The sequence below is a fragment of the Gossypium hirsutum genome, chromosome D13, assembly GCF_007990345.1.
Source record: "Gossypium hirsutum isolate 1008001.06 chromosome D13, Gossypium_hirsutum_v2.1, whole genome shotgun sequence".
Classification (NCBI taxonomy): domain Eukaryota; kingdom Viridiplantae; phylum Streptophyta; class Magnoliopsida; order Malvales; family Malvaceae; genus Gossypium; species Gossypium hirsutum.
The window spans coordinates 58,717,071-58,861,249 of NC_053449.1; the positions used below are offsets into that span (position 1 = coordinate 58,717,071).

The 144,179-nt window shown below is 32.3% G+C and overlaps 8 protein-coding genes, 2 long non-coding RNA genes, 1 other non-coding gene and 2 pseudogenes across 21 annotated transcripts; 8 read left to right on the forward strand and 5 right to left on the reverse strand.

The window, feature by feature from the left end:
- Window positions 1-15,272: 15,272 nt before the first annotated feature.
- On the reverse strand, window positions 15,273-25,080 carry LOC107888365 (plant intracellular Ras-group-related LRR protein 6-like; annotated as a pseudogene).
- A 2,386-nt stretch (window positions 25,081-27,466) lies between these two features.
- LOC107888366 (protein trichome birefringence-like 5) lies at window positions 27,467-32,734 on the reverse strand. The gene is made up of 5 exons (XM_016812450.2): window positions 32,090-32,734; window positions 29,392-29,584; window positions 28,861-29,054; window positions 28,406-28,564; window positions 27,467-28,020 (listed from the first exon to the last, which is right to left on the reverse strand). Exons 1-5 carry the CDS (start codon window positions 32,461-32,463, stop codon window positions 27,696-27,698), a joined length of 1,245 nt encoding a protein of 414 aa, XP_016667939.1. The 5' UTR covers window positions 32,464-32,734; the 3' UTR covers window positions 27,467-27,695.
- A 4,686-nt stretch (window positions 32,735-37,420) lies between these two features.
- Window positions 37,421-53,048, forward strand: LOC107888367 (DExH-box ATP-dependent RNA helicase DExH10). Its single transcript, XM_016812451.2, has 16 exons — window positions 37,421-38,643; window positions 40,014-40,328; window positions 40,456-40,560; window positions 40,650-40,718; window positions 41,177-41,344; window positions 41,422-41,493; window positions 41,566-41,682; window positions 42,780-42,989; window positions 43,074-43,232; window positions 49,183-49,272; window positions 49,440-49,532; window positions 49,913-50,066; window positions 51,029-51,177; window positions 51,264-51,359; window positions 51,727-51,819; window positions 52,795-53,048. The coding sequence occupies exons 1-16, from the start codon at window positions 37,672-37,674 to the stop codon at window positions 52,903-52,905; spliced, it is 2,973 nt and encodes a 990-aa protein (XP_016667940.2). The 5' UTR covers window positions 37,421-37,671; the 3' UTR covers window positions 52,906-53,048.
- A 2,931-nt stretch (window positions 53,049-55,979) lies between these two features.
- On the reverse strand, window positions 55,980-58,433 carry LOC121203475 (uncharacterized; annotated as a pseudogene).
- A 320-nt stretch (window positions 58,434-58,753) lies between these two features.
- Window positions 58,754-75,576, reverse strand: LOC107888369 (ubiquitin carboxyl-terminal hydrolase 26). 10 transcript variants are annotated; one of them, XM_041109302.1, is made up of 17 exons: window positions 75,364-75,576; window positions 74,973-75,116; window positions 74,758-74,864; window positions 68,901-68,997; window positions 68,177-68,773; window positions 67,105-67,360; window positions 66,164-66,891; window positions 65,833-65,938; window positions 65,298-65,476; window positions 64,800-65,084; window positions 64,507-64,711; window positions 63,940-64,011; window positions 63,556-63,780; window positions 62,342-62,602; window positions 61,393-61,534; window positions 60,691-60,886; window positions 59,912-60,316 (listed from the first exon to the last, which is right to left on the reverse strand). In XM_041109302.1, the coding sequence occupies exons 3-16, from the start codon at window positions 74,846-74,848 to the stop codon at window positions 60,792-60,794; spliced, it is 3,339 nt and encodes a 1,112-aa protein (XP_040965236.1). In that variant the 5' UTR covers window positions 74,849-74,864; window positions 74,973-75,116; window positions 75,364-75,576; the 3' UTR covers window positions 59,912-60,316; window positions 60,691-60,791. The 10 variants fall into 10 exon arrangements, with proteins under 10 accessions (XP_040965233.1, XP_040965236.1, XP_016667941.1 ...); XM_016812452.2 differs by having other exon boundaries at window positions 68,901-69,000; XM_016812454.2 differs by having other exon boundaries at window positions 74,973-75,131; window positions 75,364-75,572.
- Window positions 75,577-96,374: 20,798 nt separating this feature from the next.
- LOC107888370 (uncharacterized) lies at window positions 96,375-97,811 on the forward strand. The gene is made up of 2 exons (XR_001681357.2): window positions 96,375-97,123; window positions 97,241-97,811. It is a non-coding gene; the product is annotated as an uncharacterized lncRNA (long non-coding RNA).
- Window positions 97,812-101,262: 3,451 nt separating this feature from the next.
- On the forward strand, window positions 101,263-105,558 carry LOC107888371 (uncharacterized protein At2g24330). The gene is made up of 6 exons (XM_016812458.2): window positions 101,263-101,469; window positions 101,576-101,843; window positions 102,120-102,264; window positions 103,913-104,022; window positions 104,525-104,945; window positions 105,086-105,558. The coding sequence occupies exons 2-6, from the start codon at window positions 101,589-101,591 to the stop codon at window positions 105,346-105,348; spliced, it is 1,194 nt and encodes a 397-aa protein (XP_016667947.2). The 5' UTR covers window positions 101,263-101,469; window positions 101,576-101,588; the 3' UTR covers window positions 105,349-105,558.
- Window positions 105,559-106,265: 707 nt separating this feature from the next.
- On the forward strand, window positions 106,266-108,967 carry LOC107888372 (uncharacterized). Its single transcript, XM_016812459.2, has 3 exons — window positions 106,266-107,697; window positions 107,780-108,050; window positions 108,478-108,967. The coding sequence occupies exons 1-3, from the start codon at window positions 106,780-106,782 to the stop codon at window positions 108,615-108,617; spliced, it is 1,329 nt and encodes a 442-aa protein (XP_016667948.2). The 5' UTR covers window positions 106,266-106,779; the 3' UTR covers window positions 108,618-108,967.
- A 2,670-nt stretch (window positions 108,968-111,637) lies between these two features.
- Window positions 111,638-114,495, forward strand: LOC107888373 (proteasome subunit beta type-6). Its single transcript, XM_016812460.2, has 8 exons — window positions 111,638-111,933; window positions 112,029-112,105; window positions 112,243-112,298; window positions 112,699-112,771; window positions 113,144-113,255; window positions 113,740-113,813; window positions 113,926-114,000; window positions 114,129-114,495. The coding sequence occupies exons 1-8, from the start codon at window positions 111,825-111,827 to the stop codon at window positions 114,258-114,260; spliced, it is 708 nt and encodes a 235-aa protein (XP_016667949.1). The 5' UTR covers window positions 111,638-111,824; the 3' UTR covers window positions 114,261-114,495.
- Window positions 114,496-115,927: 1,432 nt separating this feature from the next.
- Window positions 115,928-116,065, forward strand: LOC121226054 (small nucleolar RNA snoR77). Its single transcript, XR_005923951.1, has one exon. It is a non-coding gene; the product is annotated as a small nucleolar RNA snoR77 (small nucleolar RNA).
- A 10,870-nt stretch (window positions 116,066-126,935) lies between these two features.
- On the reverse strand, window positions 126,936-129,629 carry LOC107889812 (uncharacterized). 2 transcript variants are annotated; one of them, XR_005923094.1, is made up of 3 exons: window positions 128,916-129,571; window positions 128,360-128,676; window positions 126,936-127,488 (listed from the first exon to the last, which is right to left on the reverse strand). It is a non-coding gene; the product is annotated as an uncharacterized lncRNA (long non-coding RNA). The 2 variants fall into 2 exon arrangements; XR_005923095.1 differs by having other exon boundaries at window positions 128,360-129,629.
- A 6,494-nt stretch (window positions 129,630-136,123) lies between these two features.
- Window positions 136,124-136,966, forward strand: LOC121224995 (uncharacterized protein At2g29880-like). Its single transcript, XM_041108660.1, has 2 exons — window positions 136,124-136,489; window positions 136,565-136,966. The coding sequence occupies exons 1-2, from the start codon at window positions 136,124-136,126 to the stop codon at window positions 136,964-136,966; spliced, it is 768 nt and encodes a 255-aa protein (XP_040964594.1).
- A 3,214-nt stretch (window positions 136,967-140,180) lies between these two features.
- Window positions 140,181-143,697, forward strand: LOC107888374 (uncharacterized). The gene is made up of 2 exons (XM_016812461.2): window positions 140,181-140,566; window positions 142,862-143,697. The coding sequence occupies exons 1-2, from the start codon at window positions 140,399-140,401 to the stop codon at window positions 143,390-143,392; spliced, it is 699 nt and encodes a 232-aa protein (XP_016667950.1). The 5' UTR covers window positions 140,181-140,398; the 3' UTR covers window positions 143,393-143,697.
- The last annotated feature ends 482 nt before the right edge of the window (window positions 143,698-144,179 follow it).

Consider the following 144,179-nt stretch of genomic DNA (forward strand, 5'->3'; position numbering starts at 1 on the left):
TCTTTCTATTTAAGGGTTGAGGGGGACTAAAGAATGGATATGATCAGAACCTATAATGAGATTGATAAAAAAATATAATATTATCAAATATTGAAATTTAGGGTTAAATTTATTAGTAAAAAGAAGAATATTTTAATTTTAATTTTAAAAATAATATTATTAGGAAGAAGAATTATAAATTGGTAAAATAGATAAATAAAATAAAAATATCATAGACGATATTTTATTAAGAGTTGGATTACATTTTGTTATTTTTATTTAAAGAAATAGGCAAATTAGATTAAAAAATTAAATCGATCTTTAACGAAAAATTTTATCTATTTGTATTGTTAAGGTGTGGTTATTGAAATAACCAGACAATTATATATAACATGTCACATATACTTTATTTTAACGTATAATGATTAAATTTTAGCAATAAAAATAGATGACAATAAAGATTAATTTACCTAATTTTTAAATAAAAAAATAAACACGGATTATGTGAGGCAGGTATTGAGAGGGGTTTGACTAGATTCTGATAGGTACATGAAGAAGATTGGTATTAGCATTAATTGAGTAATGGCTCCTTCCATTTTAAGTTGAAAAAGAGATGCTTTGCGTAACCGCAAGTGTTAGGTCTTGTAATTTGTGATGCTTCCCTTGCTGCACGTAAACCTACATTCCCTCCAATTTATCTACAACACTTTAACTATATCCCATTTTATTATTTTATATACACAATGTCTCCATCAATAACTAACTTTAGTTTTATATGCTTACTTACCATGTATTTCAATTTCAAATCTGATTAAATAAATTAAAATTTTCGTAAAATTAAAAAATATCAAAATAAAATAAGATTTTCAATTCATCTGATTCAATAAACCAACTCATTCAATTTTTTACTCGGTTTAATCTGTTCATATTGATTCCTAAGTCGATTGATCTAATGACTTTTTTCAGACTGGTACCTCGATTAACCTGATCCGATTCAAACAATATTATTGATAATATTGTATTTTCGTAATCAATTTAATGGAAAGTGAAAAACTTATTCTAAATTTTAATGATTTAATATGGTTATTAAATTCAATGCATTGTCAAAACCCTACCAAATCCGACACTTGAGCAATTTGTAGCTTTCAAGCTTGTTTAGAGCTCTAGAAAAAGGAATCAAGTAAAAATAAGCATGGTAGCGATTTGTAGTTTTCAAACTTGTTTGGCTCTAAAAGATAAGCACGTAAGTGGTAACCATTTTTTAGGTATTTACAGCCTTTAATATTTATATTTTTTTTAGTTAAATTTATTTATGTGTCGAATTTGATCATTAATATTTTAAAAAATAATTAAAATGATATTTTTTGTTAACAAAAATACAAATTAAAACGTTAAAATTTTTAAATATATCAACATACATGATAATCCATATATACTTTATACTCTCTCTTTTTCTAATTTTCATATTTTTCTAAATTTTAATTTTTTATTATTTTAAAATATTTTTATAAAATTTAAATTTTTATTGGCGTAATATATAAAATAAATAGTTAGATATCAACTACTATTTTATATAAACATTAGTCAATATTGTGAAGCTACATGATTGATAAAATTTTCATTAACACTCTTTTATCATACCATCTAAAACATTTATTTTATTTTATTTTATTTCTTAGTAACTGCCTTTGAGTGTTTCATGCTGCCCTAAAACTTGGGACTCGTGATGCAAGTTTGATTTAGAATAGGAAGGAGAGGAAGCAGTGAAGAGGGCTGCAAGGTCCTCGTGAATCGTGTCACACTTATGTTAATCATTATCGTATTTTAGATACTTATTTGTCGGTTATTTTATGTAATATTTTGCATTTATGTTCATCATATAATTTTAAGTATTTTTTTTGCTCTAATTTATATAAATTAAGTAGTAAATCACATTTTATCTATTTAGCTATTTATATCAACTTCAGAAAAAAAAAGTGTTTCATAGCAGCTATTTAAGTTTATCACATTATTCATACGGATATAGTAGCGGCTAATTATTAAAAAATAAATTTTACATCATATTTGAAAAGATTTTGATAAAAATATCAAACCTAACAAAATGAATTTATGTAAGAAAATAGGAGACAAATTTGACTTTCAAGTTTTTACCGTTATATATTTACTTTACGGTTTAGGTTTAAGATTTTAAAGTTAACTTATCATAAATAACTCTACTTTCAATAAGAGAGTAAGTTGAAGGTTGGAGGACTAGCAGGGACTTTGGCCCCTCTAAAATAAAAATTTTTCACAATATCTCTTTAAAATTTTTAAAATTTTAAATTAATAAAAATAAAATTATATTTTAGTCACTCTTAAAAGTATAAAAATTTGATTTAACTTTTTAAAATTAAAATTATATTTTCTATATCATAAAAATTATAATTTAATTTGACAAAAAAATTTATTGTTTCACGGCTGTCGATGAGACAGGCTTAAATTGTCAAAGCTTCCTACAAAGCAAACGTAAATCAAAGAACGTCGAAGCTTTAATTCTGAAACATTCTTTGATAATTAAAATAGCAAAACTACATTAACGGAAAAAAGTGAAGAATCTATAAAAATAAAAGGGTAAATTTTTAAAAGTCACTTTTATTTGTCTCATGTTACATTTTAGTCATTTATATTTGAAATGTTATGTTTTAGTCACTTACGTTATCATTTTGTTACAAAATGATCATTCTACAGTTAAGATTAAACCTCAAAAATGAGAATCTAACGTGATAGTTAAAATGCTATGTGTATGTCCAGCTGGGATGAGAAAAGTTTAACTTTTTTTTATGAAAATAGAATACAAAATTTGCCCTAAAACCCAAACCATTTACATTGGACATCCCAAAATTTTTTATTCTATTTTCATTAAAAAAATTTAACTTTTCTTATTGGACATTCACATTGGCATTTAAAATACATTTTCATTGCCACATTGAACTACCATTTGGGAGGTAACAGATCATAACGGCAAAGTGATCATTTCATAACAAAACAATAACATAAATCACTAAAACGTAACATTTTAAAGATAAGTGATTAAAATATAACTTGAGGCAAATAAAAATGACTATTTTGATAGTCTACCCAAAATAAAAATAAAGTGTATTAATATGGAGAGAAAATGAAAGAAATTAGTGTGTGGCGGTGGATGAGTGGAAAAGAAAAGAAAAGAGGAGAAGACACGGCACACAATTAACTAAAGTTGGGCAGAAGCTAACCTAAAACTCAAACTCAAACTAAAAACTTGTACATTTTAACATTCACATGGGACAACATTGGATTTGGCCCCCACTCTTTCCATTCATTTCACATGCACCCCTTTTCTAGTGCTTGTTGAGGCCCCTCTCACCCGCACCACCCGAGGCCACTGTCTTTCACATTTATCCACTTCCTACATACATAGATCTGCTTTCTCTTCACTACCTAATTACAATTACCATTAATTTAATTGCCCTAGATTATTTAATTTCAACCACTGGAAACCAAGCATCATCAATGCTACTTAATCTTATAAACTATCTTAGGGTTTAAATTAAATTTTATTACAATAATTAATCACTGGTCAAAACCAATGTAATGATACTTATTATAATAATAATGCATGTGGACTAATTGCTATGTTTTTCGTTTATTTCTTATCTGGCCATTCGACTCCTGTCGGTGCATGCTTCTGTTTGTGTGTTTTTTATCGAGTAAGGTACTATTTTTTAAACTTTATATTTTATTTCAATATTATTTTAATTTTTAAATCTACATTCAAAATTCTTTTAAATAAAATTCCAGAACATAAAACTTTAATTTAGAACCAAATAATTTAGTAAACTTTAATTTATATTTAAATAAAAAGCTTTAAAAATGTTTCAATTCAAATTTAAAATAAAATAAAACAATTATTTGCAGGATTATTATAAAGAAACCTCAAAATAGTAAATTTATACATATGTTTATAAATTATAAAATCAATATTAGTATTTGATACATTAACAGTTTACTCTCTTTTTTATGTTATAAGCCTCATGTGTCTTTTTTTTATATATATATTAAAAATTATATATTTTTCTTGGTACATATATTTTTTTTAAATGTATTATTGTAATCGTAGTTTAGTGTTGAACAATAATTGATGAGAAAAAAATGAAATGAAAAAGATAGGTTACAGAAAAATATGGTCGCAAAATGCTTAATTATTTCGGGTCCAATCCATTTATGTATGTAGTTTTGTGGCTTTGGTTGGTGATGCTGACAGACAAGCAAAGGTATGTAAGGCGGAACTGGGCTTCTTATGTGCCCCAAAGTTTTTGTAATGGCCTTAGCTGATGTGACCTTACGATGTTGATGTCCTAATTTCCATAAGCATAACTCTTGTCTTTACATGTTCCAGAGTCTAACCAAAGCTAAGTGCAACAACATTTTTAGTATTATTTATTAACCATCATGGTGTATATAAATAAATGCCAACCGACAACCTTTTTTTTCCAGAAATCATCGGCTTCCCATGTATATATATGAAATAAAAAATATATATCTACTTACACTAATAGTTTTTAAATTTAACAAGTAGAATTAAGGGTAACACCTATTTAATAAATATAGTAAAATATTAAAAAATAAAAAGAAATAATCTACTTAAATTGGTGTAAAATTTTAATTATACATAATTTTTTTGTATCTTTTTTTTCACGATTAATATTTTAACAATTCTACCGTTGAATCTATTGATATAATTGTATTTATCATATATGGAAAATTTTGAAGTGGTATGATCTATTCATCGTATCGATCTAAAACGTTATATATATTTATATTTATTGAACGGTTGAAATTTTTTTATGTAAAACAAATAGTTAGAAAATTTTAATTTACGCCAAATTTGATATTCATGATCTCTATGAATAGAATATAAAATATGACAACTAGATTATTAAAATATTAATTGTACAAAAAGGTACTGAAGGTGTAAAACTACTTTAGTTTTTTTGTCAGAATCTAGTGCCATAAGTGTAACTTATTCGTCATTTGTACTTATAATTTTTCGAACGGGTTGATTTAATAAAATCTCATTGTTCACATTAATATCATTTGTATTTATCCTCAACAATTTTTTTTTTGCATGCAAAAAAAAATGAAAACAAACTTTGCCTCACTGATTATTTAACGTTTAACTAATAATAAGTTGCATTATGTGGTCGAATCATAATGTAAGAAGACAACTTATATTAATAAACAACCTAAAATGTCCACAGTCTCATGAATCAAAATTTAGCAAATCGATTAAAGGACTATTATGTCGTCTATCAAATCCAATTGGAAAGATACTTTAGATGATAGAAATATAGATGTGATTAGTTGGATTGACAGTGCATCGGATATGACCCAAGTTGAATCAATCCTAGATATGTTTATGGATTAATTCACTTGAGGCGTTCATAGTGCAATCTACCTTAATATTGAGTAAGTGACTAACTATGTGTGCATAACTTGTATAATTTGATGTATTAAAAGTTTGAGTTCAAATAACTAAAGAACCGAAAGCTAGTTCGCTACATAGCTTCACTTACAATAGTGAAATTCATAACCCAATAAAGGTTAACAATATCCTCTCATTGGTGTTACACAATAGATGAAAAAGTAACGTGGTCATAGGTCATTTGTCAAGACAAATTATTTAATTATTATTTCTTAGTAATTGATTTTTTCATGAATGATTATGTAATGGTTACCATGAAATAAAATAGAATCATATTGAGTGAACGAATTTAACTGTAACACCCCAAATCCGGTCTAAACGTTATGACCGAATCTGGCGATGTCACATTGTAACACCCCTTACCCGTATTAGATGCCAGAATAGGGTACGAGGCATTACTAGAACACATACACTTATAAACATGTTAAACCGATTTATAAAGTTTCATTCAAATTTAAACTCTTCAAATTTTTAACATGCTTTTATAAATCTTCACGTTATAACTTCAAAGTACTATATTTGTAACAAATAGGGTTTCTGAGACCCAATACATACTCATGCAATTCAATACTTCATTTCCATTTCATTTAATTCACGATTCTCATGTTCACGATTCAATTCAATTTCTCAATCCAATATACATTTCAATACCACAATAATTCAATTAATTCAAATCATATCATTTGCAATTTCCACTTAATTCACGTACAAGTCAATTTCATTAAGTTCAATACTAATACATATTTATCGTTTAACTTAACGTCCCCTTTTTGGATCATTTTACACTTCAAGCATGAACCTAGTATTTCATTTTCTTTCCACTCCCGTTTCCTATGCATATCACACAAGATATAAACATTACACTCAACCATAGTCGCAAGCTAGTCTTTTTGAAGACTAACCACATGATAAACCATTTTAATAAAGATTACAAACTTTAAACCTTACCACCCTTTTATGATCACAAGCATATTTCCATCTAGACATTTACCATCTCAATGCATGATTTTATAAATTTAATGTGGCGTAATCCAGCCACAACTTGGCCAAAGCCTAAGCATACACACCAAACATGCTAGCCAAATAAACATATAGTATAAGCATTATAAGCATGGATAAACACCACATTTATTTATGTGTCAAACTTATCAACATGAGTTAATTCATAAACCATTTCTGACATTGCTACATACCAAATCATATACCAAGTATACCACATACACATACTATGAAACTTTATTTTCTCACATGAACTTTAACTATAACTAATAATGCACAATTATAAACATCATTTCTGTTCAATCGTTTATCGATTATAATCGAGCATATGGCCAATTATACACAAATCATTCATATGTTCTTCCAATTTTCCTCCTCATCCTCCCCATTCCACATCCTTAATGTGTATAACACACTTAAACAACATTAACTACAATTTCACTATTCACTCACATGTATATTCAAAGTTCACTTTTCCATTTCTAAGTCGATATTCAATTCAATTCCACACCTATATTCATTATTCAATTACATTTAGTCAATTTCCCGATGAACACTTCGGAATAATAACAGATACTCGGTGGATTTAGCACATAGCAACCACCTTATTAATCAATGATGTCCGGTGGAATCAACACATAGCAACCACTTTACTAATCAATGATGTTCAGTTCACATAGTAGCCTGCACATAGTACTACACATGTGACCATTACCATTCGATACACGTAGTAGCCTGCACATAGTATTACACACGTGACCGAAACTATCCGATACGCACAGTAGCCTGCACATAGTACTACACATGCGACCTATCATTCCGATACACGTAGTAGCTTGCACATAGTACTACACACGTGACCATCACTTTCACTTTTACATAGTGTGTAATACCCTAAAATTTTTTACAGTAAGATATTATCTTTGATATAGTAAAATAAAGAAATAAAGTGATAAAAAGGGTAATTTTGAGTTATGTCAACATTGGGAAGTATATTATGACATATTAATTCAAGAAAGGATTAAATCGTAAAAGTGAGAAAAAAATTTTTGTTCAAGAGTAAATACTCAAAATTTGAGGGGTTAAAGTGTAAATACGAAAAAGTTAAAGGACCAAATGTATAAATATTTTAAGGGTGGAATGATCTAGAAACTAAGGAAAATGGATGGATTAGGACCAAATTGAGAAAGGTGAAGAATTTTGAGGGACTAAATCGTAATTTTACCAAATTGAATGATGACTCAAGGATGGAATTTTAAAAGATCATAAAGGGCAAAATGGTCATTTAGAAGAGAGAGAAATCTAGAAGATAATGATGGTATTGGAGATATTTTAGATTAATTAAATAAATAAATATTAGTTTATTAATATTTTAATTTAATTTTTAAATGATATTTTATTATTTTATTATTTTATTATTTAGTATATATATGTGGAAAGAAAGATGAAAAATCATCATTCCACCATCTTTCCCATGCATTTCACGTTAGAAGAGAAGAGAAGAAAGAAAGTTTTACTTTCTTTACAATTTAGTCCTTCCACCAAAAATTCACCATTTTCATCTAGAAATCAAAAGAATTTTCATATCCATCAAGAGAGAGAGATAACAAGGAGACCATGGGGAGCTAGAATATCAAGTTAGATTCAAGAAATAGAAGCTGGAGGGGAGAGAAAATCAAGTTAAAGATTGAAATCAATATGACAAGGTAAGTACATCAAGATTTTAATATATTTTTAAGTTTGATATTATTAAAAAAGTATGGAAATGATGTTAATGTAGAGTTTTTGTATGTGTGATCCTATGTTCTTGATATGTTAGTGAAGAGAAAATAAGAGAAAGTGATGAGAAATAGTGTAGAGAAAGAAAATAAGGGTGTTATAAACATGGTAATAAACATCTTGCACTAAAACAGTTTTGGACAGCAACAGTAGGCTCACTTTGAAAAATCACCATAAATTATGAAAATCGAATTAAAGTATGAATAAAATATAGAATTAAATATTATTGAGCCTAGTTTCTCATAAAATAAACGGTGTAAGTGATGGAATTTTAAATTATGAGATATAATAAATTTTGTGAGACAATATCAAAATGAATTTGGGTTCCCCTATTCTGACTTGTAAAAATCATTAAAAATTGTAAAAAAAATAATTATGGGTTATAATTTATATGTTTACAATCCTTAATGAGTCTGTTTTCAATAGAAACAAATGGGGACACCATCCGAATTCTGTACAAAGAGATAATTAATTTTTACTGAAGAAGGGTCTGAATTGTCAGACAGCAGAACAGAGGCGACTTTAAAGAATAAACTGTACTTATTGACTGAAACAAAAATTCTGAAAATTTTATGGTAAGAATATATGTGAGTCTAGTTTCATAGAAAATTAGCAGATCCTAATTTGGAGTTCCGTAGCTCAAGATAAAAATAATTTAGTGACTATGACTCAAATGGACAGCTTTGAATAAATTTACAAGTAAATTGTGAAATCATAGATAATGTTATTTGTAAGCATGTTATATAAATTAAGGATGTGGAATGGAGAGGAGGAGGAGGAAAATATATTAATATTCAGTTAGCATGGATAATTTATACGTTTTAGATTCAGTGACTAAATTGAATAAAAGTAAAACTTTATTGGTAATTTGTAAAAAATGTTAAAAATGACCAAATTGTATGAAATGGATTGTTTATTTATTTAAATTACAAAATTGAATGAAATTTAGAACAAGGTCTGGTGAAAACATGTTTTAGGGAATAAATTGAAAAGTGTTAAAATTATGAAAAATTCTGATATCTTATAGAATTCATGGGCTGTTATCAATATGTATGGGAATAATTAGGTTTAAAACAAGGACTAAAATTACAATAATTTATTTTTCTGAGCCCAAGGATTAAAATCGTCATTAATTAAAAGTTTAGGGGCAAAATGGTAATCTTGCCTAGAGCATTAATTGAATATATCAGAATATGAAATGAATAAAAATGATGATCAAATTTGTTTAGAAAGATCCGAATGACTCAAATACGAGACTTAAACGTGGAAAAGAAAAGACATCGGATTAGTGAAATTGTAAACACGAACAAGTAACGAGGTAAGTTCGTGTAACTTGAATTATATTCTTAAATGCCTGAAATGTTTGTTATTGATGTGAATATGATTTGAATGTTCATTATATGAAAATTGATGAAACATTGATATATTTGATGAAAAGGGGAAGAAATCCCGGTTGAATGGAAGGAAAATTCGATGGATCTCTGAAAAGGAATTGACGGTAAAAAGGATCTAGCCCGGACGAGTGATCCTATCTTGATATAGCCCTCCCGAAAAATGTGTGTGAAAAAGATCTAGCCCGGACGGGTGATCTTGATATAGCCCTCCCGAAGAATATGTGGAAATGGATTTAGCCCGGACGGGTAATCCAAATTAGGGTCTGAATTTAGCCTGGACTCGTAATTCAAATCCAAGCTAATTAGAGTAATTGTCGTTGCAGGGAATTTAGCCTGGACTGGTAATCCCGACAATACTTTATGAGTTTATATTACAGGGGATTTAGCCTGGACTGGTAATCCCACTGTAAGGAATAAGGTTCGCGGGAGTGTGCTCTCTTGCAGGGGATTTAGCCTGGACTGGTAATCCCGCTGTAAGGATGAGGTTCGCGGGAGTGTGCTCTCTGAAATGGAAATGTGCGCACATGCATATGAATTGACGGACCCGAATTTGTACACTAAAAGTGTACCTCTGAAAATTCATCGAATTTTCGAGAAATTCAACGGGATAAATTTGGTAAATAATAAGGGTAGTAGAAAACATGGAATTGAATTGTTATTGGAAATATATTATCGAATTTAATACCCAGTTTGGATTAAATGCGGGATTGAGTACAATCGTTCTGTACCAAAGGATGAATTGACGGATAAGACCATAACTGGGTTATGGCGTTACAAATGTAAATGATGAATTGACGGCAAATTACCCAAGTAAACTGAGGTTTAGCATTTGTTGCGGACTTTCGTGTTTACTATCTGTTTAGCTCTCATGAGCTTAAGTTCGGCCTTCGGGCTTTGAAAACGATGAACTCATATCCGTAAGTCGTTCTTCGATACAGAAAGAAATAGTAAAAGACTTATGTGGTGGAATTGAAAGATTGAAAGATTATTATTGGTATTGATCTAAAATAAATGTAACCATTGATATTTAAATGATATAACGGGTAAAGTTCTGAAGTGAGATAACATGAGTTTAAAATAAACTATTACCGGTATGTATGTGAAATTCATGAAAATGATGGTACATGAAATATCGAAATAGTGAAATGAATGATATATGCCTATGAAGAAATGATAAGAGAGTGATATGTATCATGACATGTAAATGTATGATTATCTTTAATATGTTGAAGCAAGAAAATTATACATGATGAGTTTATATGTAATGTGTGCAAGTACACTAACTAGTATTCTTGCTTGATGCTTAGGCAAGTGCCAAGCTATTGGTTGAATGGTATTATGATTATTTATATAATGCATTGAATTGGAAAGTGTTTATGTGAAAATATGCTAGCGCTCACTAAAAGTGGTGAGGTTTAGATTATGCAATTCCTTATGAAATGACTTATCATGTGATCAATTCGAAAAAGACTGTGGTTAAATGCATTAGCTTGTGACTATGGTTGAATGATATATTTATGTCTTGTGTGATATGCATAGGAAACGGGAGTGGAAAAGAAACGAAATACTAAGTTCATGCTTGAAGTGTAAAATGACGTAAAAAGGGGACATTAAGTTAAACGATAAATATGTATTAGTATTGAACTTTATGAAATTGAACTGTACGTGAATTAAATGAATTATTGTGGTATTGAAATGTATATTGGGATTGAGAAATTAAATTGAATCGTGAACATGAGAATCGTGAATTAAATGAAATGGAAATGAAGTATTGGATTGCATGAATATGTATTGGGTCTCAGATGCCCTATTTGTTACAAATATAGTATTTTGAAGTTATAACGTGAAGAGTTTAAATTTGAATGAAATTTTATAACTCGGTTTAACATGTTTATAAGTGTATGTGTTCTAGTAATGCCTCGTACCTTATTCCGGTGTCGAATACGGGTAAGGGATGTTACATAGTGGCCTGCACACAATTCATGCCACACATGTGATCATTTCTGTCATTTCATTCGTATCTCTTTTTATTCCAAATGTTCATTCAGGAATTTTTCACTTTTTCTCACTTTTCTTTTTATCGATCAATTTCAATTTCTCGTCTTTCTTGATTTATAACAATACATTTAACTTATATAACCTTCACACTATTCATTCCAGTCCAAAATATACATTGGAAAAATTATGTTTTTGCCCCTAAAGTTTCAAAATTATGATTTAGCCCATAGGCTCGTAAAATAATTCTTATTCAATTTCCTTGCATATTATGCCTAGATAAACCATTTTCATAACTACAGAAGTCCACAATACTCACTTATTCACACACTTGTGACCTATTTTATAACTTTTACAAATTAATCATTTTAGGCATTTTCATCGAAAATTACTTAGTACAAATCGTTTATCACACTCCAAACATTCTTATTATTCCATAAACATCAAAATACATGCATATCATTCATGGGTAAATTTTTAAACACAAACCCTAGTTCAAAACAATGGTAAAAATAGGTAAATCTTGTTACGAGGATTTCAAAAACGTAAAAATCATTAAAAACGGGGATAGAACGGACTTACAATTGAGCTTGGAAGCTTGAAAAACCCTAGACATGGTTTCTCCATGCAATTTTCGGCCTAGGGGTTGAAGATGGACAAAAATTGGCTTTTAATTTTGTTTTTAATTCATTTTAATAACTAAATGGCCAAAATGCTCTTAATGAAAAACTTTGGAAACATGCCTAACCATACACATTTTTGTCCACCAACTTAACCAATGGTATAATTACCATATAAAGACCTCCAATTTAAAATTTCATAACAATTGGACACCTCTAACATATAGAACTCAACTTTTGCTCTTTTTACAATTTAGTCCTTTTGACTAAATTGAGTGCCCAAACGTCAAAATTTTCGAACGAAATTTTCACGAAATCATTTTGTGAAATCGTAGACCACAAAAATATAATGAAAACATTTTTTTCTCTTCAAACTTGTGGTCCCAAAACCACTATTCCGACTGGCCCCAAATTCGGGCTGTTACATTAACCCAAAAAGATAAAATATATCCTATGAGAATAATATACTTATGATAAGGTTATTGGTCGAACATCTAAAAATTTACCTTCGTAATGGTATATAATAAATAAGAGTTTAATCATGATAATTTAGTGAAATGACTCCATGATTAAATAATGTTGTAATTAATAAACAAAGAGTCAGTTTAATTATAAATTATTTGAGCCCTAATCATATATATCCAATCGATCCCTTCGTAAACTCGACATAACCAAAACAGATGGCATATAGAATCGATACTTTGGAATGAATGAAAACTACGATTATAAAAGATAGATCGCATGCATCATTATTCATAGAGAATGTGGTTTCTAGTTAAGTACAAAAGATGACTTAGTAATTAAATTAAATTAATCTCTTCGAGTTCTTATTTAATTAATTAAAATTAAATAATTAATGTTTGAAGTGAAAATTAAATTAATTAGCCATCATTATTTTATTGAATGGAGTATAAATATATTTCATCGTAGATTTTAATAAAGTAAAGTTGTCATGATTTTAACAGAATTGAATTTGAGATTATTAGAATCAAGTTAAGAAAATAATTTTATTTGGTAAATTAATTAATTAATATTTTAGGAAATAGAAAAAATGGTTATTGGGTTTGTTAAATCCTTTACCTGACTCAATCGTCGGGTCCGAACTATAGGATGCTACCTTCCAATTTAAAAATTAACTAATATTTTCAATATTATTATCCGCAATAATAAAAGGATGAAGAAAAGAAAAAAAATTTATATTTGATAGTGCTCTTAAGTAAATTCAAAATTTTCAAGAATATATGTTGAAGATAAAACTTTAATTTAATATACAACAATTTCACCAAGTAAACCTTGACTTATTAAAAGAATAACTTAGTGTTGAAAATTTTTATTCTGACCACTTAATTTCATTTACAACAAAGACTTTGAGACAGACCACTCCGCTGTATGCATATTACAACTAAGAAACAATTTTGCCGTTGCACGGCGAACTCTGGTCTGGTCCCTTCTCGAACTCTCAAAATCCCCTATTTACCTGCAATACATAACACCACAAGTAAGTTCTAAGAACTTAATAAGTTTTCATACCTTATTAGCACAACGCTAACACGTTTGCACTTCGTGGCTGGGACTTCACAATTGTCTTGCCTGTATTAAGACAGTATGTAACGCCCTCGACCCAACCCAATCTATCGGATATGAATCTCAGGTGTTACACCTTATACAGATGTAACTTAAATTTTTTTCTTTCTTATTGATTGATGTAAACGTCTATCTATGAGTGTAACAAAATCTCTTATGGTGTACATTGTATGATTTCATTTACATTTTAGAATAATAAAATTCTATCGACTTCTATTCTATTTCTTATGTTGCTAAGTACATATTGGATCACTACTTAATGAACTTATGCATAAACTCGAACACGCCATTTACCTTCCTCTGTATGTATAACATCCCAACACATCGCTCCCTTGGAATAGCTCTGGCATCATCTCTCGGCACATATTTCTTTACAGACCTAAAAACAGAAACAACTTTTGTAAATTTGTAAGAACTTAGTGAGCTAAACCTTAGAATACCTTTTTCATTCATTCTACGTCGTATATGTTATTTTGCACATCCTTGGGGTATTTCTTGACCTTTCTTCCTTCCTTGGCGGGTACAATACTAAGGCTACCATATTTCTTTCTTAAAAACCATTTTCCATTTTCTTGAGCGTACTATACTTAACATCTCTTTACTTTATATATTCTTTATTAAATCTTACCTTATTGTCAGACTTAATATCTTTTTCCATACTTACTAGTCTTATTTTTTCTTCGGGCGGGGTAGACCACGCCCAGATCTTCCTTACTTCAGTGCACTCTCTATACTTACTTGTAACTCATATTTTTGCCTCGCTACGTACTTTGGTGCATACTAACCTTTCTATTCATCCCTTATAACTATACGGGATTCGCCATTCATTCGATGTCCGTCTAAAGGCATTGTCTTTAGATGCTCATCACGAGATTCGTTCTTCATATTCCGCCATAAAAGCATTCATTTCCAAAGTTAACCATAGGGACTTTCCTTTCAGAGTCTCGCCACGAAGGTATCCTTTTAACAGAGTTTGCCGCAAGACATTCATTTAACGGAGATAGTCACAAAAGCATCCTTTTTAAGGGGATAGTCACAAAGGACATCCTAATTATAAGCTAAGGTTGCAATTTTGAAAATAATCGTTGAATGAAAGTTCCTTACCATAAAAAACTTCATAGCTTCCATCTTTCTTAAGATCCCTAACCCATACTCAACTTTCCCCTTCCTTCATCTGTTCCTCTTCATTCTTTCCATCTTCGTCCCCAAAACCTATAGTTAATGCTTTTTGCTATTCCAAATCTCTCTCCAGAATAGGGTTATGTGTCCAATATATTTCGAAAGGGTTTCTTTCAATTGTTGGTTTTTCTCTTAAAAGATCTGGTATTGTTCTTTGATTCCATTTGATTTATTTTTATTTCATAGCAAAATGTCACTCACGGTCAAATGAGGAACAAATCCAATGAATATTTTAACATAAGGTTAAACAACTGAAAATGCACCCTTTTTTCTTCTCATAAAAGATAATCACAAATTACATTAAAAACATTTACGATTGTTATAGTATCATGTTTTACAACAAACAAAATTCACTACAACACTAATTATAATAACATCAATGGCAAATGACAACAGACTCACCATAACTTTCTGCAATCTAAAATCCAGAGTCCACCACACAAAGTCGATTTCAGCATCCATGCAATGCGGAGTTACCTTTCATCGGGTAAAGTACCTACCAGGAGAGAAGAGTCGGCGGGGAGAGAACATCCCTATGTGCCGAGGTGAAGCAAGACCATCAATGGATCTATATTCCGAAATGAAGAACCCTTCTCTCTCCCCGTTTGATGTCCCTCTCAAAGTGTACCCACTGAAGGTCCCATATTTTACCAACTTCCCCACCCACGATTTCTTCTTCGGGGGGCTTTTATGCCCCCATTCATTTTCTCACTCAAATACCCCTTCACCGCATGTAACCCTTGCTCGAACACCTCCGCCGGTGGTGAAACCAAAGGGTTCCCTTCCACGCTAAGCTTCTGGAGCTTCTTCATGCAGCCCATGGAATCGGGTAAGGCGGTTATCTTGTTGTAGCTGACGTCCAGTTCCAAGAGTGAAATGAGGAGGCCGATGGAGTACGGTAGGTTTTGGAGGTACTGGAAGTTTTGGCTAACGTTGAGGATTTGTAAGTTGATTAAGTTCTCCAAGTCCTCAGGGAGGGCTCGGAGGCAATTGAGGCGGGCGTCGAGGACTCGTAGGGAAGTAAGGTGGGTGATGGATCGAGGGAGGAATATCAACTTGTTTGAGTTCACTGCGAGCTTCTTCAGGTTTATCAGCTCGAATCCAATAGTTTCTGGCAGCTTTGTGAGCTTGTTGAAGTTGGCATTCAGTTCTTCTAATGACCTGCCAAATATGCAACCGATTTAACTTTTTTTCTTTTTGCAGCTTAACAATTAGTTCCATATTGCAGCACTGTTAACATTATAGATGAAATGTTTAGGGTTATGCATATGTATATTATTCTCATTCAAAATTTATATCACGTAATTAGTTATGTACTATGATTTAAATGAAAGTGATTCATATCATTTTAAGATCCTGTCAACACTAGTAGAATATATATAAATAAATAAGGAAAAAAGTTAAACCTGCAATTTTCAATGGTTTTAGGGAGAGACTGGAGAAGGTTGCCGGAGACGTTGAGTGTCTTGAGCTTAGAGAGACAGCCGATGGAGTTTGGGAGAAACTTGAGCTGATTTGAGTGCACATCCAACGCCACGACATTCAGTAACCTTGCCGTCAACGATTCTGGTATGCTCTGTAATTACATCATATCAATATTTTTAATTTTAAAGCAATCATTCATGGGTAAGAGTATCTGATTGCACTATTATTCAAATTACATTTTACTAGATTAACTTTTCTTAGTTTGTATTAAACATTTTGTATATTTCTATCGCTAAAAATTAATGTGACGAATAAAATAATCAAATAATTATATATAATATTTTGATATATTGAGAATAAATTTTTACAATAAAATTAGATTAAATTTTTAACATAATGAGTAATTTATTATTCAATTTAATATATAATAATTAATTTATCTATCTTTTAAATAAAATTTAACTCCTAACATACAAAACTTTATGATATTTTTACCGTAATTTATTTTATATATTTAAATCATAATAAAAGCCATACTCCGATACTTCACAATTTTGTACTCCAATACTTCACAAGTGTGACCAAGACTTCATTTCTCATAAAAAATTATACAATGCCTATGCAGATAGAGGTGCTCATGGGTCGGGCCGGGTTCAACTAAAAATTTAGACCCATTTATTAGGCCTAGGCTTGGGTCTGGCCCAGCCCAAGAAATGGGCCTAAAATTTTGCTCAAGTCCGACCTGGATAAAATACTAAAACTTGGACTTGGCCCGCCCGTATTAATTTTTATATTATTTTTATATAATTTTTAGATATATATTATATATCAAAAATACTAAAAACATCAAAATAAATATTTCTCAATAAATTGAAAATAAATTTTTAAAAAATATGTAGACTTAAATAACACTAAGATAAATACAACTTAACAAGCCAATGTTTCTAAAATAATAACAAAATTAACAAATACCTTAAAATAATAACCGGGCCAAAAATACATTACCTAAAACCTGACTCGTTTTTTAAACGAACTTTATTTTTACCCAAATCCTCTCACATTTTGGGTGGCCTTCGGGTCGGGCGGTGGCACCACCCTTGATCAATTGTATATGCGGATAGACAACGTCAGATTTACATCCTTATCACTTCATGAAATTGTTGACTTTTAGCATATATGATCGGTGCAAAATATATTTTAATATTATAATTATTTAAAATGTATGCGGCTGATTTTTTTAATACTTATTATTTTTTAAAATATAAGTCAATATTCTAAAAATAAAAATTATTTAAATATATTTTAGCCCATGTTGATGTTGTTCAAGAATTTTTTTTCTCTTAAATTACGAATCATAACATCTTCTTGAAATAGGTATTAATGTATATCCATCAATAATGATATTATGATTTTTTATCGTTAAATAGGTAAACGCAAAATTTTAGGTCAGTTTTTAAGTTTCGAGTTTGACTCGATCTTAAAAATAAATTTAAAATTTTGTCTAAATTTAGTCCAGATTAAAAATACTAAATCAAAACCCAATCTAGTCAGCCCACCCATAATAATATTTTTTAAATTATTTTTTATATAAAAAATTTAAAAAATATAATATATCAAATATACCAAATACATTAAAATAAAATTTTCTCAACAAAATGAAAATATATTTAAAAAGTATGCATGTGATTCGGGCATAATCCAGGCAAAAAAAATTCTACTTAAGACCCAATTCATTTTGCTAAACCCTCTCATTTTTCAATCAAGTCTTTAGACCGCGACAAATAATTCGATTCATGATAAAATCTACTTTTACATAGTAATAATAATAAAAAAATAAGGCAGCTAACTGTTAGTGGTCGAGGATACTGTCTTTGAAAATTTCATTGATTAAAGTAGTTTAACACGGTCGAGATAAAATTATAAAATTTTATGTTTTAGAAAAATTAAATTGAATTATTAGTTTTTTTTCAAAAATAATTAAATACAAAGTATTCATTTAATCAAGGTTTAAAATAGCTTAAATCAATTGTTTCAATTTGTTGGAGGAATTAAAAAAAATCCATTTGGTCAAGAGGCTATTGTTGAAAAGTCAAATTAAAAGGGGTGTTGAAAAGTCAAAAAAATTAGGAGGTGCAAGTGGCACCGAAAGAAAAAAATGGTAGGCAAGTTGTTTAAAGTTGAATGGGATAATTGCAATTTTGGTCCCTAATTTTTTAGGCCATTTGCAAGTTAGTCCCTGAACCTCAACTATAAATAGGCCTAACCATTTCTCATTTAAACCATCCCAACCAATCTTTCTCTCTTAGTTTTCTCTCTTCTCTCATTTGAGAATTCTTAAGGAATTCTATTTGTTTGTAATATTTTGGAGATAGTAAAGTTATCATCTGGTGTTAGTGCCCGAGGACTAGGTATAATTTACCGAACCTCGTTAAAACTCTTGTGTTCTTTTTGTCCTATTTTTCTTTCAATATTTGAGGGTATAATAGTAGTATTTAATTGTGCTATTAAATTTCGTTAGAAGGAATATTCTGACTAAGGAAAGACTTGGTATTTAAGAGATCCTTGTGATCCACCTCTCTTCCCTGGGAATTGAACTTTGTGTGATTTTTTAGTACAATAATTTACACGCTTCCGACCCTATTGGAACAACAAGTGGTATCAGAGCCGAAGGTTAATCGTAGTATGCTTTGTGGTTGCAGTTTGAACTGATCTTCCACATCAGAAAAGATTTCCTTAGGTATATTAAAAGATTATGGAGAAAACGGTCGGTGTAGGAGCTTCAACATCGTCCATGTGGACAAGACCGACAATTGCAAATGCAAGACTGGCTGTGGAGATCTTTGATGGCACGGGCTATTTTGGTATGTGGCAAAGTGAGGTTCTAGATGCCCTTTTTCAGCAGGGTCTAAACATTGCCATTGATGAAGAGAAACCAGATGATGTACAGGAGAAAGATTGGAAGGCGATCAATCGGTTGGTATGTGGCACAATTCGATCATGCCTTTCTCGAGAGCAGAGGTATGCTTTTTCAAAAGAGACTTCTGCAAATAAGTTGTGGGTGGCACTTGAAGAAAATTTTTTGAAGAAAAACAGTCAAAATAAGCTCCACTTGAAGAAAAGACTGTTTCGCTTCACTTACGTCCCAAGTACCACAATGAATGATCACATCACCAAATTTAATCAGTTAGTCACTGATTTGCTAAATATGGATGAGACATTCAAAGATGAAGATTTGGCTTTGATGCTGTTGGGGTCACTTCCTAAGGAGTTTGAGTTCCTAGAAACTACTCTACTTCATGGCATGAGTGATATATCTCTGAGCGAAGTCTGTGCGGCCTTATACAGTTATGAACAGAGAAAGAATGACAAATAGAAAAACTCAATCAGAGATACAGAAGCTTTAGTAGTCCGAGGTCGTTCATACACTCAGAAGAAAACTCAGAAGGGGAGATCAAAGTCAAAATCCAGACTCGGGAAAGATGAATGTGCCTTTTGTCATGAGAAAGGCCACTGGAAGAAAAATTGTCCAAAGCTGAAGAATAAGGGAAAAGCTGCTGTAGATGCTTGTGTTGCAAAGCATGATACTAGTGACTCTGAACTATCACTGGTTGCATCATCATCGTCGTTCCATTCAGATGAGTGGATATTGGATTCGGGTTGTACCTTTCATATGTCCCCTAACCGGGAGTGGTTCTCTGATTTAGTAGAACTAAATGGATGAGTTGTTTATATGGGCAATGACAATGCCTGTAAAACTGTTGGGATAGGTTCAATCCAATTAAAGAATCAAGATGGATCAACCAGAGTTCTGATTGATGTTCGGTACGTGCCCAGTTTGAAGAAAAATCTCATCTCATTGGGAGCCTTGGAATCCAATGGTTCAGTTGTTACTATGAGAGATGGGATTTTGAAAGTGACATCTGGCGCACTTGTGATATTGAAGGGCATCAGGAAAAATAACTTGTATTACTACCAAGGTAGTACAGTTATTGGAGCAGTCGCTACAGCTTCCGGTAACAAAGAATTGGACTCAATGCAGTTGTGGCATATGAAGTTGGGAGGATTGTTGGAGCAGTCGCAAATTCTGGCAAAGCAAGGATTGTTGAAAGGTACAAAGGCTTGCAAATTAAAATTTTGCGAGCATTGTGTTCTGGGAAAGCAAAAGAGAGTGAAATTCGGTACTGCTATCCATAATACAAAAGGTATTTTGGAATATGTTCACTCAGATGTGTGGGGGCCTTCCAAGACACCTTCATTGGGAGGAAAACACTACTTTGTTACTTTTGTTGATGACTTTTCCAGAAGAGTTTGGGTGTATACCATGAGAACTAAGGATGAAGTGCTTAGAGTTTTTCTTAAATGGAAAACTATGATCGAAAACCAGACTGGCAAGAAAATCAAGCGGCTTAGGACGGACAATGGAGGGGAATATAAAAGTGATCCGTTCTTCGATGTGTGCCAAGAGTATGGTATTGTTCGACACTTCACAGTTAGGGATACACCACAGCAGAATGGATTGGCAGAGCGTATGAATCGAACATTGCTGGAGAAAGTTCGATGTATGTTGTCCAATGCTGGGTTGGGCAAGCAATTTTGGGCTGAGGCTGTGACATACGCTGGCCATCTTGTTAATCGTTTGCCATCATCTGCATTAGAAAGAAAAACTCCTATGGAGGTATGGTCTAGAAAACCGGCTACAGATTATGATTCCTTACATGTGTTTGGATCCACTGCATATTACATGTGAAGGAGTCAAAGTTAGATCCGAGGGCAAAGAAAGCTTTCTTTATGGGAATCACTTCTGGAGTGAAGGGATTTCGACTTTGGTGCTTAAGCACAAAGAAAATGATCTGTAGCAGAGATGTTACCTTTGATGAATCTGCCACATTGAAAAAGGTAGCAGATAAAGATATTCAGACGAGCAATACTCCACAGCAGGGGGAGTGTACTCCAAAACAGGTGGAGTTTGAGCAGATGGGGATTTGCCCAGTTAATAAGTCTAATTCTCCAGCCACAATGGAGGAATTAGAGGTTGAAGAGGTTCTGACCCAAGAACCACTAAGTACATCAGAACTAGTTGCAGTTGCAAGGCCACGGAGAGAAATTCGTAAACCTGCTCGATTTACTGATATGGTGGCCTACGCCCTTCCCGTTGTTGATGATATTCCTATCACTTATCAAGAAGCAATGCAAAGCTTAGAAAGTGATAAATGGAAAAGCGCCATGGATGAAGAAATGCAGTCTCTCCTGAAGAACAATACTTGGGAGTTGGCGCAATTACCGAAAGGTAAAAAGGCAATCGGATGCAAGTGGGTATTCGCAAAGAAAGATGGATCTCCTAACAAGAAGGATATTCGCTACAAGGCAAGATTGATAGCTAAAGGCTACGCTCAGAAGGAGGGAATTGACTACAATGATGTATTTTCCCCTGTTGTGGAGCATTCCTCCATTAGAATTTTGTTGGCCTTGGTAGCACAGTTGAATTTGGAACTAGCTCAACTTGATGTTAAGACGGCTTTCTTGCATAGTGAGTTAGAAGAGGAGATCTATATGACTCATCCCGAAGGATACACAGATGCTGGTGGTAAAAATTGGGTTTGTAAGCTGAACAAATCGCTATATGGATTGAAGCAATCCCCGAGGCAGTGGTACAAGCGATTTGATAGCTTTATGAGAAGGCAGAAGTACACAAGAAGCAAATATGACAATTGTGTGTATTTGCAGAAGCTGCATGACGGATCTTTCATTTATCTACTCTTGTATGTTGATGATATGTTAATCGCTTCGAAGAGCCAAAAAGAGATAGATAAGCTGAAGGCTCAGTTGAATCAAGAGTTCGAGATGAAAGATCTAGGTGAGGCCAAGAAGATTCTCGGCATGGAGATAAGTAGAGATAGACAGAGAGGCAAGCTTTGTTTGAATCAGAAGCAATATCTGAAAAAGGTATTGCAATGTTTTGGTGTAAATGAAAACACAAAACATGTAAGTACCCCACTTGCTTCTCATTTGAAACTTAGTGCTCAATTATCTCCTAAAACTTAAGAAGAAAGAGAATATATGGCAAAAGTCCCATATGCTAATGCAGTTGGGAGTTTGATGTATGCGATGGTGTGTACGCGGCCTGACATTTCACAAGTTGTTGGAGTTGTGAGCAGGTATATGCATGATCCTGGAAAAGGACATTGGCAAGCTGTGAAATGGATTCTACGGTATCTTCGAAAAACCGTAGATGTTGGTTTAATTTTTGAACAGGATGAAGCACTTGGTCAGTTTGTAGTTGGATATGTTGATTCGACTTTGCTGGTGATTTAGATAAACGTCGTTCAACTACGGGGTATCTGTTTACTCTTGCGAAAGCCCCAGTGAGTTGGAAGTCTACCTTACAGTCTACAGTAGCTGTGTCTACTACAGAGGCAGAATATATGGCAGTTACAGAAGCTGTTAAGGAGGCTATTTGGCTTAATGGATTGTTGAAAGACTTAGGAGTTGTTCAAAGTCACATAAGTTTATATTGTGACAGTCAGAGCGCTATTCATTTAGCGAAAAATCAAGTCTATCATTCAAGAACCAAGCATATCGACGTAAGATATCACTTTGTGCGGGAAGTCTTTGAAAAAGGAAAAATTCTACTTCAGAAGATTCCGACAGCAGATAATCCCGCAGATATGATGACCAAGGTGGTAACAACAATCAAGTTTAATCATTGTTTGAACTTGATTAACATCCTGAGAATTTGAGCACCTTCAGGTGTATGGCGCTCGAGAGCGCATTTGGAGGCACTACAAAAGATAACTTTATCCAATTTGGGGAGTTGAAGGAAGTGTGTGAAGATGTGATTATCCTAATCAAATCTTCAAGGTGGAGATTGTTGAAAAGTTAAATTAAAAGGGGTGTTGAAAAGTCAAAAAAAATTGGGAGGTGCAAGTGGCACCGAAAGAAAAAAATGGTAGGCAAGTTGTTTAAAGTTGAATGGGATAATTGCAATTTTGGTCCCTAATTTTTTAGGCCATTTGCAAGTTAGTCCCTGAACCTCAACTATAAATAGGCCTAACCATTTCTCATTTAAACCATCCCAACCAATCTTTCTCTCTTAGTTTTCTCTCTTCTCCCATTTGAGAATTCTTAAGGAATTCTATTTGTTTGTAATATTTTGGAGATAGTAAAGTTATCATCTGGTGTTAGTGCCCGAGGACGTAGGTATAATTTACCGAACCTCGTTAAAACTCTTGTCTTCTTTTTGTCCTATTTTTCTTTCAATATTTGAGGGTATAATAGTAGTATTTAATTGTGCTATTAAATTACGTTAGAAGGAATATTCTGACTAAGGAAAGACTTGGTATTTAAGAGATCCTTGTGATCCACCTCTCTTCCCTGGGAATTGAACTTTGTGTGATTTTTTAGTACAATAATTTACACGCTTCCGACCCTATTGGAACAACAGCTATAACCATTACCTATCCTAATCACGCTCCTCCTAAATAGTGATGATAACACGACGGAATAGTTTTAGGTCAAAAGTTTAAATTTTATATTAGAAAACTTAAATTGGATTATTAATTTTTTATTAAAATATAAATTATTCATTTAATCCGAGGTTAAATTGAGCTTAAATTAATTGGAAGAGGTTAAAAGGAAATTTTCTCCTTTTGCTATCTTCATCCTAATACTTGAATCCAATATCAAAATTGAAAAAAATCCCCACAAGTCACGAAATATTAAATATTTTTATATTATATTAATTTTACAAGATTAAATATAAAAATAATTAAAATGTTATAAAAGTTAAACAAATTCTAACAAATTAGTCATACAATTTTCACCAAAAGTTATAAAATAAATTTTTGGGTGGGAGTTTCATCCATATCTAACCCCCAAATTTTTAATTAGAAGTTCGTACCCTCAAACTCAAATTTTAAATCAAGTCAAAAACTTGTAAAATTTAGATGATTCTGTCATTCGACAAGTCTACTAAATATTTATTGATACATATGATCAACAGATATGGAAGTAGAGAAGAAAAAGATCATAAGTAGAACAAGGTGTGTCTAGTCCCCTCCCCAAAGAGAGGTATATAAGTGGGTTTATTATAACTGTATAAAACATACACATAGGGAGAGAGAAAGATGAGATGTATACCTGAAGATTGTTATTGGAGAGGTTTAATTTACAAATGGTAGTCAAATTTAGGGAAGGTTTGGGAAGAGAATCCAAAGACATCCCACTCAAATCCACTATATTCAACCTCTCTTCATCTTCTATAAACCTTCTCCCGCTACTTCTCTCATCTCCCTTCTTATTGTTGTTGTCCAATTCCACCATTCTCATCATCACTTGCTGCTGCTGCTGCTCTTCGCACATCATTTTCTAACAACTTTATTATCTAAACAACACCACAAGACTGTAAGCGGAGAGAGAGAAAGAGCATGAAAATTCTGAGACAGAAGAACAAAGGAAATGGCTGGGTTTGGGGTTCTAAAAAAGGACGTACGGAGGAGCAAAAAGAGTGAGAAGGAATAGGACAAGGAGAAAGAGGAGACGGTTGTCCACATCTCCCACGTGATGAAAGTCAACCCCTCTCCTTTTGTTTCTCCTTGGCTGCCCTCTCATGTCGCTCTCCCTTTTATTTTTATCATTATTCACTCTTTAGACTAAATCCAATTGGGAATTTCTTTTATTTTATTTATATGAAATTACGTACCAACCCATTATAGAAGTGGGGATACAGATCATAGGCTTATCACTATAATTTTCCTTCTTTATATCTAAGATACACGGGGTTGGATACTTAGCATCTTTACTATTACTATTACTATTGGATTTCTAGCTTTATTTTATTCATAAATCCAAATTTTCAATGTTTTTCAACCTAAGCCAATACAATCACTTATCATTTAATCCAATCTTTCCTTTCATCTTTTATCTTTTAATCGATTTAAACATAATTATCGATTGAGTCTTAATTTAATTGATAATGTATAGATTATTCTCTTATATTTAAGGTTTGTTGACCTTCTTTCTCTTCTCTTTTTTTTCCCTTCATGTCTTTTGTTCCGAATCCCAAGTTTGGACTTTTCTTTTTCCTTCAATTTTTTTCTTTTATTAGTAGTTTATAATGTTGGTAGTGATCATATTTTATTATATAAAATTTTTAATAAATTATAATTATGAGTCAAATAATTATGTTGTACATAAAATTATCTTATAAAATAAAATAATCCTATAAAAATATCTTATGGAAATTTGTTTTTCTTAGTTTTTTTTTTCTTGTTAGCTTAATTTGATTTTTTGGTCTTGATAATGTAATGCAAATTATGAACTCATATGTATCTGGTTTTTTTTTTCTATTGTATTTGTCTAGTGCCAAATGAAATTTATTTCATCTTACAAAATAGGTTCTCTTTGAATCTAAGTAGTAGTTATTGTTGTTGTTTTTATTGAGATTTTTTGCTCTTAGTATATTCGTCATTGATGTTTGTAATTTTTCGAATAAACTAGTTAATAAAATTTCATGGTTAAATTATTATCTTTTATATAATTATCTTTATTAGATTTTTTTGAAGGAAAAGAAAATGAACAAAGCAAATATTGACCCATTGATTACTCAATGTTTAATTATAAGTTGCATTATAGAGATAGATTGTGATACGAAAAGATAACTTATAAGAAATTAACAATTGATTCAAGAGACTATTTTGTTGTCTATCAAGTTTAATTTAGAAGATATTTTATCTTGAGTATCAAAGCAGATAACTGCCTAGAAGATAGAGACATATGCGTGATTGTTTGGACTAATAATACATTGGATAAAACCTGAGTTGAATCTATCTTACATTCGTTTATTGATTTATTCACTTGTAACAGTTATAGTGTGACTTACCTCAATCTTGAGTAAGTGATTCACTATATGTATATGACTCGCATACTTTAATATATTAAAGGCCTGGGCTTAATTGGTATTAAAGTCAAAAGCCAATGTATTGAATATATTAGGGGTGTTCATTCGGTTAACCGACCCGAAATAACATTAACCGAATTAACCGACCTTTCAAAATTTTTAACCGTTAACCGAACCGAAAATTTTTCAAAAAAAATTAACCGAACCGAAATTTTTTCGGTTAATTCGGTCAGTTAATCGAATTAACTGAAAATTATATATTTTTTATTTTTAGTGAAAAATTAACCGAATTAACCGGATTACCCGAATTAACCGAATTAACCGAATTAACCGAATTGAATCACTACATAATTAAATTATTTTTAGACTTTTAGACTTTAGTTTTAGTTTTAGTTTTAGAATTTTATTTTTATTTATTAAATTATTTGTAATTTTTATGATTGGGTTGGGTTGGGTAATTGGGTTGGGTTGAATACTTGGGTTTGGATTGGGTTTAGATGAATAGTTGGCCTATTTATATATTATAATTTTATTTATTAATTTTTTCGGTTAACCGATCGGTTTCGAACCGAATTAACTATTAACCGAAAAATTAAAAAATAATTAACCGACCCCCGACCGAAAAAATTCGGTTAACCGACCAATTAGGTTAATTGGTCGGTTAACTGAATTTTTTCGGTTTTACCTGAATTTTGCACACCCCTAGAATATATGACTTAAGTATGGCATGACTTCATTTATAATAGTGGAATTCATAGGTCGTTCAAAGAGTAAATGATATAATCTCACTGACATTGCATGGATCATGAAAATGAACATGACAACAAGTTATTTATCTAGGACGAATAATTGTTATTACTATTTGTCAGTGACAATCATTTTCATCATAAAAGATGCAATGGTAACCATGAGATAAAATAAGATCATATTGGGTGAACGAATTTTAATCCAAAAAGATTAAAGATATCTTATGAGGTAACACACTAATGACAAAGTCATTGAAGAAAGCATAAATCTAAATTATTTTCATAATTGTATATAATGGGGAGTCCAATCATAGTAGTTTTAGCGGATAGCTAATTTATTAACTATTCCAATTAAAACATCAAGCAAAATATTTTCTTAAAAATCTCTTCTAACACAAAAGCTTCCATATCAATATGAAGAGTTAGAAGGTTGTTTTCAGAAGTAGAAAAAAAAATCTATACTGGCATTTTAAATGGAATAGTTAATAATAACGTCAAGCTAAAATGTAGTGGTTAAATCTAAAATTTGAACATAGTAGAAGGACCAAAACCAAAATTTGCCCTATTCTTCTAATCCGGAAGTTGAAACTCATAGCCTTTTCAAAATTGTTTCTTGAAGACCAGAGTGGCATAGATAAGCTCATTCCAGGCATCAGGAACCCCTGGAAGACACCAGTGGCTGCAATCTTCCCGCCTCATAGAATTCATTTTCCCTTCTTTTAATGCCTTCCCATAGATCCCTGGATGGCCATCTTTGCGAGAATTGGTCAGCCTCGTTACATTCAACAGTATCACGGGGACCTTCATTTCCTGAATCACTTCTTCCACTATCTTCATTTTCAAAGGATACGTGTCCAGGACGGCTCCGCTCAAGATTGGTTCAGATTCCCCAGTACATGATCCACCTGAGTTCCAATCCCCTCCCCTATTTCAGGTAGCAGAAATTAATTAGCCAATGTAATCCTATACATCTGCAACAATTTGTGTGCATGCGTTGTGCATAGTTCATGTCATCATGTAAAATACTTTATAATTTGTGTGTAAAATTTATGGAATTCTTTGATGACAAACCCTATTGACCACAAGGTAAGCAAGCAGATCCATTTTGGAATTCAATGAATCACATGAATCTTAATCTTATTTTCCTGTATGATCTTTTCTAAAAAGTTAATTATACATTTAGCCCCTATAATATAGCACTTTTCTCAACTTTGACAATGGGATAAAATTGAAGCTAACCTGAAATAATGATGATAAAAAGGACGCGATGGAAGCTAGTTTAATTATTAATAACACGGGTTCCACTATACCTGAAATGAGCAGAAGAGTATCCACGATAGAGGACCAACTTTGCTTCCGGTTTGATGTTTTCATCAATCCATCTTGCCCAGGTCTTCAAAGCTCTTCGGTAAGCTTCAACAGCATTGAATTTTGGATAAAGATAATCACCTTCTTTGTAATAATTTATCCTGTATCAACTAAATATTCGTTACTCTCCATAGAAAAGTCCTATATTGTTTTGAGGAGATACGATATAGAAATAAAAGGTTTAAAAACACTAAACTAAGCTAGACGTTCATGATCTATGCATTGCAATATTTGCAATGCATCAATACTTATAAACAAGTCTATTGAAGCAAATTTATAATTGCAAACGGAAGGAGAAAACCAGTGACTCTGAATATCAATGATCAGAAAAGTAAACAAATGTAGCATAAAAGTAAAACTAGTATGAAGTATAACCGTAGTAAGATCGATGATGTACCCTCGGGCAGTCTTTCCATGAACCCACCAGTGAGCGGTATTGAAAATGAGAATATCAGCCTGCTTCCATCGATCAGATGTCTTGTCAATTTTATCTATTGATAGAGTTGGATTTGAATTCCCCTGCTCATTAATGCGGATTCCTTCTTTCACCAGAAAATGTGACCTTACAAATACCATTGTACAGTTATAGCCCTGTTCAAAGTTATCAAAAAATATATAAAAGTTCAGACGCAAACTGCTAATGAAGCTTGCATTTCTTTATAATGTGATTTTAAATTTTTAGAAGCAACTTAAACAAGGAGTCAACATTAATGACTATAACTGCTTGATGATGTCAAAAGGTTATTTGAAAAAGATGCTTGTAAGATGTACTTATCCAATTACCAAAATATGAATAAAAGAGTCAAGAAGATTATAGGACAATATTGTGAGTGAGCGATCTAAAAGGGAAATTGCAGCCCTTAGAAGAATGTATGAAATCTATCTGGTATTGAACTTTAGTAATAAAGAAATATAACAAGCATGTTACCTCAAATTTAAATATAAAATACCCTCTTTCTTTAGTTATCTTGTAGCCATGGACCTCATACATTTTGCTCTTATTCGTAAGGCCTTCACGTAGGAGGCATAAGATTGATTCAAACTGATTACGGTTCATGGAGTCCCCAACCAACATCAGCCTTTTACCTCTTAGTCTCTCCAAGAAGTCAGTAGCATTAAACCTGCAATTAGTAAGTAATGCATGAGAGAATTACTGTTAAATGGAGAAGAAGCTACACCTAGGCAAGCAATATGGCACTACAGGGACAATATATATACTAATGAGTTGCAAGTTCCACTTCCAATTCAGTGAAATAGGTACACAGCATTTCTAGCTTCAAAGATGAATTCAAAGATTTTACAGTGGGAAAGGTGAAAATATTATATATTCTTATATTCACGTAAGAACATTTAGTGTACACTTTGAACTCAAGCAAGGACAGGAAGTTTGAGGTTAATAGTACAAAAGTTGAATCAACAGAATGAAAAAAGATACACCTCGACTTGAAATCCAAAGTCAGCAACCAGCCCTCACTTACTTCTAATCCTAGTCATTAGCATACAAGCTTTAAAATATTGGAATTCTTGTCTGTATTCTACAGACCAAAAATCTGAATGGTAATAAGCATCTCTTACCCCTTGACCCAACATAAAAACAAAAGAAAGGGGTAATTAGAAAAGAAAAAAAATTTCCTTCTGTGTTTGCCATAAGCGATTTTCCCTTACGTTTCCTGCAACTATATATTATTAATCTATAGAAACCAAAATAACCAACCAGCTGTTCCTGCTCTAACACAATACAAGCTTACAACTCTACAAAGTCCAAAAGCCAAATGTAAACATTTGTAGTTTTGGGGGAACTTTCAACACATGGGCTGCGGACACAATACTAGGAGTTACCACTCTTTTCCAAACTCTTAGATGAATTATAGCTGCCAATATCACTTTCTCTAAAACTAGCATCAAGCTAATAATTGCATTAACTGAAATACCAAGGAGATCCCGCTTGATACATTACATGGACTTGGGGGTCCAGGATATAGGTATTTGACCAATTAGGGTACTTCATATTTCTTGGATACTTTTTACAATACTTTTGAGGATCCAAGGGTCATAGCTATATGAATTTTAAGTGCCAAAGTAATGTCAGACACAGGTATGATAGGTTAAAGTGAAGATTCCGATGGCTAAACTCATCCTTTAAGTATTGTTAACATTGAAGTGATACAAAGAGGGTATTTCAAATTTAAAAATGACAAGGTAGTGAAAAAGAAAAGCACCAATGATGTACTAACAAAATATACAAATTAAAATGAAAGAAAAATACTGTTTTGTCATATTCCCAACAGAATAAAAACCAGTTTTCTCTATCTTAACTCAAAGACTCCCTCTTTCAACAGCCTAAAGGTTAATTAGGACATTAATCACCAAAAAGGCGCTTATTCTGCCAGTAGCATATAGTCTGGAAATGAATGTTTAGTAAAGACTGATCTAAGCGAGTATGTTGACCAGCAAAGTAAAAGGTATACTCCTTGTCTTGGTGCCTTAACTCACCACCACTACATAAAAGGTTTTCCAGAAAATAAAAAAGAAAAGCACTTACCTCATCATACTACCCAACGCGTACCAGCACACTTAGAACAGCATAACCAACAAGCCTAGCTAAGGTTAAGTCTCAAGAATCAATATCGATGACATAGACACATAACCTAGGTGAACTTAAAACAAAAAAATCATATGGTTCCATAACATGAAAACATAGACATCCTTTGGCGTGAACATTTCTCCTCAACTTCAAGAAGCCTGAAGCTGGTACTCTCAATGTTTAACCAGCCAAAAACATGTGCATAATTTCCTGACTAAGCTAAAATGTTAGCATTCGGCCTAAATCAGACATGATGACCTCTGTTTTGCTCGTTAATTCAGTTGTTAATAAGCTAAACAGAAGTCATAACTTAAAGAAACATTTGAAAATTACACATCAATGAACCAGAACTTAATGTTAAGGATCAGTTGTAATATGGTTATAGGCAGTTAGTCAGCTGATTAGTTACTGAGTTGGCTAGGAAGCAGTTAGTCAGTTTAGCTTCTATTAGCTGCAGATTGCTTGTTGTATAAAGTCATAACCTGTACTCATCAAATGCAAGTTAATCAATTCTGAGTTTCAGCCATATACATCTTCTTCTTCTTGGTAGTTTATCTCGTTTCTCATCACTTAAGATGGTTTCATCTTTATAGCATCTCTCATATATGTGGTAGAAACGCAAATGCATTCCTAAAGAGGAACGACATCTGGCTAACTGAACTTTTAGCGAAGCAAATAGCTCATTGACTAGACATTTATTTACTTATTGAGTGCTTAAACAATAAGGCCACCTCAAAGTAACAACAATCATTACTGTATGCAACTAACTGTGTGATTTAGAAGGCAATTATGCTTTCACTCAAGTTTAGTCACTGAACTTAGGGGCAACTGAAAGCATGTAGAACATATAACTTATGCCTTTGATAAATGTTATCAGCAAAATCTAGGTTCAGCATTAACTTAACAAAAAATGAAAAGTAGATAAATAAATATGGGAATTAAACCAGCGCCTAACAACTGCAAGACTTGGCAAAGCATTAACAGTTTAAACAATATATGCATATAAAATATAACTTGACCGAAAATGAAAGAAAGAGCATACCTCGGAAGATCGCAGCCGTCAGGCTTCCAACGCCATCTCAAGTAATCAGAATCTGGCCTCCCGTTGCTTTGGCAATCAAAAGCCTCGTCAACATAAGGGCAAGAACCCGGTTTGTAAATTGGGTAGTCATCGTCTTTCACCCAAGTTCCAGTGTAAAGATCACACATTTCCCTATTCTCGTGAGCAGTGTCAAGAGTTTGGTTACCATCAATGAATGCGGCATTTGAAGAGTGGATATGGAAGGATGGTTGATAGAAGGAGAGGTAGGGTTCGAGCGTACGTTTGGTGAAGAGGAAAAGGGTAAAGAGGACGAGAAGTACAAAGCAGAGGAAGGTCAATGCGTAACGGGTTTTGTGAGAGATGGAATTTCCCATTTGGATTTGGTTGGCGGAGCACGAGATTGCAATTGCATCTTCTCTTTTCTTTTACTCCTCTGTTGAGTGTATGGACATACACTATATTTACTATTTACATTACAGCAGCTCCAAGAAACCCATTGTTGCTCGCTTGATGGAAATTAATGCAAAACCTGAAATTTCTTTTTCGGGATTGATATTTACGTTCGTTCTATTTCGAACACATTTATTTGGGTTTTCTACTTTAATATAGTGAATTTTTGTAGAACAAGTTTTCTTTGGAACGAATATCTCAATATTTGAGTGTAGTTTTGCTTATCTAAGATATATAAAATTATTGATTACTATATGCTCAATATATAAAAAAAGAATGAATTGTATTATACTATTTAAGTTGGTCCAGCTTAAAAACTCTAAAAACTTTTTTTTTAACTAGTTTGTTTTTTTCTCTTTTGTTTTACATATTTAGGTGGGTTTGGATGGGCGATTGAGTGCGGTGCGGTGCGTTTAGTTTACTTTTTGTCTCACACTACAGTATCGCTACAGTATCTAATCTCACCGCCATCGTTGTTTTTACATTAACCGCAGTTAAACGCACCGCCCATCCAAACTCACCCTTAGTATATGTTTCTTTCCTTTCAATTTATAGATTTATTTTGTGGATATTTTTATTACCTCTACAAGTTATGATGAACAAATGACAATACCTGTTGTCGTTGAAACTCCATCGACCACTAATAGCTTCTCTTCAAAAGTGGGTGGCTCATCGTTAGCTTCTTAATTTATTTCTATTTTGAGAGCATTTCAGAATGATAAATTATTTCACGAGATGATTTGGGATCATGTTATCTTAAGTTTTATATGGTTTTTTTGTTTGTTTGTTTTCCATTGTTTAATAAGTCTTCATCTTGGAAGTTTTTTGTTTATTCTTGTAGCACATTTTTTAGTATTGCTTATGTATGAAGTCTTCTTTTGCAAGTGATTTTAGGGATGATTTTGTTGTCGTCCTCTCTAATTTGGTAAATGATCGATTCTTTTGTTAATTTTTATTTGTCGCTTTGGACCATATGGGGCTTATTTCCTTATTATATTAAGTGCTTAAAATTATTCTAGATATGTCGTGCTTTAAAATCATTCTAGATATTCGTGCTTGAGTTGTGATAGAGTCAATTGTCAATGTGTCATAATGTTCTATTGAGACTGAGACTGAGACTGAAGCCTTTAGCCTTTGATGTGTTAATGAAACTTGTCTTTCAACGCCTACGACGGATTTACCCCCCTAAATTATATGGTCCCATTCATGAAATAAATTGATAATTTTCTTTTTAAAAAATATAAAAAATTATTTTTTACTCTTGATGGTGGAATTCTAATAAATGTAGTCGATTGAGTTTTAGCTCAATTGGTATCAACATTATTGCCAATGTAAGAAGATATGGATGTGAGTGTGTTGAATTGTATCTATCATACAATTTAAGGGTTAAGGAAAATGTTATAGATAGACTTGTCTAAGGGGAGTGGCATAAATATCTCATACTTGATATTGTAGTTGTAATACCCCTAACCCGTATCCCTTGCCGGAACCGGGTTATGAAGTATTACCAGAGTTAATAGATTAAATAGACAGAAATTTCAAACATTTCATATCATTAAAACAAGTCATCAAAGCATCATTTTAATTCAAATTATAAACATACCAAATCCAAATCAATTTGCCTAGTTCATGAGCACTTAAACATAGAATTAAATTCACATGCACCTATCTAGATTTAGTTCAATTTGCCATGCCATAAACTTCAAAAGCAAACACATATTTATACGTATAAAACCAACCAAAATTAAACTTATAACCTCATTTACAATCAAACCACAAAATAACTATTATTTAGACACCTTAGGTACATGCCGACACAAATGATAAACATCACCACATTTGAGTTCGGGATCGTTGTTGGATGCTGAATCGGCGATCAAAAGCTAAGTACCTAACCCGCGCACGGGAAACAAAACCGTACGCTGAGTAAAACTCAGTGGTATTTCTATAATCCGAATAATTAAAGATAAGAAATTACAAATATACAATTGAAATATAAACACATATTAATATTTAAATATTACAACAACCATATCATTTTTCATTTGTTTCACAAACATCTCAATTCTCATACGTGCTATATAAATAGCTTTTCACAATTTAACTCACATTTCATTTATACAATTGTTTTATTCATTCCATACTCAATTCACTATTTCATTTCCTTTTCTCATACCATATCATTTCAATATCAATTATAGAACTTATTTATTCATTTACCCCTATTAACACGACTCAGACTCGGACAGATACACGGATCCAACCAACACACCAGTTTGGCACTCAATGCTTCATCGGATAATTGGAAGTAATAATTTGACACTTAGTGTCTCATCGACTAAACCGAAGTAAATTGGCACCCAGTGCCTCATCGAATTAATCCGAAGTAGTAAATTGACACCCAGTGTCTCATCGACTCGAAGTTAAAGAAATCTCTGAACTCTTTCAATCCTATGACATGCTATCTATATCCGACTCAGCTCGATATAGTTAATAGGGTTTAATTTCACTTTCTAAATACAACCAATACTCAATTATCATATTTTCACATATATATTCATTTCAATTCAAATAATCAATTCAATCCATTCAATCAACTTTTAATTCAATTCAATGTCAAAGTGTCAAATACTTCTCAACCACTTACCATAAGCATTAAATCAAAATACAACAATTAATAACTAGATTCGAATTATAGAAATACAAACCAATAATTCTGAGCTATTCGACGTCGACTTTATCTTTCCCCTTTTTAGTCGAGAATTTCGGTATGATGTTAGCTACGGAATTAAAACAATTAAAATTCATCAATACAACACTATTCAATCTCATATTTAATATTTCAATTTTTACTCAATATTTGTCTAAATTCCAATTTAGTCCCTAAACCGAAACTATCTTTTTTTCTTTACATTTAATTCTTTATTTTCATACAAATTTCACTTTAGACTAAATTTAACTCCCTATTTTTACTTAAATTCCTAAATTTTGAATTTTTCACAATTTAGTCTCTATTACTCAAAATTTACAATTTATTCTACAATTCAACCTTTTTTCATTTCTAACTTAAAAGTCTATCAATTTAATCCTTAATACTAAAATTATTCAACATTAACAATATCTAAAAATTCAATAATTTTTAAAATTTTGGCATGAGTCGAGTAGTATTTAATACCGAAATTCCAAAAACATAAAATTTATAAGAAAAATAAACTAAATTAACTAATCAATTGAAATTTGAACCCAAACAAACCCTTGCGTCTTTCTTTCTTTTTTCTTTCTTTAATTTCTGTTTTCGTTTGGCTTTCTTTTCTTTCTTTCTTTTTTATTTGTTTTATTATTATAATAATACATATATACTTATTAATTAAGTAAACATATTACCTTATGCTGCCTCAGAACAATAACATAATTACTTATTTAGTCCCTTTAATTTTTTTAATTTATAATTCAACTTTTACCCTATATGCAATTTAGTCTTTATACCTAATTACTTTTAATTCAAACAAATTCACTTAACCGAAACCTAATTAACTACACAACTAGCTTCGTAAATATTTTTAATGGGAACGGAGTCCCGAGAATGCATTTTTTAATTTGGTAATTTTTAATTAATTAACTATCGAAACGTTAAAATTTCTTAACGAAACTTTAATACCACCTTAATAACACTCCGTAAATATTTATAAAATATTTACGGCTCAATTTATAAAAATAAGGTCCCAATACCTTATCTTCCAAAACCACTTGAACTTAATAAATCACTTATATAACATAAACTATCAAATCAAAAACTTTTTTTAAAAATCACATTTGACTCGTAAATATTAAATAATAATATTTACAAACTTACTCGTCGGATTTTGTGGCCCCGAAACTACTGTTTTTTCGACATCGCTGAAAAACGGGCTATTACAGTAGACTAGCCATCTTTCCAATTGAAATTGTAGACGGCATAATAATCCTTCAAGTATTTGAATCAAACGCTCATTTTGGTTATTTTACGGGATCACAAACTCGTTTAGATTATCTACTAAAGTAAGTTATCTTAATCTCAATATAAATGTTCTTACAGTGGCACTTTTCATCAATTTGAACTTAGACAATGAATGAACTAATATTTGTTTGTTACAATTTCGCTATGTATGTAAAACATGAAAGATAGAAACACAAAAGACATAATAGTAAAATGTGAAATTAAGTTTATTTATTTATTCATCGTTTAAATACATAAAAAAATAATTATATATTTACTACAATATGGACACATTTCCCAACACTTGTAGCCTTTTACTTCTATTTTGTATATGGATAATAACTCTTTAAATTTAGCTCAAATGAGGCTAAATTGACATATTTCTATAAAAAGATTAATGTTATCAAAAATTTGTTTTTATACATACATTGTGATTTCACTTTAACGCTATGAAACAATTATATGGTTATTAAATCATTTCCTATATGTTGATAGTTGAAATCTCAAAGGGTGGATCGTTCGTACTATTAATTGGGTGCTATAGGAGTTATTTCAAATTGTCTTCGTTATTGAATTTTTAATAATTTTTAATCGAATTGATTGGATTGATCAAATTAATTGAATTAGTGAATTGATTGATTTAACTACCGATACAGTATAAAAATAATTAATTTTTTATATAATAAAATTATTATTTTCATTTATAAGGTATTTGATTTTTTTTATTTTTAGGGTGTTTTAATACTTTATTTTATAATAAAAATACAAAATAGAAATATTGCGTCAATTTTTAATATAAAATAATAACTATTTGAATAATAATTATATTATTATGCCAATTAATTTTTTAAATCATAATGTTTCATGTGAATAAAATTATATATGAAAATGGTTTTGTTTTCAAATTTCCTTCGAAATTTTAGTTCCCTACCCACACTCAAATTCTCTTCCTCAGATACCCGCCGCCAAACAAGCCTCGTCTTTCTCCCTGACCCAAGCCCTCTCTTGCCTTCGAGTTTCCGACAGACAGGAAATTAAGGTAATTTGAAACCCTAAACTTAACTTGAACATTATTTTATACATTTAGCCGCGAAATAGCGGCCACCACACCGCTACGCAACCGCTATTTCAGTCCCTGGTTCAGCAAACCCTTAGAATGGAAGAAGAACCAGCTGCACCAGGGAAGCGAAAGTCACCTGAAAAGTCAGATGTCACGGAGACCCCTAAGCAAGAATCTGCCCCCAAACGGAGAACACTAGCACGGACATGTGTGCATGAGGTCGCAGTTCCAAGCGGGTACGTTTCAACTAAAGACGAATCCATTCATGGCACACTCTCGAATCCTGCCTACAATGGGGAAATGCCTAAAACTTATCAGTTTGAGCTTGATCCTTTTCAGCAAGTTTCTGTAGCGTGCTTAGAAAGGAACGAGTCAGTTTTGGTTTCAGCACATACGTCTGCAGGTAAAACTGCGGTTGCTGAGTATGCCATTGCTATGGCCTTTAGAGATAAGCAAAGGGTCATATATACTTCACCGTTGAAAGCTTTGAGTAACCAGAAGTACAGGGAGCTGCATCAAGAGTTCAACGATGTGGGGCTGATGACTGGTGATGTTACCTTGTCTCCTAATGCCAGTTGTCTCGTCATGACAACAGAAATTCTTAGAGGGATGCTTTACAGGGGCTCAGAGGTTTTGAAGGAGGTTGCATGGGTTATTTTTGATGAAATTCATTATATGAAAGATAGGGAAAGAGGAGTTGTTTGGGAAGAGAGTATAATATTTTTGCCACCAGCAATAAAAATGGTTTTCCTTTCAGCAACCATGTCCAATGCCACTGAATTTGCAGAGTGGATTTGTCATTTACACAAACAGCCTTGCCATGTGGTGTACACGGATTTCCGGCCAACTCCTTTGCAGCATTATGTTTTCCCCATGGGTGGGAGTGGATTGTACCTTGTGGTTGATGAGAATGAGCAATTTAGGGAGGACAATTTTATGAAGCTCCAGGACTCATTTGTAAAGCAGAGACCGGGTGATTGGAGCAAGAATAAAGAAGGGAAGAGTGGTGGGAGAGCTACCAAAGGTGGGGGTGGTTCAGGGGGTTCTGACATATACAAAATCGTGAAGGTGTTGCTTCTACTTCATAATGCTGCTCTTGATTGTTTTATTAGGATGCTTATTATTATTGTTCAAAATATGCTTTCTTTGTTTCCTCTTCTTTATCATGCATCGCTAGATGTCTAACCCTTTGAGTCACTTTTTCTAGTAGGGAGGAATATCCGAAAACTTTTATCTCTAAGTAGTTTATATTAATAACACAATCAGTTCAAGAATTGTATGTAGTTTGGAGGAGGAATTTTTGTTATGAGCAGAACCTGCATGGTTAGAATCTTCTGAATTGGCATGCAACTTTTTCTTTTCTCGAGTATTTAAAGTTGACATAGTCAACTATTTCTCTTCCTTCTGAAGCATAACTTCCAATTACGAAGGGCTTCTTTCTTTTGTTAAAATGTTATATGATGTTCCCATTTGAATGCCCAAAATGTTTTAGTGGGAAGGCTTCTTGTGTTGATGTAATTTTATCTTAGCAGGTGGTAATGCACTATAGGGAGCTGGTCTTGTTGTCTTCATGTATTTTCTTACAAAACATAGCATTTTGAATGGGTAGAGCATTCGTTTATTTGTGGTGTTCATTAGTTTCTCATTAATTTGCTTATGGATGTTGACCGTGTCTTTCTTGGTGTATGCTCCATTTATTTGGTGCAAAGATGTAACCTGTCAGATGATTTCAATAACTAATTTATGATAAGAAGGAAAAAAAACAATGATAGCATAAGTTTTAGCTAAGGAAAAAATGGTTTCCGTAGTCTCCAATTTGTATCCTGCAAGTATTAGTGGATAGAGAATGGGAGGATAACGGAAATAGTAAAGAGAATGTTTGGTTTTCAAGAACTGCTTATAGGTTGAACATTTTGAATTAAATATATCACCTTTTTTTTTTTTATCTATGTTACTAATCATTGAGGATCTTTATGGTGGAAGTTGTGGGCCATTTTTCAAATAGCAGAATGCCTTGCCATATTCTGAACCGTAGGGAAGACCATGTTATGGGGGTAATAATGTGCTGAGAAATGTCAAAAAAAAAAAAAAAACTCAGCAGTGCAAATCTCTTGATGGCATTCTTAAATCTTTGATTTTGATGATCCTGCTGCTAATATGCAATTAATTTTATTTGTGGCAAAGTCTGATATTTCAATATTTACCTTGCATGCTTTGGATTGTAGTCTTTCCTATTCATTCTTTCATTTGATCATGGTAAAAAGGAAACAGAGTTGGTAACAGGAGTGGTAGACAGTTTATCCAGTGTGTCTGAGCAGAGATAATGTTTAATGATTAGACCTGGTTAATAAACTTTTGGTCATCTATGCCAGCTACTGCTGTTATAATATTTTGTACATTATTACTTAATAGTTGCTTGTACTGTTTTGGAATTTCAGATGATTATGGAACGGAAATTTCACCCAGTCATTGTTTTTAGCTTCAGTAGAAGAGAGTGCGAATATCATGCAATGTCTATGTCTAAGCTTGACTTTAATACGAAAGAGGAGAAGGATGATGTAGAACAAGTTTTTCGCAATGCAGTACTGTGCTTGAATGAAGAAGATAGATGTTTGCCTGCCATTGAGTTAATGTTACCACTGCTTATGAGAGGCATTGCTGTACACCATTCTGGTCTTCTTCCTGTTATCAAAGAATTGGTGGAGCTTCTTTTCCAGGAAGGCCTTATAAAGGCACTTTTTGCCACAGAAACTGTAAGATCATCACAAGGAACCCAACCAACCTTCTTTCATGATATGCGCTTTATTTTACTGTTCATGTTTATTTATAGCTCTAATATTAATTTTGAGTATCTTCCATGATAAATTTTGTTTATTACAGTTTGCAATGGGTTTAAATATGCCAGCAAAAACTGTTGTATTCACTTCCGTTAAGAAGTGGGATGGTGATAGCCATCGGTATATAGGATCTGGTGAGTATATCCAGGTGAGTGAATATTCTGTTACCTTACTTTTAATCAATTGAGACAATTTCCAAAACATTGATGGTCATCTGCTTTGTTCTAAACTCTGTAGATGAGTGGAAGGGCAGGGCGCCGTGGCAAAGATGAACGTGGTATTTGTATTATTATGGTTGATGAGCAGGTAATTTTATCAATTGTCTTTATGTGCATTTGAAGTCCGCAACTATTCATCATTGTTTCACCAATTTTAGCAAGCCTTCCAATAAATTACTATTTAGTTTTGGTCTTCCAGGGTTTCATGTTGTATATAGCCTTTTTCACTGTAAATTCATATTTGTTGAAGTACTTTAATTTTAGATTAGAATCTTGGCTGGCTGAACAGTGGAAACCCTTGTAGTGTGTTTTTAAAGAAGCCAACAAGTTTATGTACTGCCTTTTTCACTGTAAATTTATATTTATTGAGGTGCCTTCTTTTTGAGTAGAATCTTCCAGAATTTGATGTTGTGTACTGCCTTTTTCATTGTACATTTATAATTAGAGTACTTCCTTTCTGGAGTAGAACCTTGGCTAGCATATATTGGATATTCTTGATGTATGTTTTTAAAGAAGCATACAAATTTACATTGCCTCTTCTTACAGATGGAGATGAATACACTCAAGGACATGGTTTTGGGTAAACCGGCTCCTTTAGTCAGTACTTTCAGACTCAGCTACTATTCAATTTTGAATTTAATGAGCCGTGCGGAAGGGCAGATGACTGCTGAGCACGTGATAAGGAACTCATTCCACCAGTTTCAGTATGAGAAGGTCTCTGCTGAGTTTTTGTCCTCTTTTGCACAAGCATAGGGTGCACGGAATAACTTGTGGACATTTGTCTGTTTCAGGCCTTACCTGATATAGGGAAGAAAGTTTCAAAGCTGGAGCAGGAAGCTGACTTGCTAGATGCTTCTGGAGAGGTAATCACCTTCCTTCTGTAATGTGTTTTGACAATTTTTTGAGTCAGTATAAAGATTTATGTATATCTGCAGGCTGAGGTAGCTGAATATCATAAACTAAAACTTGAATTAGCCCAGTTAGAGAAGAAGTTGATGTCAGAAATCACTAGGCCTGAAAGAGTACTTTATTATCTCGATCCTGGACGGCTGGTATGTGCTCATTGTACTTGGTGTTGATTATTATCACTGTTTGCTCATTAGTTTTTGAATATGTTGTACAACAGATAAGTTTATGTGTTATTTTATCATTTGTAAGTTCCATAAAGTATACTTTTCTGCTATAAGTATCCATATGAAAACTCTCTATTTAGCAAACATTTCAGTCAAACTTTTTATTTTTCATTTGAAATGGATTCCTATGTATTTAAGGTCATCATGCAACTCCTGTTAGAAATGGGTTAAGTTGAAAACTTGTACCATTTGTTTGTCCATCCCATTTAGGTATGGCTGCAAAGCAAAAGCAGCTTGTCCTTATTATTTCCATTGGTCCATGCACATATTCATTTCTGATCTTTTGTCTGATTTCTTATACAGCAAATATACCAAGTTGTTGTCACATAAAAAAGTCAAAATGAATTTTATTTAAATGCCATCCATGAATTAGGCTGCTTACGTTAAAGATGAATTTGAGACACTGGATTTGGAGTTAATTTGCTATATAAAATGCGAGAATGAATTTCTTACTGTATGCACAATTTAGTGAAGATTAAAGTCCTATATATTTTAAAGTTATAAAAAGATGCATTGTAAATTCGCAAATGCCTATAGGCATTTCAAATTCTTCTATAAATGGGGGTCAACAAATCCATGAATTGGAAATAATCATGAAGGTTATATTTGCACATGCTTTAGCACACAATTTATTCTAATTTAAAAATCTACATCCCTTCATTTAAATCTTATTTACCACACACAAATAGGTTTTTTACATGTTGCAGAGTTCTTTGGATAGAAAATTGTATTTCAGTAACTAGATAAATAGCTGTGTGCTTTCTGGATGATTGTTTTATTCCAAATAGTGTGTGCATATATACACACATATACGTCTTGCTTGCCACTTGAGTTTTTCCTGTCTCAGTGTTGTCTAGGTTGTTTAAATACTAGAATTCATGCTTAAATATCATAACTTGAATACTTTGTCCTACTATTAAGTGTTGGATACATGTTGCACATAACTTGGAGATATACTGTTGGGTTGTACTTATTAGTAGATTTTGACACTTGGATTCAAACATTGCTTATTGCAGATCAAAGTAAGAGAAGGCAGTACAGACTGGGGCTGGGGAGTTGTAGTTAATGTTGTTAAAAGGACCCCTGCAGGATTAGGTGCATTGCCTGCACGTGGTGGTGGTTATATTGTGGATACATTACTTCATTGTTCGCCTGGTTCTAGTGAGAATGGTGTACGACCAAAACCATGTCCTCCCTGTCCGGGGGAGAAGGGTGAAATGCATGTGGTAAGTTGACACTGCAAAGTTTCAAAAATTAAACTTCAGCATGGTCCTTTGAAGTATCTAATCTTCAATTTTCACATGCTTTAGGTTCCTGTCCAGTTGCCTCTTATTTCTGCCCTGAGTAAAATTAAAGTGTCCATACCAGCTGATCTTCGGCCACCTGAAGCCAGGCAGAGTTTATTACTTGCAGTGCAGGAGCTAGGGACTCGATTTCCACAAGACCTTCCAAAACTTAATCCTGTTACGGTAACTATTCATAATATCCAGATATAGTTAGATATTTTTCCTAGTGAAACCAGGAGAGAATGCTAAAAACTTTTTCCTTTTGGTTCATTTGTTAATTGGTATTGATAGCTGGACATTGGAACTCGTGCTCTTTTTTTGTTTCATGGTCTCATCTTCCACTCAGTCAATCAGAAATTATCCAAGAACTCTAGATAATTAAAATCTTAATTAAAGATCAACTCTACGAAGTCTAGCAATAGGAAGAGATTAAATAAGTATTAACCTACCTTTGGAGGATCATGTTTGCAGTTAAGATTCAGGAATAAGACAACTAGCTAAGAACACAGTGAAACTGAAGCCCTAATAATTTATTTAAACTCAAAATAAGATCTAGTTACCCGTGACTAAGGTCCAGTTTGGCATTGTGATTGAAAGCAATCGCAGCTGCAGGCTCTTTGCTGCTTTTTTGATTTAGATCAAATTTACCTCAATTGTGATTTTTATGGAAATATTGTTTCTAGTTTTGTGTTATGTTAGCAGATTTGGTAATTAAGAGAAATGCAATTCGTTCGGAACGCCAGGTGAGCCCTAAGACTGATTCCATCTAAAAAGGAAAATTTCCAAAATTCCCCTAGGGGCACACAGATCAGGGAAAGCTACAACACCACTTGTACATGACAAATAGGCTTAGCCCATATTCATGAAATAGAGTACGGAATATCTAGTTCAAATTATTACAAATATGAAAATAACAAAGCATCTCCTTCCATGGTTGCATTATCTGTGGTAGCTGTCCCTTAACAAGAATTTCTACTGGGTTCTGTATCCACTCTACATTTTCACTCTTTGTTGTACTTTTATTGCTTAAAATTATGCTCTTTATTTTGTTTTCCTATGAACATATTGAGGAGTAGTAGAAGCACATATCAACAACATGCTTTAAATTTGTTGGAATCCCTATAATTAAGGATAGAAATCTTACCTTATTACTATTAGTTCTCTTGTAAATAGAAACTAATATCAGTTAACTGATTCTTAGGAAATTAGGATATCAATTACTGATTCTTAGGAAATTAGGATTTATTTCCTTTAAAATGATCATTCCTCTCTTTATAAATCTGTAAACTAAAACAGTAGATGAATAACAGAGTTTTTTTTTCTCTGAGTTTTTTACATGGTATCAGAGCTTTAGGATTCATTCGATCCTAATTTTTTTTAATTTCCCTTCCTAAAAAATTCCTTCGGTTTAATCCTCCAATGGGTGATATCAGTGAAAATTTCTCTGAAACTGAGACATCACAAATAACTCAGAATGTCAATCAGGGAATCACTCAAGGTGAAATTAATTCCTCCCTTATAATCACCAATCATCGGCTAAATGGGAAGAACTTCCTGCAATGGTCTCAATCAGTTCTTATGGTGATTCATGGTCGTGGCAAATTAGGGTACATCAATGGAGAAATTCCACGACCAACCATAGCTGATCCTACTTATGCCACTTGGGAACTCAACAATTCAATTGTAATGGCTTGGCTAATCAATTCGATGGAAGGCCATATAAGTCGCACCTATCTTTTTTTCAAAACTGCAAAAGACATGTGGGATGCAGTGAAAGAAAACTACCCAGATCTTGGAAACGCCTCCTAAGTATTTGAGATCAAGCTGAAGCTAAAGGATATCCGACAAGGTACACTCGAGGTAACTCACTACTACAACAATTTGAAAATTTTGTGGCAAGAATTGTATATGTATTATGAGGCAGATTGGGGTGAAGGCTTAGAACACAACAGGTTTATGACCCATCTCAACAATGAACGTCTTTATGAGTTTTTAGCAGGACTGAACCGTGAGTTAGATGAGGTCCGTGGCCGAATTCGGGGCAGATGACCTCTTCCAACGATTGGTGAAGCATTTGCAGAAGTTAGAAGAGAAGAAAAGCGTTGTCTTGTCATGATGGGAGATTCAAAGGAACCTAAACCTATGATCCCGATTTCTAACCGTCCCACTGAATCCTCTGCTCTCATCTCCAAAGGTCCACAGCCACAAAAACAATGTGCTGGAAACGATTCTGGATCAACAAGACCATGGTGTAGTCACTGCAATCGTGTTGGTCATACAAAAGAAAAATGCTTCAAACTCCATGGCTATCCTGAAAAAAAACAGAAGGATAATAAGACTGTCATGTTATCCTCCAATACTGCTGATGATGTTCTTGATGTTCGCTTAACCAAAACACAGCTTGAGACTCTCCATAAGATACTTGGTACTCCCACTACTCATGGATCTCTAGCCACTCAAGGTACTGCCCTCAACATTGCTTTTGAATCTAATAATCAATCTCCTTGGATACTCGATTTCGGCGCCTCTGATCACATGACAGGTGACTCCACATTGTTTCACACCTACACTCCTTGTCATAACAAATCCCGAATCCGCATAGCTGACGGTTCTTACTCACCTGTGGCTGGAATAGAAGTACAAATGACAGAGAGTTTTTCTCTCGATAAAGTCCTACATGTCCCAAACTTGTCCTATAATTTACTTTCAATTAGTAAACTTACTAAGGATGAAAAAGTTCTTGCAGAATTTTCTGCAATTGGTTGTGTGATACAGGAACAGAAATCGGGGAGGATGATTGGCACTGCTAAAGTTGATGATGGACTGTATATTTGGAATAAAAACAGTACACAAGGGGGATTGGCTCTATCCACTTCAAAAGAGAACACTATTATGTTATGGCACCGTAGGTTAGGACATCCAAACTTTGTGTATTTGAAAAAACATCTTCCGCTGTTATTTCGAAATAAAAGTATTAATCCCTTGAAGTGTGAAATTTGCCAATTATCTAAACATACCCGTGTACCATACCCATTAAAACCACATATTCAGTCCCAACCTTTTTCGTTAATCCATAGTGACTTATGGGGAGCCAGCCGAGTAAAAAATATTACAGGGGCTAGATGGTTTATAACATTCATTGATGATCATACTAGGGTCTATTGGGTCTATCTACTCAAAGAAAAATCTGAAACACCCAAAGTATTCCAAAATTTTCACTCAATGGTTCGAACCCAATTCAACTCTACCATACATACCCTCCGTACTGACAATGGGAGAGAATACTTCAACTCTGTCTTAAGTCCATACCTTTCTGACCAAGGCATTATACACCAAAGCTCTTGTCCAACATTCCTCCGCGACGTCAGCACTGCATGGCCCTCAACATGCCGCGTGAGCAACGAAGAGGTCATAACAGAGCACGAGCATCGTCATCTCTGAGAGAAAAAATCGTCATCTCCTTGATGTGGCTTGAGCCATAATGTTCACTATGAATGTTCCAAAATACTTGTGGGGAGAAGCTGTCCTCACTGCCTGTTATCTCATAAATCGAATGCCATCAAAGATCCTCAATTTCCAAACACCTGTAAATACTCTTTTAAAGGCCTTCCCTCTATTTCATGTTCCTAATCTTCCAGCCAAAATATTCGGCTATAAAGCTTTTGTCCATAACCATCAACCAAATCAATCCAAACTTGATCCTCGAGCCCACACCTGCATCTTCATTGGATATTCCCCTACACAAAAACGCTATAAGTGTTACTCACCAACATTGCGCCGAATGTTTGTCTCTCTGGATGTTACCTTCTTTGAAAATGAACCATATTTTGCAGCATCTCATCTTCAGGGGGAGATTTTTAATGAAGAGGAGACCTTTAATACTCTTCTCATTATACCTCCTGATCCTCCTACTATTATCACAAACAAACCTATCCTAGATTTAGTTGTTTCCCCTGTGCAGCAAGAATTTATCAGCTTCCTTCCCAATAACAATACCTCCACCGAAGTACAACAGCCACCTGATCAAGGAAAACAACAAATACAGGTTTACTCTCGACGGAATCGTTCTCCTGAAACTGATACAGCAGTGCCAATTACATCTCCAACCGAGGACTGTTCTGAAACAGAAGTCCCACCTTTGTCACCATCCATCTATCTTCCAATTGCAATTCGAAAGGGTACAAGGAGCTGCACTCAACATCCTATTTCTCGGTTTGTATCCTATGGAAATTTATCTAAGTCTTACAAAGCTTTTGTGACTAATGTTGATTCTGTAAAAACTCCAAAAAATATAGAAGAGGCTCTTGAATCAGCTGAGTGGAGACAAGCCGTGATGGAAGAAATGAAGGCCTTCAAAAACAATGAAACATGGGAAGTCTCGGATCTACCTAAAGGGAAAAAAACCGTAGGGTGCAAATGGATTTTCACTACAAAATTTAAACCCGATGGCCGTATTGACCGATACAAAGCTCGACTTGTGGCTAAGGGATTCACCCAAACTTATGGTCTTGACTACAATGAGACGTTTGCACCGGTTGCCAAGCTAAACACCGTTCGGATCCTACTATCTCTTGCTGCCAACCTTGATTGGCACTTGACTCAATTGGATGTAAAAAATGCTTTTCTCAACGGGGAATTAAATGAGGAGGTGTACATGGATTTCCCACCCGAGCTTGAAGAAAACAAGGACCAAGTGTGTAAGTTGAAGAAGTCCTTGTATGGGCTGAAACAATCTCCACGAGCGTGGTTCAGCCGATTTGCAAAAGCTATGACTAGCAGAAATTACATTCAAGTACAGGCAGACCACACCATGTTCTACAAGCACTCGGAAGAGGGTAAATGCTGCATCCTTATTGTTTATGTCGACGATATAATATTAATAGGAAATGACTCGAGCGAAATTTTGAAATTGAAAGAATTTCTTGGTACAGAGTTTGAACTTAAAGACTTGGGGAGTCTTAAATATTTTCTTGGTATGGAGGTAGCAAGGTCGAAAAAAGGTATCTTCATTTCCCAAAGGAAATATGTTCTTGATCTACTGTCGGAAGTTGGTTTGATGGGCAGCAAACCAGCCGATTCTCCTATGGAGTTTTAACTTTAAATTGGGAACTAATGAGGATGGAGAAGAAATCGACAGGGGGAGATATCAACGTCTAGTAGGAAGGCTTATCTACCTATCTCACACCCGTCCAGACAGCCTTCAGTGTTAGTGTTATTAGTCAGTATATGCATGCCCCGAGGGAGAAGCACCTGGAAGCTGCATATAGAATACTAAGATATCTAAAAGGAACTCCCGTTAAAGGCCTGTACTTCAAGAAGACTATCAACCGAAGTGTGGAAGTCTACACTGATGCAGACTGGGCAGGTTCTGTTAATGATAGACGCTCTACAAGCGGCTATTGTAGTTATGTTTGGGGTAATCTCGTGACGTGGAGGAGCAAAAAACAGTCTGTGGTAGCACGCAGCAGTGCAGAGGCAGAGTATCGAGCACTATCTCATGGTATATGCGAAGGAGTTTGGATACAAAGACTTATGAGAGAACTAAAAGTGCCTTATACCAGACCTATGAAGATGTACTGTGACAACCAGGCTGCTGTCAGCATAGCACATAATCCTGTGCATCATGATCGGACCAAACATGTGGAAATAGCACCAAACATGTCACTTTATAAAAGAAAAAATACACTCAGGAGAAGTATGCATCACCTACCTACCTACTAGACAACAAGTTGCAGACATTTTAACAAAGAGTTTGAACAGAAACATGTTTGAAGAACTTATTGGCAAGCTGGGTTTGATTAACATCTACACTCCAGCTTGAGGGGGAGTGTTGGAATCCCTATAATTAAGGATAGAAATCTTACCTTATTACTATTAGTTCTCTTGTAAATAGAAACTAATATCAGTTAACTGATTCTTAGGAAATTAGGATATCAATTACTGATTCTTAGGAAATTAGGATTTATTTACTTTAAAATGATCATTCCTCTCTTTATAAATCTGTAAACTAAAACAGTAGATGAATAACGGAGTTTTTTTTCTCTTGAGTTTTTTACAAAATTCTAAATTAAGTTGTGGTGAGAGAACCTTGGGTACGAATAAGAAGTTATTGTTGATTTATATTGATTTGCAGGACATGAAAATTGAAGATCAAGAAATTGTTGAGTTAGTGAAACAAATTGAGGAACACGAAAAGAAGTTGTTTGCTCATCCACTCCACAAGGTTTTCCATATTACTTCAAGTTTGGCTTTCCATTCTATTTTTTTTGTTAGAGAATGCACTAGCATTATACTTACACTACTTTGTGCGTTGTAATCTCAAGATACTAACGTGTAGTTGTTGGAAGCAATCTATTAAGCATTATACTTACATTACTTTGTGCATTGTAGTCTCAAGATGAGAATCAAATTAGATCTTTTCAGAGGAAGGCAGAGGTGAATCATGAGATTCAACAGCTCAAGTCAAAAATGCGTGATTCCCAGGTACTGCATTTCACTTATGTATGTGGATGTGACATGACCTTGAAAATTGGATGATGCTTGTATTAGATTTGGCTTCAAGCAGAAATGTCAAAACCTAAACTCCTTCCTACTTATCTAACTTTTTTCAATTTGTTTCAACGCTTTGCTAAATTGATAAATCTTAGTAGACATAAGATTTAACCAAAATGATCTTTTCACATGAAAGAATCAATAATAAGTAAATGGTTAATTGATAAACTTGAAAACTTTAATTGCAAATAAGAAGAAATGAAAAGTATTAGTTAATTAATGGAAGTATAATAATTAAATCAAGAAATAATCTGTTAGCAAATATTAATTAATGAAAGTATAATAATTAAAGTTTCCTTTTCCTCTTGCAGCTTCAAAAATTCCGTGATGAACTTAAGAACCGTTCAAGGGTCCTGAAGAAGTTAGGCCATATTGATGCTGATGGTGTTGTTCAGTTGAAGGGACGGGCAGCCTGCTTGATAGACACTGGAGATGAACTGCTTGTGACAGAACTGATGTTTAATGGTGAGTTTGAACTGCTGTTGTCCTATCCAATTTGTTGTACGTATGACCTTGTCCTATCAATAGGTATTTAATATTTTCCTTTCCAGGCTGGATTGGTTGATCTAGTGATGCTAGAATTTTATACATGTTAGTATTAAAAGGATTCTTATAATGGCTTAGTATCATCATATTCTTTTTACAACAGAATACAAGTTAAATTATTATAATTCTGTTAGTAATACAAAAAAAAAAGGTCTAGATTAGATTTTTTTTTTTTTTAGAAACAAAAGTTAATGAAATCCAGTCATTTATCTTATCTATGTTAACTCCAGCAGTTAATGTTGTTTATCTTTCCCTTTTGGATTGTGCCTAGTTTTTTTTGCCTATTATTTAAACAGAAAAAAGCGGGATCTTTGCTTACTACTAGAATTTATGAGCAATTGATTGCTGATTTACAACATGATGATTCTTGGACAGTTGGACGTTGTGTATATTTCAAATCAGTTAAAAGAATAGGATGGGGGGAATATTTTTCTTTGCGGAAATATCTATGGATATTCACCTTAGCTAATTAAAATGGAAAAAGTAAGAAAGAACCTCACTCAAAAGAGTGAATAAAAAATCTACACTACTGAGGAAATTACTTAAATATGACAAAATTTGATATTAAGCATATTGAGTGCTGTTTTCTAGTATGTACTGGTAAGCCCAAATAACTGTAACCCATATAAATTTATGATCTTTTTCATGTTATAGGAGGTTAAATAACACTTGCACTACACCCGTTTCTTTGTTGAATCATCAATTATTCAAATTAACTTACAGATCAGTAAGAGGAGTTTGAAGTTTAAAAACAGTATGATTTCATGGCTTGTCATTTTGCTGCGTGCAAAAGTTCAACCTTAGAGCTGATTTGGTGAATCTTTGCGCTTGGTATTTTGAGTTTTCTATTGTGTTCATAGTTCTAACAATTTTTTTGTCAGGTACATTCAGTGATCTTGATCATCACCAAGTAGCAGCCCTTGCAAGTTGTTTCATTCCAGTAGATAAATCAAGTGAACAAATACAGTTGAGGACAGAGATTGCCAAACCATTACAGCAACTCCAAGAAAGTGCAAGAAAAATAGCAGAGGTTCTTCATCTGTCAATTTCTCTTGTTCATATAGTTATTCTCTTACCACAAATAAAATAATTAGAAGCATCTCTCACTGGTTGCAGATACAACATGAATGCAAATTGGATGTAAACATCGACGAGTATGTAGAATCAACTGTAAGACCATTTTTGATGGATGTGATTTATTGTTGGTCGAAGGTTAGTGCTTCTGCTTGGAAAAGGTCGCTGTCCGTTCAATATTTGCATCTGGTTCCAGTTTAAATTTATAGTATTTGGAAATCAGTTTCCACTATTATTTATCTGATTGCATATGAACTCTTTCTCTAATGTATTTTTATCAGATTTTTTGTTCAGATGTCTAGGTGCCTGCTCTGGTTGGGCATGTTGTTTCCTTTTTCAATTTCTTTATTAATTGATTGTTAGTTTTACTCATGTTTTTCAGATGTCATTAGTAAGTTTTATTCAGATGTCTAGGTGCCTGCTCTGGTTGGGCATGTTGTTTCCTTTTTCAATTTCTTTATTAATTGATTGTTAGTTTTACTCATGTTTTGATTGTTTTCCTCAGGGTGCAACTTTTGCAGAGGTAATACAGATGACCGATATATTTGAGGGTAGCATTATTAGGAGTGCTAGAAGGCTTGATGAGTTTCTGAACCAGGTAAGTTGATCACAGAAATCCTACTATTTTGCTCCTTCTCCTTCCCATATTTTTGTGATACGGATGCTTTTCTGCTTTAATTTTCCATTTTTGGCTATTAGGACTGTTTCCCAACATTCAGCTGATATGGCTATAAGTCTAGCAATTTTGTCATGATTGGTAGGAGAGGGTTTGTATAATTGTGTTAATACTATAATCTTGTCGGCCCATTTTGACTCAAAATTGTCTTAGAGAAGTCAACCTGTGCAACCCGTTTATGACCTGCTTAACCTTTTCTACCAGTTATGCTATAATAGTGTCAACCAATATAAATTGGAAATGTAGGTAATATAATGGTAATCAAAAGAAGAAAACCCTGAAATTGATACTTAGCCGTTCTCGTATTTGAAAACTCATCAACTAAGCTGCCAAGTTGCTGTTTCTTCCAATCTTCCCTCACCTCACCTGCAACCCATCTTATCTCCACCTCCTTTCTCTCCATCCACCAATCTTTCCACCTTGATTTACTTGTCTCGTCCCTTGCTGCACATTCCACCAAACATTTCCTTGTCTTCAATAATAATTTTGTTGCCATTCATTTTTATTTGCATGAATTTTGACTTTGCATTATCTGGAGTCAAGATTGCAAGGTTAAAAGGGAGGGGTTATAACTTACAAGACCCTTATTGTTTAAGCATTTTCTATCGAGCCATGTCTTCTAACTTTGAATAAATTTATTAATTGTATGGTGGAACCTGCTTCGAAAAACATGTTTCATGCCCAGGGCTCGTGTTGTGTTTGTGTCAAACCATATGTCGGATTGTTATGTCACTGTCTCTAGGAAACAATTATAACTTACAATGAGAATGTTCCTCTCTTGCTTGAATGTTAATATAGGAATGTCTGGTGGATGGTCATGTCAATATGGCTTTCCTCTGCTTTGATTTATTCTAATTAGAAAGGAATTGTGTTAAAAGTTGTATTTATTGCACCCAGCTCTGCGCTGCCGCTCAAGCTGTTGGAGAAGTCAATTTGGAGAGTAAGTTTGCCGCAGCAAGTGAAAGCCTACGTCGAGGCATCATGTTCGCCAACTCCCTTTATCTGTAAGATTGTATTTTTGCCATGGAAATAGACGTAAAAGCTTTGTGCGGTCTAATGATACATTGACACCCATAGATTTCTCCTCTTCATCTTCTAAAATGTAACCCTGCCTTCCGAATTCTATCCCTTTTTTTAGTTTATTATGCTCAGGAAGTGCAGCTCTAAATTTTGTTTATTATCATCAGCTTTGTAATAACTCCATGCTGTACGTATTATGTTTTTGAAAACATAACTGAAACTGAATGGAAAAGATAATCGAACCAAACCGAATGACTGGTTTAGATTGGTTTGGTTCTTTAATTTCTTTTTAAAAAAATATTTTTTTATCTAGTATTTTAAGATTATTTTTACTAGCACTAACCGAATTATGGGATGCAAAAGAAAAGTGAGTGGAGGGATGGGAGGGAGGAGTAGAAAATGAGGAGAAAAAATGGAACCAATTATTTTTCATTCTAATCTATAAAAATTATTTTTTTTCAAATTGGAAAAATGAGAAAAAATGTATAAGTTAGTTTAAAATTATAAATTTTTCTTTTTTTTCCCTTAATTTTCAAGATGAAAATAAAGAGCAATATTTTTTCATTTTTTCTACTTGCATCATTTTTAGTATTCTTTTTTTTAGAAAAAAAAAGGACCTCTAGCACCAACCGAAATATGCGATGCAAAAGAAAACTATTGGCTGGCACGGTTCTATTTTCATGGATTAGTGGAGAATCATCTATTTTTATTAAGATCTAATTTATATTTGGCAATTTCATCATTTAATATTTGATCTAATACCTTATCATACATATTTAATAATCATAAAGTTAAGGTAATATACATAATTTGGGTTTGAGTTTTTACTGATTTAATTTTTGGGCTCTGTGTTTTTTCAAATTTAAACTTTTAATTTAATTTATTCAATCTCGAATTATTTCAAGTTTGAATTTTGGTCATTTTAAATTCAATTTCTTTTTTTATCTTCAAATCAGATTGACTTTTAAAAAAATTCGAAATTTAGAGTTTTTTTGTACTCAAGTTTATCTTGTTAGGGTGGTGGGAGGAGGGAGCAGAAAAGTAAAAAAATAGAAGTGGAGAAAAAATGAGAGGTAATCATAATGTATAAAAATAATTATTTTAAATTGAAAAAACAAAAAGAGAGAAAATGAGAAAAATGAATAGCTTAGTTCAAAATTATGAAATTTATAAATGTTTTATTTTTAAATTTTTTTACTCTACTAAACAATAGATGAAAATAAAAAGTAATTTTTTTTCATTTCTTAATTTTTTCTACTTCCATCATTTTAGTTTTTTGCCTTTCAATTTTTTTTTGTTTTTTTTCAAAACTAAACACACCTCTACTAAATACTAGGAGTAAGTGTGCATTTTAGGTTTTGGTGACAAGGGATTACAGAAGTTCAGTGAGACTTGTTGGAGATCTTCATTAGGCTTTTTATGTAAGGCCCATTATTACAGAGAACCTAATTATTCACACATCATAATTACATACAAAGGTAGTAGAAAAACTAGGAAACCCTACGAAAACTCTCCGCCTTCTGCCTTTTTCTCCTTCACCGACCCGTTGTATATATGGAAGCAGAAAGAAACAAGAGCTTAGGGAGAAAGAGGTGGTAGGACAAAAATGAGTCCAGGTTTCTGTTATTTTGGTGATTACCTTTCAAATCACCCTCAAGTTCAACCAAGTAGACATTGCTTCTGTTATTTCTTATTCCTGGTGGCTAGTTAGCCATTCACATCCAAAAGCTATATCTTATGTGTGAATGGTAGTAGGCTCACCTAAATCAGGTCTTGGCGGCCTTCTTGGGGAACTGGATTCTCTTCCAGAGTTTCGCTTACAGGCTGTCAACAACATTCCTCCTTATTCTTATTTTGTCTTATTATCAATGCTATAAATTTTAGTAATAGTACTGATGAATAAAATTTTGATTTTTTGTTCCTGGATTTCTGGATTCCAGGTTGTATTTTCAATTTATAAATAAGGGAAAAAAACAGAATGGTCGGCATCTAGGGGTTTTTAAAAACCGTTCTTATCGGTCCTACTTGCAGGCCAAGCTTGATGGAAGAAGATAATAATAATTTTATGCTCATTCATTTGTTGGGTCGGACTTGGTTTTTAGTCCTTTAAAGCAAGAGTGGTCATTGGTGTAGGTATGTACTTATTACTAGCAACTCTTAGAGTGCGTTTGGTTCGCTCTATTGGATTAGAGGTGTAATAACAAATCAACTGTTTGGTTAAATGTAATAGAATAGAGGCGTAATAGTAATATTGTGTTTGGTTGAATGGAATAGAGGTGTAATAGCTTAATAGAAAAAACTAAAATAACTAGAATACCCTTAGCATAAATTTATTTTGGTAAATGATTATTGTTATTGTTATTTAAATTTTAATAAGATTATTAATATCAATAATAAATAATTTAATCATATTTAAACATAATTATTATTAAATATATTATAATTAAAATATATAATTTAATAAAATTTTTAATAATCAATATTCTTATATGAATTTACTCAAATCAATAATATATAATACTATAAAATATAAATTAACATAATTATTATTAAATATATTATAATTAAAGTATATAATTTAATAAAATTCTTAATAATTAATATTCTTATATGAATTTACTCAAATCATAATATATGATACTATAAAAGATAATTTGAAATAATTAATATTAAAATTAACATGTAACTGTTTGTTACTCATTCTTTGTTTCTTATTCTTTTTGTTTTGATCATGTATCAATCATTTAAACCAAATGCTTGGTTGTATTGGACAGTGTTTTATTACTTTATAAATGCATGATTTTATATACACAAATACATATGTATAGGAAAATTATCTGAATGAATGGTTAATATTTATTATCAGCAAAACTTAGTATATACACACATAAATTAAGGTAAGATAATTAACTCGATATCTAGCTTGAGCAGCTCGAGTTTGTCTAAACAATACATCAAAACTTTTTATTTTGAAGCTTATAAACTTAAACAACTTAAGTGTCTTATTTTTCATTATGCTATAAAGGGAATATAAATAAATACCAGAATTTTGATACGAAAAATTGCAGCAAGCAAAGCAATATCCTGCTATTAAACTCACTATAAAATATGTAATATAGCAAACAAAGATCTCTCAACTGATCTTTAATCTTTTAATCATTTGTAAATAAAAGAAAAAATTACAAAAAAGAACAACCTGCAGAATGTTTGATGACAAAAACTAACAAAAATCCATGATTCAATATCAAATTCAAGATGCATTCTCATTTTTCAGCTTAGCAAGTTCTTGCTTGATGACTCCAGACCTCTGCAAAACCGTATTACAGCTCGTCAAGCTTCGATTGAAGTTTTGAGGAAGTGCTTTCAAGAAAAGAACTCTGGTATAAAACAGGTAGACATAATAGGGGGTGTATCGGAAACTGACCTTGATCTTAGCCAACATAAGCTTGAACCTATCAAAGTCGTTGAGAGATGCTCTTCTCTTCTGGACAATCAACTTTCTACCCCACGAGCTACTTTCCCATTTGTTCTTAACATCTGCAAGTTAACATAAGAGTGATAAGAAAGAAAACATATCTTCAAGAAACAACATTACAAATGCTGGTGAAAGCTGTCGTCGTCCTTACCAGCCTTCTCCATAGCTTCGATCAACCCATTTGTTCTTGGGAACACGTGGAATGTCAATTGTGATATCTGTCAATGTAAGCCTCTTGAAGTTCATTTGGCCTCTTACCATATCCGGGGCATCAACAAGTGCCTGCCACATTAAAAATACAGTCACTTCTTACACGCACATCTCCAAATAACACCTATAGGACTTCAACTAGACTAGTTGGCTGATAAAGGAACATTGATAATTGAGCAGACCATAATCCAAAGACTAAAACCAGCAAGATGGGTTAGTAGAAAAATTATGCAGCCAAAATTTAATGGTCACATTAAAGACATGTTTAAACCCTTCATATGACATGTGATAAAGGAAAGGGCTTTCTTACATGACCACAGGTAAGTTTGCAGGCAATTGCATGACTTGCTTCATGCAAGAATACTGTAATGAGCTTAAAAGGCAGCAACAGCACTGTTCTCCATATCTACAACAATCAGGGGGAAACATTAGGTCAATCCATTTAAGCAAACAGAGGCAACCAGTTCAAATTCCAAAGAATGCTGTATCTTTTAACAGAAATTCAACTGCAGTGAATCCCCCTAGAAAACTCCTAAAACCTTGGCATCCTCATCCTTATGAACAACTTATGAAAATTGTTGTAAATGCCATAGCATTTATGAGTTCCTTATGAACAGATTTACAACAAGTATTACAAAAGTAAATCACAAATGCTCCCAGAAAAGAACCCAATTTCCTTCAACGTGCAAACCAAGAAACTATTTAAACTGAATCTATTTCGTAATTCAAATTACCATCAATTTGCTTGGAAGTAAGTGAATGCAAATGCATGCAGGAGATAATATCAATGGAGAAGCAGATCGAAGAAGCATTCTAAAACAGAGGATTAATTTGCTTCCCTCGATTGAACTCCCTCAAATTGAAAGATCTTCAGAAACTCATTGGATTTTTCCATGAAGATTATACTGTTGACTTCCCAGCCTTAAAGATTCTTGAGATAGAAAACAGTCCAGACTTGAAGGCATTCATCCATAAATCTATCGACAAATATAACCCTACTGGTGGAGTTTTGTTCAACGAAAAGGTACTGTTTTTAACGCAGTGAATTGTACCTTATTTCCATTTCTCTTGTTATAATTAACTCTTCTAATCATTTCTTCCACAGACATGAATACTGACATCAACTATATTACTTCTGTTAAATTCACCATCTCTAAACAACATAAATTCAAGGATTAACTAAACATAACAATAAAAAGAATTCAAAACCCCAAAAAGAACAAATCTTGCAGAGACCCAAAATTAAAAAAAAATGAAACATGATTACATATGGCTTGTAAATTGAAGGTTTAGTTGACCTGTAATGAATATGGATTTCCTTTGAAATAGATTGAAGCCTTGAGTGGAGCCTGGAAAGAAGCAGAAATGGCGATAACAAGGCGCAGGCAAGGCAACCAAGAAGAGGAATAAATTAGGAGGAACGGAAAGCTTAAAAACCCAAAACACTAACCTGTAAATGACCAAATCCGGGCACAGTGCGATGAAGAAGAAGCTGTCATCAGAAAAGGGGAAACCGATTACATGCAGAATCAGCAGAGTGAAACAAATCTGGAGGGGATTAACTTGCCAACAACGAATTCGGCAGAGGCTAGAAGGAACAGAAGAGAAACGGGGAAGCAGATGGGAGGGTATAACAGGGATGGTAAACCTATGCGGAGCCTAATCTGAGCAAATGGGGTGTATTAGGAATCGGTGGATTTCACCGATTAAATTAATCGCGTATTACAGCCGTAATAGAAAAACCACGAACCAAACAACGGCATAGAGGCGTCTTAAGTGGGCCCCACCAATTAGGGGTGTATTGGCTATCCCAATACACCCAACCAAACATGTTGTTAATATTTTCTATTATGGGACTCTGAACATTCTAATGGCTTGAAGAACAATTTCAATTAAGCTGAAACTTTGATAGTTATTATCTGTTCTCTGATACTTTTTTTTGTTCTTCTTCTTCTTCTTGTAAATTGAATAATGGAACTCTAAGTGACATTTTGTTCTTCCAAGGGTTTTAGATTCATTATTTGATCTCCTAAAGGTGTGCATATTTCTAATAAGCATTGAAGTGTTGCAAGGTTTTGCTTCCTTTGCTTTTGAGGTTCAATAATTGAATAGTGATTTGATGTTTTTATTGTGTAACCGAACTCCACAATGTGATGAAATTTGTGGATTGGCCTTATTTCTCAAGAAGACACCATCCAGTACTAGGATTCAATTTTAAACCATGGTTTTGCAGTATTGGAAGCAACTTTCGCTTCTTTGATTTACTACTTTAGTCCTTTGAAATTAACTTTTTGCTGCTTTGATTAACAGTTGATGATCTGTTGGTAGGCATGCCTTGTTCCCTCGCCTATCGGATCTTGATGCGTCACAAGATGCAATCCATCATGCAAGTTATAAATTCAAGGTGGAGGGGTTGCCTGATGCACCAGTCTTTCCTTCATTCCAATCTTGGGGCAGCCTCCCTTTCCGAGTATCTATATTCCCCCTCATCCGAGGCTCAGATTTAACCTCCATAATTAATCTCAATATGGGGCTCCTACATCCTTCCTGTCAGAAGTTGATGATCTCTTAGCTCAGAAGACATTTATACAAGCCTACTGCGACTCCCTATAGCAGATAGCTTTCAGGACCTACAGAAGATAGTGTTCATAAGGATTAGACAAATTAAAGCAAATGAGCCGATGCCTAGGACTACTATGGTGTACTTATCTTCATTCTACATCCAATTTGCTTAACATATATGTACATAGTTGAAGTTACTTCCTTGCAACAAGTCTTCATTATGATTCTGGTTCATCTGTTATATTTTTTATTTTTCTCCAAAAAGTAAATGAAGTAAATTGCTGCTACTCTTTTAATTTCACTCTTACGTTTGAACACACAATAAATTTCACTTTTAATTTGCTGCTACACTTCTTAACTACATGTATCTTCTTCACTCTAGTAACACACCATAAATATAGACAATCATTCCTCTTAATCTATAATCATAAACTTCAACTAAATAATTTGTCCATAATTTTTTTTCAGTCATCTAAGGGTAATAAAAACGTAATACCAAAAGTGACTTTGAACAAATTAAATCGAAAACTAGTACAAACTGGTAAATTTGAGTTTTATTTTTTTTTTCAATTTTCTACTCAGACCAATTGAATCAACAAACCAATGATATGATCAAATTGATCATCGATCTGGTTTAAAAAACATTGAGAAAACAGAAACAAGCTGATGTAATGGCAGGATAAAATTTCCTTCGAAGTATTTACCAAATACCAGTACCATAGAATAGGCATCCATCCATCACACTGATTTACTAATAAGCAATTAGCATCCATCCATCATATGAATGTTGATACCTTCAATTCATAGCATATTACAGTGAACTCATATTTGTACAAGCAAAATAAGTCTTACCACCATCACCACTTAAAACCATCCATAACCTTACATCTCACTCCAGCCCAATCCAGTTCACGCAAAGGAAATATTGCTCCAATCAAACTCACAATTCATATATATCCATCTCTACTTAGTTTATATAATAATAAAAGTTTCAACTTTCTTGCTTTCTTCTATCACTGTTTCCGCGGTCACCACACTGCCATGGTTGTCTAGGTCCTAAGGTTTTCTGGATTACAAGGCACAAAACTGGGCTGGGGATGAGACATCACATCACGTAATATAATTCCTCCGAGCAGCAACATTTCCTACTATCTGCTAGCACAAATACAACGTTTTTACCAATCATTGATTTCTTGCACCAATGACCAAACCAGGGACAGACAAGTTACAAAGTTAAACCAAAATTAGAATCCCCAAATGACAATGCTACTAGGATAAAACAGCCAAACAAACGTAGACACCAAATGAATGGTATTCTTGGATATACAAAAGACTAATTACTGCTGATGTCATCATGCATGTTCAAACGTATATATTCATGTCTGTATAAGCAATCATAGAAGCTTCATCCTGCACATACCATGGGATTGCACTAGAGCTTTTTGATAAGCTTAAGTATTGCATCAAAATGATGAGGAGGCTAGAAGAGATGCATATAAAAAATATAAATATAGATAGCAACTTACCTACTAACATGCAAATCAAAACATTCCACGATTCCTTCTTCCACCATCAATATCTACAAAAATTTAGATCTTGTAGGCAAAAAACATAAAGCACACTTCATCTAAACAACTTGAGATGAAATATTTGCCGTCAATAATGTTCCCCGAAATCCTTCTTCAATATTTTCAACATTCATTTTCTGGTCAGAAAGCTCATCTGCGCACCACAAAAGGATCAGCAAACAATGGCAATTTCATTATTGAAATACTTGGGTGATAAAGCTTAGAATGAAAGTACCCATATAGCTTTTTGAGCAAAATGTATATATAAAAGAAAGTGAACTCTTAGAAAGGAGAAAAACGCAGTAGAAATAACTGAAATAATTTCATGTATAGTTATTTAGAAAAGGTAAAAAAGAAGTGGGTTAATAGATAATAATTAAAGCTCATTTTAAAAAATTAAATACTAATATAACCTTATGAAAATATGTTACTTGTTTAATGGATTTGTTTTATGTATTTTTCCATTCATAAGTTGGTCTCATTTGACTCATGACAACAAACTCATTCAGGGAAATTATCAATGAGTATATATAATAACTATACTTCTTTATTCAAAAAGGCATGTGAAGTTAAAATTACTAATATATCCACAACCAATGAAATAATGTAATTATATTCAGTGGATTAGTTAGAAAAGGAAAAAGAAAAAAGAAATGTTACCAGCGATATCTCTATCTTCATGAATTTCAGAATCTTTCACCCAAAGCCTATCTCCAGGAAATATATTCATGTCAGCAAGAGTAGCAGTTTCCTGATCAATTACTCGCGATCCTTTGTGCAGTATTTGGTTTTCCTTAACAACCTACATGTAGTGATTGTCAATGAGGCTGCTACTGAAAGAAAACATATTTCCTATAGTAACAACAAATGCTAATTACAAATGCATTTAAAGGAAATAAATTGAAGATAGCAATATCTCAATTTCAAGTAGACGATCAAGCAAACCTTCTAAAATTAAATAATATCAAGAAATTGTCTACTGCCACACTTTCAATCAAAGGTTGACATTAACCCCAAATTAGCGGGCAATGTCCAGCCAAATCATATATAACCAACTCCAGCAGAAACTTTATTTTCACATGTTTGATCAAAATTGGTCCACATAAGTGATTTTAAATTCCATAAAGCTATTCTCCAAAAATAATTCCACGAAGCTAAAACGGAACGATTGAGCAATTTCAGGAAAGTAATGGTGCGTTGCAACTTAACCTACTAATATCATTTAAATAAATAAAATATTGTAATGAAAGTGACAAGACTGTTAAAATCAGTGCAACAATATAAATGGTTCATATAATATTAATAAGTAAGATTTTATTAAACTCAACAACAATACGTCACCAAAAGGTTAAGGTCCACAAAATGGTAATGCATTAAACAAGGAATTTGTAGGGAAAAAAATGGCATGTAGGCAGAGACAAGATTGCCAGTGCAGTTAAAGTAGTCTGAAACATGAAAACACATGTTCTAGACAGAGAAAGGGGTATATATGTTCATAGTTCTGCAATGTAAAGATACCTACTTAGTTAAGAAAAAGCACATAAAACAAGCACAAAATTTCTAAGGAAACAAATATATTGTTAAATTCCACAAATTCAACAATGCGTACCCCAAGTGATTCCCATATCATCATTTTCAACTGATATATTGAGGTAGTTGCAGAAACTCTTAAATTTACTAAATTTCCATTGTTTGTCCTCCGAGAACGCTTGGAGGTTCGTCGATCAGGCTCAGAGGACTCAGATGCTTGTAAGATTGACTTTGGAGCTTCTTTTCCACGTACAAGATAAACATAAATATCTTCATCAGCATAGTTAAGCTTTTGCATCAACTCGCAGCTTTCTCTTTCTCCAATGCACTCCTCACATACCTGGAAAATATCAACATAAGTAGACCAAACTTTCAAATACAAGAGTACTGCTGGAAAAAAATCCAACCATGTTTTGGGCAAAAACTTTGACATAAATCATTTCCCAGATTCGATGCAAGTAAAAATTATTTAAAAAAAAAAAAAACTTTAAGCACTATGTACCACATTCCTTTCTATGAAATTCCCTGGCCAACCAGGACCAGCATGTCATACTTGCCTTCTTCACATGTGCGTCTAACATATGCAACAATTTTCTATGAACAAGTGAGGCAATCCTACAAAGTAAATTCTGAAAGCATTAATTACATTCATTTAAATGAGGTTGGCAAGCCCTCAGAACTCCTAACAACCACAGCAGAATGTTACAATCCCACTCTAGCCAGTATTACATTGTTCAAGTTTCATAACTTCTTAGATATCTCAGAATGTTTGAAAACCTATGAACAATAAAGCATTCTTGCCCTTAAAATTATGAGGAACCTTTTAGAATTGGATAAATCAAATAGCATATATTTCCTTCTTCCACTAATCATATTTCCAATTACCTCTGCTTGAATTGAATGCATAAAACACACCTGTTTATTTGAAGAAAAATAAAAATTAAAAAATATATAGCATTCTCTATCTTCTTCCAATTGTTTTTCTAGTTCTTCAAATTCTCATCTTATTTCCATGCAAAAAAAGTCCTGCATACCTCAGGATGTGCACATCACATTGCATTATGGAAAGTTAACAACACGAACAACCAACACTTATAACCACCTAGATAAGAGCACAAAAGTTTCTTTTTCTTTTGTAACAACTATAATATTAGCTAAATTATCATCAAGTTTTAACTCACAAAAAAGAAGCCAACGTTCATAAATCCTAAATCAAAATAAGCTCCGTTACATAGATCACATAACCAGAAGAAATTTTCAAAACACGTAACAGGAATAAAATTACAATATTACCTCTGGGCAGGTCCTAATCACTGGTTGCCTTGACTCATTCTCATTATTTACTTCATTTTGAAGATCAAGCGGCTGCTCACACATTGGCATGCCCCCACAGCATTCAGCCAAATCATTAGAGCTACAAAGCTCAATTATAGCAGATATGCCATTCTCCTCAGTACCACCCCATTCTTCACAAAAGCATTTCCAATCGTTCTCAGTGATAATGGTCAACCTATCTGTCTAAAATCCAAAGATGAGACTTTAAATTTTGAACTAATATTCTAGATGAAGAAAAAATTTGGATATTGCCAAAAAGTTCAAAAATAAAAAACAGCACTAGTAGGTATCACCATCTGCATATTCAACAAAATGAATATGTATAAACACTCATATACTTACAGTAGAACCCTTCTGGAAAAAGGATCCACGTTTGTAGGCCACTTTAGGTGGCCTCTCCAGAAGGCGTGAATGCTGGAGAAAAGAAAGGTGGAAGGCTGTTAGAACCAATATCCTCGTGAATAATAATAATTGGAAAAGAAAGGAAAAAGATCACAAACTGAAAGCAAAATAGGCCCCGATAATCTACAGATAAAATTTTACTTCCAACAGCATATTCCTCATTGTAAGTATGAAAGTCAATTTCAACCATAAGGTGGTTGTTGGCCCATTCATAAGTTCATTATTTCTATATTCTTTAACTGCTGCCAAAAAACATCATTACCAAATGACAGAAAGCACCAAAATGCACATAGAAAAAGGCTGGTCACTTCCCCACCAAACCAAACCAACAAGCATCAATCATAGGTAGGGAATAATCCTAATATATTCAGGGTTGGATAAAATTTAATGGGGTCTGAAGAACCTCAAACTGCAATGGTAAACAAGCACCAATCCTAGGTAGGGAAAATAATCATCCGCAATGGCACTAGACTATTAAAAAGAACTATTAGAAGAGTTGCAAGTGACCTTTTCGCATTTAAGCAAATTAATGACGCCATCAAGAATTTCAGGTTCCATGAATGAAGTATGTTTGCTGCTTGCAGTGACATAGCTCCTCCATTTTGAAAGCCAAGAAGAAGGCAGCAAGTAGTACTTGCAATTTGAAGACAGCGGGATACTCTTGCCCGTGGCTAACTTTTCATGGTTTTGACGCTGTTTAAGCTTCATTTCTCTGTAGCATGAACAATCAAATTCAATCAACCATGAAAGCATATTGACAGATAGCAACAAACTACGAATGAGAACTTAGTTCAGATTACCTTCTAGAATCCTCCAAGCATGCAACTTCTGAAAGTGTATTGCTGCACTCAGGACACTCTTCAGAGTCGGAAGGAAAAGTTGAACAACCTGAAGAATCATCAGGTTTTACTGTAATTGCATCCTCATAAAAGAAGAGCCATAGCTTCTCAGGGACCAGCAATCGCTTAGCACCAGCAGCTTGCTCTGGCATCAGGTGCCCATGAGGGCACCTAATTGACATTGTTGGTCCAGCATCAGCTTCACAAGGTGCATCAAGGTTTTTTCTTTTCACCCACTGCTGTAACCTACAAGTAGAAAATGTTCAGTGTCACTATAAACTCAGAACATAGCAACACAGGGCAGTGAAACCAAAAGGCTAGAAGGTATGCGTTTCCTACAACAGTTATTAGAAGAAGAAAAGGACCCTTACCTATAATAATCTACCGCAGTCAGGAAAGGTAATCAAATTAGTGAGACTATTTAAAGCAGAAATAAAATAGAAACAGCTGTAGTCATACCATGCCTTTGATATATAGTAGGCTCCATCTTCGCACTTGGCTAAAAGTACATCTTCTGCAATCTCTTTCATCAATTTTCTTCGATCCCTATAGCTGTCTGCACATACAACTGTATGTGCCACATCAATAAGGCAGTCCAGGCAGTGATCACCTTTGGCAAATGTTGGGCCCCCATGGTACTGGTTTGCACAAGCACCATCAAAATGAACCCAGAGGTATTTGACATCACACAATAGGGGAAAACAAGATATCAAAATGGAAAAGCAAAATATTACATATGTACAAAAACATTAACATAACAATAATCATTTTTACATTTTGACAAAAAAGCAAATATGCAAAACAGAATTCAAACCTAGAAAAGCAAGTACACTCATGCAGCAATAAAAGTCATCCATTTCATTAAAATTTAACCAAGCGCTAAAGATTAAAAAAAGACAGACAAGAAAGGTATCTAAGTGTAATTAAACGTGAAAAGCAAATAACAGTGGACAGAGTTCATGCAATAGAAGTCATATGATTAAAATGAAGCTACCTTAGACAACTTTGTCCAGGCTCCAGCTGACAATCGCTTCACAGAGCCAGCTTTGGAAAGTGGTATTTTTCCATGGGAACATTGGATAGATGTATTATCTAAAACACTGCAGGACATCAAACCATCAGCTGTAAGAGTAAACCTCGCAACAGTGGCCATGGAAAATTTTAAAAATCCATAAAGGGAACTAAATTTGGAAAAAAAAATACAAGCTTAAGCAAGATTACTAACAAGCAGAAGTCCACACCTTAGAGGACAACTATTTAACATCCATAAATGCATGAGCAAATAAAAAAGGAAGGATTCAAATAAAATGTAGCACTATACTTACGGTGGAGAAATATTATCAGCCCATTGGCGAAGCCAGTCTGTGGAAATCCAATAGAACGGTTCTTCAACTGAATGAACAGGAGCTTCAGACAGCACTGATCTCACTTCCTGTCTCCTTTCTGTTATGTGATCTAGTTCTCTTTTCTTCTTCAATTTGTATTGTTCACAAGCATCAACATATGATGAATTCAAGTTTGTTATTTCCTCACAAAGATGAGATGGAAGTGAAATCCCATCATGTAAGAAAACTGCATCCCCTTCTATTTCCATGGTGCTGGCACCATTCTTCTTAGAACTAAGATTGTACATTAGCATGTAGGCATCAGTAGATGAAAACATCTCTATATGACTCCCAACACTAGATTCTTCATGTTGCAGCTGAATGGGATCCAAATGATTTCCATTGGCAGTGCCATCCCCTCCTGTGCAAGACGAATGAACAACTGCATCTGATCGATTAGATTTAGAATTGGAAGTTGAAGAGCCTTCTCCAAATGGATGATGACCCAAGTTTGAGACATGCTCGTCATCAAACTCCCACCACTGCCCTGTATTCTCATCCTTAATATGAGCTATATAGTGGCCACTGTTTGCAGCAGTTCCTTTGTGAATAAGAACTGCCGACAAGTCATATATTAATTCCACTTGAGAAGGCTTTGACAACCTCCCCCGCATATCTAGCTTTCCAGGAAAAGAGAACACAGAAGTAATCTTCTTCTTTGAAGTAGTCTACTGACACATTGAAGCACAGAAAATATTAAAAGTGTTATGACTGTTTGATGAAGCATGCTTTTGACAAGAGCTTCTACCACAAACAACACAAATGAATTACTTATGCATCACATCAAAGGTCATAATAGAGAGGAAAAAGGATCTGCTAATCATTTAATTGTAAGATATTAAAGCAAAAAGCAAAATGATACCCAATACACCATCAATTACCTTTTGAAGGAAATCATAGCGCTTCAGCTGAAAATTAAGCACATCAGGGAGTGTCCGCAACTTGATACTGCGAGAGGCATCAACTCTTATGTTACATGACTCACAAAAATATTGGTTATCGCCATGCAACTCTTCCACACTCAGGTAATCAGTTAAACTCTCCTCAAGAGTTTTGAGGCCCTTGACATTTAACTCAAGCTCATAAAAATCTTCCATCTTTGAAGAAGCTTCAGAATCTTTGCCACATCTTGAGCACCTATACATGAAGGATAATACATAAATCTAAAATAAAATACATTCTTCTAACTTGAACTTGTTGCATCCATAAGATCAGTCACAAGCTTGCAGTATCAAATTCCATAGGCAGGAAGACCATTTATATATATTCAAAGGTGTGAGAAAATAAGTGGTTGAATAGGGTAAAATGCAAACCTCAATACAAATTGCTACAGCAAAACTACCAAGACACTAACAAATAACCTCACAACGAAAAGTGGTTGCAACTAGTAGATGATTGAAAAGTTTACATGAGGCAGCTGCTATAATACTGGAGGTTTGTACTAGTAGATGATTGACAAAGGCTGTTGATTCATACACCTCTCATTTAAACTAATGCTAGCTCAAGCATGACAGAAACCTAGACTAAAAGCAAGCTGACATTGAAGGAATTATTTGAAATAAGGCAACAAAAAAGAGTATTCGTGGAGGAATAATCCACTTATGAACAAATGTAAGCAAGTGGTAGTATTAAATGGCATAATGATATCTCTTGAAAGCTTCCAGAGTGCACTAAAATTTTTCCCTTGATATTGAAGAGTGGGTTTTCTTTATCTCTCAGTTTTCTTCCCTTTTAAGTTAATTAGTTCTTTTTCTCTCGCTCATTTCCTAAAAGTCAATCACCATTCGTTATTTAGTTATACTAGAGGCAGGCATCAAGGATTGAATCATATATGAGCATCTTATAAGTCTCCAAAACATATCAAACCAAGTAAAAGAAGAAATATAGCAATAATGCCAGATAGAAAATAGAAAATCATAATTTGCAAACTAGCACTGATGAAATTGATCTTACGTTGTAACATGAGATACACTTCCTCGAAAGAGATCTTGAACAATTGTCCTTGCTTTGGAAACTTGAGAATCACTTAGACAACGCTCAAGCAAAGAAAAAAGTAAGGTCAGGAATTCATGGCTATCCTGTTGAACTCCATTATCTAACTCGAGTGTTTTTATAAAAGGGGCAGAGTCAATGAAAGCCATTTTACTAGCATGCAACTGCGCAAAAAGTCGTGCAAGTTGATCTAAGACAGGATGTCGGTTCAAAACATCAGGTTCAACAGAGAAAACACCTTGTCGAAATGATTTGTTCATGTACAAGCACTGTAAAATGCTGTTAGCATAGCATGTTGCACCCAGATTCGTAAGACCTGCAGGTGAGTAAGCAGAAGCACGGAGATCTTTACATGGATCTGGACCAAGAGCTTGAATAATATCCGACATTTTCTGCCATAAGCCAGCTTTCCGACTGCCATTAGGAGGTGGAATCAACCCACAAAAACAATTCGGGTTGTCCTTAGTATTCACACGACAGCCTTGACAAACCGGTTTTGTGATCATGTACAGCTGATTTACATCATCATCAGTTATTTCACCTGTCAGGTGAATTTTCCTACACAAGGGGAAGAAAGATTCAAAAAGAACGCCAATATAAAGCTTAGTGGCTTCCCCAGCACCCCCCGTGAGGAAAAAGAACAAGTAAAATATTACTGAGTCTTAAATAAAAAATAGCTTAGTACCTTAATATTTCAGTAGTTGTATCATCATTCTCCACCTGTCTGTGTCTTTTATTTTTACAACGGGTTGTTGGTCGGCTCATTTTATCATTGACCGACCCTGCTGTGGGCACAAAAATGAGATTAGGTCATATAATGTTGTTTAAGGAATAAAGGCAAAATTGCAAGTTTAATTGAGAGTTTCAGGCTCTGAGCATGAGCATTAAATTCATCCTCATAAAGGACCAAATAGAATCAATTATCTTCGGAAAGAGCCAATCTTAGGACAGCACCCAGCATACATTTGTTAGCAAACGGTTCCCGGCCGCTATTTCGCCGTCCCACACAGCTAAAGACCTCAATACCGGTGTGAACAAATTTCACGTCAATAGCGGCGGATCACGACCACCAATAGCAGAGTAACGGGAAATAGCGGCGTCGCAAAATCGATACCTTTAAAAAAAAGTTCTTCTCACCAAAGTAAACAGGGAGAGAATATGATGAGACAGAGTAACGAGGAGTAGGATTGAAAACAAAAACAAAAAAATCTAATATAGCAGAGTGATGCAGATGCAGAGGCAGAGACCAGAGACCAGAGAACACAACCCGAGCCATACCTCAAAATTGAATGACTCGGAGTTGAAATCAATCTTCAAATTAAGTTTAGGGTTTCGATAATTACCTTGTTTAATTTTCTGGTCTTTGGCTAGGTTGCCGGAAACTTGAAGGTAAGAGAAGGGTTGGGTCAGGAACTGGAGGCGGCGGAGGAGGCGGAGGGACTGGGGCAAAATGGGAGGGAGAGAAGACGAGGCTGGGACAGAGTGGTGGTGGGAGGCTTGTTTGGCGGGGGATGTGAAGAGAGTGGGTCGGGAATTTTTCAAGGAAATTTTGGGGAAAAAAATCTTTTTTGATTTGTAATTTTATTTGAAGAAAATATTAACAATCTAATAGAAGTTAAATTTATATAATTTTGATGTAATTACAACAGTCACTTGGGCTGTTTTAAATATGGTTAATTTAAGTTGGGTTAATTTGAGTTTTGATATTCAAGTTATTTTTTAATTATTTAGGTAAATTTTAAATTTGAATTATTTTAAATTCTAGCCAATTTTGTTTTAATTATTTCGGCTTTTCTATTTTTTTAAATGATTATTTCATATTTAATAATTTAAGTTTAATTTAATACACATCATACTGAATGAGATAATTTTATATTTAAGTTATTTATATGTTTTAGGTTTGAGGAATGATACTTACCAAGATTGCTTTGCCAAGCTGCTGCGGCTTGGGATGGGGGAAAGTGGTAGTGACGGTAGAGAGAAGAGGGATGAGATTTCCCTCATAAAAGAAGAAATTATTTAACTATCTGTCAAAGGGTCGATGGTGATTCTGAGTGTGAAACCAACTCTGATTTGTACAATTTGGACAGAGAAGCTTTACAACCCGGAGAGTTTTAAGGCACAAATGAAGAGCATATGGAAACCAAAAAAGAAGTTTGAGATTCAGACAGCGGGGCAGAATTTATTTTTGATCGTGTTTGAGTTAGAAGAATATTTGGAGCTAATTATGGAGGGAAGACTATGGCTATTCCGAAAAAGTCTAATTTTATTTGATAGGTTAATTCAATCGGTGGAAAGATCCCACATTCGGCTTAACTCTCACCATTTTGGTTAAAGATAGGTTCATGTTAACCAGAATTTGATAAAAAAGATCTATTACACGCCATAGGTGTCAGTTTTGGAGGGGTGCTCAGATCTGAAATTAGTGGAGAATGGTGTCGCCTTAAAATAAACCTTAATGTACAGAAACCCCTTCGACGAGGTATTTTTGTCTCAATGGATAATAGGAATAAATGGTGGATTTCTTTTAAGTATGAGAAATTACAAATGTTTTGCTTTGGATGTGGAAGGGTGGGGTATGGCCTTGTAGATTGTAGTGAGTTGAATCCTGCAGAAAAAATTAAAATCAGAGAGGATCCACCATACACGCTGGCACTAAAAGCAGAATCAAACTTAACCGGGAAGTAAAGTATTAAATTTAATAATTTTTCAAAAAAGGTTAGGGCTCAATGCTCTTATACAGGTGGTTCTGAGGTGGAGGCAATCAAAGATAAAATAATTGGAAAAGTGAATAGTTTGAAGGGCATGATGCACGAGAGACTACAATCGAGTGGTGAAGAGAAGATGATGAAGAAACAGGAGGAAGTATCTACAGTCATGAAAGATGAACAAATGGTTGAAACCAAGAGCAGACAGGTTAATAATTTAAATTTAGCTAAGAAGGCAAGTTGGAAAAGAATTGCTCCAGTACAAATGATGACTCAGCGAAAGGATGAAAGCTGTACTAGGAAAAGGAAAGCTTCTGAAGACAAATTTGAGATTTGTAGTGTAGAAGCTGCATATGAAGACGAAACTAAAAGGCTGAAAAAGATAGAGAAAAGGTATGTGGAGAAATGTTATCAGAAGCGATGATTAATGCTATGGAGCAGAGTGATGTTCAACTACTTATGGGATCAGCGGCTGCTAAGAGGCAAGCCGACCAAACTCAATAAAAAGAATTAGTTGGAACGTTCGTGGATTGGGGAGTCCACGGACAATTAGAAGGTTGCGGTACTTTTTAAAGCAGCATAATCCCCAGATGGTCTTCTTAATAAAAGGTCAGAAGAAGTTGTGGTTTTCAGAATGGGATTGATGTTGACGCAGAAGATTCCCGAGGTGGTTTATGTTTAGCATAGAAATGAGAGATCACAATTACTTTAAGAAGTTTCTCCAAGAATCACATTGATGCAATGGTTATAGAGGATAATGGTAATAAAGAGTGGAGATTTACAGGATTTTATGGCTCCCCTTCTGTCAATAATAAGAATACTTCTTGGAAACTGCTACGGAAATTGGGACAAGATCAGAGGCACCCATGGTTTGTAAGCGGGAATTTTAATGAAATTATGTATTCTTTTGAGAAAAGTGAAGGGTTACCAAGAGATGAAAGACAGATGGAGGCATTTCGAGAAACCCTAGAAGAATGTCAATTAGAAGATTTAGGATATACAGCGGTTTGGCTCACATGGGAAAAATGAAATTTGCCAGAAACAAATATCAAAGAAAGACTGGATAGGGGAGTTGCTAATGATAAATGGAGGAATCTTTTTCCAATGGGCAACATTCACCACTTAACTCATTCGATGTCTGATCATTGCCCACTTCTTCTTAATACAAAAAGTGGAAAAACTTATGTGGAGAGTCTATGGTTTAAATTTGAGGTGTGGTGGACCATGGAAGAGTCTCTTGAGGGAGAAATTAAAGCATATTGGGAATCATCTACAGGTACTATATTGGAGAAACTAGAAAAGCTACAATCAATTCTAAAGAAATGGGCAAGATCAATTAAAAAAGGGCGATAAGGGCTAAAAAAAAGCTTACTAAGGAACTTGAGATGTTGCTGGAGGAAGAAAGAAATGATGATACAATGGCAAAGATTATTGATACTAAGGTTCACCTGAATATAGAAATTGATAGAGATGAAATTTACTGGGAACAGAGGGCAAGGGCGAATTGGCTTAAAGTAGGGGACAATAATTCAGCTTTTTTCCATAAGTATGCCTCATTTCGTAGGAAAAAAAAACACTATATCGAGGCTGGAGTTAGACGGAGGAGGAGAGGTTACTGAAGTAAGTAAGATCAGTGAAGCTGGTACTTTATTCTTTCAGGAGTTATTTACGTCAAAAGGAGTAGGAGAGCTATCTCATCTCTTAACGGGCATTGAGGAAAAATTTTCGCCAGATATGAATGACGTTTTAATGTCAAATTTTACGAAAGAATAAGTGTATTCAGCTTTGAAAGGAATGGGGCCAACTAAAGCACTAGGACCTGATAGATTTCCAGCACTATTCTTTCAACGATATTGGCATATAGTAGGTAAAAAAGTCATTACTTTCTGTTTGGGAATTTTAAATAATGGTAAAAATTTTGGCCCTCTCAATTCAACTGATATTGTACTTATTCCAAAAACCCAGAACCCTACGAACTTAGCAAAATTTAGACCTATAAGTTTGTGTACAGTTCTCTACAAAATTGTGGCTAAGACAATTGCCAATAGACTTAAAGGGGTTATGGGGAGATGTATTGATGTGGCACAAAGTGCTTTTATCCCAGGAAGGCTAATTTTTTATAACATTTTACTAGCTTACAAGATCCTACACACGTTTCAATGAAAATGCACAGGAAAGAAATGATATATGGTAGTTAAACTTGACATGAGCAAAGCTTATGATAAGGTCAAGTGGGGTTTTCTTAAGGAAGTTATGTTGCGAATGGGTTTTGCAAAAGAATGGGTTGATTTAATTATGAAATGCATTATTACAGCAACTTACGTAGTCAATACCAATAGAAGAAGAGGACGAATTTTTCAATCTTCTAGAGGGTTGCGTCAGGGTGACCCCCTTAGTCCCTTTCTATTTCTATTATGTAGTGAAGGACTTTCGATATTAATGAGATTAGCAATTAAAGAGGGTCTGATAAAAGGAGCAGAGGTAAGCAGGAAAGGACAAGGGATTTCACATTTACTTTTTGCAGATGATTGCATATTGTTCGGTGAAGTAACAAATAATGGAGCGAGGTTGCTAAAAGGATTTCTAAAGGAATATGAAGAATGTTCTGGCCAGTGTGTTAATTTTGATAAATCTATGGTTTTTTTCAGTTCGAATACATCAGTAGAAAAAAGAGGTGAAGTAGTAGCAAGCTCAGGGGTAAGAGGGTCAACAAATATGAAAAAGTACTTAGGTCTTCCTAATGTGGTTGGTAGACGTAAAAAGGAGTCGTTTCAAAATCTAAAAGATAAGGTCAATTCCATAATTAAAGGTTGGAGTACCAGATTATTATCACAAGAAGGTAAGGATGTATTCATTAAATCAATATTTCAGGCTATTCCAACCTACGCTATGTCATGTTTCCTTCTTTCTAATTCCCTATGTGGAAAACTGGAAAGGATCTTTGCTAATTTTTGGTGGTAAAAGGCGCAAGGGAAAAGAGGAATTCACTAGTGTAAATGGCAGTATATGTGTCTATCCAAAGAAGATGGAGGAATGGGCTTTAGGAATATGGCTAGTTTTAACGTCTCCTTATTAGCTAAACAAGGTTGGAGAATCCTAAGTAATCCTAATTCGTTAGTTGCACAAGTATTAAAAGCTAAATATTTTCCAAAAACGAATTTTTTAAATTCGCGCCTAGGGAATAATAGTTCTTTCACATGGAAGAGTATATGGGCAACTAAAGGCATTCTAGCAGACGAACTATGCTGGAAAGTGGGGAAGGGTACTGAAACCTCAGTTATTAAAGATTTGAATTATTCTAGATTATCGTCTCATATTAATAATTTGCGTGACTTTAAAGTTGTTGAACTAATTGATGATAGCAACAAAAAAAAGAGTTGGTAGATTCTACTTTTCCAGTAGAGGTAGCTGAGAAGATTCTCCGCATTCCGTTAGCAAAAGAGCTTAACGATAATTTTCTGGCCTGGAGGGGGGAGTCTTCGGGAGAATTCACGGTGCGGAATGCCTATAAACTAGTACAGGGCATTGAAATTTATCCTAGAGCTTATGCTTTACAAAACGGGTATAGGAAATTTTACAGAAATCTTTGGCTCTTAATCTACCTTCTAAGTTAAAAATTACAGTTTGGAGAATATCATGGAATTATCTACCAACACGGGTTAACTTGCAGCACAAAAGGCTATTAAACAACATAATTTGTTCTGGGTGTGGAAGAGCAACAGAAACCACGAATCATCTATTTCGCGAGTGTCATGTTGTAATATCAGTATAGAAAGAGTTATCATTCTCGGAGTTATTACAAGTATCTCATATGGAATTTATACAGTGGCTCACCTGGGTTTTTGAACAGAATACCCCCTCTCGGTGCAGGATCTTTTACTGCGCTCTTTGGGCAATTTGGGGAGAAATGAACAAGAGAGTTCATGAAAAAGCCAACAGATCTGGGAAAGAGATTGCAAGTTTTATTAAGAGACACATTTATGAACTTAATGGGATTGAAGAAAAAGTACCAAAGATTTTAACAGGAGTCAGAAAATGGAAACACCCACCTGGTCAGTTTGTGAATATTAACTTTGACACAGCATATGATGGGAATCTGTGTCAATCAGCTGTGGGGATTGTGGCTAGGGATAGTGAAGGAAACATCCTCTTATCATTCACAGAGATCCATCACCAAGTCGTATCAGCTTTTGCTGCCAAAGCAATTGCTTGCCGAACAACAACTCAAATTGGTATAGACATGCAATGGTCAAATATCATCATTGAAGGGGATGCATTATCAATTATAAAGAAGTGCAAGATAAAAAGTCATGATAAATCAATGGTCGGAGCATATATCCTAAATCTAAAAAATATTGTTTTGAGCACATTCCAAGAGCAGCAAACAGCCTGGCACATACATTAGCAACGGAGACATTAAAGAAGAAAGACGAGATTTACCTGATAGGAAGAGTCCCTGAGTATGCTGAGAATTTGAAGGAAAACTAGATTGAAGATGAAATGGATGAGAAAGAATAGAAAGGCTAAAATGTGGAAATCAAAAGATTTGGTGAAAAGGCCTCCATTGGAATCTGAAAATGTCCTACAGAAGAAATGGCAGGACAGGAACAGATCATTTTTCTGATTGGGCAAAATCGCGGTGTCATTAATTAGGATCTAGAGTCTCCTGATTATTATTACTCTGTTTTTGAATTTTTAGGGTCGGTACTTCAATTTCGGGCCTCTTTTAATTGCTTGCTATAAGGTTTGGACTCTAGCATTTGTTTTATTTTGTTTTTCCGTGTCAAAGTTTTACTTCTGGGCCTTTTGCATTTGTTTTTCCTATTAGTCTGGGCCATGTTATGTATTCTTAAATTTTAGTTTAATAAAGCTCAATCTGAATTTAGTTTCAAAAAAAAAGGTTTGAGGGAATGATGTATAAAGTTTTTTTTAATTTTAAAATAAAATTACATTAAAGTTAAATAAATTATATAATTTACTTAAATTTATTATAAAATTTATAATTATTAGAACTTTTTAAGAAAATATTATAAAATATTATAAATTTAAATTGATCCACTTAAAATATATAAAACCATAAAAAAATAAAATCATTTTCAATTGTTATTTTATTTAGTTTATTTTAAATTCTCGATATAAATATTTTATTGTTAATGACATTTTTAATTTTTATTTCTATTTTTATAATTATTAACATTATTTAATTCAAAATTTGTGGGACAACCATAAATTAATTAAATTTTTAGGATTTAAATCACCTATAAAATTAAAGATCTATTTGTTTCACTGAAAATGGCTTTCGAAAAATAACTTACTTTTCTAGAAAAAGCTAATATTTTCTAGTATTTGGATGAATTTGTGTAAACTATTTTCTGTTATTTGTCAGATTTCTTGAAAATATTTCATAAAAGCTGTTTTCAATGAAACAAACATACATATAAGATTTTCTTATCTTTTTATTGTTTAATTGAGTTTATTTTATATCTATAAATTTATATTTTACATTGTTATTGCATATATTAACAAAAATAATATAATATATAAATACATCAAATTAAATACATAATATTACTCAATTATTAAGCTATAATATTAACATGCATAAATTGAAAACAATCAAAGCGAATAGATAACTCTTGATTGTATTATAAAAACACAAAAAAAAAGGATTGAATAATAATAAATTAGCTTCCAAACCATAATTAGCACTATATAAAATTATATTAATAATTTTATCCAAGTGCATAATTAGTAGTACATCGCATGATGGCTACAATATTAGTTTGAATAATAATAAATTAGCTTCAAAAAAATAGTAGAACAAAAATTAAATAAAAGCTAATTTATTATTCAATTAGAAGAGTAAAGGGGCTCAAATCTCTTGTAAAATCGTAAAACATGAAGACAATTAAGGAGGCGCCATTCCTAGGGCTCTAAGCTTTTAACTTCGAAATTCAAGTAGTCATTGGTTGTTTTCTTGAATTTTTATAGATTTGAGGTAATGGGAACTTGAGTTAGCTAGCCCATGTATCAATTTGTAAAACTGTTAATGTTTTAGAAAGTTTTCATTGTTGAATTCTTGAAGTTTTAGGTGTTATATTGATAGATTTTAAGCTTAGATGTGAGAAGGGGTAAATTGTAAAGCTTAATTGATAATTTAGTACTTTAAGGAATAAACTAAATAAAATGTAAAATTTGCTATAAAAATAAGAAATGGGAGGTCGCTAATGTATAATAGTGAAATCAGAAATCAATTTGAAGCTTTAAATTGAAAGTTATGTTAGTCTCGATTTTAGGGACTAAATTGAATAGATTATAAATTTTGTATAAATTGATAATTGAATGTGAATTGGTTTATTATTGATAGTGCTATATGTTTTATGTTAATCCGTAGCTAACATTGATTGGAAAATGTCCAAAGACATTTTGGTAAACAAGGCCTTATCAGATTGAAAAACATCTTACCAAAAAAAATTTGATAAGACATTTTATGAGAATAATGAGGTAATTTTACGTTGACTGGAAAATTTTTTACGTTGACCATACTATTTTACATGAAACAAATATAAAAAAATGCTAAAAATATTTTTCGTAAAAGTTTTTTTACGTAAAACAAACGGAGCCTAAAAGAAAACTTAGTTAAAAGTAAAAAAGAACAGGCAGGGTAGCTTGGGAATACATGATTTGAGTCTTCAAAACAAAGCTTTCCTTTTGAAATTGGATATAATTTTTTTCAGATCAACATGCCATACCGGTGCAAGTAATGAGAACTAAATATTGAATGAGGGAGGGGAAGCCTACGTTTATTAAGAGATCGAGTAGCTCATTTTTTTGGAAATCCATTGCTAAAGTTTGACGGCATTTACTAGATTCAATTTGTTGGTCGATCGATAATGGGAAGAGGGTCTGATTTTGGTTCGATACTTGGGGTTGGGGCTAGAATCGCTAAATAATTGTTGTTTGGAGCATGTATCTTGAAATCTGACAGTCTTGGTTTCTTACATGGCTGATGGCAAGGGACGTTGGCAGTGGGGAGAGTTTACGTCGTTACTTAGTAATGATATTCTACTTTTTATTACGGCGGTTCAACCACTTTCGAGAAATATGAAGGAAGATGTCCGTGTATAAAAGCATACTAAGTAGGGCTAGTTTTCCATGCGTTCTACATATGCTTTTTTTGGCTCATATTTGAACTATAATTTGGAAATTTCCGGGTCCACAACGTGTTAGGAATTTCCTTTGGTTGGTGGGACGTAAACGTCTCCTAACTAGGAGTGGGTAGAGAAGGGTTTGATGGAGTATGCAAGTTGCGCCTTGCACCCCTTGTAATGCTTGCAACGAGAGCCTGATCCATCTCCTTTGTGACTGGCCAAATGTAGCATTGATTTGGAAGTTTCGAACGTTTTCTTACCTCTCAACAAGCGACATTTATTTTTTCCTGATCATTGCAAGATTGGCTGCACGCAAATTTATCTAATGTTTTTAATATTCATATTATTAATTTGAATTGGGTTACTTTGTATGAGATCATATGTTGGAATATATGGAAACACTAGAACTTATTGGTGTTCAGAACACAGAGTTTTAGTAGTAAGGATGTGGCTACACAGGCCATTTTGTAGGTGAGACATGTGCTTACAACTAAATCTATGAATGCGGTACGGAGGTCACAGTCCATGGCTAATCAGTTATGGACACCACCAAATAAAGGTTAGGTGAAACTAAATTACGATGGGTTCATGATATGCGAGGTGAACTGTAACAGCTCGTTTTCTAGTGGCGTCGAAAACAGTGGTTTCGGGGCCACAATTCTAACATGTGAATTCATAAATATTAAATAATTAATATTGGTTACGTCACTATTAATTTTTAAGTGCTGAATTTATATGAAAGTATAACTAGATGGATTTTGGTGGCAGTAATGCCATTTTTAAACTTAGTGGTCAGTCATGTGCTTTTTAATTGTGTTTTTATAATTAAAAAGTTTAATTAAAATAAGGTTGAAGTATTATAATAATGAAACAAAAAAGGAATCCTATGTCATCTTCTTAAATTTCTTTTTATTTTCAACCGAAACTCCATGGTTAAAACCTTAGAACAATCGGCCAAGCTTCATTTCTTATGCATGGTATGTTTTTCAAGCTCGTTTCTCGTAAATTTTATGTTTTTAAAATCGTTACAGCTTAATCTATCTAGCCTAGGGACTATTTTAAAATACTATCAAAGATTTGAAAACTTGCCATTGATATTCTTGAAGCTTTTTAGTTGTTAATGGTTTAGTTTGAAGCTTGATGATGAATTTGGATTAATTTGTAAAGTGGTTTTAATAGTTTTGAGTTTAAGGACTAAAATGATTAAATATTGAAATTTGTTTAGTTTTCTTGTAAAATTTTAGACTTTGAGAGGTGTATAGGGATGTTTAAGAATTCGGTACTATGGGTTAGGGAGTAATTATGAAAATAAACTTGTTTCGATTTTAGGGACTAAATTGAATAAAATGAAAATATTTAGGTCAATTGTGAAAAATATAAATAAGAAGTCATATGCATCAAATGGATTGTTATAAAGTATTTTGGGCTAATAATTGAAATAAAAATTACTATATAGATCAAGAACCGATAGATAATTATAGAAAAGAGAAAATTATTGATCAGTTCGTCATATTGACATCTTTACTATTTAGCCCTGGTAAGTTTATGCGGTATTATTTTTTTGTATTTTTGTAATTTTATTGTTGAAATTCCATAATTTGATGACATTGGTTATAAATTGAAATGCTACAATTGAACTGGTGAGAAAATAGATTGAAATGTAAATTGTTATACGGTTACGTGAATTAAGCCTGGATGAACATAAGGTAGGATACAGTTTGCATGCCAATTGATTATTTTGTGCGTTGTATCGGATTTGACTTGTGACGAGATGATGATTCATGACTTGTTATTGTACACTGAACATATTAGAGTCTAACATTTGTTGCGGATTACCGAGTTATATTTACAGTGATTCTAATGTGTTTCTGGGGGCAAATGTAAAGCCTACATGCTTGAAACTTGGTGCCCAAACGTGTTTATGGAGGGATGTTAGCCTACGGGCTAGGCACTTGGTGCCTTAGCGTGTTCTTAATTGGATCGGATCAGTTGAGTATCCAGGCATGTTTTGGGTGGATAACCGCGTACCCATATATGTTCATGTAGTTCATCAGGCTAAATTTCAATGGTTAAATGACATGACTTTGATATGTACTTGATATTTGATTATAATGCATTGTTGATCACTTGTATATGTTTTCATGATTTCCAGTATTATATCATGACTTGATATTGAATGATATTGTACATATGAGATGATTAAATGACTCGTATATATGAAACTCACCTATTAAATGGTTGTGGTTAACAGGGTTAATGTTAGTTAATGATTTTGTTAATTATTAAATTATGTTTACACGGTAAGTTATATCGTTTCAACCTATGAACTTACTAAGCTCCTTCAAGCTTACTCGTGTCATTTTTTTCTTATTTTCTTGTAGATATCGTTTTGTGGAATCAAACAATCGGATCAAGTTGAAGATCACACTATCTAGCTATCTTTTGGTAAACTTTCAAAATGTTTATTTTGAAGCATGTAATAAGAGTATCTTGTATTTGTTTATAAGTATTCACTATAAGTGGCATATTTTGTGCTTGTATATAAGTTGAGTGTTTGTGGCAAATGATGTGATGGATTATAGCTTGGTTTAGAGATTTTATTAAAGTTGTGTGACCCAAATTTCTGTTAAATAAAATAAGAGATTGCTTGCAAGTCAAGTTAAACAAAATATATTTTCTTTCTAGAAGATTTAATATTTATTAGTATAATATATTTAGCATTTATTAGCATAATTTATTTGACCTATGAATTTATTCTATAAATAGACTCTTTTACAACCTTAGAAAATACACCCATTAAAGATTAGAACTATAACACTTTTGGAGAATTTTGCGTTTACATTTTGTTAAGTTCTTTGTTTTCAGGTTTTGGGGTTTAATTTTTTTATCATATCTTTTGTACTTTTTGTTCTTTTGCCATTATAGTAAAATTATCTTTGCCCGTGGTTTTTTATCATATTTGGAGGGGTTTTTCCACGTTAAATTTGTGTGTTTAATTTCTTAATTTATTCCGCTATTTTTACTTGTTCGTTGCTTAATCGAATTGATCCCCAACAAATTTGAATGCGATATATGCTTGATATGTGATGGAATATATATATGATGTAATGAAATGCATATAAATGAATTAAATGTGATAGGTAATGTTTAAATAGGTAATACTTTGGTTGGATTTGTTTTGGATGCTATGAATTGGTATATATGTATGGTTTTCTTTTGATAGCTAATATGTGGTGCATATGCTTTGATAATGAGTGTTAATTGATGATTGCATTATAGCATGTTGTCACATTATATGGCCTTATTTAATTAAGTTTGAACTTGGTAGAAATTGAAAATGTTAGACTTGAATGTTGTTTGTGATGGTGCCTTATGGCATATTGGTTAGAATTAGGTAAATGGCATGTTTTGGTTTTTTTTGTGTGATTTGAACATGTTGAATGATTGGTTAATGCTATACTTGTGGCCTAAATATGCATGTAATTGTATGGCTTGCATTTGAAGATACCTTTGGGTTCACATGAACTGAAACACGACCTAACACACAACTGTGTGCCATACACGGGTATATGTCACAGTTGTGTGGTCTGTGTGATTTATATATCAATTGGCACACACGACCACTGTTTGTTACACGGTAGTGTGCCTCCACCCACACGGTCTTAATCCTCTCACATGATTGTATGACACGGCTATGTCCCATAACACCACACAGCCGTGTGACCCCTCTTTATTGTTTTTACCTTACTTTTTCTATTTTTATTTCGAATTAGTCCCTGCTTGTTTCTGAATGGACTATTGAGTTTCGTAGGCTAGATTTAGGTCTCGTTTTTGCTTGATTAACATGATTATCAAATGTTTGTCTATTAATGATTGTTTAAATTTAATTTTGAGTTGAAGTTACATATTGACTTGTTAATTGTCATAGCATCTCGTAACCCTAATCCAGTGACAGAAATGAGCGAGGGGTGTTACATGAGCACAGCTATTGGGGATGCGATACAATAATATAACGACAATTGGGTGTGGTACTATTCTCATTTCTTTGGATCCTAAAATGAAATCGATGGAGAGCTTTGGGAACTTCTGAATGAGCCGATGGTTGCGTGGGACTTGGGGTTGTGTTAGGTGATGGTGGTGTGCGATAGCGTCGTGGCAATGTTGTTGGCTATGACAGTCCATAGAAGCACTAGTACTATGCGAGATATAAAGTCGATGTGCGAGTGACCATGGGAGGTGTGTAATACCCTCATACCCGACCCGAACATTAAGTCAAAGCACTAGGATGTTACATTTGTTGCTAGAGCAACTTCGGCGATTTCACATCAACTAATCCCTATAAAACTCAAATTATATCAAAACACTTGCAATAACTTATACACATGCCATATTTTATAGCAAAATATCAAAATTGTACCCTCTTCAAGCATTGGTGATGAAATGAGATGCGTTAAAATCTCAACTTGAATCTAAAGCTTCAATTCAATCTTCCACCTACGTGTTTAAAACACGCATTAAGCTTATGAAAGCTTAGGAAGTACCCAGGGATCCAAATCTCATTTTTTTACCTTGAATTCTGTATATATAAAATACTACTACTATTATAATTCTTGAATATATCTTAATAATGAACAAAATACATTTTAATAATTAACAGATCATTTTTGTATCTGTAGGATTCATTATTACCATAATTCACTACCTTTATCTTTTCATAGATTGATAGGAACAGAACTTTTACCAGTCTAATTCACTAAATTATCACTTCACGGTTTAACAGAAAGTATTATCAGAATCCTTTACTAGTCATCTCACTGTGTAACAATAACTTTTCATCAAAACCTGCTTAGCATAACTTTTTATTTTATTATTATCTTTTATTATTCAACAAAGGCCCAATGTAGACTTAATAAAATGCATATGATGTATGAAAACAGTACAATAATACATCAAAATGCAATAACAAAACAAAGTAGCATCGGAGTGCTGTGTCAGAACAAGACCGCAATGACATGCGTAATAAAAACAAAGAGCGCGCTAGGTGCTTCCTTAATGGCATGTCATCTATATCTTAATAGTTCTCATTGGCTGCCTCAATTACCAGCGCGTAGACACCGGAGTTGAGAAATCAACACTAACACAATCAAATAATAAAATGGTATCTGCAAGTGTGTCAAGTTAATTGTAATATTTGTAATGTTTAACGAAATACTCGAGTATTCCAAGGATTGAACCCAAATGAGTCAGTGATTAAGTGATCCCAAATTAATAACATGCAATTAAATGATTCTAATTAACTACTCACTAAGCATTATATTATGACATGTTATAATTTGAAGTTAATTACACTAAATTGCTTTCTAACACTAAGGAAGACTAAATCGTAAAGCAGACAAAACTATAAATTTACCAAATTACTAAAAATGGTGGTTGGTCAACTTCCATGTTGCTAGATAATTTTCGAATTAGAGAATTAAATCACTTAAACTCCTAAAGTGGCTCAATTTTACCTTTCAGCCTCAAATTTACCAAGTTAAACAAATTAGTTCGACTTATCTCTCGACCTCACCCAGCTAACTCGAGTCTATTGAATTGGTGCCCGATAAGATCTCTTTTCGGTCTTACTCATCTTAATTTTCCCTTAGGGACGTTGATCCGAAGTTTAAATTTTATTCAATTTAGCCTAATTTTTGCAATTTATTCTCTGACTTAAAAATTAGCTAAACAACATTTCCATCTACCAATCTCCCAAGATTTAGCTCCTTAAGCACGTAATCACCCAACATTCAAAAAAAGGGGCATTAACTTAGTCTAAAAGAAAGTTGATAAAAACCCAAGCTTTCTTGCAAAAGCTTGAAGAACGAAATAATGGCAACAAGAAAGATAAATAAAAACACCAAAGATGAATTTTTTGACAGATGAAACATAAAAAAGCTAATTGGTATTGAACTAAAGGATTAAAGTGAAATTACAAGGGAGTTTGAAGTGCTAAACAAGTAAATAAATCCTAGCTACAATGGTAACTAACTTAACTAACTACTGAAATGCTAAGAAATACCAAAGAAAAGCATAAACTAAAAACCCTAGAATTATGGAGAAGAAAACTACTCTAAACCTAAGCTAAGAAGATGAAAGAAAACCTAAACTAAAAACTCTCCTTTTTTTTCTTAGCAAAAACTGGCTTTTAACATCTTATTACAACCCAAATTTTGTGCTCAAAGCCCCTTAGCGTTTATTTTTTATTGGTGTTGAAGTTGGACAAGGACTACCATTGCAGTCAATTTTTGTCTCGTCTCGTTATTGGTATCGTGATACCTTCGCCAGTCTTGAAACTGGGGGTCTTTCGACGTTTGGGTATCTCGATACCACTGTAGATGGTGTAACAGCCCGTTTTAGTTAAATCGGAGCAGTGATTTCAGAACCACAAATCTGAGGTTAGAAAATTATTTTAATATTATTTTTGGTATTTACAGCATGTGATTATATATGTGTGAAAGTTTCGTAAAGAAATTTTACTGTTTGAATGCTTAATTCGGTAAAAATGACTAAATCGCGTAAAGCGTAAAAGTTGTGTTCTATAAGCTAAAGGTGTCTAATAGCTATAGAACATTAAAGTAAAGGTCCTTAAGTGGTAAATAGGTCATTTGTGAGTTAATGGATGATAGTGGAGTGGCATTTGGTGTAATTACCAATGTTTTTAATGATAAAATAGTAATTAAGTAAATTAATGATAAAATAAATAAAACCAAAGTTAAAATTTTGTCCATCTTTTCTTCCTTGGCCGAATATTGAAGAAGAAAGACACCATTGATGAACACTTAGGGCTCGATACACACATAGTTTGATTAAGGTACAGCTTGATCATGATTTTTGATAATTTTTACGTTTTTTAGATCGTTACTTTGTGTTCTAGCTAGCCCATGCCCTAATTTTTTAATTTGGTTGATGAATTTGTGAGTTTCCATTGATGATAGCTTGATGTTTTTGAATGTTGATGATGGAAAATGAATAATTGTTAATAGATTAATATGTTTTGTAAAGTGATTTTTGACAAAAATGTCAAATAAGGATTAAATTGTGAAATATACAAATTAAGTGGTTGAAATGTTAAATAAATGAAAGTATTGGGCTTCTAGGGGCGCTATAGTAATTCGGCTAAGCTTGGGTTATATTGAATTGTGTGAATTTTGTATATTTGTGAAATAGGGACTAAATTGAATAAATGTGAAACTTTAGGGGCTCAAGTGAAAAATGTCCAAATAGATATTTTTGGATGAAATTGAATGAATAGGTGATTAAATTATGTAAATTTGAATTCATATAGATCAGGAAAGAAAGAAATTAGATTTAGATCGGGGGAAATTGAAAGTTGACTAGTCGTTGATTTGATCCGTTCGTTTTCGTACGAGATAAGTTCATAAGTAAATAAATGTTTTTGAACTCAAATGTATATGTTTTATATATTTTCGAATTGATTTGAGCATTGGATGACTGGTTTCGTGCATGAATTGATTTAATTACGAAGTCGAAAGCTCCGAATGAATCTTAGGAAATGTATAGGATACTGATGTCATGATATTAGGACTTTCGAGGTGTGATTTCGTATAAGACCATGTCTAGGACATTGGCATCGAAGTGAGAAAACGTGTAAGACCATGTCTGGAACATTGACATCGTATATGATTCATATAAGACCCTGTCTGGGACAGTGCCATCGATATGCGTTAACATGTAAGACCATATCCGGGATATGGCATTGTACGAGCTTTATATGATTTCCGTGTGTTCTTAACAATTCCGAATGTGAATTTGAGCTAAATGGTTCAGGTATGCGTGAAGTTTATATTTTGATGAAATAATAAGGTAAGTTTAGTACTTAATGTGATAATATGAATTTATATGAGATAGTTAAATGTATATGTGTTTGAGATTTATTTAAATTCGACCTTGTTGAATTAAATTATAAATATCATTGAGATGATTTATTTTCTTATGGCTTAGTAAGCTTCCAAAGCTTACTTTGTGTATCCTTCCATTGTATTATAGATATATATAAAGCTAGCTCGAGCTCGGGGATCGTCAAGGATTATCGTTACACTATCAATAGCCATTTTGGTATTTTGAAAGCTTGATATTATGATATATGGCATGTATAGACTATGGAAAATTTTGAATTGTATATAAGTTGTCATGCGAAATGGCTTGTTAGAGATACTAGTTTTTATGTATATTCGGTCATGTTGTAAGCTCTTTTGGGAAGTATGTTTCGAGGTATATATGTATGATAATGTTTGGTTATAAGATTCGACTTGAGTAATGATTTAGTTGGTGGAAGTGTTTTGTTATAATGTAATATGATTCGATGTATGTTAGTTGGTTCGAAATTTGAATAGTAAATGGTTATGCTTGGGTTAAATTTCAGTGTATGAATTGTATTGTGAAATTGGTTTGTACGAAAAAGAAGTATGGTTTGTATATGAGATATGATTAGTAGACATGAATTGTGATAAATGACTGTGTTAGACTGTGTTGTGTTAGGTAATGCCTCGTAACCCTAATTCTTTAACGAATAATGGTTAGGGGTGTTATAGATGGCCTCAATCCTCTTCATTTTAGCATTGTCCAAGCTACAATGACTTTTAAGCCTCGATATCGCGATACCCCATTCTATGTGATGTTTTCGTTCAAGTCCGAGCCACCATTGACTCCCTACAATACTCAATGAATTTTTAGGGGCCTTGTGGCACATTTGGCCAATTCAGGTCTCAAAAGTAGCATAAAATATATTAATTCACTTATTAATACGAAGAACTAAAACTATGTAAAAATACGGAAAATACATTCAAATTGCTTGAGAATAAGCTCGTTAAGTCTAATGGGGAGCCTAATTTGATATATCAAATTACGACATATCATTCAACTTGTCTAATTTGGGAAATTAAGACGGAAATCACTTCATTTTCACATTTAGGAACAAAATTTGCATATTTTGAATTTATTTCAAATTAGTCATTATTGTAACAACTCAATAAACAGAACTACCAACTTTCATTGACACTTGAAACATAATTCATTATCTTATAAAAATTTCATATTCACTAATAAAATTTACCATAGCTTCCCACATGCCACTTGTTCATATTTGTCAATTTAGTCATTTTTCTTTTTCATAATTCTTTCATTTCACCAAAATAATTCACATAATAAATATAATTTAATAATTATTTCTATCATTTACTATTATTTGTAATTCAATCTCAGTTTCACTTCTTATACATATACCATTTCATCGCACTTTCTTACACATTCTATTTATCCATATAATATTTCACAATTTAGCTACAATTTTACACTTTTTCAATTTAATTATTATATTTCCACAACTTAAAAAAAACAATTATAATTTTAATTACAATAATCACGTATTTTTGTATTATTAACTACATTATTCACTTATCAAATATTTCTTGTAAAATTTCATAACCTTTCAATTTAGTCCATTTTTATCATAAAAGTTCAATATTCACTAATTAATCATATTAAATCAAATGTCTTTCTTGCTACACTTTAATCACATAATTTATCTCAATATCTTGTTTCACATATCAATTTTTTTAGGTATTTTACTTTTATTATTTCATCCACATATTTTCTCAAGTTTGACAATTTAGTCATTGCCATCATAAAAATTCCATAATTTTCCCCAATTTCACTTTTACAATACTTTATGCATATTTCATCATCTCATATCACATTTCTTAAACTTTTATCACAATTTTTCTTATTCATGTATTAAACTGTTTTATACTTTATTTTACTAATTTACCATAAAACTTCGCCAAGTTTACATTTTTAATCCTTAAATAACAAAAGAATTCATGGGTAATTACATTTTTCAAACTCAAATCACTTGTTCTTCCTTTTTCCTCATCACTTGATTCACTTTCTCAATCTTCTTCTTCAATATCATATAAAAACAAACTTTCCATGAGTAATCTTCACATTGACATATTTTCTATACTTTTCTAACAATATTAAACTTGAAAACAATATGAAACCTTAACATACAGTGTAAAGCAATTCACATTTAATTCATAACAAAAATTTATTCATTCAATGAATTCTATTGTAAATGCAAACACATAGTAATGCATAATAAAAAATCTGTAACATCCCGATTTAGGGCCTAGTCAGAACAGTAGTTTCGGGACCACAAATTCAATGAGGAAAATTTTATTTTTACTATATTTTTATGGCCTACAATTTCACGGAAAGATTCCGTGAAAATTTCGTTCAAAAATTTTGACGTTTGGGCACTCAATTTAGTCAAAAAAAACTAAATTGTAAAAAGTGCAAAAGTTGATTTTTATATGTTAAAGGCATTTAATTGTTATGGAACTATAAATTAGGGGTCCTCATATGGTAATTAGACCATTAGTTAGTGATGGACAAAAATGGACATGAGATAAGTGAAATAGGATTTTTTTAAGTAAGGGCGTTTTAGTCATGTAAGTAAATAAATAGAATTAAAAGGGAAAAAGATGTAAAAATTGTGTTCATCATCCTTGCTTGCTGCCAAAACCTGAAGGAAGCCATAGTTAGGGTTTCTTCACTTTCTCAAGCTCATAGTAAGTGATTCCAAGCCCCGTTTTTAATGTTCTTTACGTTTTTGGAATCCCGGTAGCTTAATTTAGCTTATTTTAGAAATAATTTAACCTAGGGTTCATATTTGGAAAAATACCCATAGGTGAAATATATTTATTTTGATGTTTTATGGTAGAATATGAATCTAGGAATTATGTTAAACAACTTTTGCTAGTCGATTTTAAGTGAAAACGAGTATATTGGCATAATCGACAAAAATACCTAATGTTCATAAGTAAGTGTTAGAGTAAGAATTTGATATTGTCATAGAAGGGAAAAATGTTCAGAATGTTATAAAACATAAGAATAAGAGATGAAGTTTAATTTCCGAGCTTTAGGGCAAAAGTGTAAATATGCAATAGTTTAGGGGCAAAACTGTAATTTTGCCAAAATTGAGTCAAGCACTGTTTTGATGAATGTGAGTATTAAATAAGCTAAATTTGCTATTATAGATCAAGAAGAACGAAATCTGGAGCTAGACCGGGGAAAGAAAAAGATTGAGGATTAAAGTGTTAGATTTGATCACATTTTTGTACCAAGGTAAGTTTACGGTAAATAAATGTAATATTTCAATAATTATTATTAATGCTGCTATTTTCCAGCAATTATGTATTTATTTCATGAAATTATTTAATGTTGACTTAAGTATGAGATGACAGAGAATCAGTGATAAAAGCCCCGTTGAAACATTAGGAGTGTATTGGATACAAATGTCATGACATTTGGGTAAAAAGATCTCATGTAAGACCATGTCTGGGACATGGAATTGGCATCATTGAGGTTATGAGAGGTCTCATGTAAGACCATGTCTGGGATATGGCGTTGGCACCGAGATGAGAGATCCCCCGTAAGACCATGTCTGGGACATGGCATGGGCACCGATATGAGAACTCCCATGTAAGACCATATCTGGGATATGGCATTGGCAGTACAAGAAACATCCCATGTAAGACCATGTCTGGGACATGGCTTTGGCATGTTATCATCAGAAAAAGAGACCCAAGTATCCTTATTATTCCAATGTGGCTCAACGGGCTAGAAAACAAATTATGTTCTATGGAAGTTCAAGTAAATGTATAATTAGCAACTTCGGGTGAGTTATAAGAGTTAAGAATATGTTATGATATTAGTGAGAACCAATATTTCAGCAAGAGAAGAGTAAGTTGTAATCTTAAGCTATTTAAATAGGTAAGTAAATAAACAAGCAAATGAGAGTAAGTAAAGAGGAAACTTTAGAACATGATACTTGCATATCATTATTCGTGCTAAATGTTGTTATTTATTTATTTGTAAACTTACTAAGATTTATGTTTACTTCTTTTATTTTTTTTTCTTTCATATAATATTATCAAGCATAGTCGGGATCTTGAAGACGTCGGAGAGCGTTCACACTATTAACCACCACAACTTGGTATTTTAAGACGATAAATGTTTCAAGCTATGGCATGTATAGGGACTTAGTCATTTCGATTGTATATTCTTAAATTATGACCAAAAGATGATATGTAAATATTTGATGATGAATAGTTATTAAAATGGCCAAGTATGAAGGTGTTTGTTGTTATAAATGTCTAGGTGATAAATTATGCATAAGAATCATGAAAAGGTAAAAATTGGTAGTGAATCAGTTTTGAGATAGTAGTAGTGACGTGATTTTGAAAAATCACCAAGGATAGTATAAAATGAATTAGAGAATGAATGATATATAGAATTAAATCTTATTGAGTCTATTTTAATAGAAAAATAACAGTGTAGACAAAGGAATCATGTATTCTGAGATATTTGCATTTTAGTTAGACAACGTCAAAGTGGTTTTCAGAATTCTCTGTTCTGACTTTGGAAAATCATTAAAAATTTTACAAAAATAGTTATGAGTTGTAATTTATATGTATAGATTTCCTATTTAGTCTATTTTCTGTAGAAATAAGTGAGAACACCATATGAAGTCTGTACAATAAGATAATTAAATTTTAGTGACGAGAGGTCAGGACAGTCGATCAGTGAAACAGGGGAGACTTTAACTAATAAACTGTATTAATTGGCTAAACCAAAAATTCTTAGATATGATATATTCAATCTTAGATATGATATGTAATCTTAGAAGATATGATTTTGTAATCTTAGATATGATATGCAATCTTAGATATGATATGTAATCTTAAAAGATATGATTTTGTAATCTTAGAGATTTAATTTGTAGATACCCTTTAATCTTCGTCGTTGATGTAATTGATCTGTATCGTTGGATTTGGGGAGGCTCAGCTATAAATAGAGGCCTCTCCCTTCATTGTAAAAGGAGAAAAGAATCAATAAAAAATGGAGAACGATTGGCAGTTTTTTAAAGGTGGCTTACTATTTTCTTTTTTTCTTTTTCGATTATTTTTTACTTATTTACATTTTAAAAAAGGGAGAAGGTGATACCACTGCGAATTTTATTTATTTATTTTATTTAGCCCTAATAAAGTGACGCGTTCAAAAGATGGAGATATTTTCCCATTCGAGCCCTATGAGTTATTCGCGCCTTTTAATTGGGCCCTTCATTTTTTTTAATTCTGCTGATTTTCAATTTAATCCTTAATCTTTCATTTTAGGTTTTTAGTCTATTTTATTAATTTTGTTATTATTGTATTATTATTATTATTATATATTATTATACCTACATATATGTGCGCATATGCATCTTAATATATATGCATATATATTTTAAATGTTTTAGTATATATACATATTATATACATACTTTATTATTATTTTATTTTCATAGTTTTTTATACATATATATATACACATTTATATTTTATAATATTTATACGTTTGCCATTATTCTATGATTTTTATATGTTTATACATTCTTGTAATAGATACACATATATTTGTACTCCATTCAAAGCTTATTATAAATATTTTCCACGTTTTTATATTATACTTATATATTTCATTTTTTTGTAAATGCATGAATATATTTTATATGTATATATTTATATTTTCCTTGTTTCATAAATGCATTATGTATTATATATATATAAGTTTTATAACTCATAATTTTATGAGTAAATTATCTTTATGTCTTTTATTCTTCATAGTTTCAAATGTATATATATTTTGTACCTTTTTCTCTTTATATTTTTTGTTTATTTCCTTCATTTGCTTATTGATTTATGTTTTCATTTATATTCATTTGATATTTTACATGTCGTTCTTTATGTACATTAATTTCGTTTATTTCTATGCCATTGTTGTATTTATTATTACATTTTATATTTAATGTAGCATCACATCATTTTTTTTCGATTTTAAAATTTTCAAAATTGAGACAACACTCGTATTTAGGATTTTCAAGGAAATTGAGCCCTAACATATTGGGTTCTGATTTTCTTCGTTAAATCCAACAATCGAGGGTTGCTATTAATAAAAAAATATATAAAATAAAAAGCTTGTTGTTGGGGAGTTAAATATGTTGTATCCTAACGTACTGGATGTGACGTATTGATTTCTCGAGACAAAGATTTTTTGAAAAAAATAATAATAAAGGAAATACTTCAAGTTTGGGATTTTGAGGAATTGTGCCCTAACGTATTGGGCCGCGATTTCTTAAATCTTAAACAAATGAATATTCTTTTAAATTTTTATTACACGAGTTTTAGACTAATTCATTTTTGAGGAAATTAGAATCCTGTGCCCTAACGCATTGGGTTTGACATTTTCTTTCTCCGAAATGATAAGGGTCTTAATAAGTAACATTTTTAAGTTTTTGCTAAGGATTATATTTTCAAATTTTCGACATTAAGACACTAATTAATTAACTAGGTACCAATTTGGGGCGTTATGAGGGTGCTAATCCTTCATCGTACGCAACCGACTCCCGGATCCGTTTTTCTAAAACTCGTAGACCAAAGCCGTTTTTTTAGGTGATCCAATCACACCTCAATAAAAGATTGGTGGCGACTCCCAATTTTCATTTTTTAAAGTCGACAACCTAAATTTTTTGTTTTTCAAAAAAATTGTTTCGACACCATTCATCTTCATAATCTAATTCAACCATTCCATTTCAACATTGTTTTTCATATGTTTCAACTATAGTTTAGCACGTTGCCAACAATACACATTCATGTACACAATATGTACCATCTAAGCTCCAAAATCACCAACATTCAAAGTACACATAAACATAATATTGCCTATCTATATGCCACATAACCAAATCGAGAATGATTAAAATACTACCGAGTTAGAAGCTAGATAAATGATCTCCGAGGTGATCCGATCGACGTGTTCCTCAAAATGACCACTACTGAAAATAAAAAATGAGCAGAGTAAGCATTTCAAATGCTTAGTAATTTTATAGGTTTTAAAACCGTAAACTCACCTTAATTTACAATTAACATAACAAATTAGATAACTACAAACTTTCTTATTTTCACATATCACAACAATAAGGTGAGATTATCAATTATGAATCTTATAACATTTCAATCTATACGATACAATTCAATTCAGTGTCATTCTATCAGAATCATCAAACATATACATCATTACATCATTCTAATTATATATATTCATTTCCAATCATTACACATTCTTCCATTTTGTTATTCTTTTTGTTTTATTAATTGTAATCCCGATGAACCATAATGAACAAATACAGATACTGGGTAACTACACCACACCAAATTACTCATCTGAGTTGTAACTACACCACACTAGTTCACAAGAGTGCAAGACCCATAGGAAAATATATCACATATCATATCATCCCTCCACCACACCAGGGTCTCCATAGATATATATATCGCAACAAATGCAAGATTCCAACATAATCAGTGAATTCTCTGTACATTAGTAAACTCTATAACATCTCTTTTACATATCTTGTACAATGCAAAAATAACCCTATTGGCATGCCAATTGTATCCTATCCTTTCTTACGTTCATCTGAGCACATTTAACGCATCAAATCCATTCTTTACAATTCAATCCATTTTCACTTTTTTGTACTAATTTGCATACAATTCAATGTATAATCCCACTATATAAATTCGTACTTCAAACGCATACATTGAATTTACATATATAACTATACCATATGAACTTCCTACAAAAACTACTAATGATTTGAATTATAGGGACTATTCAACAATTTTCCTTTTCCCTCGATTAACTTTCAGTTGATTCAAATATTAATCTATACGATAATTCATTCCAATTTAGTAGTTTCAATTACCTTATAACATCTTATTCTATGCATATGACATTTTAATTTCATGTTTCATAAATTCCATAAAGTTTCACATTTTATTCAATTTAGTCCATAAAACCGAAACAATCATAACTTTCACATTTGAGCTTCGTTTTACGATCTGATTTCAATTACATCCTTCTATGACTCTCTAAAATTCATTAAAATAGAAATTTCACACCACTATTACACTTTTTACACTTTAGTCCTTTTTAAAAAAAACAATAATTTCACTTTTCAAATTAGTCATTTTTCATCTATACACTTGAAATCTAACCATTTAACATAAAAATTCACAAAAACAACAATGGAAGCTTTTAAAAACTTTAATAGTTTTTTAAACTAACACATGAGTTTGCTAAATCGAGCTTCAATGATCACAAAAATATAAAATTTATGAAAAACTAGCTTGAACACACTTACCATACAAGGGCCAAACTTTGAAAGTTTTTGAAGCTTTTATCCTTCTTCAATGGAGGAAAATTCAGTGGAGAATATGGGAGTGAAGTTATTCTCTTTCTTTCCACTTTAGTTTTCTTTTATTAATGTTTGAAGTTCAATAAATTGACTTTAATTTTTAACAAACAATGCTAAAAATTATGTTCTAACCGTCCATGCTATTACATTATGGCCTAATTTCCATTTTAAACCTTGAAAATTTTCTATTTAAGCCTTTTAACTAGTAAAAATCAACAACGATTAACTTTTACATTTTTTATGATTTAATCCTTGTATCTTAATTACTAACCGGTTAATAAAATTACTGAATCAAAATTCAATATAACATTATAATATACTTGTAAATATTAAATAATAATATTTATGGACTCGATCATTAACGGGGTTCCCAAAACCACCATTTTCGATACCACTAACAAACAGGTTGTTACATATTCTATTGGAATCAAGCTTTAGCTTGATTTTATCTCTCTTCCAACTTTTATTTTCTTGAATCTAAATTGATAGTCTTACTCTTTATAGTCTTCTTATTATTTTTCTCTCTTGGTGGTAAATTAATATTCTTACTCTTTATAGTCTTCTTATTATTTTTCTCTCTTGGTGGTTATAAAAACTCCTTTGCTTTCTAGGTGAAAATGATTAATTTTGATAGAAAATACCAAATTGCAAATAAAGCAAAACTTTCTTTTCTTAAAGAATGGTGGACATAAGCTTGAAAAAAGATGAGAAATTTCCATCTGCTTTTCTTTTTATTTTCTTAACTATTAATTAAATAATAAAATATCTTATATTAAAATAATAATAAAATAATCTTAACCAATAAAAATCTAACACCAATTTCATGAGAATTATCTTATTTGAGAAATGACTACTTTACCCTTCAACATTCACTACAATTCATTCATTGAATTGTTACTTAATTTGATAAAATTATGATTTAGTCCTTCATATTTCTCCACTATTCAAATTGGTACATGCACACCGGTTTCATCTAATAAGAAATTGGGTTATTTTCACTTTTGGTCCTCAAATTTCTCCTATTTATGCTTCAACCCTCAAATTTTGAATAAATGTACTTGAACCTTGAAACTTTTTATATTTTTACGATTTAGTCCTTACTTTAATTTAGTGTACCACAACATACTTCTCGATTCAACTTTTTTTTTATACTCTTCAACCTTCTCATTTATCACTTTCATTTCCTTATTTTATTTTATCGAAACATCAATTATACACAATCTTGATTTATTACTGTTTTTAAAGTCTAAAAATTTTAAAGGTGTTACAAAGTGTCTTTCAAGCATGTCCACCGAGAGATGAAATGGCAAAGTTGCTGCATGGAGATGATTTTGAACTGCATCGGTTTAACTCTCTTGTTCCTCAACTGATCAACGTTTTTGAAAAACCAATATATATTTCAATTATTTGATTTTTTTAAATAAATTCATTAGAATGAAATGTTGTTGTTTAAGCGTGAGTAATTTCTAAAAATGTTTAGGATCACTCATAGTAATTCTATTATTTATAATTTTTTCTACTCATAATTTACTTTAAAAATATTGCTAAAATAATAAAATCGATTTTGTAGGACACAATTTTAAGATTATATTCCAAATCCTTGCGACCTCTCCATTGCGATTATCATCCTCTTCGATTCCGAGTTTAGCATTGTTTTTGAGAAGTGTTGTAGAAAAATATTTTTAAGAAGTAATTTTGAAAAGTTTAGTTTAAGATCTATGTGTTCAATATTGCTGTCAAAAAATACATTTGAAAAATAAAATATCTATTTTAGACATAGTGTTATAAAATAACAAATATGTATTTAAATAATATTCAAATTAGTTTTTTTTTTTGAAAAATCGACTGGATTAACACCTTAAAATTAAAACAAAAACGTCTCTTGGGTCGAACCCAATAAACAAAACCTAAGAAACAAAACCAGCAAAAGCAGGCTTACATCAATTTAGCCCACCTTAAGTAAAATAATAAAATAAACAAATTCAAAATTCCAGTTGATCGGTCAGTTGTCTTCATAAATCCATCTGCCTTTTCCTCTGCCCATGACAACTGAAAAGTAAAAGCAAATCCTTTCAAATCTTTTACTTATCAGATTACTTTTACAAACAGCATCCTCCCTTTCATTTCAATCGTCATTTCTTGATGCCAAAAGCCAAAATCTTATCCCCTTTCCTTTCTACTCTGGATTACCCAAACAGCTTGGCTCCGAGTCTTCACCAATCGATCTTAAGGTCTCTCCCTCTAGGTACTGTTCCACTCCCGTTTGAATGTTCTTTTTGCTAGTCTGTGTGCTTCAATATTTTCAGACCTTGAGTTGAAGTAAAATCTGATTTTGTGGAATAAATCTTTGAAGCTTTGAATATCGCTGATAATTGCTCCTATTTCTGATCTGTCCCGGTTTCCACATTGACATTTTGTTATCACTGTTTTTGAATCTCCTATTATATCCAAAGTATAATATTCCAACTGGATCCCTAACCTTGTTGCTTGAAATCCTGCATATGCTTCCGCCGCAAACGGAGATGCAACATTGTCATGAAGGATCGATTTTGCTCCAACGATTCTGCCCGCCTCATTTTTAACAATAAGACCTGACGCAGGTCTGTGGTTTTGTGAATCAAACGCTGCATCGAAAAAGATGGCCTTATTCGCCCTTTGTATCCACTGTCTAGGCCTTGTACTGGTTGCCAAAGTGAGTACCCTTTCTTTAACACCTTCTAGTTCTGAAATATAACTTTGAATTTGCTTCGATATATCCCAACTGGTACTATATTTTCCTTCATATATAAACTTATTTCTGCTTGTCCAGATTCCCCATAGCCCGCAGCAAAATCCCATGCACTGTTCATTTGTCCCTTTGCTGAATACCCAGATAAGCCAACTCCATATATCACCATGATTGTCATTAAGTACCCAAGAAAAGTTCAAATGACTCCATATTTCTTTTGCTATAGGACACATTTGGAAGACGTGGATGCTATCTTCTTCGCCCTGGCTACATCTCAAACAACGGACCTCAGTCATTACTCTTCTCGATTTTAGATTAGAGAAAGTGGATATGTAATTCCACGTTATTCTCCATACTGTAATTTTAATTTTTGAGGGCAACTGTAGATTCCATAATTTCTTGTAGAAATTTTTTGTATCAGTCTGTAAATAAGCATTAGGCTCCCCTCTCTAATAGTTTATAAGCGCTTCTAACTGAAAAGACTCCAGTAGCCTCCCCTCTCCATACTTGGATGTCTTCTTGGGCAGTCTTTGAAAGTGGAATCCGCAGAATCTTCTTTGCGATATCTGTATTAAAGGTATTGACAATCAAGTCTCTTTTCCATGTTCTACTCTCTGCATTGATTAAGTCGGCCACTACTCTGATACTTTCACTTCTGCTGTTATTCTGTAATCTATCTTCTGCTGTTATGCTGTTTTTTTTTCAAATTAGTTAATATTACGATATTTTAGAAAGAATGTAAAAAAATATTTTATTATAAATTGTTGTTAATATTTTAATATATGAAATATAAAATTTAAATATTTTAAAGTAATTAATATTAATTATTTATAAAATTTAATTCGAATATATAAATTATATTTTAAATGTTAAAATATAATGAATAAAAATTAAAATATATAATATTATATTTTACATTTGGATTTAAAAGTATTTTTAACTCCAAAAGTTATTTATTTAGGGCTAGTTTAGAAATACACTTTTGAGAATGCTTCAGAAAAAAAAAAAACTCTTGGATCAATTTTTGGCTTAAGAATTACTTTTTCTCTCAAAAGCAGCTTGTTATTTTAAAAGTTTTTTTTTTCTTTTTTTAATTCCATGGTCTCAGTCTTTATTCTTGAATATGTTGATGTATTCTTTTTTTTTTTGGGGGGGGAGGGGGAACAAAATGGGTATCATACCAGTAAAGATTTATCCACCAAACACATAAGCTAGGAGATAGGTAAAAGAAAAAAAAAAGTTAAATTGCTCTAAAAAAAATACAAGGACTGACTAAATAAATTGACCTAAAAATTTTGTCTAATATGATGATTTAACGTGACATGTCAGTTTATCGTTACACCGTTAATGATTTTTAACGGTTTAGTGATCAAAATATTATAAATTGATAACATCAGTGATCATTTCATAACAAATTAAAGTTTAGTGATTAAAATACAATTTTAACCATACATAAAGTGACTATTATGTAGTTTGCCCAAATTTATATAAAGTAACATTTTGAATATAATTATGTTAAAGAAAAACAAAAAAAAAATCTAAAAAGCCCTTAAAAAAAATTCCATACTATCATTAGGAAAAATATGCACTCAATTAAGTCTTCTCAACGAAAAAATAACAATTAGACTATTTCATTAACAAAAATCATTAGTTGACTAATTTAGCTATTAATAACATTAACATATTAACACGTGTCATGTCATGCGGACGAGTTATTGACGTCCATATCAGCGTATATTTAAAAAGAAAAAATACTAATAAAACAATCACAAATGGAATAAAAATTTTAAATAATTGAATAGAAAATATTAGGATTAAATCTTAAAAATTCTCAATATTTTTTTTATCTTTTTAATAACTATTTTATATCTTTTACCATTTTTAATGATTTTTAAATTATCATTTATAATATTCAAATTTTACATTTAGAATGAGCTTAAACAAATAGTTGTCCACATTCAAAATGATTCTGGATGTGTAAGATAGAAAATTCTTTATAATTTTTAGGATTTTTATAAATTTGTTTATAACTTTTAAAAAATATATTTTTTTAACATATGTTGACATGACATGCCACGTAGGCAATTTGTCCATGTGACATGCCACGTGTCAACTCCATCAACCCATCAACGATTATTTTGTCATTCGAAATCAATTGGCCGTATTTTTTTTCCAAGACTTTGCTTTTTAGAGTAGAGAAAAAAATTAGAAATATAAAAAATTGAAGGGGTAGAAAAATAAAAATATGAAAACTATAATTTTTCTTCCATTAAGTGTGCTTTGTATGAAATATGAAAAATAAAATAAAATAAAAAGTATTTTTTTTTACCTGATAAAATTGAAAACAAAAGAAAAGAAAATAAAATAAAATATTTGAATAATATATAATTATAAACTAGCATACACTTTTCTTTCATTTTCTCCTTTTTTTTCAAGGTGTGCTTGATCAATGGAAATGCGGGGGGAACGGGAGGATGAAGTGAAAATAAAATAAAATTTAAGAGTGTTTGGTAAGTAAAAAAAGTAATATTAAATTATATTAAACACGGAGGCGATTCTGGGGGTTGGCAAGGGCTCTGGCCCCTTTAAAATAAAAAATTGTCATTCAAACCCTTTAAAATTTTTAAAATTTTTTAAAATTTTAAATTAGTAAAGGTAAAATTACACTTACACCCCCTTAAAATTATAAAAATTAAATTTAATTCTTTAAAAATGATAAAGATATAAACTATAAAAAATTAAAATTTCATACATCCCCTACAAAAATTATTCTGTCTTCGTCTCTAATTAAACATTTATTAAATTTAACACGTTTTTATTTATTAAAATTTTTAACTTTCAAAATTCTCATATGCACAAGCTTTTAAATATTTAGCTTTGACATGCATGCATAAGATTATGACCCAATTGCTAGTTATAATTAATTTCTCTCATTATTATACCAATAAAAATATTTTTTTATATATTATACTTGTTACAATTTAATTTTTTTATTTTAATGGAAAAAAGAAGAGAGAGTATAATAGTTTTCTTATTCACAAAAAAAATAATTTGTGAGAAAACATGTCATAGTTAACATTTTTGAAGTCAAATTTTGTACACTTTGACCTCAATTATTTTAAATAATTTAATTAATTAAATATTTCCTTATATCTATAACGGATTTAAAAAAAAAGGGTCAAAGTTGAAAACTTTTTACCACTAAATATAAAAACTTTGACAATTTTAATGTGAAAAATGTCCTAAAGTTTTTCTTTTTTTTTTTGTCAAAGTAGGTATCTAAAGTTTGATTTTGTTACCATTTTAAATACCAACAGTTTAACTCTTGTTAAAAAAACCTCTGAACTAATTAAATTATGACACATGTAATTTTTAATTAAATAAAATATTTAAAATTAAAATTAAGTAAAATTAAAGAAATAAAAAACAAAAAATTAATGGCAAAGAATATGATAATTTATTTTAATATCGAAAATGTGGGTTTATTTTAATGGAAGAAATTTGTTTATAAAGAAGAAGATGGAGATGAAGATGGAAGGAGAAAGATTGAAGGATGATATTGTTATTTCAATTTTAAATATTTTTATTTAATTAAAAATACCACATGTTATATTTTAATTGGTTTAGAGGTTTTTCTTTTTTTTTTTACCGAGAGTTAACAATTGGTAAAACTCTAGGTGCTTATTTTGACCCCAAAAGAACTTTAGATATCTAAATACAAAGAGTTGCATGGTTTGAATACCTATTTTTCATATAAATCTTCTATAAATTGAATATTTTTACTTTTGAGATTTTAAAATTAAAATTTAATTATTAATTTTGTTAATTTTTTTGTTAAATTTATTAGCATGACATTTTGAAATTAAAAAAAAAATATTCAGATAGTCATATAATAATATTTTTTTGTGATAAACCTAAATTTAATAGAATTTTTTTAATAACGATCATAATTGGACTTATATTTTTAAATTAAAAAAATAGCATTAAATGAAACTTTTTTATTTTTTTTAAAAAAGAGGGACTTAATTAAAAAAAGAACAGAGAAACTGATTTCTAAATGCATGTAAAGGATAGGGGCTTAGAATACATTTTAGCCATATTATTTTTATAGCACTTTGTAGAAAAGGAATAAAAAAGAAAAAGAGATTAATTGGGAGCGAAGAAAAGAAGAATTAGGAGGAAGAAGAGGAAGAAAAAGATCAGATCTGCAATTTTTATTTTCAACTATTGTAGATTTATACTTATGTATATATATCTCTCATAATAATAAAGGCAAATACTACCAAAGGGAAGGAGAGGAGAATTTCCAGGTATCTCTTCCTACTTGAATTTAAAATGAAATGAATTTCCAGGTTTTTCGTACAATGAAGTAACATTATTTCTTTGTGTATGATTGATTGATTTGTGTTTGAAAAGGCGACAGCGAGCGATGGCGGAGGACAAAGGCGTTTCCGACGGTGAAAGCAAAGAATCGAGTCCGCCGCCGCCGGTAGTCAAGAAGAAAGGCAAGGGAGTCCTCTCCCGTATTTGGCATGCAATTTTTGGTAGTAGCGGGGACAATTTCGAAAAGAGGCTTGAACATATTACCAAGGAAGAGAAGGCTGTTGTCGCGCGAATTAAAAGAAGATCCCAGGCTTGGAGGACAATAATTAGGCATCTCATTGTATTTTCTGTCGTTTTGGAGGTATCCACTATTTCATCTTTTTTGTCTCTATGTCAGTCTGCAACTCATTGCTCAACTTTATTATTTTATTTAATTTGACATGTATGTACTATCTATCTTTTATTCCGAAAAGCTCGTGAAAGGTATCATTAGTGATTTGGTTCTCTGTCAGAAGTGCTGCCCAAATGGCCTTTTCTTATTTATTTAACTTTAGGGGGAAAAAAGAGATGGAAATTGTGAAACTTCTTGTAATATCTGTCTTCCTTTTCAAAGAACTCTCTTCTTGTCAATTTACAGGTTATTGCAGTTGCTTATGCCATTATGATGACAAGATCCGAGGATTTAGATTGGAAGATGAGGGCATTTAGGGTTTCCCCGATGTTCCTTTTGCCTGTTATTTCTTCCGTTGTTTATTCTGCAGTTGTAAAAATCACAAGGATGTGTAAGTAACTTAATATCTTACAGAATTTTCATCATGTTAAAGTTTAGATTAGTTTTGTGTATATTTTGTTGCTTATGATGTTAAATGGTAGTAGGTGTTGGATATTTACAACTGGGGTGAACCCACATAATAGGGTTAGTGACCTTGCACCTATACCCAAATTAGAAAAATACAAGGATTCCTCTCTTCCCACCTAAAGGAAATGAAAGGGTATAGACACTTCAAACTTGCTGATTTGCTGCATATCATGGCTGATATGCTATTGTGAATTAAGGTTTTGTTGGTTAGATAGATTATAACATTGGCAATAATACTGTGTAGGGTATTGTGCATGGATATATACCTAGCCTGGAGAAGTTCTAACCTTCTCTTATTGGAAATATCCCTATGACTTCTCTTATTGGAAAGTTTGCTATATATTTTGCTGTTCTCATGCTTTACACTTGCATGCTGGAAATGGCTTTAATTTTTTGTTTTACATATTATAACTTATTTCTTTTATCTATTAGATTTGTGTCATGTTAATTGATGCATGAGGTTTGCCTTTGGAGGTTTTAACTTCTTTAAAAGTGGTTAGAGAGGTATATATGATAGGAGTTAAAAACCTTAAGGTTGTTAGTACGAAGTGTGTTCCTAAACTGCATGAGTTGGTTCAACTATATATATAATTTGAGAAAATTAAAGTTGAGAATTACAGGATTGATCTGATAGGCAATTTGAAACTGTAAGACAGTATGTTTATTGAGTATTGAACATTAACATCATTTACAGTCTTGAGCAATTAGTTTGAATGCCCCTAATATTTAACATTCCACCTTTCTGAGCTGAAAACTTAAATGGGGATTTAAATTGTGATCAACATCATTTTCAGTCTTTAACAATTAGTCTGAATGCCCTTAATATTTAAAATTCTACCTTTTTGAGCTGACAACTCAATTGGAGATTTAAAGTGCAATCAAGATTGCATTTTTGGTCACATTGCATTTATCTTGATTGAGTCTGTAGCGCATCTATCATGGTCTTTACGGTTACTACAGTTGAAATTCTCCCCTCCCCCTCCAAATTTATCCACAACTTATTGTAAAACATAGCAATTATAGTTATAAGAATAGAAACTCTTTAAATCTTAGTGCAATTCCAAGTTAGGGAATGCTCTCTCTGATTTAAACGCTAATGATGACTAGTAATCCTAGCCACTAATCTAAATGTTTGATAATTAATAATGACTAAGACAAATAATAAAATAACACAATAGTAAAATAGCATGATGTAGCAGCTCTTGTGTCACTAATATTTCATTTGATCCAGAATCCTTATAGTGCATTTCCATGTTAGGCAAACCTCTCTTTGATTGAAGCGCAAAGAGTTCTTAATTCTGTTACTGAGCTTGTCATTTTAGGCAAAGCTGTCTCTGATTGACAACATATGTAGCGTTCCATAGTTATTTTATATTTCATCTTTTACTTATTTCTTTACGTAGGGTTGTATTATTTGAAAGAAGTTTGTACCCTGGAAGTTGAACTGTGCAGATGATAACATACTAAACCGTACAATGATGATATATCAATATTTTGATCTAACAAGTTTATACTATTTGTGGTTTCTTAAACTGTGTGTAATCTTGTTAATTTGTGATTTTATCTTATAGGTGACCAGAGGGACCAGAAAACTCTAGAAAATCTTCGTGCTGAAAGGCGAGCAAAAATTGATGAACTTAAGGAGAAGACAAATTATTACATTACACAACAGCTTATTCAGGTAATTTAGAAAACTAGTAATTGGTTTCCTAAAATGTCTTTTTAAGCCCTCTGGCTGAATTCTACCTGAACTTTCTTCTTCTATTACTGCCATGAAATAGAAGGCATTAGGTAAAACCTCCCTGGTACATATTGTTGCAAAAAGTATTTCCTAGTGTAAGCCACCTTTTGGATTGGTAGAAGAAGAGCTATTTGACTAGGTTGAAGGTATTTTTTAGAGCCTTATTTTGAATAATTGTGGAAAGAAACTGTTATTGGCATTGCTTGCAGAATCACTTTGGGATAATTATTGCTTATATAAGGTATTCTGCTTTGCATGATCGTTTTGAAAAAGTTGTCACTAAAGTAAAATGTAAGCAAAAGCCTGGTTTGAAAATGAAGACAATGGACAAATTTTAGGTTTCTAGTTTTTGTTTATTTGCTCATGAGCTAGATCATTGAGTAATTTTTTGAATGCATGATATTATTTACAAATTAAACTTATTTAAAGTACTCTGATGCAGAGATATGATCCTGATCCAGCAGTAAAGGCTGCTGCTGCAACTATCCTTGCATCTAAGTTGGGTGCAGATTCAGGTTTTAAATTCTATCTTGAAGATGAATCTAAGCTTGATGTCCTAGGGGGGAGGAGCAACGATGTTGAGATAGTGCCTTCAAGTGGACTTCGAAAAAGAAAGCACAGTAGATCCAATAGTACGGGAAGCACTCCATTGGTGCATTCTAATGAAGGATCACCACCTCATCCTGTAGGGAATGAGGGTCCTCAAGCTTCTGAGCATGATCGACTGGTTGTTGATCATTACCATCCACAGGGACCTTCCGTACAGGATGGGGGATGGCTTGCTCGAATTGCTGCCTTGCTTGTAGGGGAAGATCCAACACAATCATATGCACTTATATGTGGCAATTGCCACAGGCACAACGGTTAGTGGCATTAGTTTTGCAGTTATATCTTCAAATCCTGATTTGACACAATTTCACACACGTACACTGTGGATATCTGGTGTTTTCTTTCATAGGAATATTAAGCTTCAAACTGTATTTCCTTTGGGGGTTTTGTTCAGGACTTGCTAGGAAGGAGGATTTCCCATATATAACTTATTACTGCCCGCACTGCCAAGCCCTGAATAAGCCAAAACAACCGGAAGAGCATGTTTCTAGATCTAGCCCCATCATGGACCCCTTGCATTCAGGAGTTGGCGATGCAGTAAAAAGTTCAAGTGGTAGCATGGCTGAGGATATACTCAGGAGCTCCAGCCCTGTGATATCTGTATCTGAGATTGAGAAAGTGACGGAAAAAGTAGAGTCAAGTGGTGTGGTTGGATAAAATGCATTCTTACATGGAGCAATGAAATCGATTATGGTGTTCTATAAAGATCTCATATGTTGCCTGTAGGTAAACTATAGGAACGCTTGAGCTCTGGATTTTTGCAGCAGTTTTGATTCTTGTTGGTTGTTTTGACTAAACATTCAGATGTCTTACTAGGAACTTATGATTATACACACATTGATATAGAAGATAGATATAATTGTTACATTTTACTCTTACAATATGATTAGTTGCATTCCAGGAATCTTTCCTTTTACTTGATAAAAACAAATCATTTGAGAATATGGATAGACCAAAATCTTTAGTAGGAAATAAATACATTTTCTCTTTGTAGTCTTGTTGAGAATAGGTAATTTGGGTGTTCGAACCAATATCCTTAACTCTAAACAAGCAAAGTTTATATTATATTTTAAGAGGAAGGGAAAGAGGTATCATAGATATCTACTCCTAAACAACATACCAATACTTAAAGCTCACATACATACGAGTTAATAAACTAAATAGTGTATTATTTTATTGATGGAAGGTGTATGTTTTCTTTTATAATTGGAATATTGGAGGGGAGGAAATGGTTAGATTTAAACTCATGCCATTTAAGTAATCTCGGATAATAATAATATCTTGAAAATGCATTGCAATTGAATTGTGGTTATTTTATCAATTATATTAATATTTAACAGAAAAATTGGATGAAATTTATAAATAATAAATTAATTTATGTATCAATTTTTTTAATAAAAAACATAAAATCCAATATAACACAAAGTAGAAATTACTCCATAGTATACAGCAAAACAGTGTACAGAGGAAATGAATGAATGAAATGTAGACAACTTTGATGACAAGTGGATGCACTGATAGCACACAAAATGAAATTGTGGGAAGCAATCACACCACCTGGTGTGGTCTTCATTTTCCTTCCGGAAACCACCCCTCCCTACCTTTTCCTTTTTTTTTCTTTCACGTGCAATCAATGTCAGCCTTGCCATTGGCCTCTCTACTGCAGCTGCTGCCGCCATCCTACACCTTTTCATTTCTACTATTATTTTCTTTCCCATTGGTCCACTGTATCAACTTCTTTTATTAACACAAACATCTTCAGGTATAGCTTCAAATAACTCTCAAACTCACGGGCCAAATTTTGCTCATTGCTGCGATACGATGCCACTGCCAATATATAGGTTTTTGTATTGCCATCGCAAACCATCCTTCCTATAGTTTTCCCTTTTTGGCCAAAACTATCCTTCCTGCTTAATTAATGCTGTTAAACAAGTTGCTTTCTTCATAACCAAAAAAGCTTCCTTCCATCACAGGCTCCTTGACCTTGAGCTTGAGGTTGAGCTTCACCCTGCCATCAACCCTTCATTTCACACAACTAATACATATATCTATAGTATAATTAATTTCCCTATGTGTAATTAAAAGCAAATGAAAACAAATGATATCATGAACGGCTGCAAGTCCGATTTCGACCACGGCGACGACACCGACTATTTTAATGAACCTTTGCTACTCCGACCATCATATGCTAGATCAACGTCCTTGCTTTGCGACGAGCTACGCAGCTTCAGAATAAGCCTCCGTTGGTGTGCACTAGATCACTCTTCCAGCACAGGCAAATTCGTTTCCTATCTCACCTTCATCCTCCTCGCCGTTTTCGTCCCCATCATAAGCTCCCTTCCCGTTTGGTTCCAAGACCTGTCCATCGCATTTCCTACTGAAACCACCGCCTTCAATCTCCTGGTTCAATTCCCCGAATCAGCCTTAGCTTTCTTGGGATTTTTCACACTGTCCTGTTTCTTCAGAAGATACGGGTTGAGGCAGCTCTTGTTCCTCGACGCCTTACAGCAAGATACGACGTTCGTAAGACGTGGATATACGAGGGAGCTGGACAAGGCGTTTCGTTACCTGGCGTGCATACTCTTACCCTCTTTCTTCGTTGAAGTTGTTCATAAGATCATCTTCTTCTCCACCGTGAAGATATCGTTGCCTTATGTTAGCTCCGGGTTCCCATTGAACTCCATCGCGTTTGTGTTGGTGTTGGGGTCGTGGGTTTATAGGACCGGCGTGTTCCTCCTCGTCTGCGTGCTGTTTCGGTTGACTTGTGAGCTACAGATACTGAGATTCCAAGGTCTCCACAAGATGTTCGAAGGGTGTGGGTCTGATGGTGGCGATATATTTCAAGAGCATGTTAGGATCAGGAAACAGTTGGCCATCACCAGCCATAGGTATCGTTTCTTCATTATTGCCTCCTTAGTCGTCATCACTGCTAGCCAGTTCGCAGCTTTGTTGATGGTTTTGGCTTCAAAATCAGATAAAAATTTCTTCAATTCTGGTGATCTACTGGTAAGCACCTTAACTTGCACTATTCTTGGAAATTTGATATAATTTTTCACTGATGAATTAATACTGTGTGTGGGTGATGAAGGTTTGTTCAACGGTTCAGCTGAGTGGCTTCTTCTTGTGCTTGTTGGGTGCGGCAAGAATCACACATAGAGCCCAAGGAATGGCAGCCGTAGCTAGTAGATGGCATATGAGTATGACATGCGCAATGGCCGGAGTAGAGCAAGGGAAACAAGAAGACGACGGCTTCCTACCCGTATCTACGTGCAATGAAACTGATTCCGATGACTCATCCGATATGTTCATCAGCTTTTCCGCACAACATCCATCCAACTTTCAAACAAGACAAGCTTTAGGTCAGTTTTTATCTATACCTAGTTTCATGGAGAGATATATATATATAGGGTTAATTTCGCCAAAAGTACCCAAATTCTCTTCCCAAATTTAAATTCATCTCTTAAGTTTAAAACATTCTAATTAAATCTTCAAAGTTGATCTGTATCATATCAATCAAGTCCTTTCATCAATTTAGCCATTAATTTAGGTATTAAATGCCAGTTTGGACTACCGTGGAGCACTTTTAAAACTTGTAAATTAAACTATAAACACATTTATACCTACTATATTCATAAATTGAATCTAAAGTATTAAAAAGTAAACAATGTCAATACATTTAGGACTTGTTTATACAGTAAATATGCATGTGTTTACAATTTAATCACGTGTTTACATGGAATATTATGTTATTACTTGCTAGTTATTGTTGGATTTGTATGCATGCAGTGTCGTATTTGCAACATAACAACAAGGGGATAACGCTGTTTGGGTATGCACTGGATCGAGGATTGCTTCACACTCTCTTTGCATTTGAGTTCTCTTTGGTGATGTGGATTCTCAGTAAGGTTGTTGTTTTGAACGACTGATAACCCTAAATTTAAAATAAAATTAAGGACTGAGCTGAAATTTTATTATATTATGTTTAATAGTGGGGTTCATCAGTTTTACATGTGTGTACTAAACAAGTTTCAATTATTTTCGTCTTCACCCAAAGCTGAAAAGTGAAATTACAAGGAAATTAAACGACCCATTCACCTTTCGCTTGCATGCATTATTCAATTCTTGTGGATGGAAGAGAAGATTTTGGGAATTTTGAGATTTTAAATTTAAAATTCATGAGATTGATTGTTTTAATGAATTGCCATGTAATGAAATTCTCGTATATTTTGATTGTTGCTACTTGTATATATATCTAAAAGTTTCTAAGTTGATATAATGCTTAGTGTTACCCATAACTCATCCCAACCCTTAAATAGGAGGATAACGCGTTTCAGCAAGCTCGAATCCACATCCTCCTGTATTGGTAACAATAATATTCAATTGACTTGCTACTTGTATAGTTTGTTACAAGCACTTCGACTTTTTTTACATGAACTAAGAGTAAAGTAGTTTGTTAGGATCGTCCCGATTAAGCAACAAACAAATAAAAATAGTAGAAGAAATTGAGAAGTTGAATACACAAATTTAACGGGGAAAAATCTCTCCTAAGAGGATAAAAAATCACGGGCGAAGATAATTTTACTATAATGACAAAAGAACGAAGAGTACAAAAAGATGGAGATAAAAAATTAAACCCCGAAAACTCGAAAACAAAGAACCCTGAAAACGTAAACACAAAATTCTCTAAATGTGTTATGCGTTCTAATCTAATGAGTTTTTTTTTAAGATTGTAAAAGAGTCTATTTATAGGCTAAATTCATATGTCAAATAATAATAAAATAATCTAAACTAATCAGTGTTTGATTGAAACAAATAAATAGAGTTTAACTAGAATATTATTTCTCAAATTTAACTGAAATAGGAGTCATACTTAACAAATTTCTACCTTTACTCATACTTTTTAATGGAGTGAAATTAGATTTTTGCTCAAATCATTTTTCAATTTTGGTTTGACCCTTGTAAGAGACTTTTAAGAATAAATTTTAAATGCACTTAATTGGTAAAGGTATCCATGAATGGTCATTCGATTCTATAATTATTTGCAAGCAATTTTTTAAAGAAATCTACAAAAAGTTGCATATTTGAAGTGTTAAGTAGTTATAGTTTTGTGAAAAACATTGGCTGAGAAGATGGCAAGCACGTACCTTGCATATTGCGGAACACAAATTATACATGGGTTGAATAGAATTGTAGGGCTAGAATCTGAAACTTGAAGTTTGAGCCTTAATAAGTAGATTAATCCAAGGTTTGCACTAGAGGTGCTCATTGGCCGGGCGGCCCGGCCCGACCCGATGGCCCGCCCAAAATATGGGAGGGTTTGGGTAAAAATATAGGCTTGAAATATGGGCTTGGGCAAAAAAAGAGCACCACTTTTTTGGCCCGGGCCCGGCCTGGCCCGATATAATAAATATATTTATTTTTTAAAATTTTTTTAATTTTAAAATATTTTTAAAATACTTTTTTTTATTATTTTTTAATTTTAAAATATTTTTAAAATACTTTTTTTAATTTTTAAAATAAATTTTTTGGTATTTATTAAAAAAATAGGCCGGGCCCGGGCTTATATTTTTTTCTCGGGCCGGGTTTGGGCAAAATTTCAAGCCCATATTTCGAGCCGGGCCGAGCTCGGACCGAAAATTTTTATGGGCCCAGCCCTAACCGGGCCCATGAGCACCTCTAGTTTGCACTGGTGGCAACTTAAACTTCAATTTATTGCTTTTATCAATTAATGAAATATTATATATATATTAGGTTAAATGTACATTTGCCACTTAAACTTGAAGGTTGAGATTGATATCTAAGAGTCTTTTTTTTTGTTCAATTAGGTATCTAAATTTGAGCTCAAGGTTCAATTTGATACTTAACTCGTGAGAAACCATTTTTCCTCTGAATCCATCCATTTTAGAGTTGGCCATGGGTTACCCCAAACCAAGTTGTGGCTCAAATCCCGAAAAAATTTCAAGCTTGACCCAAAAAGCCTATTTCACTATTTAAGATACCAATAAAAAATAAATCTTATATTAATATTTCACTATTTCACTTTGGGCTTGAGCTCTATCTCCTTTACCTTGAGTTAATTTTTTAGTTACCATTTGTCATTGACATACATTATAATTCCATTACATTAAGTTGTGTAGTCGACTTAATGAAATGTCTATGTTAATTGACTGCCCATCAATAAAAAGAAGACACATATTCTATGATTGTCTCTCGTAAACACCCCTCTAGACCTATAAGATAACACTACCTTTGCACTATCTATTGCTTTTCTTCAACCCCTTATATATAGTACCTCCTCTTTCTCTTACATCACTAGAGATCGCAAAAAAAACCTAAATCCAACAGGTTCTAATCAACCCAATCCATTAAGGTCAAATTTTTTAAAAAAATAAATTAGGTTCGGGTGGGTTGGATCGGGTAAAATTATAAAAATAATTAGGTCGGGGTCGAGTTTGAGGTAAAATTGTTTCGTCTAGGGATATTTACAAAAATACCTCTAGTATATACTTATATTAAAATTTTACTTTTAATAAATAAATATATAAATAAAAATAAATTAATATACTAAACTAAAAAAATTATTCTTATTTACTTCAAAATAACAAATAAAAAAATTAAATTAAATTTGGAGTACAGTCAAGTCTTCGGGTTTGTGGCGAATTTTTTTCTTTTAAGAGTCAGGGTCAAATAAGGGTTGGGCAAGCAAAAATTGACCCCAACTTACCTAGTTACCATCCCTATTTACCACCAATAATTTTCGATCTTTCTTGTGAATTACGAATGTAATGCACAGATAGACATGAATAATAAAAATATAAATTTTTAAAAATTACAATGAAGTATATAAATTAAGAAATTATAATTAAACATTTCAAAAAATATAATTAAAAATAATAATAAAAAACTAGCTAAAAAATTAATATATATATATATTATATAAAGAAGCAAAATAGACTTGAGAAACAAGTCAGGCAGTGAGGTTCGGTTAGGCCTGTATAAAAGAAAAAGGATTTCTCTTTCCTAGTCTTGTGTTGCGCTGTGGTTGAAGAAAGGTCTCATAACATTTGAAGCCAAGCAAAGTTCAGATTAGGATTTAGGGTTTTCTGTTTTCTTTTCTTTTTGTGAAAGGCAAAATGGATCTGGATATGAACGTGAACGCCCCTCACTCAATGGGCACAACAATCATCGGAGTCACCTACAATGGCGGTGTCGTCCTCGGCGCCGACTCTCGTACCAGCACCGGTATTCTCTTTCTTCCTTTTCCTTCTTTATTACTTTTATTATTAGGGATTTGAATCTATAAATAATGATTTTTTTGGTTTAATTTAATCGATTAGGGATGTATGTTGCTAATCGGGCATCTGACAAAATTACACAGCTCACGGATAACGTCTACGTTTGCCGTTCTGGATCCGTAATTTACTTTACAACTCAATCTCACTATATAATTTAATTTTCGCCTACTTTGTTTTTTTTCTTCTTACTTTCTGCCGAAATCAAATTATGTGATTCTTTGGATATGATTGAAAAAAATGATTGTGTTGTTTGCAGGCTGCTGATTCTCAGATTGTTTCTGACTACGTCCGTTATTTCCTTCATCAACATACGTTAGTGCTTTCTTATATCTCTCTATTTTGCTTTTCAATAAAATTTGGTTTCCGTGTTAGGCTTTTACACATCCGTTTATGCCATTATACCAAGTCAATGCTAGAATTTCAAGAGTCTTGGATGTTTTGGAATCTTCATTGATAGAAGAATGCCCTGACTTTATTCTAGTTTTTCACCTGCCGGCATAACTCTTACTGATTAGCTTCAGCATTTTGCAACTCTCAATCCTTTTGTGTTACATTTACGTGATCGGTGCATTCTTGGTTGTATTATTCTATGTGCAATTCTTATTGCCACTCTTCATGAAATTGCTTTGAGTTTCAACTTTCTAGCATGACTATTTCATTTTTTTTGAAGTTTTTTTTCATCTATTCTTTTTGTTTTCCCCTGCACGAACAGGATACAACTTGGGCAGCCTGCAACTGTCAAAGTTGCTGCTAACCTTATCAGGCTACTATCCTACAATAACAAGGTTTGAGCTTGCCACTGAGAAAGTTGCCCGACACTTTTGTCAATATTTTTCTTCTTTTTTCTTTTTAATTGCATGGGATATTTAGGGGATGTGCACCATTGTATATCTATGTACAGTTTGAAAGTTAAATCTACCATCCCTTAAGTTTGTGAGAAAGTCATCATTGTCGTTTCCCTTTATGGCAAATGTTTTTGGTTAAGTTTTAAGAACTATTTATTTTGGAATGCATCAGCATGTACACTTACTGAAATATACTTTAGTTTTTCTTATTTGTCTGTATGATATATATTTCTAGGAGCAAGTGATCAATTTTTTTTTCCAGTTATAAATCACATTCATATTCTGAACTCAGTTTTATAATCTTATTATCAGAACATGCTTCAAACTGGTCTTATTGTTGGAGGGTGGGATAAGTATGAAGGTGGTAAAATATATGGAATTCCACTTGGTGGAACACTGATTGAGCAGCCTTTTGCTATTGGAGGTATATTGTTCTGTTCATTTTTCATTTTGAATTGTTTTGCGGAGTGCTATGGAAATGCTAACTAGCATTGTTCTAGTAGATATGCATGTTTATATAGACTTTGACATTTATATAGTCTTGTTTAGTCCTACCCATTTATTTGCATATTGCTCAGACTGTTGGTTGCCCTCTTTTTAGTTTTTACCTTAATTCAGCTAATAAATTTGGTGTTAACTTGAGGATGTTCAATGTATTCATCTAACCTTGAGAGTTAACTGATATAATTGTTCCAAGTAATTTAAGATCAGAGCAAAATATCTGATTAGGTAACTGATGAAAGTAGATGTAATTATTCTTTTACAAAGTTCAAGATCATTTGTTTTCTACTATTGGCAACCCAAAGGATTTGGAGTTCGGTTAAAAATATTATGGGACCATTAACTAGTGATATGGTAGTACTTATGCAGAAAAATGGTTCTTATTTGATTTGACATAAATTGCACAGGATCTGGCTCCAGTTACCTATATGGGTTTTTTGATCAGGCGTGGAAGGAAGGAATGACAAAGGAGGAAGCTGAGGTACATCTGTTTTAGTCAAGATTGAAAAAAGATTTTTTTTTTTTATGTTTTATTTTAAAAAAGAAAGGTTTACATATACTTCTATTAATTCTTTTATGAAATTTCATTGCAGCAACTAGTGGTCAAGGCAGTGTCGCTCGCCATTGCTCGTGATGGTGCTAGTGGAGGTGTTGTTCGCACTGTTGTTGTAAGATATTTTGCACATACTTTGTAATAAATATTTCTTAAATGTGTAGTTTGAATTCATTGTTTCAGTTGACTGTGTAGTTTGAATTCAGAGTTGTATTTAACCTTGTTGTGTTTGTGGTGTTGAAGATCAACTCCGACGGAGTGACAAGGAACTTCTACCCTGGTGATAAACTTCAATTGTGGCACGACGAATTGGAGCCGCAGCATTCGTTATTGGATATACTGAACGCTCCTAGTCCTGAACCGATGAACATTTAATCAATGGGAGTCAGCTGCCTTTTCAGTAATCAAATGGGAGTCACCTGACTTTCTAGTTTTAGGTTGTATTCAGCTGAAGGGCTTGTTCTTACTGCGTTTATTTTCTAAAGCTGGAAGTTTTATGTTTAGTTGTTGTTAAAAACATATTATCTATTTCATTTTCTGTTTGTGTTGTGGCTTGGAGACGAACGGGAATTCAGCTTCATTTGAATGGGCACTAAAACTATTTGTGTCATGGTTTCCGTGTTCGGATGTTATGGTATGCTGTATCCTATCCTGTATTTAACAGGCAACGCTTGCTTGTGAGCTGAGTTACTTTAGTATAACGATGAAACTAATGATCTTTTGGGGTGTAAGTCGTCAAATGCATCCACCGCAGTTCACAGCCAAAACGAAAGAAGGAATCTCATGCGCAATGGAAATGTTACACGGTGAAGGAGAATTGAAATCGCTTAATACATCCCGAACATACCCCTCTTTTTTATCCACTATAATTTTATTCGACCAAAATATGCTTTAACTTTGAATTTCAACATAAATTAAGTAAATAAAATTTCATGAACGTTAATAAAATCATGAAATTCCAAGTGCTTGTATTTTCTTTTACGTTTAATATTTGGTAAGTGTTTACTATGCTTGAGTTAAAGTTTTGTGAGTTAAAAATGGTAAAAACAACTCCCCAATCTCTCTCAAATTTGATATTTAAGTAAATTGGTCCCTGTGAAAATTTTGACCAATTTAATTTCAAAAGTAAGCAACTAAGGATAATTAATTATAATATTTTTCTGTTAAATTTTGTTTGGTATGATAACCAATTAGCCCTTAATGTTTATATATTCTTTATAAATGTTGACAAAATGTATAAATATTATAGGCTAAATTTGTTAAATAGGATCAAATTTGTTAAATAGTGTGTAAATATTATAGGCTAAATTTGTTAAATCAAGACTAAATTGCATGTGTAAATTTTCAAGGTTAAATTTGGTATTATGTCAATAAGAAAATGTAAATTTTACGAAAAACACTAACATCGTAATGAATTGTTTTTAGTTGCTCACATTCAAAACTGATAGAAATTAAATTATTATTATTTTTAAATTATTATTATTATCAAAATTGAGAAGGTTAATAGAGATTTTTTACGGTTAAAAATTTGTATAATGAATATTTTGACATATCAAACAATCTAAGATATTGAAACTGCGTTGGGCTTAATAATTGAAAATCATAAAAGGCCCAGCTGCTAATACTTCAGTGGACTAATGGATTATAATTATAGACTCTAGAGGGCAGAAAGGGTTTTGCCTCTGCAGGCCGGCTATATATATAAATCATCCTCCGTTTCTCACTTCGTTGAGCCGCGTTAGGGTTTGCAAGTTTCTCTCTGTCAACATAGACGAAGGAAAACCCTAGCCGCTTCTTTCTTTCTTTGCTCTCTCTTTTGCTTTATTTTTTTGCAAATTGAAAACGGGGCTGGAGTTTGGCTCCTTGGCTAAATCATTACCTTCCAAGGAGATGAATGCAGCTCCCAATATCAAATCCCTTCAACCTTGTTCCCAAGTTTCGCTGTGATAGGGGATCTATCTAGCGGATTTAATTGGGCGAGGTTGGGACATTTATTTATTTTATTAAAAATAAGAGAAAGTGGAGATTGCGAGCAGTAATTCAGGCAGCCTACTTGCCTTAAATCGCCATGGCAATGCGGGTGTTAAACTGCTCGTATAGTAAATACTGCTTTTGCTCTTCAGTCTTGCTGAGATTCATTTATTGTTCATTGAAGCTGGACTAGTAAGCCTAAGCACATTTCTTTTTATCTCTTAATTCTTGTTTAATTAAAATTTTAGAAGGTGATAAAATTTTCAAAACTCTGCTCCTCTTGACGAACGAGAATGATTGATGATCATATTAAAAATAACAGTCAGAGATGAGTAAGAAAGGTATCGAATTTGTTCAATTGGTATAATTTATTAAAACTAAATAATATAGCAGACCTATATACGATAATTATAACTGATCTAAAGTGCAAAATAAGTATAAAACTGAAGTCTAAAAGAGTAGAAGTGTAGATACAGAACTAAATACCATTAACACTTACAATGGAAGCTTCAAAGATTATATAGAATAGAACTGTTAAATGCAGTGATGAGATACGAGACTGCCTATTCCAATGGCCCATTCCAAGGATTAGCTGTGGAGTGAGTTGTGCCCGGACAGGGCTCGATCAAAATTTTATGCCTTGTTTGTTAAGCTCGAGCTTGACTAAACTTAATCATGGGTCGGGCTACCTGGCTTAGCCCAAAGGTCTACGTGAAATGTGAGAGAGATTGGGTAAAAATATAAATCTGAAAAATAAGCTTGGACAAAAAAAAGCCTATTTCAAAAATAGGCCGAGGCCCGAATTCACTAAAAGACAAAAAAAATATTTTTTGTTTTTGTTTTTAATGTTATTTTCTTGTTGTTTCTTTTCTATTTTTGCTACTATTTTACTATTATGTTGTTACTATTTTATTGTTATTGTTTGAATATTTTATAAAACTTATTTTATTGTTAATTTTGTTATTATTTTAGAGTCATTTGCTTGTTAAGTTATTTATCTTAGTGTTATTTAAGTTTACATATTTTTTAAAATTTATTTTCAATTTGTTAGGAAATATTTATTTTGATATATTATATATACTTAAAAATTATATAAAAATAATATAAAAAATTAATACGGGCGGGTAGGGTTGGGCCTGGGCTTAGTAAATGGGCTTAAATTTTTAGTTGAGCCTGGTCAGCCCATAAGCACCTCTAAGCCTGACTTATCTAAAAAATGGGTTTAACTTTTTGTTCAAACCTGACTTGAATAAAAATGTTAAACCACAGGCTTGGTCCAACTCGGCTATTTTAATTTTTTTATATAAATATAATGTATTATAAAAACTAAATAATTAAAAAAATATGTACACAACACTAAGATAGATGCAATTTAATAAGCAAATGTTTTTAAAATAGTAATAAAATTAATAATAAAATAAGAGTTACATAATATCTATACAATAGCAATAAAATAATAACAATATAATAGTGAAATTGTAACAAAATACTGAAATAATAAGAAGAAAATATCAACAAAATAGTAAAAAACAATTACAAGAAAACAAAGTAGCAATTTTTTTTTTTGTAAATTCGAGCTAGGTTTGGGGTCAAAAAAGCATTACTCGAGGTTTGGGCCTTTTTTTAAATTAAGCTTATTTTTTGTCCAAACATATTTTTTGTGCCTATATTTTCATCTAAATCCTCACTTTACGGGCGAGCATTCGGGCCTGCTTGGGTGATCTGATTCATGGACAAGTCTACTGCAAGGTTCATATTATATATACGAAAATGGACATGGACAAAAAATAATGCATGTTTAAGATTTTTTTTTTATTTGGGTCAAGCTTGGCTTGGCTCAAATAAGTTTTGCTGTCCTTTCGGCTACTGATTTGTTTTTATTTTGCTATTATATTATTTTTAATATTTAAATATTGTATAACTTTTGTTTTATCGTTAATTATTTTAATATTTTTAATATATTTGATGCATTATATCTTTTAAATTTATTTTTATATAAAAATAATAATCTAAAAAAATTAATATGAATAGGTCGGATTAAACTCATATTTAGCATTTTTAATCTGAATCCAATTTAAATATGATTTTAAACTATTTTTCAACTCAAACCAATCTTGAACCTAAAAAATACATCTAAAATTTTGTATTCACTTAGCCTGAACGTTACTTTGCCCTACCTATAATCAAGTATAAGTTTTATGCTCTCTACCAAATATCAAACATTCAAGTTTCTTTTGAAATACGGTCATGCGAGCTTGGACAAGCATTGTCATTTGTATTCATATCATTGGGTTGGGTTACCAAGAGAAGTCTCTTCAGTGTTTTCATCTCTAAACTTTTTTGCAGTTGGAGTGTGTTCCCGAAGGTAAATCTTTTCTTCCAAGTCCCTGCAGAGGACTCTGAGCAGTTTGGAAGCTTCGAAAGTTGCGCCTTAACCCTAACAGTACATTTGGTTCACTGTAATGAAATAGAGCTGTAATCAGTAATTTAACTGTTTGGTTGAATGGAATGGAATAGAGCTATAATAGTATTCTTGTGTTTGGTTGAATGTAATGATGTTGTAATAGCATAAGAAAAAAAAACTAAAATGACTAAAATACCTTTAACTGATTTTTTTTAAGTAGATGATTATTTTTATTGTTATTGTTATTAAATTTTAATACGATTATTATTGAAAATAATTTAATAAAAATAATAAATAATTTAACCATATTTTAACATTATTATTATTAAATATAATTTAATAACATTCTTAATATAATTATTATATGAATTAAAAAATTAAAATATATAATACTATAAAAAAATATAATCTACTTTATTATTTTTAAACTGCAATACATATTTAATGTACTAAAATATCATTAATGAAACAAATAATTTAATTATTCTACAATAAAAAAATAAAATATTAGAAGTAATAAATAACTTGAGAATTATATTAAGAATGTTATTAAATTATATTTAATAAGATTATTAAGATTATTTAAAAGTAAATAATCCTAATTATGTGTAGACCTGTCCATGGGCCGGGCCGGGCCCAAAATTTTTTTTGGTCCACCTCCTAGGCCTGGGCCCAGCCCAGCCCAAAATATGGGCCTGAAATTTTGCCCAGGCCCGGCCTGAGAAAAATATCATAAGCCCGGCCCGGCCCGACCCGGCCCATTTTAAAAATAAACATTAAAAAATTATTTTAAAAGTATTTTAAAATTAAAAATTAAAAATATATATTTATTCTATTCGGGTCAGGCCGGGCCGGGCCGGGCTCGGGCCAAAAATGTAGTGCTCGAGGCCCAGCCCCTTTTTTAAACGAGCCTCATTTTTTTGCCCAAGCCCATATTTTTACCCGAACCCTCCCATATTTCGGGCGGGCCGTCAGGCCGATCCATGGACAGGTTTAATTATGTGCATAAGGTTAAAATACTTTTAACCTTATTCAATAATAATAATAATAAGATTATTAAGATTATTTAAAAGTAAATAATGTTAATGGATTAGATTTATTAAGATGTTTATTAATTATGTTTGTTTATATATTGCATGGATGTTATTTAACATAATGCTAAACAAAAGTATTACTTAACATAACAATGGAAGATAGGTAGAGGCAGGCCAAGGTTTCTGGTTTGCCTTGAAACATAACAATGGAAGTTAGGCAACCACATAAGCTGAAAAAAAGAAAAGAAAAAAGCCAATGGATGAACTGGAAATTAGGCAATCAAACACCCCCTATCCGTATCCGTTGTCAGAATAGGGCACGAGACATTACCGGAGTTTACTGAACATTTTCAATAATTCTGAATCATTTAGTATTCATATTCTGAAAATAATCATAACGTCCCTCTATTGGGCTCTCGAAGCCCAAAACATTTATTAGGAACCTACTGGGATTAAATCGGAATCATAGAGAATTTTTCGCAGAATCCTAAATATATATATATAGATTTTAGAATTTTTTTTATTTCCGAATTAGGTGCAGGGTTCATACGGGCGTATCACATAACCAATCTTTTCATAAGAAATTGCATAACTGAAACCTTTCCACTCTTTCATAAGCTCAATTATATTTTCATCTAAGTACTTACCATTCCGATGCACCTTATAATTAAACATATTACCATTCAATAGTAATTTGGCACTTGCCTAAACTTCAAGCAACAACATTGGTTAGCGTACTTTAATATTGACAAACTTATTTTCTCGCCATGTCTCACTTAAATTTATTACTCGTCTTAATACACATAATTTTCCTTGTATCAACGTATCAAAGATTGTAACACCCCTGACCCGTATCCAACACCGAAATAGGGTACGAGGCATTACCAAAACACATACACTTGTAGACGTATTTAACCGAGTTATAAAATTTCATCTAAATTAAAACTTTCAAAATAATTAACATGCTTCTATAACTTTTCACAATATATCCACAAAATATTATAATCATAATAATTAGGGCCTACGAGACCCGATACATACTCATGCAATTCAATGTTTCATTTCCATTTCATTCAATTTGCAACTTCTCATGCTCACAATTTAAATCAATTCACTAGCAATTTTCATTTAATTCACGTACAATTCAATGACATTAAGTTCAACACTAATACGTATTTACCATTTAACTCAACATTTATCGATTATACCATTCAATAACACATTTATGAAATTCTCAATTTTGCAATGAAAATATCACTTTAGCTTAAATAACAACATCATCCTGGTATAAATACACTACCACTTATCCATTTACTTTAATTCATTTGGGCCCATTTGTCACTTACCATCCTTAATCAAATTAGAGAACGGTTACGGAAAATTGAGTACTTCATTTTGACTTTGCCATAGTATAACTATGGTATTACTTATGATCACTTATCACTTGTCCCTGATCAGATAAGTGTAGCTAAAGCTACCACTTATCACTTTGTCACTTGATCAGATAAGTGTAGCTAAGGCTACCACTTATCACTTTGTCACTTGATCAGATAAGTGTAGCTAAAGCTACCACTTATCACTTTGTCTCTTGATCAGATAAGTGCAGTACTTATCACTTTTTCACTTGATCAGATAAGTGTAGCTAAAGCTACCACTTATCACTTTGTCTCTTGATCAGATAAGTGCAGTACTTATCACTTTGTCATTTGATCAGATAAGTGTAGCTAAAGCTACCACTTATCACTTTGTCTCTTGATCAGATAAGTGTAGCACTTATCACTTTTTCACTTGATCAGATAAGTGTAGCTAAAGCTACCACTTATCACTTTGTCTCTTGATCAGATAAGTGCAGTACTTATCACTTTGTCACTTGATTAGATAAGTGTAGCTAAAGCTACCACTTATCACTTTATCTCTTGATCAGAAGTACTCAAATCCGGCGTTCCGCTTAATTTGATCATTTGTTCGATTTTCGCATTTTTATTTTACTCTCATTTCAACACTAAATACATTTCATCATACATTATATAATTCATGAAATTAACATTTAACCATTAAATTTCAGCCACATGAACTTACAATTTCATTAACTTTCCACACTTGTTTCTATGCACATCACACAAGATATAAGCATATCATTCAACCATAGTTGCAAGCTAGTGTATTTAAACATAACTCTTTTTGGAACTAACCACACGATAAACCATTTCAACGCATAACTTATAAATTTAACGTGGCATAATCTAGCCACTACTTGGCCAAAGCTTAAGCATATACACCAAATATGTTAGCCAAATACACATATAGCATAAGCATTATAAGCATGGATGAGCACAACATTTATTCATGTATCAGGCTTACCAACATGTGTTAATTCATAAACCATTCATGACATTATTTCATGCCAAATCATATACCGAATATACCATACACACATACTATGAAACTTTATTTTCACACATGAGCTTAAACCACCACCAATAATGCACAAATATAAGCATCATTTCTATTTCATCGTTTATCAATTATAATCAAGCATATGACCAATTATACACAAATCATTCATATATTTCCCAATTTTCCTCCTCCTCCTCTCCATTCCACATTCTTAATGTGTATAACACACTTAAACAACATAAGCTATAATTTCACTATTCACTCACATGTATATTCAAAGCTGTTTATCAGAGTCAGAGTCACTAAATTATTTTTATTCGGATCTACAGAGCTCCAAATTAAGATCCGTTAATTTTCCCTGAAACTAGACTCACATACCTTCTTACCAAAAAATTTTCAGAATTTTTGGTTTAGCAAAATAGTACAGTTTATTCTTTAAAGTTTCCCCTATTTCGCTGTCTGACAGTTCCGACCACTCTTCACTAAAAATGAATTATCTAATTGTAAAGAATTTTTATTATCTTTCCGTTTATTTCCTTTGAAAATAGACTCATTAAGGATTCTAAGAATATAAATTATAACTCATAATTATTTTTATTCAATTTTTTATGAATTTTCAAAGTCAGAACAGGGGAATCCCAAATCATTCTGACATTTTCTCACAAAATTTATTATATCTCATGATTTACAATTCCATTGCTTACACCGTTTCTTCTATGAGAAACTAGACTCAATAAGCTTTAATTTCATATTTTATTTACCCTCTAATTCAATTCTCACAATTTTTGGTGATTTTTCAAAGCTATACTACTGCTGCTGTCCAAAACTGCTTTAGTGCAAAATGTTGATTTCCAATTTGCCCCAAATTTCACAGTTTATACAATTCGGTCCTTTCTCAATTAACCCCTCAATTAATCTAATTTTCTCAATTAATACTTAACCTAGACATTATAAGTTGTTTCACAACTATTGAAATTCAGAATTTTCACATATAACTCTATCTTCAAACTTTTTTACTATTAGGTCCCAAACATTCACTTTCTATTCAATTCTTTCAATAAAATCAGCATATGAACAATTTAAAGCTCTAATTCCATGCTAAATCATCATATACTTCCAGCACATATTCATAGCAACTTTCAACTTCTTTCATAGAATCAAAAACTAATGAATTCAACAAGTGGGCCTAGTTGTAAAAGTCACAAAAACACCAAAATTTCAAGAAATAATCAAGAATTGAACTTACCTGCAGTAAAAATAGGAAGAACCAGCTTAAGGAAACCCTTCTATGGTGTTTTTTTGCTGATGAGAATGCAGAAAAATAAAGAGAAATCTAGATAATTCCACTTTGGTCCTAACTTTATTAAGTAAATTTTGTAATATTCCAATTTTGCCCTTAATTCTCCTTACTTTGTTGCTGATTTCATGCCCTTGCCGTCCAGCCCAAATAGACCTTGGGTCTATTTGCCTTTGAAGCCCTCTTCCTTTTATCATTAATCATTTCTCATAATTTTGCATTTGTTACAATTTAGTCCTTTTTGTTCAATTAATTATCGGAACTTTAAAATTTCTTAACGAAACTTTAATACTAACTTTTTAACACTCCATAAATATTTATAAAAATATTTATGGCTCGATTTAAAATCTCTGAGGTCTCGATACCCTATTTTTTTATTCTAATTATTTTAATATTTATTTCTAGTGCACTATTCACTATTTCAAAAATTTTCCTAACTTCACATTTAACTTATACTCACTAAATTGATAATATTTTCTACTCATTTGTCGAATTTAGTGATCTCGAATCACCGTTCCGACACCTCTGAAAATTCAGGCCATTACATTTTTTTTCCTCGTCGGATTTGTCGTCCAAAAACCACTGTTCCATCTAGACCCAAAATCGAGCTGTTACAAAGATAGTCTCATATTTACATGTCATGTTACATATCATTTTCTTGTTGTTTCTTCTTAAATATAAATTATTCAATTCATTATGACAATATTTCATGTATCATAATTTTTTTTATAAGTTCAATATATATTTATTCCAGTAGCAGTTCATAATCTTGAATATGCATAACTATCGGGCAAGTTTCAGATACATGTATTTTCCATGTCATATTTTAGTATATCAAATAATTATCATTTCTATGTATTTCAAGTTTAATTTCATGATTTCAAGTACTTATTATTTTCTATTTTTATCTCGTTGAATTTCTCAAAATTTCGATGGATTTTTCAGGGGTACACTTTAGTGTACAAATTCGGGTCCGTCAATCATATTCATGTGCGCACATTTCCCAATTCAGAGAGCACACTCCCGCAAACCTCATTTCTTACAGTGGGATTACTAGTCCAGGCTAAATCCCCTGCAAGAGAGCACACTCCCGCGAACCTCATTTCTTACAGCGGGATTACCGTCCAGGCTAAATCCCCTGTAATATAAACTTATAGAGTATTTTCGGGATTACCAATCCAGGCTAAATCCCCTGTAACGACAAATACTCTAATGAGCTTGGATCTGAATTACCAGTCCAGGCTAAATTCAGACCCAAATTCGGATTACATGTCCGGGCTAAATCCATTTTCCAGATATTTTTCGGGAGGGCTATATCAAGATCAACCGTCCGGGATAGACCCTTTTCACACATATTCTTCGGGAGGGCTATATCAGGATAGGATCACCCGTTCGGGCTAGATCCTTTTTACTGTCAATTCCTTTATAGAGATCCATCGAATTTTCCTTCAATTCAACCGGGATTTTTTTCCCTTTATATCAAATATATCAATGTTTCATCAATAACATACATTTCAAGCATCTAAGAATATAATTCAAGTTACACGAACTTACCGGGCTAAATTGCAGAAATATCAAAATTTAGGGACATTTTGGTAATTTTTCATTTTTCTCGAATTTCCACCCAAATCTTGAACTAAATTAATATTTCATTCAATTTATTAATTTAAATGATAAAACAAGTCATTTCATGCAATTTGGCCATTTTTGACTTTTTTACAAAATTACCTTAAAATTTTACTTTTATTCACTTTAGTCCCTGAAACTAAAACATGTAAATTAGCTATTTTAAAATAAACTCATATTAGCTGAATATTCACATATATTATTTTTCCTCCTCCTCCACTCCATTCCACATCCTTGATATATATATTACCACTATTTACTTGTTTACTCATAACAAGCTGTTCACTTGAGTCATGGTCACTAAATTAATTATATATTAAGCTATAGAACTCCGAATTGAAATCAGTAAAATTTTTTTGAAACTAGGCTCACATATATTATTACCATAAAATTTTCATAATTTTTGGTTCAACCAATAAGTACATTTTATTCTTTAAATTCATCCATATCCTGCTGTCTGACAGTTTCGACCCTTCTTCACTAAAAATTAATTATCTCCTTGTACAGAATTTGGATGATGTTCTCGTTTGTTCCTTTTGAAAATAGACTTATTAAGGATTCTATGAATATATATTATAACTCATAATAATTTTTGTACAATTTTTAATTATTTTCCAAAGTCAGAACAGGGGAACCCGAATTTATTCTGACCTTGTCTCACAAAATTTATTATATCTCATAATTTACAATTCCATTGATTACACCGTTTCTTCTATGAGAAACTAGACTGAAGAAGATTTAATTTCATATATTTTTCATTCTCTAATTAAATTTTCACGATTTATGGTGATTTTTCAAATTTAACCTACTGTTACTGTCCAAAACTGTTTTAGTGAAAAATGTTGATTACTAAATTTATAACACCCTTATTCCCTGTCTCTATAGTATTTCCCATCACTTTCTCTTATTTTTCTTCACTAACATATCAAGAACATAGAACCTTATATAATAAAACCCTACATTAACATCAATTTCATACTTTTCAATTATATCAAACTCAAAAATATATTGAAATCTTGATGTTCTTATCTTGCTCTATTGATTTCAATCTTTAACTTGATTTTCTCTCTCCTCCAGCCTCTATTTCTTGAATCTAACTTGATATTCTAGCTCCCCATAGTCTCCTTATCAATTTTCTCTCTTGGTGGCTATGGAAATTTCTTTGAATTCTAAGTGAAAATAATGATTTTTTTTGTGAGAGGACCAAATTGTAAAGAAAGCAAAACTTTCTTTCTTTCTCTCTTCTTCTCACGTTGATGCATGGAAAAATGATGGGATGATGGCTTCCTTCTTTCTTTCCACATATATATGCACTAAATAAAATAATAAAATATCATTAAGAAAAAAAATCAAATCAAAATATAATAAACTAATATTTATTTAATCTAAAATATCTCCAACATCATCATTATTTTCTAGATTTATCTCTCTTCTAATTGACCATTTTGCCCTTTTGATCTTCTAAAATTTCATCCTTGAGTCATCACTTAATTTGGTAAAATTACGATTTAATCCCTCATAAATCTTCATCTATTCAATTTGGTCCCAATTCATCCATTTTTCTTAGTTTCTAGATTATTCCACCCTTAAAACATTTACACTATTGATCCTTCAACTTTTTTATATTTACATTTTAACCCCTCAAATTTTGAGTATTTACTATTGGGTAACAAAACTTTTATTACTTTTACAATTTAATCATTTCTTGAATTAATATGTCATAATATACTTCCCAATGTTTTCATAACTCAAAATTCTCCTCTTTGTCACTTTATTTCCTTACTATATCAAAAATAATATCTTACTGTAAAAATTCGGAGTATTACATGTAATCTAACAGAATGTCTCTAAAAGTGGCAAAAGAATCAACAAGAAACCTAATATTCCACCATGTTTAACCCCAACGATCTTCTTGCAATGGAAGAATATGGCAACCAAACAACAACACAAGAATTCCAAACAATAATAAGCATCCAAGCCAAAAAATATGGAACTTTCCCTTTTTATATTTACCACTCTCCAGTATTAGATAATAGATAGAGATATCTAACTACCAAGGCTAAATCTAAACTATATAGCAACTCTTTTCAAATATTAATAGAATTAAAAGAGCCCATAAGCCAAGCTAATGAAAAGCATAGTGAACAATGAACAAAAACATGGAAGGAATTCATGATATATAACAGCATTTCAACCAACCTGGATTTGAGTAGCATATTGTTTCTTTAAATCTACTTCTGTATATAATTTTTCTTTACCAATCTAAGTACTTCCATAAATAGGAAAACTTCCAGCTCGAAAAAAAAAGAGCACACACAACCTTTCACTTAAAACGTGAAACACATGCTTAAGATGAAATTGATAAAAGGAGTAAGTGCACCCCGCCAACCCACATACAAAAAAAATGGCAAACCACAAATTAACATAAACGGTCGTTCATGTTCCTTGTCTCATTGTTCATTAAATTAAAAGTGTTCCATGCAAAAAATGGGCATGCACGTCACACAATTATCACTCATAGCTGACTTGTCATCTACACTCATCCTAGAGAAGAGATCATCCACATTTTTTCTTCCCTTTAGCAGTGTGAAATGAGACATCTGCAAAGGGATCATCATCATTTTTCAGTTCACTGGTGCTGAGATTAGTACCAATACCATCTCCAAGTAAGTCATCAATAAGAGGTGCTGCTGTCCGTACTGCAGTATTTTGATCATTTTGATCTTTTGTGGAACTATCTAGTCCATTGTAATCATCTGGATCACCAGTGTCAACCAGGTCAGGCATTTGAACAGGTGTGGTCTCAGCTTTCAAAAACTTTTCTGAAGTACTTGCCAAACCACCAGGTTGTTCCCCATTCAAAAGGACTAATACCTGTTTAATAAGCAAATATATATATGTCAACTGTGGCATCTATTTCATTAACTCAGTAAATTGTATCCTACCAGCTTTAAATTAGTATTCAATGTAAATAATAACTTTTTAAAGTCAGAGAGCACTATAGATCATAACATTTAAAGCAATAAAGATTGAAGTACAATATCATATGAAGATCATGATTACTGTCATTTTGCTGAAGAGAAACCAAAACAAGGGAACTTTAACATAATGTGACATCAATTGAGAGCCATATTAAAATATCTCAATCTGTAGGTTCAAGGAAAAGGTAGAGATGGAACTGTCCTCAAATAATAATGGAGAGGAAACAAAAGACTGATCAAAATGAAGGGTCTTAATTCTCTGAACTGATGTTTAAGGGGAAAAAATGAAGCAGCAACCAAAATTTAATTAATAGATAATAGTAGTTTCCTAGATTTTTTTAATTAATATTATTTAAAAGAAGCACCAACAAACAACACATTAGATTTGCATAAATATGCCATCAATAAATGCAATACCTTAATGAACTCAAACAGGATGGAAACTCAATTGGCCTTCCTACACTTATCATGAAACCAAAATACAAATAACATTTCAAGTGAACCTCAAAAAAAAAAAAAATTTCCATATCGCTAAAAGCAAGTTGTTAAGCATAAGTTTGTTCAATTTTCCTTTATTTCCCATGACATTAGTTTACAGAATGAGAACTTACTGTAGTTGCTACATAAAACAAATGGGGAAATGAGAAAGAACCTACAAGCATGCCATCAAAAACAATGCTCTGGGCTGGCATTAAAGCATAACAAAAATGATATTTTCATCTTTCTAATTAAAAGTAAAACAGAGGGTTGACTGAGATATTTACCTTGTTAGCCTTTTCTCTGAGGGAAGCTTGGGGAGACTCAGAACATCTCAAAACAACTTATTTGTTCTCGGTAAAGTAAGAAGCCACAACTAAGAAATGCTCATCTTCCTTTTTCCTCAAAATGGACTCAAGCACACATACAACTTTCAGATACTATGGTTATCAATCCTCATTTATTGCAAGAAATCATTTTAAAACTAAAATTGAGACAATAAAACTACAATGCCAACCACAAATGAATAGCAGAAACACAAATGCTCAAACTCAGCTGACTCTGGAACACTGTGATGCTCAATATACCAACCGGATATGTGATCCTAAGAAACAAGTTTAAACACCTCACAAAATCATGATGAATGAAACAATAGTAATACTAGCTCATTACTTCCACCTTTCTGGTTAGCTGGAAGCACTACTTTTTCACTTTCTAAACATTTTGAAGGAAACAAAAAGTGCTAACAAAAGCTAAGTCAAACTACAACTTCAATAGAAAATTTAACAAAATTCAATCGAAAATCATTCAAAATCATTGAAAACAACTGAATAGAAGAACTACCCGCTGTGAGGAGTTCGAGTGTCTTGATTAGCCGGCGTGGGAACATAAACCGGATTGACGGAGACGGGTCTATCGGATGCCGTAGAAGAAGTTTCGGTATCAGTCCCAGCGATGGAGCTGCATGCGATGATCGGCGAGTTCGATCGAAACCCTAACCTGAGAGGGCGGAGGCGTCTAGGAAATAGTCCATTGAAGTTAGAAGATTGGGATAATTTAACGGGGGTTTTGGAGTTTAGAGAACGAAGACCAATATAACAAGAAGAGAAATGGCGAAGCTCGTTGATAGAGTTGAGGGTTGGAAGGAAAGGGGAAGAAGAATGAAAAAAAGAAGATGCTTCAGACGTGAGAATGAAAAAGAGGTAGAAGGGTAAAGTTGAAACTCAGACACGCTGAATGGGTATTCCGTGGGTAGAGTGCCGAATGGTAAACGGCAATTTTGCCTTGAATAAGGCTGTATGGAATAGGGCTGTAATAGCCCATTACAGCCAACCAAACAATGGAATAGACAAACATGCTGTAAATGAAGCTCATCGAGCCTCAAGTTCCCCCATCACGTAATCCCGGAGTCATTGTCGTTGCACCCCAAGGGCTTCGAGTAGTCTAGGGGCTCCACAAGTCCATTGTTGTGTGACCCTTGCAACCCAAGGTGGAGCCTGAGGTGTCTGAAAGCTTCGCAAGCCACACCCTAACCTTAGGATCACAGGGCCTCTTGTCGTCCTGCAACTAATAATATTTAATTTAAAATTTGTAGTTCAAAAAAAGTTGATGGAAAATAGAAATTGTGATTATTATGCATTTAAAAATAATAATTTAATAAAAATTGTGATATTATATTTTTAAAAATAATATAATTTAACTTAGGGATAAATATCAAAATTATAAATGAAGTTTGGTTCAATACACAATTTGATGTATGAATTTTGATTTGATGTAATTACATAAATGAAAATTTAATTGTATTTCAAATGTATACACGAAACTTTGATTTTAAGTCAATTGTATACACTTGAAGAAATAAATATATCAATTTATTTTCATATTGAATAAATATAATTATTTGTGTATCCAATATGTTAAGGCAAAATGACGTGATATTGATAATTGTATTAGTAATTTGTGAAAATTAAATTAAATTAAGATCTAATGTATAAAATTACACAATCAAAGATCATGTATAGCATTTCATATTAGACCAAAATTCATGTGCAATTTTGGACATTATCCCTATAATTTACAATTATTATTTAAAAAAGTTTGATATAAATAAAGTTTTACTAATTTTAAAATAAAATTATTACTTAATAGACTAGTAATTATAATTTAATTTGCAAATATTAATTAAAAATAATTATGATTCAATTTTGACATTATTATAAAAAATATTTTTATTTTATTTTAAACAAAATTGGGCTAAAATTATTAATTAAATAGAAATCTAAACATCTTAATTATCACTTAATCAATATTATAGTTATATATAAATTAAAATAGATATTGTTAGCAATAATAAGTTAAAATTATATAAAAAATGGAGCATTAAAGCCATACTTTTTCGGACAGGCAATATCGAAACATATTCGAATGACGGCACCAGAGATAAATAAAATATTATTTTAATTGATGACGAGATAATATAATATTATAACAAATTTTTTTTAAAGTTGGTTATACTATAGAAAGCAAACAATCCTAAATCCGTTGTCATATTTGTCTGTTAATTGTTTGGTGCGGGTGAAAAATATTTTGTGGATTTGTTTTGAAAATAAATTCAAATTTCAAAAATTATTTTTTAATCGTTAATTCATTGTAAATGTCCTTTTATCTACTTTTTCATATAATTTCAAATATGGATATATATTAAACAATTTCATTATAGATTTTGATCATATCTGCTCTTTTGGAAATGATGCTTAGAATTATCCATAGCCCCTCCCCAATCCATAAATAAAAGGATAATGCGGCTTCAGCGTATTTAAACTCACGTCCTCCTGCATTTGCAACAATACTCACACCAATTGAGTTAAGACTCAATCAGTATTTACCATTTATATTTGGATTTTAGACCAAAAAAAATGGAAGAATCAAATTTCCACCAACATTAACATTTTCCTTTTGGGTCAAAGTTCACAATTCCATATTATATAAAAGTAGGAATACATTTACAGGAATGGGAACCAACATCTCAAGTCGAAGCCAAAAAGCTAACTATAAAAGGCAAAGAAGGATCTAAGCCCCATATAAGGCAAAACCTCATAGGTGAGTAAAAACCTATTATAGTGGAAAACACTTATAGCTTGTTTGGTTCACCGTGTTGGGTATGCGATTACGCCTCTATTACGCGCGCCCCACCAATTCCTGCGTTTGGTTCGCTGTAATGCCCTATTACGGGCTTATGCGGTTACGGACGTAAACACGATATTCCCTGCTTCCTGGCCGATTTGTATTCCCTTCCAAAAACCACGATTACCCTATTACGGACGCATTCCTAAAAACCTTCTCTGTTTTACCCTCGCCAAAATTGACCTGCAGCCTCTCCCTCTCACTCCCTTTCGAAATCGCCGAAATCGACCTCCCAACAGAAGCTGTTTCTGCAAAATCACCTCCACCCTCTCCCTCTCCGTCCCTCCCGAAATTGCCTCTCCTGTTTCACTCCATCATCTCAGATCTCTGGCCCAACTGTTTCGGTAAGTAGTTCTTCTCTTTTTTTCATCTCGGATTTTTATTTTCTTCCTCATGATTTTCTTTTTATCATTTTATTTGTTTATTCCCACCAATTATTCCCACTGGCCGAATGTTGTTTATTTTTAGAACTGATTTGGTTTAGTGGATTTTGCCCAATGATGGAAAACTCATTGAATGGAGCAGTTTGACTGATTTTCGCTTTAGAGCATTTACTATCATCATCTGTTGTTCAATTCCTTTTCCTCTTCCTCTTCCTCCCCTTCTGTTTCTCTATCCTTTCTGGTTTCTGTCTATAACTCTCTCTTCTTTCCCTGTTCTCTTTCTCTATTCTTTCTATCTATAATTCTATTTATCTTCTTATTGACACAGATGATGGTTGATACTGTGAATGACCAGATATAGCTATGAGATCTGAGGGCTTTGTTGAACATTTTGATTGTAGGATTATCATTCTGTTTTTTTCTCATGTGATTTGCATCTTGATTATACTCATGCGTACCCTTAGCTGAATGCATTGTTATTAGCGGTTTTCTGTAATGGGATTGTATTTTTGGCTGTTAATTGGCCCTTAGTAACTCCAGTACAGTATGGAATTGTAATGCTATCGAATAGTTGTATGATCTCATTGGATATGTTGTATGGGTCTTTAGTTTCATTTATCTTATGAACTATGTCAATCTCACTGGCAATGTCATACTTGAAATTAGTCTTTTGTTGCTAGATGAAGCTTCATTTCCTTCTTGATGCTTTTATTGCGTCTATTTCATCAATTATTGTATTCGTTTCTTCTTTAGTTGCTAATTTGAAACCATTAAACATTTTAATTGTCTGAGAAAATATTGTGAACCCTTTTTCTGGTTTAATCCCAACTGGTATTTGTAAGTACGTTACCTTCCTAGTGATTCACTATGGTTCTAGTCAATATTTCACTGCTTTTGATACCATCTGTGTGGTATATGCTTAATGAATTTCAAAGGTTTTGGCATGTGCCCAATGGCGAGAAGAAGTTGATACATTGGGTAGTTCTTTTGCTACTTAGTCTTGTTGTTGTTTACCTTTTTCACCGAGCTCTAAAATTATTGATTGGAATGAAAGTCATGAGCATCACTATTGTTGAATTATGTTACTAAATTTATATTTCTTTCTTTGAAATATATCTTTCTTTATTGTTGTTATAGGACTTTTAGGGTATCTTAAGCTTGATTAGAGCCTTGGTGACCATTGTACCTTTTGCTTTCTCAGTATATACTCTTTTAGTAAATCATAGTTTCTTCTTTCAATGATGTTATGTAGGGTTTTAGAAACCTGTGCCTTGGGTTTCATTGAGACTTATTGTTGCTTTTGCCCCATAATGGAAAACTCATTTTTTATTGAATGGTTCTGGTTTTATATTCTTCTCTGCCTTTTGCACTCCACCTTCTTGTGGATGTTCACAATATTTTCAAGGTTCACAATATGCTTAATGCGTCTACGATTTAGGTTTAGTTTTTTTTAACAAAATCCTTATGGCATTTGAATGGCAACCTGTTGTTTGTATTTTACGGAACCTATAGATATAGACCTCATATTGTTGAATGAATTGCATGCTTCTGCCCTTGTTATTTGTTCTTTCTTTTCTTTTGCTCGTTCTTTTGCTTAAAATGCGGCTGTCTGTCACTAGGTTGATTGGTTGATTGACTGTTTGATTGACTGTGATTCCTTTGCTGTAACTTTGCTTAAAATGCTTAGAAGTGTAAATTCTTTTGTATATTAGCACCCTTGTTAAATTTCTTACAAGTGAGGTTCCAGTAAATTGATGTTCTATGTGAACTTCTGTAGGTATTGGACTGTTAGCTACCGATTTGCTCCAGACATAAATCGTTGGCAAGCTGAAGCTGTAATTGCATTTCAATAGGTATTTTATAGTTGTAATAACAGTAAATTGGACTGTTTTTTATGGTTTACTCCATAATAATGTTTTTATAGTTATATTTTGCAAGTGTTGATGTAATAAGTCGATTTTTATTGGTATTGAATTATTTGAATTTGGGATCGAATTTCTTAAGTTGAGGTAGTTTGTAAATTTTAACCGAGCAATTACGAGACTTGTACAACGCATTAATTAAATGTGTATATTCATATACAACTCATTAATTAAATGTGTATATTCATATACTACTCATTAATTAAAAATATTTCTAAATAATTAAAATTAAAAATATTATTTTAATAATATTACATATATATCAACTTTTGAACCATTATAAATTAAACCTAATCCAATCATGAGTAAATAAAATAAAATAAAAATTGGATCATTACATATAATCAAGTAAACAATTTGATTAAAAAACATATGGATAATATATTAAAATTGGATCATTACATATAATCAAGTAAACAAATTGATTAAAAAACATATGGATAATATATTAAAATTGAATCATTAGATATAATCAAGTAAACAACTTGATTAAAAAACATATGGATAATATATTAATTGGATCATTAGATATAATCAAGTAAACAACTTGATTAAAAAACATATGGATAATATATTAATTGGATCATTAGATATAATCAACTTGATTCTAAACTACGGTTAATGTTAAATTTGTAACATTGTTGTACATAATTTAGTTAAGATTCTAAACTAGTATTATTCATTTTTCTTTGATAGTGTGATATTGCTTCCTATTGAAGCGGTTTGTTTGATTGCTTCCTCCACCCACAGTTGAGCTTCTTCTTTTCACACAATCACTGTAAGTTCTTTGGCAATTAAATTATTTAATTTAAGTTTACTGTTATTGAAATTATGACTGGAGAAATGTGACCCTTTTAAATAAATTTGACAATATGGAACACATTAATATCTTGCAGTAATGGCTCGTCTGTCTTTAATTGCACAAACTGTGAGGCGTAAAAGAATTGGAATTGCATTGACAATATGGTTGGAAATCTGTAACATTGCCTGTTGGTTTATACTTACATTGGGTGCCATCGATAGCCTTTATACTTATAAACCAATGATTAGGTCCTATATTTTAGATTTTTATGCACAACGGGATTATGTGAAAAGGCTTGTACATGCTAGTGACGGGACCTGTATTGAACAAGTTAGGATGAATAGATTTGCCTTTTTCAAACTATGTGAGATGTTACAAACATTAGGGGGATTGAAGTCGTCAAGACATATGCTTGTTGATGAACAAGTTGCAATGTTTTTACATATCATTTCCCATCACCTTAAAAATCGAGTTATCAAGCATCACTTCAATAGGTCCGGGGAAACTGTTAGCAGATAATTTCATAGTGTTTTAAATGCTGTCATACGCTTACAAGATGTGTTATTTAAAAAGCCAGAGCCAATTACTGCAGATTCTTCAGACACAAGGTGGAAATGGTTTAAGGTATTGGAATAAGTTTTATATATAGCTTGTACATAATTTAGTTGATTTAGATTTAAATTTAGTATCCTAACTTAAGGTTTTATAACATGTGATATAGAATTGCTTAGGTGCTCTTTATGGAACCCACATCAAGATTAGGGTTCCAGCAGTTGATAAACCTAGATATCGAACGCGAAAAGGTGACATAGCAACAAATATGCTAGGTGTTTGTACACCTGAAATGCAATTTGTTTATGTTCTTCCTGGTTGGGAAGGTTCTGTTGCTGATGGACGAGTTCTTCGAGATGCCATTAGTAGGAGGCATGGACTAAAAGTTCCTTACGGTAAAGTGGATAGTTAGAGGACTTTGAATTATTTATTAAGATCAAACTTTTTTGGGGAATTAATAATTAAGAAAATTTTTTATAGGTTGTTATTATCTAGTTGATGCTGGATACACAAATTGTGAGGGATTTCTTGCACCTTTTAGAGGACAACGATATCATTTGAATGATTGGCGTCAGGGTTATCAGCCAAGTACTCCGCAAGAATTTTTTAATATGAAACATGCCCCAGCACGTAATGTTATTGAAAGATGCTTTGGGTTATTAAAAATGAGATGGGGAATACTTAGGAGTCCATCATTCTATCCTGTAATGGTGCACAATAGGATCATTATTGCATGTTGTTTGTTTCATAATTTTATTCGAACCCATATAAGTATTGATCCTATTGAAGCGGAGGTGGGAGAAGGATTACCTAGTAATGTGTTAGATGACGATGAACCGAATATCGTCAATATTCATCCATCGGATGTTTGGGCTACTTGGAAGATGGAACTAACCAACCAAATGTTCGATGAATGGCAAGCATCTAGACATTAGTTAGGTTTAGGGAGAAAATTAGTTTGAGTTCATTTGTTTATGTTATTTTATGTATATAGTTTGTGAAACTTCAGTGGTGTTTTTGTGTTTTTTGTATTGTACTAAACTTGTTGAATTATAATTTGATTTCTTTTCATTCATCATGTGTTATAATTTTATTCTTTATGAGTTTTTTATTCATGATATTGAACTCAATTTTAATTTTATAAAGTGTTCACCTTTTGATTCATGATATTAAACTTAATTTTAATTTGTTTTTTTTCTTAAGATAATTATGTCAGGTGTTTCGGAATCAAATGTTCCTTCCCAATCATCTCGAGGAACCAAAAGAAAATGGGTTCCAAAAGAAGATGCGTCATTGGTTTCCTGCATGGTGGACTTGCACAATATTGGACCATTTAACGCTGATACGGGGTTCAAAGCCGGTTACTTAAACGAGTTGGAAAAAATGTTAGAAAAGGCTTTACCTAATGCAATGTTGAAGGCTAGACCTAATATCGAGTCAAGGATTAGGTTACTAAAAAGGGATTGGTCAATCGTGTATGACATGCTTAATGGCCAAAACAACAGCGGTTTTGGTTGGGACGACCATAAGCAGATCATTGTTGCTGAAGATGCGGTTTGGGACTCTTATTTAAAGGTAAGAATGAGTTCAAGTCTTGATTATCTTATTTTTACCACACTTATAACTAATATGATTTCCTCATTTTTGTAGAGTCATAGAGAAGCCGGTCAGTTCAGACATCGTAGTTTCCCTTACTATGACCAACTTACTGCCATATACGCAAAAGATCGAGTGACTGGGAAAGACGCTCAAACAGCCGTTGACGTTCTTGAAGAAATAAATGCTGAGGATGTACCTGCTGCAGATATTAATGAAGAAAGAAACGAATACTATGACTGTGATGCTAATGTCTCTTTGGATGACATGGATGTTTCTGCTACGGAGCTGCAAACAGAAACCAAGGGAGTTCATCATCTTCAAAGAGGAAAAAAAAGAATTCTGATGCAAGTGGTCATTTTTCTTCTTCAGTTAATGATGCTGCCACTTTATTGGCTGAAAACATGCGGGCAATTGGCGAACAAATCAGTAGGAGTATTGCCTCCGATGTGGTAGTTCACCAGGGCATCCAAAAAAAAGCGGCAAATTTATATCCAACCTTATGTGAAATAAAAGGTTTAACTATGGATGAACGGTTTCAAGCATTGAGTAAAATTTCAGATCATCCAACTCAAATGGTAGTTTTCTTTAGTTTACCTTCTGATGTACGGCTGAAATGGGTCAGAAGATTTCTTGCTGACCATTAAAATTTATGGTTTTGTTGATGACATTTTCGTAACTTTTTCTGTTTGTAATATTTGGGATGGTATGTCATATACAATGTTCTAACTTTTTGATGTGTCAAAACTGTGTAACATATGGATTGTGACATAGAATTTCATGAATCTCATTTAACCTTTTGTTAATATTCATTGTTATTATGTTTATGCAAAATACAATTCTAAAGTTATTTATTACTGCTAATATTTTTTTATTGTAGAATAATTAAATTATTTGTTCCACAAATGATATTTTAGCACATTAAATATGTATTGCAGTTTAATAATAATAAAGTAGATTATAAATTATATTTAATAATAATTATATATTATGATTTTAGTAAATTCATATAAGAATAAGAATTTTATTAAATTATATAATATTATTAAATTATATTTAATAATAATTATTTTAAATTATATTTTAGTATTATATATTATGATTTTATTAGTAAATTCATATAAGAATATTTATTAACAATTTTATTAAATTATATATTTTATTAAATTATATTTTATAACAATTATATTAAAATATGATTAAATTATTTATTATTTATATTAATAATCTTATTAAAATTTAATAACAATAATCATCTACCTTAAAAAAAATCTGCTAAGGGTATTCTAGTCATTTTAACTTTTTTCCTTATGCTATTACACCTTTATTCCATTCAACCAAACACAAGAATATCATTACGACTCTATTCCATTACATTCAACCAAACAAAAGAATTACCTATTATGCTTTTATTCCATTACAGCGAACCAAACGTGCTGTTACATTACTTGCATCATGTCTCCAAGAAAAGAATAGACTTTGTGGCATGAATGTTGGCTTTCACAGCACGAAAGTGACACTCTCGGCCATCAAAAGTCAATCCCTTAATGTGATGAGTCTTTATCTACTATTTATCGCCTTAACAGTAAATATATCTTTAACTTGACACAAAAGATGCAATGAAACCCTAGCAAAAAAAATTTGTGAAAACTCAATAGACAAGTTACCAAGGACGGCAGAAATCGAGGAGGTTGAAAGTAATGTGAGGGCACCGGCAGTGTCGAAAAAATGCCTAGACAACTACAGTTTCGGCTAGGGATGTTCAAACTTTGGTTAAAATCGAATTAGTCGATCGAACCGATCTAATTTTGTTAATCGGTCGGTAGTCAAACTTAGTTTGGTCAGAGGTCAGTTAATGGTTTTTTGAAATTTCGATTAATTCAGTTTGAAATCGGGTAATTAACTGAGTTAACCAAACTTAATAATTAATATTATATGTCAATTTCAAAACTTATGTAGTGTTTTAAATTATGTTGTGTTTCGAGACATAAAATTTCGGTTAATTCGGTTATCTTTCAAGACAAAAACATATATTTCTGTTAATTCGGTTAATCGGCCGAATTAAACGAAATATTTCAGTCCGATTAACGATTAAAAGATTATACAATTCAATTAATTCTAATTCGATTCGATTAATAACCGAATTAACCATTTGAACACCCCTAACATTAGCAGCTTAAAAATTCAACAAACGAAAATGGTCCAACGTGGATTTTCACTTGGTGACCAATGTACTAAACCCCCAAAAGAAAAGCTAACACAATGTTGGAACCCACTTCTATGAAACGTATTTTGTTAGTAAAACTATAATCCACACCGCATGCAATTCCAATCCTTACAATTACTTCTCAGCTCCCTATATTATTGGAAAGTAAGCAAATTCATCCTTGTAAAATTAAACCAATAAAATTTATAAGTGAGCAAATAAAAACATTTCAAGACCATGTCCAATTATAATTAGTGCAATTTTTAAAAAAAATGAAAAATAAACAAAATTATATTATATTCAAAAAATAATTATAAAAATCTAAAAATCCATAAATAGAATTATTAAATTAAAAATGAAAACTTTTATATAATACTAACATTTTTGGATTTTTTTATTTTATAATTTAATAGATTTTTATAAATTTGAATAATCTTTATGATTTCATTATTCATTATTTTTAAACCAATGAAAATGGTCCAATGTGGGTTTCATTTGGGTAACCAATATACTAAATCCTTAAGCCAAAGCAACTACAATTGCAAATGGCAGTTGGAACCCACTCTCTCTCCCACTTCTCTAATGTATAATGGCCACATATTTAAGTCAAAGCACTTGACGACAAATATAGCAAAGACTAAGGACTATATATAGCAATTAATTTGTTTTTGCTCTGAAAAGTGGGAAATAAATATGGTAAAGTGGGGAATGAGCAAGCAAATGACAAATGTGTCATCCCGCATACATACATAACATGAAATCCAAGAAAAGGGTTTACTACTTTGATAAATTTTAGGATTCGAGCTTGATTAGTTTCAATTGAGTTATATTATTTTAATTGTCAAAAATTTAATATTTTTATAAACAATAAATATAATTTTAAAAAATATATACACGTTATGATATATACATCATTTCAATCAAAGTCTATGAAATTTTATAGATTTGTTATATAATTTTTTTCACTCAAATCGTGTGTCATAATCTAGTATTAACAGTGACGAAGACAGGAGACTGGTAGGGGCCTCGGTCCCCCTTAAAATGAATTTTTTTTCATTTAAACCTTTTTATAATTTATAAAATTTTAAATTAATAATGGTAAAATTACACTTTGACCCCCCCAATGATAAAAATTTGACTTAATCCTTTAAAAATTATCAAGATATAGGCTATTAAAATGGTGAAATTACATTTTTACTATCATAAAAATATATAATTTAATTTCGCCCAAAAAACTTTTTGAACTTCACCTTGAGTATTAATAGTTTTATTTGATGGTGGCTGATTTGTAAGCATAACTTTTTCTAAAATTACAATCCATAACATCTAATTTCATCTCCAAATAAATCCTCACCTTATTTTTAGCTTTTTATAAAATTAATAATATACCCTAACCCTAAACTAAAATAACTTATCTTGTTCCATCTTTTTATAATAATAATAATAAAAGTAGTAGATGGATGCATTAAATTTGGTGGGATTGAATATTAAACATTGTATGTAAAGCAAAAAGGAAAGTTGTAGCAGATGGGGTTGATATGGTGGGATTGAATTGCGCGTCCTAACAAGTGCATGCACACCAAAATGCTGTGCGTGGGGATTGCCTCACCCACCCCCTACAATCCTTATAAAAAGGCCTGATTTGTTCGGCGAGTTAAGCAAGAGAGTGTGGTGAAAGAGAGATGGGGTGGAGGGCTTGTTATTTGGATGTGATATTGGTGCCATTAGGCATGCTCATCCCCATTGCTTATCATTGCTGGTTATGGCATAAGGTTAGGACTCAGCCTCTCGCTACCATCATCGGAATCAATTCCACCGGACGACGCTTCTGGGTCTCTGCCATCATCAAGGTACATTCTTGACTTTGCATGCACGTTGAATTAAGAAAATATTAGTTTCATAGGAGATATTGATCATATGTTTGACATAACTACAAATTAAAACATTTCGATAAAAGTACCATGGACTGCTTTGTATTAGAAGTTAAATTGCATTTTATCCCTCTACTTAAAAAATGGATAAATTAGTCTATATATATTAGATCAAAGAGCAAACTAGTCTTTCAATTAAAAATTTATCTATTTTTGCCGTTAAAAACTTCATGTTCATGGTTCCCTCAACTAGCCTTAAGATATGTTTGGTTGAGTGAAAAAAATGGGAAGATGAGAGGAAAGAAAATAAGATAGATGATCATTTTTCATTCTAATGCATAAGAATAGAGAGAAAACGATAGAGAAGTGTATATTAGTTCAAAATTATACATTTTTCAAATATTTTATTTTCTTTCTTACCATTTTTCCATCTTTCCTACTAAATACACTTACGGAAAGAAAATTTATATTTCTCATCCTTCTAATTTTCTACCCTTTCAATTTTCTTTTCACTTTTCCAAGCAAAGCCTTAATCCCTTTATTTCTTTTCAACTAAAGTGGATTTCTCTTTGGACATGCATGATTAATTGCGTGTTCTTAATTATTTAACTTAAGGCTACATTAATTTTTGTTACTAGACGTGTACGTGTGTCTATTCATATATATATTAAAATTAATTTTAAAAAGATTAAATGCGTGATGAGAATAAAAATTTATTAAAGTTCAATGACTAAATTGAATTCAGTTGTTAACGGCAATACTCGATTTATAATATTTTATTTTTAGTATCCAAAAACGAGAACTTATAAAAGTTAGATGACCGACTATGTAATTTACCTTAAATAACATCTAAATTCATTATTATAAATATGAACTTGTTGTAATATATTAAAGTTAACAATATTGATTTTTTTTAAAGAATTTAAAAGATAATTCTGTTTCGTTTTTCCTTTCTATTTTTAATATGTTTTGTTTCTTTTTTTATTCAATTTGTTATATTTCTTTTAATATTAAAATCTACTTTTCACTTAAAAATGCATAAATGAGCCTTCTTTTAATTCTCTATTTATTTAATTAAAAGGTTAAATCATTAATTTTTAAAGGGTTTAGATATCTATTATATCATTTAATCGAGGAAGGCCAAAGGCCCTCGCTTACACTGTAGCTATCATAAGTCAAGCTACAAAAAATTTATGGGTTTAAATTTGATAAATTAAAAAATTATGTATTAAAAAAATAAGTGTTGAAAAATTTAAGTTATAAATTTATTTGATATTACTTCAAATTAATAACTAAATACAATTAGATGGTTTGAAATTTTAAATTATAAAAAATATATATTCTACATTTTTATTCTTAATTTTTAAATATTTCATGTCATTCTAAACAAAAATAAAATTTTTATAGGATAATATAATATTAAAATAAATAAAATTAAATTAAATTAATTGAAAATATTTTTTATTAAGCGATAAGCAGCTCTTATCTATTTATTATTTTCATCAAATATATTAATTTTCAATTGAGTTAATTTTTTTAATGGTGTACCAAATAAAGCCCTAAAAATTACTGATAAAAATGTAAATATTTAGAGTTAAAAATATATTTGAGACGGAATTTCCAGATTCATATGAATAAAGAAAAATTAATTACGAAAGATGAAAATCATACATCAAAAGAAGAAATTAGGTTTTTTTTAAATAATTTTTTTAATCTTAGTCATAGATATAATTATGATCCATGGCTAAAAATTAATATACACTAAATTCTTATACCCAGCTTCGCCTGGGATTTAACAATAAATTATAAATAAATTTATTTTATAATTATATGAAATTTTCATTGTTTAAATATTCATATTATATGTTAATGAATTTATAATTAAATTAGACTAATCATGATAAATTATGTAAAATAAGAGTTGCATTAAAATACAATAAAATGAAGAGAGAAAAAAAGCTAAACATGATAAACACAAAAAAAATATAAAAATAAATAGTATATTAATATTATTAACTTAGCCATTGACAAATAAAATGAACACAATAAGAATAAGTATATATATATCAAAGTATAAATAAAAATTATTAACTTAGCCATTCACACTCATTAAATAATTAAAAAGCTCCAACCATTTGTACATTAATATTATATTGTTTCACTATACGTATTAGGTATTGAGTAAATAATGTAGCAATAATTTATTTGGATTTTTTATTCTAAAAGAACGAAGACAAAAGTGTATGATATGGTGGCATGCATGCATGCATGCAGGACAACGAGAAAAAGAACATCCTGGCAGTCCAAACGCTTCGAAACACCATAATGGGATCGACCCTAATGGCCACAACATCCATCCTGCTGTGTGCTGGGTTGGCAGCCGTCATCAGCAGCACTTACACCGTCAAAAAGCCACTCAATGACTCTATATTCGGAGCTCACGGGGAGTTCATGGTGGTTCTCAAGTACGTCACAATCCTATGTATCTTCCTCTTCTCGTTTTCGTGCCACACCTTATCTATCAGGTTCATAAACCAAGTCAACATCCTCATCAACACTCCCCAAGACCCCACCTCCATTGTTACCCCTCACTACCTGTCCGACTTGCTCGAAAAAGGGTTCCTCTTGAACACTGTGGGCAACAGGCTCTTCTACGCTGCGCTTCCTCTCCTGCTATGGATCTTTGGCCCTGTGCTCGTCTTTGTTGGCTCCATCACCATCGTCACTTTGCTTTACAACCTTGACTTCGTGTTTGGGTTTAGGAGAAACAAGCAAATTGATGTTGGAGACTGTGAATCAGGGTGATCCTACTCGTACATGTAGGCTTTAATGCCCTAGCAAATGCCATGCATGCGGTACTAGATTCCTTGGTTTGCTTCTCTAATTATAAGTATACGTGTGAAGTGAAGCAATTCCCGTTGCTTCACTAATAATTAAGTATGAACCCCCCCCCCCAATTTGTAATGCAAATGATGAAGTATATAGCTAGTCTCTAGCTAGCAACTGAGAGCATTCATTCAACCTTGCTGTGCATGCCTACCTGCTAGTAAACTCCTGCAAATATAAAACCAACTTGAAGCTGTTAAATAAAATCTTACAGGCTAAAAACACATGCATTTGTATAGATGGAGTTTTACCATTTCGTTTTTTGGAATTTAAATTTTACCAACTATTACTCATAAATTACTTACATTATTAGAATTAGAACCACAACCTTATTCGCTCAAATTTTAAAGGGTTTAAATAAAAATGTTAAACCTAAAAAATGAGGTTGAAAAAAAACTAAGTTCGTTTAAAATATAGTTTGGGTTTAAGCTTGAAATTTTAAGGTCTAAGCTTATCTTAGCCCGACCCATTTTTTGTAATGTATTATATTATATTATTTATATATGTTGTGTAATTTATAACACAAAATTAAATCTATAGTAATATATGATACTATGATATAAACATTAAAAAATGTTAAGTTGCATATATAATTTTACTAGATGAAAAATATATCTATAAAACTATTAAATTTTAAATTAAAAATAATAAAATTATTTTTAAAAAGAATTAAAAAAAATGCTTAATGATAAATTTGGCTACTAGT

Excerpts from the sequence above, each read along its gene's own strand:
- LOC107888366 (XM_016812450.2), bottom strand. The coding sequence starts at position 32,463 with ATGGGAAATTCCATCTCTCACAAAACCCGTTACGCATTGACCTTCCTC. Across the intron at positions 29,055-29,391 it reads ATTTTATATTTAAATTTGAG|GGCTATAACTGTACAATGGT; the intron begins GTAACATGCTTG and ends AACTTTGAACAG. Across the intron at positions 28,565-28,860 it reads CATGGAAAGACTGCCCGAGG|GATAAATTATTACAAAGAAG; the intron begins GTACATCATCGA and ends TAGTTGATACAG.
- LOC107888367 (XM_016812451.2), top strand. The coding sequence starts at position 37,672 with ATGGAAGAAGAACCAGCTGCACCAGGGAAGCGAAAGTCACCTGAAAAG. Across the intron at positions 43,233-49,182 it reads CAAAACTTAATCCTGTTACG|GACATGAAAATTGAAGATCA; the intron begins GTAACTATTCAT and ends ATTGATTTGCAG. Across the intron at positions 50,067-51,028 it reads GACAGAACTGATGTTTAATG|GTACATTCAGTGATCTTGAT; the intron begins GTGAGTTTGAAC and ends TTTTTTTGTCAG.
- LOC107888369 (XM_016812452.2), bottom strand. The coding sequence starts at position 74,848 with ATGAACTCTCTTGTTCATTTCTCCCCAAATTGCCCAAAGAGCGCAGTA. Across the intron at positions 69,001-74,757 it reads TATTCTGTTCAAAAACCCAG|CAGGGTCGGTCAATGATAAA; the intron begins GTGAGCCACTGT and ends TTGTGCCCACAG. Across the intron at positions 64,012-64,506 it reads ATTTGCTTAAATGCGAAAAG|CATTCACGCCTTCTGGAGAG; the intron begins GTCACTTGCAAC and ends TCTTTTCTCCAG.
- LOC107888371 (XM_016812458.2), top strand. The coding sequence starts at position 101,589 with ATGGCGGAGGACAAAGGCGTTTCCGACGGTGAAAGCAAAGAATCGAGT. Across the intron at positions 101,844-102,119 it reads TATTTTCTGTCGTTTTGGAG|GTTATTGCAGTTGCTTATGC; the intron begins GTATCCACTATT and ends GTCAATTTACAG. Across the intron at positions 102,265-103,912 it reads TGTAAAAATCACAAGGATGT|GTGACCAGAGGGACCAGAAA; the intron begins GTAAGTAACTTA and ends TTTATCTTATAG.
- LOC107888372 (XM_016812459.2), top strand. The coding sequence starts at position 106,780 with ATGAAAACAAATGATATCATGAACGGCTGCAAGTCCGATTTCGACCAC. Across the intron at positions 107,698-107,779 it reads TCAATTCTGGTGATCTACTG|GTTTGTTCAACGGTTCAGCT; the intron begins GTAAGCACCTTA and ends TGGGTGATGAAG. Across the intron at positions 108,051-108,477 it reads TCAAACAAGACAAGCTTTAG|TGTCGTATTTGCAACATAAC; the intron begins GTCAGTTTTTAT and ends GTATGCATGCAG.
- LOC107888373 (XM_016812460.2), top strand. The coding sequence starts at position 111,825 with ATGGATCTGGATATGAACGTGAACGCCCCTCACTCAATGGGCACAACA. Across the intron at positions 112,299-112,698 it reads TATTTCCTTCATCAACATAC|GATACAACTTGGGCAGCCTG; the intron begins GTTAGTGCTTTC and ends CTGCACGAACAG. Across the intron at positions 112,772-113,143 it reads TACTATCCTACAATAACAAG|AACATGCTTCAAACTGGTCT; the intron begins GTTTGAGCTTGC and ends TCTTATTATCAG.
- LOC121224995 (XM_041108660.1), top strand. The coding sequence starts at position 136,124 with ATGTCAGGTGTTTCGGAATCAAATGTTCCTTCCCAATCATCTCGAGGA. Across the intron at positions 136,490-136,564 it reads TTTGGGACTCTTATTTAAAG|AGTCATAGAGAAGCCGGTCA; the intron begins GTAAGAATGAGT and ends TCATTTTTGTAG.
- LOC107888374 (XM_016812461.2), top strand. The coding sequence starts at position 140,399 with ATGGGGTGGAGGGCTTGTTATTTGGATGTGATATTGGTGCCATTAGGC. Across the intron at positions 140,567-142,861 it reads GGGTCTCTGCCATCATCAAG|GACAACGAGAAAAAGAACAT; the intron begins GTACATTCTTGA and ends GCATGCATGCAG.